The 144,179-nt window shown below is 46.7% G+C and overlaps 1 pseudogene; it reads left to right on the top strand.

The window, feature by feature from the left end:
* The first annotated feature begins 142,014 nt into the window (after positions 1–142,014).
* On the top strand, positions 142,015–142,623 carry LOC119805385 (annotated as a pseudogene).
* Positions 142,624–144,179: the final 1,556 nt, after the last annotated feature.

Below are 144,179 nucleotides of genomic sequence, written 5' to 3'. Positions count from 1 at the left end.
TGACAATATGGTATATAAACTGGACATGCAGGACCCTCAGGAAAGTGACTGCTGAACTTTGCCAAAACAAGGCAAGAGAGTCCTTCAAATTTCCTGTTTCACTGAAAAGTCTGCCAGATACTCTAGGCCTGTAGACTGAATATGGATGCCTCAACATTGCAGAGGAATTTTGGGTGACTGTGCAGACAGTCAGATGTCTCTGTCCTTTCTAGAGTTTTGGAAGTTACTTGCAATGCACTTTCTGTTTACTCAGATAATATTACATCCTTCTGGGGCCTTTGATGAAGTTAAAGACTAAATTATTAGAGTTTCAGTTGTCCTTAGTTTTGATAGAAAGGAAATTACATATAAAACTTTGGAGTCACTAAGATGGGATGGATGGTAGAGTGTTTTCTCTGAATTTGCTCAATACAAGTGAACTGAATATTGTAATTGTAATTCTTACTTGATAACTGTTTTGTTGAATACAGTTTTACTATGTTAAAGTTAAACCTTTCATTTTTATTTAGATAAAAGGGGGAATATTGTAGAATATTATCTTAGGATGTGTTACAATTTATTTATGCTGTGGAACATTTGTTTAATGATGCAAAGATGTGTTACAGTCTTTTATATTTCATTTGTTTAACTCTGTGAAGTATGCTACTTTGCCTGTCTAAAACACCTGATTGATGTAATGAATAGCTGAACAGCCAATAACAAGGCAGGAGAAAGTATAGGTGGAACTGGCAGGCAGATTAAAAATAGGAGAAATCTAGGAGGAGAGATCAAGGATTGACAAGATAACTGGGCAGCCACCCAGTTACATAGCCAGACACAGAATAAGAAGTAAAGAAAGGTAAACAGAAATAGAGAAAGGTAAAAAGCCCAGAGACAAAATGTAGATGGGATAATTAGAGAAAAGCTGGCAAGAAACAAGCCAAGCTAAGGCCAAGCATTCATAAGTAAGAAAATGTCTCCATGTGTGATTATTTGGATGCTGGGTGATGGGCACCCAAAAGAGCAAGGAGTAAAAGAACCAACAATGGTCCTCCCATGTGGTAACAGGACAGTATATATTAATTGATTCCAAAAGGTTTTTGGGTACTATGACCTGGAAGTTGACACACATACACACACACACACACACACACACACACACACACACACACAGAGAGAGAGAGAGAGAGAGAGAGAGAGAGAGAGAGAGAGAGAGAGACAGAGACAGAGACAGAGACAGAGAGAGCCACTTCTGTAAAGTAAATGACTGCTCTCCAATGTGACAACAGGACAGTGGTATATATTTGCATCTCCTCCCAGACAGGTGAGTCACGCTGGCTCATCCTTGTCCCAGGATCTGTAGGAATTTCTTTGAAACTCCTGGGCAGGCTGGCTTTGTGCACAATGGTAGTGGGTTTGATTCCAAATGTTTTTGCAAGCGGGCCTCCCAAAGAGGGGTGGAAGTGCTCACTCAAAGAAGGGCAGCCAGCACTGTCATGGGAAGCTGAGGTCAGAGGTCCTGAAGAGCCCACAGAAGCTTCTGTGAAAGAGCCAAGGCCTCCAAGTCCTGGGAAGGCCCAAGATGCCATCTGATGATAGACTTGCCATGTCCATTCGCTGTACCCTTTCCCCATCTTCACCAACCCACTGATGGATGCCAGGAACTAAAAGCTACTGTCAGACAGGAAGGAAAAAATGACAGATCCCACCCTTATCTCACCTCACCCTGGGTCCTCAAAGCTGGTATTCACTTACAACCATGCTAATGTTTGGAGTGGATTACAGATGCAATGTCAAACAATGCCAGATGTTGTGGTTATTTGCTTGAGTTTGGTAAACCAGCTGCAAATTGGTTCTCTCTCTTTCTCTCTCTCTCTCTCTCTCTCTCTCTCTCTCTCTCTCTCTCTCTCTCTCCCTTTGTGTGTGTGTGTGTGTGTACAACAGTATCCTTGTAGAAACAAAATCAGAGGAGTCGTGGGGCCTGGGAAGAAAGGAGTGCTTCCTGTTCTGAAGTTGTTTGAAAGGCGCAGAGAGAGTGTACAAGTGCCCTGGGACTGCTGGAGCAAATGATAGCAAACTGGCTGGATTGAAATAGCAGAAATGGATTCTCTTCTTGTTCTTGAAAGCAGAAGTTGGGGATGAAGGTGTTGGGGACATGATGTTTCCTTTAGGAGATGCTGTGGGAAACCTGTTTTAGGCCTTTCTTCTAGATTCTCATGGTCAGCAGTCCCTGCCTTGTCTCTGCCTGTGTTCACATAGCCTTCCTCCTGGGGTGGGTGTGTCTACATTTCTCTCTTTACCTAAAGACTCCAGTCACTGGATTTGAACTCATTCCAAATCCTTCAAAATTCATCTTAATTTGACTACATCTGCAAAGACCCTATCAACATATTTTTTGAGGGACATACTTAGCTCAGAGAGTCATGTTAAACATACTTTTGATGTTAGCTCAAAAGAACTTTTGGGGAGTGTCTGATAGCCCACATCCCCACAACCTTCCATTCCACTAGGCTGTAGGGAAATCAACATTCCAATGTTTTGCTTCATGATGGTGCTCAGTAGTTGCAGTGACTGTCTATTGTTGCTTTTTGCCCCACGCCAGTCCAATATTTACAAAACCCTCCTGCACCAGCCTCTATAGGCTGGAGGAGTTGATCATGTGATCAGCGCCTGGTCAATTCTAGGATACTTTCCTTTAGTTCAACGGTATTGCTTTAAGGGAACTATGTGGCTTACTAGGCTCTCAGGATCCCTTGAGACTTTAGGAAAAGTGGAGACCCAAGGGAAGTCTGAATGGATCCACTGATGATCACTTCCAGGGTCCACCCAACAGTATGCTGTAGGTGAATTGTGTCCCCCAAGAATTATGTGAAAGACCTGGTGGGAAAATTTGGGGTATCTTTAGTTTTATGGAGGCTTTTCCTCTTGTTTCAGGTGGACTTTGCTTGGGGTACAGGATCCCAGAAAACTTAGTGGCCACTAAAGCCACTTTAAATCAGTGGTTTTGGAGTTCTTGTTCCAAGAATTTAAAGAATAAAAGGCACAGAGCCCAAAGGGTGATTTTTAGAGACAAATTTATTAAAGGGTCATAACTCAGAGTGTTGTAGAATATTACTTTATCTATGTAAAGGTGTGCTACATTTGTTTATGCTGCATTTGTTTAACTATGTAAAGATGTGTTGCTTTGCCTGCCGAAGGTACCTGATTGGTCTAATAAAAAGCTAGATGGCCAATCACTAGGCAGTAGAGGGTTAGGTGGGGCTGGCAGACAGAGAATAAGTAGGAGGAGGAATCTAGACTCTAGAGGAGAGAAGAGAGAATGAGGAGAGACAAGAACAAGGGAGAAAGAGAAGGAGATGCTCAGGCCCAGCAAGTCAGGAAGCCACCAGCCAGCCAGACATGGAGGAAGCAGAAAAAAGTAGGACACACAGAATAAAAGAAAGGTGAAAAAAAAACCCGAAGCAAAACATAGATGAAGAGAAGCAGGTTAATGTAAGTTATAAGAGCTAGTGGGACAAGCATAAGCTAGGTTGAGCATTCATAACTAATAATAAGTCTCCGTGTCATGACTTGGGACTGGCAGTCCAAGAAACCCTGCTACAAGAGACAGAGCGTGCAGAACTCCTGCAGAGCAGGTCCTTGGGAGTGAGGTACTATTGAGATGCTGACTATCCTGGAGGATTTGTTAAGGACTTAAAGCAGAAACTGAGGCGATAAATTGTGTGCGTGTGCATGTGTGTGTGTGCGCACGCGCACACGCACGCGCAAGCATACTAGGGGATATGAGCTAGTCAGTGCAGTCAGCACAATCACAAGGTGTTCAAGTGCCCCCTCTCACCTCCACGTAGCTCCAGTTCAAGTCCTCACACGTAGCTTCCAGGCAGCTGTAAGAGATAACAAGGAAGCAGAAAGCAGGGTTTTGTTTTTTTGTTTTTTTTTGTTTTTTGGCCTCCCTGGCCTCCCCAAATACAGTTTTGGAGTTGCTGCTTTGGGGTCCCTGAGCAACCTGACAAGCTCCATTCTTTGTTCTCATCCCTAGTCTCTGGCACTTGCAGCCGTGACTTCACTTAAAAGTACGGTGTCTGCAGATCATATTGTGACATGGTGGGCCTGTCTTCCGGTGATGCTGTCCTTATGAGGAGAGGGACTTGGAACAAAGCCATGTGCAGAGGGCAGTAGAGACTGGGAGTGTGTCTCCAAGTCAAAGAGTGCAAGGATTGCTAGGAGAAATGAGCTAGGAGTCCTCTTGAGAGCCTTCTGAGGGAGCATGGATACTGGCAGACACGTAGCTTAGGCTTCTGACCTCCTGCATGGGCAGAGACTCAGTTTACCTTGATCTAAGCCACCCAGGTTGTACTTGCTGGTTATCGTGGCCACAGAAAACAGATGCAGTGTTTGTGCCAGTCTCGTGGCCTCGTCAAAGGCCACACTTGGTTTATTTGCGCTTGCAACTTTCCACTCAGTGGAGAAGTTCCTCACGCTGACCAGGACCCCTTCGAAAAGGGTCACTCAACTATTATTCACGATGTGCTGACGAGAAACATGCCTATGTGCCCACTTCCGTCCCTCTCGTGTGGTGGGAAAAACAGGGCAGTCCTGGACTTCATTTTTCCAGAGGCTCAAAAATAACCTCAGAAATGCAGAGGGAGTAAGTTTTAGACACCTGGATCCAACATAATTTAGTCCCGCTCCCCTTTCTTAGCCCTGCCATGACACACAGTCTTTCACCAGGCCCAGATGCACCGCCCACCTTTAAGAGCTGGAATATGTGGACCCAGTCCTCCTCAGAGCTCTTTGTATATCTGCAGGTTTTGCCCATATACCCTGAGAAGAACTTTTTAAAATGGAAATTTTAAACATATATTATTACAGTTTCTACTACTATAGGAATACCTAAAGACGGGATTTTTCCCATTACATTTATGTATTTGTTTTTGGCAGGGAGTGTGAAAATTTCCAGTTTTCATGTGGAAGTCAGAGGACAACCCATGTGAGTCTGCTTTCTCCTATCCCGGGGGTCCTGAGGATCAACTCAGGCTATGAATCTTGGCAATAGGCACCTTTGTCTGTTGAGCCATCTCGCTGACCCGAAAAGAAGGTTTTTCGCTTCCTTCTTTGAAGGCTCGAGGGTGTTGTGAGTCGGTTTGTTAGTACTAGCATCACAATGTGTGGAGTGGGTATAAGGGGGGATCACAAGGCAAGAAGCCAGAGTATGGGCTCAACTTGTACTTTCACGGCAACTCAGTCCTAAGGGAGCTTATGGGGTACTATGATAACTACATTAATCCCTTTGGAGACCAGCTTCCCTATTACCTCCCTTAGGTCCCACCATCCCTCCCAGCGCCACACCGGGACCAACCTTCCAACACATAAGCCCTTGACAGGCATATTCAAACTTTATCTAAACCATGGCAAAGCATATTTAAAGCATCTTTGCACAACACGGAGTTATAACAATGACCAACTTATGGTCACTGGTCTTCACCTGCATCCTTATCAACGTCTCTGTTCCCAAACAAGAAGTAGAGCAAATCACGGTGTTACATCATTATGCCCACAAGTATTGTTACATTTATTTATAAAAGATTAGTGACTTTCAAAAAACTGAGATACCATTATTATGCATAAAGATATTTAACAATTCTTAAGTAGTAGCATATATCCAGAGGGTGCTGAGACTTCCAACTGCTTCATCAATATGATCATATTTTAATAATTTTAAAAAGATTTTTTATTTTAAAATATTTAAGTATATTTAAATATTATTTGATGATGTACTTATTTTACTTTATTTGGTATAGTACTTCATTGTTTTAAAAGTATGGGTATGTAAAAATAAATAAAAGTATGGGTATGTATGTGTGTCTGTACGTGCTTGCGAGTGAGGGAAGAGGTGGTCAGATCTGGAGGAGCTGGAGTTACAGGAGACTGGGAGTCACCTGATGTGGGGTTGGGAACTGTGCTCAGGTTCTCTGCAAGAGCAGTGCATGCTCTTAAGCACTGAGGCAACTCTCGGGCATTCAGTGTATTTTTAGGTGGCGTGTCTGTGTTAGCATCCAAATAAGGATACACATATGAAACCGTTTTCCTTGAGCTGTTCCCTTTCCTCTCTTGCCACATCTCTGAGGGAGGACACTGGGCTGTTTGTTCCATGGAGCTTCCCCGTGTGTTTTCTCCTGATTGCTCCTGTAATGTCAGAACATGCATGGGGATGCAGGTGGAGGTGAGGTGGTTCTTCTTTGGTGTTGATGACTGTGAACTGGATGTGCAGGGATAATCTCTGGATGGCTCTCCTCCTCCGCTGGCGGTTCTCTTTTCCTGTTGAGGATCACGATCTACTCCGCCTAACTTCCTTCACTCCCGACACTAGCTCACACCCTATGGCAGAAAAGCACACAGCATCTTCCTTCAAGATAGACTCCAGCTTTATTTAGGGCTCTTTGCTCCACATGGTGCACATACTTGAAGGACGGGTTACCTCTGTGCTCTTCTTCCTTGTATTTCCACTGCCTGACACAGAAGAGTGGTTTCATGAATATTTGTGGAATGAGTGAGTCGGTTTAGAAAGCATGAAAAAGCCTGGAGAGGGACTGGGACAGAAGTGAACCCCAGAATAGGCCTGGGGTCTTTTCAGACCCTGGGTTTCTATGAAATGCTTTTGCGCGAACATGCTTACTTTATGGTCTCACCCTCTGAGGCTGCTGCAAAATACAGCTCACCCCTTTTAGTATTGGGTGGCAGTGGGAAACAAAACCAAAACCCAGACTCCTCTTGTTCTTCCATCCCAGACCTCAGAGACTCAGAATCTCCCATCTTTTAGCACCGCCTAAAATGCAGGAGTTTTACTTCCTGGATTAGAAACTGTTTCCTTCCCACAGAGGCCTGATGTGCCTTCAGGGGAGCCCCTTCCCTCTCCCTTTGATCTTAGTACACCATTCCACCAGCCCCTGGCTCCCTGTGAATTAAAAAAAGGGAGAAACTAAGGCTCAGGAAGAAAGTTCAGCTGCCCAATTGTTCTGGGAGGGCACCTGGCTGCTGCAAAGCAGAGTCCAGGAGAGGGATTTCCGGCTTCTTCCTGGGGATCAGCGCAGGCTACCGGGCATGGGAAGGTCACATTATCCTATAGTCTCTGGGGACTCCTTAGAGGATGCAGCTGCAAAGCAGCAAGAACTACTTTCTTCTTCAGGGAGGGAGGAAAGGGACAACAGGGACTCCCTAGGTGGTCTCTGCATGGATCTCAGTGCAGGCTAGATGACAAAACCTGAAGCAGCCTGGAACAGACCCTCCCTGGAACTGATCTCCAAGCTGGCATTTAAGGTGCCTTGGTGATGGAGGAGAGTTATCTGTCTATGTTTCTTTCATTGGTTAATTAATAAAGAAAACTGCCTTGGCCCTTTAAGAGACAGAAAATTAGGTAGGTGGAGTAGACAGAACAGAATTGTGGGAACAAGGAAGTAGAGTTGGGGAGACGCTTCAGGCAGTCGCCATAGGGAGTCTCCATAGGGAGTCTCCATGCTGCTCCTCTCCGAGATGGACACAGGTTAAGATCTCTCCTGGTAAGCCATACCTCGTGGTACCACCCAGATTACTAAATATGGGTTAAAGAAAGGTATGATAATTAGCCAATAAGAGGCTGAAACTATGGGCCAGGCAGTGTTTAAAAGAATACAGTTTCCGTGTAATTATTTCGGGTGTAAAGCTAGCCGCTGCCGGGTGGCGGGACACGGCCCCGCCGCTTCACACTACACCTTGGCAAAAACTGGAGGGGTCTAAGAGTTCCCAGCTGCAGCGCTTGCTTGCAGTTCCAGGGCTCTGGGTTACCAGGCAGTGGAGGTCTGTAGAGGCCAGAGACTGAGCTAAGAATGTTAAGAGGGGCTTGGCTCCAACAGACTACTGGACCGATGGCTGGCTTTGGCCACATGGCATTAGGTTTTCTCAACAGTCAACTCAGAGCCACCTCACACCCTTGAGGACAATGCCATTCCAGGCAGCTGAGTGGAAGGAGTCTCTCACAGTTTGCTTGCAGGATTGGGTTCCTTTGGGACTCTGTTGGGGATGTGGTGATTTCTTGTCCATATTTTGTCTGGCTTTTTGGTTCAGCATTGGTATTTTATAAAAAAAGAAAGGTACAATTTTAAGACAATGAAACCTTGCATTAAAACCATTCCTCCCCAGTTGCTTCTGTTCCTGGGCGTGGTCCTCTGAGTGAGACACTTAATGGGGAGGCATTTACCAGTTGCCAGATGGCCTTTATCACTCAAAAATGCTTTGGCGGGGTGGGTAGACTAGAGAGATGCTTGGTGGTTAAGAGCACTCTATACTCTCGCAGAGGACCAGAGTTTGGTTCCCAGGTAGCTCACAACCATCTCTAACTCCAGCTACATAGGATAGGAGCTCTCTTCCGGCCTCTGAGAAGGCTGCATTCACAGGCACAAACACATATTCATACAATTTACAAAACAGAAAAAATAAAATCTGTAAAAATGTTTTTGGGACACATCTCATGGATGTATCTTTCAGAGCCCGTGCCGTGTCCTTTTAGGTAGCTTCAGAGACAGCAGGATTGGGCTACATTTTGGGGATCAAGTCAGAGTCCCTTTGTTAAATTCTGGTTTATGTGGCTGGTAATGCTGAACCTAGCACCCCACTGAGCACTTGGGGATTCATAAGATAAATGATTTCTATAAGGTAATTCATCTGAGCCGTGGGAGCCTAACTTTCTTGCTTAGTTTGTCAGAACTGGAAGGTGTTTTCAGAACTGATGGACTGGTAGGACATTGCCTTAGTTAGGGTTCCTATTGCTGTGAAGAGACACCATGGCATGGCAACTCTGATAAAGGAAAGCATTTATATGGGGTGACTTACAGTTCAGAGCCAAGGTTCAGTCCATTATCATCATGATGGGGAACATGGCTGTAGTCAGAGGCTGTGCCTTTGTTTTCTGGCTTCCCAGACCTGAATAATCACACAGAAACTATATTAATTACAACACTATTTGGCCAATAGCTTAAGCGTATTACTAGCTAGCTCTTATATCTTAAATTAACCCATTTCTATTAATCTATGTATCACCACAAGGCTATGGCTTACTGGTAAGGTTCTGGTGTCGTTTTCCTTCAGTGGCTAAATAGCATCTCCACCTTCTTTCTCTCTTTATCTCTGTTCAGATTTCCTGCCTGGCTTTACTCTGTTAAGTCATTGGCCAAAAAAGTTTTATTTGTCAACCAATAAAGGCAACACATATAGAAGGACCTCCCACATCATATGGCAATATGCAGCAGACATGGCAGAAGATGAGAGTTCTTTATTTTGTAGGCAAGAGGAAGTAAACTGTCTCATTGCCTTGAGCACATATGAAACCTCAAAATCTGCCATTGCATTGACACACTTTCTTCAACAAGACCACACCTACTCCAAGGAGGCCACACCTCCAAATAGTGTCACCCCTTTTGGAGCCCATTTTCTTTCAAAGCACCACAGTCACCCTTCTGGCATGCTCCTGGTGTGTGTGCCACTGATCAGCATGGCAAGCAGGAGCATCACATTACAGAGGAAGCTGCCTTTCCAGATCCTTCCATTGCTGGGATTCTGGCTCACCACAGTCTTCTTTGCTCCACATTTCCAGCTGTTAGCATAATGCTCATGGCCAATGCCCTAGTTAGCCTTCTCTCAAAGGCGCCTACAAGGCGTTTATGTGACAAGAGGTCCCAGCAACTCGGTAAGTGGGTGCAGAAGTAAGGCAGGAAAGGGAGGAGAGCCCCTAAACATTGTAAATAGTGGGTAAGTGAGGCACAGACCTGCTGGGAACCTCTGGAAAGCAGTGAGGAATGTAGGCCTGGGTTGCCCTTATCTGGTATTGGGAATCTGAGGTAAGTAAGTATGTAGCAATCCCTGCCCTCCTGCCCTCCCTACCTTTGTCTGAATATGGTTCCTGCTGTATCATGTCTGGGGTTTCCAGGTTGCCTATGACATGGGCTGAGTATGCCCAGAAGAATGTTATTTTTTATTGGTTTTATTGAGCTATCTATTTTTCTTCTCTCTCCTCTATTCCTCCCCCCTTCTTCCCTCTCCCATAATTTCCATGCTCCCAATTTACTCAGAAGGAGATTTTGTCTTTTTCTTTTTCTCATGTAGATTAGATCCATGTATGTTCATTTTAAGGACCTCTTTGTTGTCTAGGTTCTCTGGGATTGTGAATTGTAGGCTGGGTTTTCTTTGCTTTATGTCTAAAAGCCACTTATGAGTGAGTATATATGATATTTGTTTTTATGGGTCTAGGATATCTCACTCAATATGATGTTTTCTAGAGCCATCCATTTGCCTGCAAATTTCAAGATATTTTTTCCTCTGGGTAGTACTCCACTGTGTAAATGTACCACATCTTCTTTATTCATTCTTTGGTTGAGGGGCATTTAGGTTGTTTCCAGGTTCTGGCTATGACAAATAATGCTGCCATAAACATAACTGAGCACATGTCCTTGGGTATTATTGATCGTCCTTTGGATATGTACTCAAAAGTGGTATTGCTGGGTCTTGAGGAAGGTTGTTTCCTAATTTTCTGAGAAATCAGCACACTGACATCCAAAGGGGCTGTACCAGCTTGCATTCCCACCAGCAATGCAGAAGTGTTCTCTTTACCCTACAACCTCTCCAGCATCATCAGTGTTTTTGATCTTGGCCATTCTTACAGGTGTAAGATGGAATCTCTGAGTTGTTTTGATTTGCGTTTTTCTGATGGCTAAGGATGTTGAGCATTTCCTTAAGTGTCTTCCAGCCATTTTAGATTCATCTTTTGAGAGTTCTCTTTTTAGGTCTGTACCCCCATTTTTTTGGAGTATTTGATCTTTTGATAACCAATTTCTTGAGTTCTTTGTCTATTTTGGAGATCAACCCTCTGTCCGATGTGGGGTTGGTGAAGATTTTTCCTATTCTGTAGGCTGCCATTTTACCTCATTGATTGTGTCTTTTACTTTGCAGAAGCTTTTCAGTTTCAGGAGGTCCCATTTATTAATTGTTCTCTCAGTGTGTGTGCTACTGGGGTTCTATTTAGGAAGTAGTCTCCTGTGTCAATGCGTATAAGTGTACTTTCTACTTTCTCTTCTATGAGGTTCAGTGTTGTTGGTTTTATGGTGAGATCTTTAATCTGTCTGGACTTGAGTTTTGTGCATGCTGATAGATATGGGTCTATTTTCATTCTTGTACGTGTTGATATCCAGTTATGCCAGCACCATTTGTTAAATATGCTTTCTTTTTCCATTTGATATTTTTTGCTTCTTTGTAAAAAGTCAGGTGTTTGTAGGTGTGTGGATTGCTATCTGGGTCTTCAATTCGGTTCCATTGTTCTTCCTGTCTGTTTTTATGCCAATGCTAGACTTTTTTTCAGTACGGCAGCTCTGTAGTAGAGTTTGAAATCAGAGAATGTGATGCCTTTTTTGTTGCGTAGGATTGTTTTGGCTATCCTGGTTTTTCGCTTTTCCATATAAAGTTGAGTATTGTTCTTTCGATGTCTGTGAAGAATTTTGCTGAGATTTTGCTGGGCATTGCATTGAATCTGTAGATTGCTTTTAAATATAAGAGGTCATAGGTGAGTTTGGAACTTTCCCTCAAGGGTCAGGTTCCCCTCCAGGCACCATTGGGCAGAAGGGATAAGGAAAAGAGCAACATGCCCTATAAGCAATAAAATGTTTGTTGACTGTATTTGTGGGGTGGCTGTGTCTACAGTGCAGATTTTCTAATGTGCAGATAATGATTTAGGGACATATCAGTTAACAGGGTTGTGCCTTCCTAATTTTAATTCCACACACATGAATGTATAGAGTTGCCAACCCTCTAGTCTTGAGTGCAAATCCCATATTAGATGGTCTGTAACGAGTTTTTCACTGTACACGGAATTGGTTCTCATGTTCTCACCAACTTCTGCACACGACATCCTCTTGTGGGTGTGAAATGGAGAAGAGGTGTGGCTTGTGGTCACAGAGTTTGAATTTGACTTCCACCTCTCTGTGACCTCAGACAAATTGTTCCGCCTCTTTGAACCTCCTCCTCTGGGATAAAGCAATAATGTCACTTCCCTGAGCTATTCTGAGGATCAAAAGAAATGCCGTTGGTACAGACAGACAGACATGTATCCATCACTGTAGAATGTGTTCTGTGTTCAGATCATCATCCCCTGATGAACTAAGCGGGTAGTAGAGGCCTACCATGAGTTGCCCTCTGTGGTGATTTAAAAGAAAATGGTCCCCATAGGGAGTGGCATTCTTAGGAGATGTGGCCTTGATGGAGTAGGTGTGGCCTTGTTAGAGGAAATGTGTCACTATGGGGGTGGACTTTGAGGTCTCCTATGCTCAAACTACACCCTGTGTCACAGTGCACTTACTATTGCCTGCAGATCAAGGTGTACAATTCTCAGCTCCTTCTCCAGCACACACATGTACCTGTACACACCCGTGCATCTGCATACACAAACATGCATGTATGCACGCATGCAGACACAGATGCTTGTACAAACTTCAACCCTTTTTATAGTGTGCTAGAAGCTGATAAATTTTTTGGAAAAAGCTAAGTCTGGGGAGGGGAAGGTGACATTAAGCTTACCCGAGGATGAGGGAACAGACACAATGACATTAGGTTTACTCGAGTAATGCAGGATGGCCTTATCTGGAGATCTGTAACTCAAACACACCTGTAAAGATCTTGCTTCCAAATAACTATATATTTTAAATGTATAGTTTGAGGATCACCATTTGGCCCATGCCCCAGGGCAACTGGAGAAGAGAGAACCAGGCAGAGCCTAGCCTGGAATGAGCATGGGTGGAGTCTCTTGCAAATGTTGCTCTCAGCCCCTGACCCAATGTCAGAATTTCCCACTGCATTTACCAATTCTGGCTTCCTGCGTCAACATCTGTGGTTGCTTTCCTGCGTTCTGCTTTTCCTTGCTGTCTTCATTGATAGATGAGAGTTGAGCTGACGGAAGAAGGCAAGGGCTTCCTGACTGTCGTCAGAATCCTTGTCTGCTATATGACACAGGGACTGACAGGACCTTTTGGGCCATCCACACGCAGAGTCTAAAGTGTCTAGCCACTTCTCTGTGACCTGCTGCTGAGTTAGGGGATGGGAATCGCTGCCAGGCCCAGGCTGGGTGTGTTCACCCCTGCCCTGGTTTCGTCCAGAAGGTTAACTGCCAGGCAGTCTCTCTGTACAGCTAAGGAAGAAGACAAAGAGGAGGGTGGCAGGATTCTTGGCTGCGAGGTTCTTAGACTGTCAGCTGGGATGATGAATCTCACTTGTCACTTTGGTTTGATTGAAAGATACCCAGGAGATTAGTCGATCTTACCTCTGGGTGTGCCTGTGAGTCTTTCCGGAGACAATCAGATCGCAGGGCTCAGACTAATCCATTGTCGAATTTCAAACTTAAGTAGAGAGCTGGGAGGCTGGAGGAAAGTGGAAGGTGGGGCCTAGCTGGAGAAAGTGGCAGACAGTTGCACCTTCAAAGGCAGCATCTGGCCTCTGGGCACTTCCTCTTTGCTTCCTGGCTCCCATGAGGTAATTCACCATGCCTTTCTTCTAGGAGGTATTTCTTTACTTAGGCCAAGCAGCATGGACCAACACCTCTGAAACGATGAGCCGAAAGAAAATCTCCGCTGGACTCGTTTCTCGTGACTTCTGTCACAGCAACGGAAATCTAACACACTGGAGAAGTAAAAGCCTGCATCTAAGTCACTACAGTTGTCCCCTCCTGCATGAGAAATACTTCTGGTGGATGCTTAAAGTCACGTGTAACGCCAGCTCCTCTATAGACTACACTAAAGTTTACCATGAATTAAAAGGTTAATAGCAATGACAATAAAATGGAATTATAACAATACAATGAAATAATAACCGTGAATGCAATGTCTCTCACTCACACACTATCTTACCTTCTCTCATGCTAATGGGGCACATTCAGTATTTCTGTGAAAAGACAAGTAATGCAAACAGCATAGCAATGGTGACAGCAAGAGGCCACCGCTGAGGTTCCTCATGGATCTCCTCCTGTGAGCTGTTGTGTCCAGTGTGACACGTCTCATGCCATCCTGTTCCATTCCGTCTGAGACAGCAGCTGTCCCTCTTCACCTGGCGGATCCATGCTGTATACACAAACCACTCATTATTCGCTCTCAGTATAGGTGCTGGGGTTGTAGTAAGTCAAAGAATGGGACAACCTATTTAAAACGTAGGAGTTACCTCTTTCTGAAATTTCCTCTTTCATATTTTCAGAGCGCGATTGACCTTGGGTAATGCCCAAAATAAAAGGCTGGGCAAGTAGGGGTCCACGGGGCCTCGCAAAGGCACACAGCAGGAACTACTTCTTTTCGGTGCTTCTTCTTGGCCTGCCAGTCTTCCTGGGCGCTGTGGCATTGATTCTAGCATACTGTCTGCTTTCCATTCCAAGGGCCGTGGCTCTCAGGTCCACTGCCTGACGGCTTTGTAAGCATAAGGGCAGCTTGCCTGGGCTAATACTGGAACGGACAGCTAGTGCCCCAGGATCATGGTCCAGGAAGGGCAATTGATCCAGCCGCCTTGCCCTGCAGCCAAGCCCGAGACTGGGGCCACAGGGATTCACCCAGGAGCTGAGCTCTAGCTACCTGGTAGTGGGTGTGAGGGTGTGGAGATATGGCGGGTTTCGGAGGATTGGGGTATGGGGTATGGGAGTGTATACATGTGTTCTCCCCTTTTCTGTTTTCCTTCCAGTTAAGTCTCACTCTCCCCAGTCACTCAATGGGATTCCTGAATTTGCTTTACAAGTTAGCAACCAGTTGCCCAATCCTTATCTTACACCTTGTTTTGGGGAAGGAGTGACCAAAACTGTGACTCCAGGAAAGGTGTAACAGCTTCCAACAGCTTGCTAAGATGAGGTGGGAGAGGCTGCAGCAGGTCTGTGTGGGAGGGGCTGGGAAGATGTCTCAGTGGAAGTGAAGTTTGCTATGGGTGCTGACGGAAGTGTAGGAGTTGAAGCTCTGGTATCTGGAGCCAGGAGAGTGGGCTGCCTTTGGGGCTGGAGAGGGGTCAGTAGAGCAGCGTGCACAGAGCAGAGCACAGGGACAGCAGCCCGTGAAGCCACCGCTGGCAAAGTAGGTGCAAGCAAGTTGTGATGGGCTTCGCAAGCCTGGGAAGAAATTAGCACATTCGCTCTGCAAACCTCTTAGCTTTGCTCTAGAGACAGAACACTGTGTACAGACACACTAATGGAGGTCACGCTCGGGGACAGGATGGAGTGCACTCTCCTGAACCCAGCGGCTGCTTCCTGAGGGCAAGGGCACAGGAGGGAGCAGCTCTTCTCTTCCTAAGAGCTCTCTATCTCCATCTTTCCAGCCATGCAGCCTCACAGCAGCCTGGGTGCTGGCAGCGGAGTGAAACCAAAGAAGGCAGTTTGTTTTGGGGACATCTTTCCCTCTCGACATCCTTCCCTGAACCATTCTGATCATCTTTCACCATTTCTCCCACCCCCAGCGCAGTCAGTGTCGTCCTGAACCATTTACTTCCAAGCACATTCGTTCATCCTAAAGAGGAGGTGATAGATTGGAAGTACTGCGTAAATGGACGTCAGGAAAGACTAATTGAGGCTGGAGAGATGGCTCAGCAGTTATAAACACATGCTGCTTTTACAGAGGACCTGGATTTGGTACCCAGTAACCACATAATGGTTCACAACTATTTGTAATTCCAGTTCTCGGGATCCAACGCCCTCTTCAGACCTCTGTGCCCCACCCCCACCAGACATACATGCAGACAAAATATCCATGCACATAAAATTAAACAAAAAATCTAGACAAAATTATTTTTTTTTTAAAAAAGAAAGACATAACTGAAGTTCTTGCTTGGTTTACAGCGTAAGACAATGTACTTCTCTGTTTCTATTTAACAGAGACAAGGCCTTCCTACATAGACCAGGCTGGCCTCCCTGGCAAGTGCTGGGATCCCAGGTGCATCCCACCTTCATGGCTAAGCATCCGATTTCAGTGTGACATAAACAAGGAAGGCTGTTGGTCTTCTTCCCTCCTGGAAACTGCACACAGCTCTTCCCCTTTCTGCCTTCTGACTGGAGGTGTGGCCTGTGTCTCTGTGTCAGGCTGATATTGTTGTAACCCCAGTTCTGGCTCCTGCCAAATGAAAGGAGATACGTTTCCCCATTTCCTACTTGAATTCTCACTGGAGAGGAAGCTCCAGAGAGGTTGGAAAGGTAATCTCTAATTCTGTTCCCTGTTTACCCGGTGCTTTCCTCAGCCCTAGGGCTGCTTCCTAAATTCTTTCTATGAGCTGTGTACTATAATGTCCTCTTCCTGTATCTGAGGCCAAAGCTGGTTGTCCCGAGGCAGATGGAATTCTAAAGACCTCCTTCACGCTTTCCAGGGATCCAATACAGCTGTCCCTTGCCTGGGACTTGCATGTGCTTTAGTGGCTGCCTAGAAGTGGGTCGTCATCGTCATCATCGTCATCTTCTTTTCTTCTGGCTTCCTTTTCCTCTCTTTTCTCCTCCTCCCTTTTCTTCTTCTATGAAAAATGGAAAAAATTAAAGAAGAAAAAGGAAGGGGGTTGAGGGCCACTGTGCCTTGCGCCTGAATTTCCCAGCAAAGTCACCTTTCCAGCGCTCACAGGCTCTCTGCCTCCGCTCTCAGCAAACCATATGCTGTCGCTGCTGCTGGCCGCGTCCTGGGGATGGCTTTTTTCCCCTTCAGCAAGCCTCCAGAAATGTCACCGAAATTTATACGCTTATTCACAGAGGCGCTAAAGCAGAAAACCGGCTTTTCAGCTATTTTTGTTTTGCTTTGCAGATGGGGAGTGAGAAGCATAAATCTCTCCCTCATTGGACTCGGGGGCCCCCACTCTCTGTTTGGTATCCGATGCCGTTCAGCCTATGGTGGTGATCTCCAGCCCCCACGTTGTCATCTGCACAGAGGAGCGAGAAAGTGACCCTACCTCAGTGGCAGTTACTTTCTACTCATGGCCCAGGACATCAAGGGCCCCATTTTCAGGTGGCCCATGATCGTGTTCTGGAGGAGGAAAGAGCTTAATGATGACTTTGGTCTGTCCTTGTGACAGTTGCCTCTCTGTGTGTAAGTGGGGCTCAGGGGACCACCAGGTCTAGTCCACCAATGGGCTTTCTGCAACCATCAGTGCTATTTCTACTCTCCTCCCTCCCCTCTTCTCCTCCCCACTCCGCTCATCCCCTTCCCCTCCCCTCCCCTCCCCTCCACTCCCCTCTGTTCCTTCTCCTCTCCTCTCTTTCCTCCCCTCTCTATCTCTTTCCCCTCTCCCCTGCTCTCTCCTTTCCTCTTTCCCCTTCCCTATACTCTCTTCTTCTCTCACTTCTTTTTTCTCTCCTCTCTCCTTCCTTCACCATCTCCCCTTCCTGCTCCATCTCCTCATCTCTTCCCTTCTTTCTTTTTATCTTTTTTTGAGATAGAGTTTTGCTATATATCCCAGGCTTGTTTTATACTCACTCTGTACCCCAGGCTGGCTTTGAACTCTCAATCCTCCTGCTTCAGCGTTCTGAATATTGGGACCTCAGGCACCTATAACCAAACCCAGTTTTCCACTGCATTTTCATTATTATTGTTGAATGCTTAACAACCAGTGGTCAAATTTCAAGGCTTCATTGGACTCATTGTCTCATCGGCCAGGAACTGGAGAAGGGCTCTGAAGACAGGTTCTAGTAGGCCTCGGTCAGATCGGGAACCGGGCTGGAGTCCTCTGCATGCTCAGATGATGGGTGTGTCCTCAGTGTTTTTAAAGAACAGGCCGCTTTCTATGGCACAGTCTCTTTGTACACTGAATATTTGTTGCTCTCATTGGTCTAATAAAGGATTGAATGGCCAATAGCTGGGCAGGTAGAGGTTAGGCGGAACTTGTGGCAACAAAGAGAGTGTGGGGAAGAAGGACAGCAGAATTACCAGCCAGATGCAGAGAAAGCAAGAAATAAATACACTGTGCTGAAAAAGGTACCCCCACATGGTAGAGAGCAGAGAAGTATTATGGGTTATTTGAGTTGAAAGAGCTAGTTAGTAATAAGCCTAAGCTATAGGTCAAGCATTTATAATTAATAATAAGCTTCTGTGTGGTTATTTGGAGAGCTGTCTGGCAGGACAGAAAAACTCCATCTGCAGCTGCTTGCATGGTAGGTACTGAAGTCTTCTAGGAGTTGCTTGAACTCCTCTCAGATGTCCCACAGTGTAACTTCTACTACAGTCTACAGGTTCTCTGAGTCCCTCAGGTCAGCCCAGGGTACAAAGAAAGCTCTAGCTGACCTCTGACCCAAAGCATCTGAGAGGGCTCTGGGCAGGGAAATGACCTGATGGTTTAGGTTTGAGGAGCACTCTGTCTGAAAGGGACTCTAAACTACCCTGGAGCTTTTGTGACACAGTGCATTCTGGGGACTGTTGCTCTGGTGTCCAGCTGTTGACCCTACTTTGGTGAGAAGATCTTTACTTTATCACAGGTGCTCATGGCAAACATTTCTGACAGAAACAGCTCACAGCAAATACTTCCTAATCTAGGCATCCAGAAGGCAACCTAGGACAAGCTACTTTGCTTAGGGATGGGCAGGGGTGGGGCCAGACTTCCAGTCTGCTCCCTGTATCTGAAATTAGCACCTTGCTGTTGACTCTGGCTTGGGAGAGAACATCCACTATTCAACTGCTCCCAGGGTCTCCACTTCACGGCTCTGAGTTACGCTCACCCTTCCTTTGGCCCCCTGCTACCTGCCCAGCCTCCACAGTCTTCCTTCCTAAAGCCCAAGTGGACACCAAATATTCTTTCTCTGCACACAGCTCTCCTGTGATAATGAGGTGTTCTCAGAGTCAAGGCTAGACTTCTCTAAGAATATTTATTTTTAATTTTCATTGGTATATATTCGTTACACATGATACTGGGTTACATAAAGCCATTTTCATACAAATATATACTGTATATTGAGCATATTCCCTGAATGCTCCCTATCTTCTCTGCTCCTATTAGTCATTTTTGTCCCCCCAGACAGTTTCGTTTCTATTTTCATATCATACATACATTAATGATTTTATCTCTATAAAATCTAGGACCCACAAATAAAGAAAGCAGACAACATTCAGGTTGCCTCTGCAACACACCTATTGTGAATAACGCTGCAGTCAACTCTGATGAGCAAAGTGTCTCTGTCACGTGTTGGCATGGAGTCCTTCAGGGAAATGCCCAGGAGAGGCACAGCTGGCTCACATGGTTTGTATATTCCTAGTTCTTTCTTTCTTTCAGTCAAGGCTAGCATCTTTCAAATGTCCTGGGATCCAGCCCCTGCGGTGATGCTGGCTTCACTTCTGTCCCCATGCTCCACTGTAGCCGCGCTGGCTTCCTTGTGTGCCTGCCAACAGCGCTGCCTCAGGATCTTTGCGCTTGCTGCTTCCTCTGTGCTTCTGCTGCAGAGCCCAGTGGATGATAAGCTTAGCTCCACCTCACCTCCCTCCCTTTGTCTCATGATCTACTTTCATTTTCTATGCAGCACTCACCTGCCCACATGTATTTCTTACTGTCCCTGTCTTCTTCATTCTGGGTGAACAGAGGCCAGGTCTGTTGAATGACTGCATAGACTCCAGTCCTAAGTTGTTGTTTGTTTTGGGTTTAGCTTTATTTATTATTGTTGTGTATGGCAGATGGGCTCAAGGGTAGGCACCAAGAAGTCGCTTCGTGCTTTCCTTCCACCCCCTTCCATCTGACCCTGGAACTTACCTACTCAGGCTTTTGAAACAAGTGCTTTTACCACTTGTTTGGCCCTGTGAGAGATGTGTGTGTGTGTGTGTGTGTGTGTGTGTGTGTTTAGGTATGCACATGGCACAGCGCCAGGCACTTGTGAGGTCAGGGGACAGTTTTTAGAAGTCAGTTGTTTTCTTCCATTGTGAGTCCCAGGGATTGAACTCAGCTTGTCAGGTTTGCATAGTGAGTGTTTTTACCCGCTGAGCCATCTGGACGTGCCCCCCTCCCCGCACCCCCCTCCCCCGCATCCCCTCCCGCGGGCTTTTGTTTTGTTTTGTTTTTTTGAGACATAGTTGGCCTTGAACTCGCCATATTAGCTCAGGTTGGCTTTGTACTTACTATGTAGTCCAGTCTATACCAAAACTTGAGATCCTCCTGCCTCAGCCTGTTGAAGGTTGAGATTCCAAGCACATGTCATCTAGCTGGTGAGGTCCTGTATTTTGAGGCAAGGGTCATCATAGCTCCTCGGCTTGTTTTGACAGGGCTTAGTCAGCAGTTTTGGCAGAAGGCCAAAAAACAAACAGTGTTGGTTGGCTTCATTGGTCATCAAGTTCTGCCACAGCTCCTTGACTTCGCCACAGTCACCTGGCAGCAGCCAGAATCAAACACACAGGTGTGGATTCACGTCAGAAAACCCTGTTTTGGAAAATGGACAGGGAGCTGTGTTGAACCCATGACCAACAAAGCTTTAGCTGTAAGCAGGTTCTCAAATCCAAAGTGTGGGTTCTGTTTCCTAGTTATAGCCCTTGGAGCACAGAGAAGTTGAGTAGTTGAACTGAGGCCATACAGCATGCTGGGAGAAAAAGTGGTCAGGAAACCCAGGTTTCCTGGTTTCTCACTCAGGGCTCAGTTTACCTGAGTTGGTTCCCATGAACCATTTAGAAGCCCCGCACCCCTTCACTGAGAGGACTCTGTTAGCATAACAGAAAAGCTCATATTAAGTGCTAATTACATTAGGTGCCAATTGCACACACACAGCTTTGGTGTGAAGAGATGGAAAGGGAAAGGAAGAGGCTGAACGACTGGGGGAGAGGCCAGAAAGAAGCAGGCTGATGGTAAGATGGGCCTACTCAGTATGATAGGCAGCTTCTGAGAGGTTCCAGGGACTGAGCAAGGCCTGGGAGAAGGAAGTTGGCATCGGCACAAGTTGAAGTGGAGCTGCCAGGCAGGCTTGGCGATAGCCCTGACCTCGCATGGGGAGCCCCAAAACAGGGGTTAGTCCCCAGGTGTGGACTGAGTAATGCAGAGCCTAGGAGGCCTCTCCATCATCCCTGTCCCCCAGTTCAGTGCTTTATTTGGTCATCTACATTGACAACACTGAGAAGAAGCGTGAGCTCAGGGGCAAGACCCTCGAGAAGACAAAAGCCAAAAGCTACCTGTTGATGTTATGAACCACAGCTGGAAGAGCAAGCTTTTTATTCCTTAGGACTCTCCACTCTAGAATACAGAAGAGCTCGGAGGAGAACAGAGGCTTGGCTGGGACTGGGGGAACCTCCAAACTGACAGTGGCGCTTACATGCAGCCCAAATCTAGTTCTCTGAACGTGAAGCAGGGCTCCCACAGTTCACGGCTCTTCAAGCTGGCCCGCTAAGTTGTTACACACCAAAGGCTACTTGCATCTCTTTGTTCCACCATCTTCCACGCAGTAGGTTCACATCTCAGTCCAGAATGGCTGCTGAAGCTCTAGTCATCACCTCTGCCATCCAACAACCAGCCCAAAGGAGGCAAGGATAGTTCCTGGAAGTCACACCAAACACTCTGTTCTCACTACCTATCGCACCTAGTCATATGGTTGGTTACACATAACTTCAAAGAAACCTGAGAAATGTAGTTTTGGTCACTGCGCCCTTTCATCTGGCTGAATGTTGGGAAGAAGGAGAGGACAGATGTTGGGGGCCATTAGCAATGTCTGACTCACCCTGACATAGTCGTCATCTATGATGATCAGATTCTCAGGGAAACCCACGGGTTCCTCTTGTCCCAGCACCTTGCTTGGGACACAGCTGGTGTTATTCTCTTAATTTCCCCAACGTGTTTGCAGGTGTTTGCATGTCCCTATCCAGCGTCCCCAATGAGTGGGGAGCTGAGTGAGGGGAGGGACCTTGTGCTGCCCCTCTCTCCTCAGCCCTCAGTGCTGAAATTCTTACATAACAGGAACTCAATAAATGCTTGTCGCACAAATTCTTGCAGCTCCCCACCATGCCCCTTCGGAATGTGCTGTATTTCACGCCTCTCTCCATTCCACAATAGCTTGCCTTTAAAGGTGCTAACTAATAACTTTCATCGGAATGCATATCTCACTAAGGAGTACTTGTATTTTGAAAAGAAAAATGACAGCTGATTGGTGGCTATAAATGGGAGAATGTTTTCTCATTTTTATCAAAGCTTTGTTGAATGGGAAGGCGGCAGGAGAGTATAAATATGAGGCATTGTGTCTCATGTTGTCCATGGCTGGCCGACCCCTGAATGTAATGCAGAGCCCTTCTCTTGCTTGTATCAAAGAGGCACCAGTGAAACCTTGAGCTAATGCCATTAGCATCTACATAGCCGCTGAAATGAGTCCGTTTATCCATTCCATTCCCATCCCATCCCCCATCCCATCCCTTGGCCCCATGGCTGGCCCATCCTGTGGCTTTCTCCTCTGAACACGCAGCCCGGTGGAAGAAACCCCAGCCCTTTTGCCCAGGGAGACATGCTTTTGCTTGGGGCTGTTTGTCTGTTGGGGGCTGTTTGCAGCTGTGTTGGCTGACTATCTGGCCTCCCTCACGTACTGGTGGCTTTTACCTCTCCAAGCAGCAGGCACTGTCAGCACCTTGTCCAGAGCCCCTTGGGCTCTATGGTGCTCCCATCTGTCTGGAGTGGGGATGGGAGTTGGTGTGTCCCAGCTCACAGTTGCCTCTGCCTCAGGGGATTGCCCTTCTTGGATAATTTCCACTTTAGCTGGAGACAACTGAGAGATTACACCTTGGGTGGTGGGTGGGTCTGGGCCAAAGACCTCTGCCTGGCGTATAGAAATGGGGCCCCTTACGTGCTTCAAAGTGAAGGGGACAACCATGCAGTGACTTTCACGCATCAGAGATAACCTGTGGGGTTGGCTTGAGGTGGGATAAACAACTTGTCTAGTCTTTCTGGACTGTCCATTTTAGGGCAAGCCTTCAGAACTGCTAGCCAGGCTGTGACCGTCAGCTGTCAGCTTTAGCAGACCCGGTGTCTCCTTTTAGGTTTGTTTAGTTCCCTGGCTGTTGCCTCTTCTCACCAGGCATATGTATTTTGGGATGCCCCCCCCCCCACACACACACCATAAACCCTTTGCCCAGTGTGTAAGCTTACTGTCACTGGGACAACAATCTGAGGAAGCCAACGGAAAGGGAGTAGCAGACGGCCTCGCTCACTGCCTCACAGCTCCTGGCTCTGAGTTGCTGTGCTGAGGCCGAGATGGAGGGTGGGGAGCGTGTGGTGAAGGCTGCCCACCTCATGACTGCTAGAAATGGAAATGATTTGGGTTCCCCAAGTGACCTAGTAACCCCACTTCCTCCCAATAGATTCCACCTCCTAAAACTTCCATCATCTCTTCGTATGCTACAGGCTAGGGACCAAGCCTTTAACGCACAAGAAAGCTACGAGCTTCATTGTGGTCAAGAAGCACATAGGGAGGAAAAGACCAAAGTTCCCTTGGAGAGCAAGGCCTCAGTGACCCTTGAAGACCTTTCACAGGTTCCACCTCTTAAAGATTTCACCCCCTCCAAGCCTTTAACATAGGGGCTTGTGACATAGGCATTTGTGTTAGCCCTGCTGCCAGGGAACCCAAGTGAGGCACCACCATCTACCTGAGACCACCCCTACCCGCCCCCGTCTCTGATTGGGCCCAGTTCACACCAGGTGCTTGACCATAAACCAGAGGGGTTTAGCTTTGCAAACAGGGATCTCTGTTAAAGCCAGCTTTCCATTTTTCTATGCCATATGACCATGCTTTGTGGGGACCACAGTAGTTGCCCTGACACCCTAGGGAACAGGTCTGGACCAGGCTCTCCATCCTTGGTTGCGGTGGGGTAGGAGTTACGAGAGAAGTTTCTTCTTCTATTGTACCCTTTGGTCTGGGGCCAAAGTCATGTCTCTCAGGTGGCTGTGGCCAGTTTCTTCTCTCCGGAGAGCGCGCAGAAGCAGAACAGAACTTGGATGGGCTCCTGGGGTGGGCTTCAAGCCCTGAACTTCTGTAGGTCAGGTTTCAGCACCTTAGAGAATTGGCTCCTTGTGTTGTTAGGTAGGACAGCGGTGGGTTAGGGATTGTCCAGACCTGACAGCCAGGAAAGTCACTTTTTCATGGTCTGTGATTTCAGTTTCTTCCCTGTGAGAAGAGATTGCAGGCCAGTAACCCCTAAGGCTGTGTTCTTTTCCATATATCAACAATTCTTTTTTCTGTTGGTTTTGTGTTTCCCAAGCTTCTTTGCCTGTTCAACCTTGCTGCTCACTTCTACCTGTTGGAATTTTCTAGACGTTTGCTGTGTTTAAGGTCCGCCTTTCCTCCATCTTGGACATTGCAGAGCCCTTAACTGAGCCAATGATGCCAAATTTTCTCTGGTGTATCTTCCCCCAAATGACACTCTGCTTGTCTTCTCTCTCTTCAAGAACTTTCTCTGGCCTCCAATTAGGTTCAAATGTAAGGCTAAATATATCGGCAAGGTGCTCCCTCCACTGTAGAGCCAGCTCTGGCTGTGGAGCTTTGGCACAAGTCATGGTGCGATGGAATTTAGGGCCTTGTGGGATTTAGGGCCTTTTTAGTGAAGGTCGAAATGCAACATGAAGGAGCGGGTTTCAGTTCTGAGAAATGGGGCAGAATATGCCTGGTAGTCAGCTGCTGTGGAGCAAGGCCTCTTTGTCCATTCCATTTCAGTTATGTACTTACTTTGGGGAGACTTAGGAGATAGAGATGGATGGATGGATGGATGGATGGATGGAGAGGGGAGGAGAGGGGAGGAGAGGAGAGGAGAGGGGAGGAGAGGAGAGGAGAGGGGAGGAGAGGAGAGGAGAGGGGAGGACAGGAGAGGGGAGGAGAGGAGAGGAGAGGAGAGGGGAGGAGAGGGGAGGAGAGGAGAGGAGAAAAGAGGGGAGGAGGGGAGAGGAGAGAAGAGGGTTTCCAGCTGAGGATTCATCTTACAACCTCAGCAGAAATGCCCGGAGGGTTAGGTCTGAAATTGCATGAAAACTTGTGAAGTCCTTTGAAGAATTTGTTAGGTCCTGTTCTGAGCTGTGCCAGGGGTGGAGCCATAGCCGGAAGTGTCATGGGGGGGGGGATCCCTGAGGGGAACGGAGTGCTGAGTGGAGGCAGGTGAGCTCACTTTCACAGCCATCATTTTAGGGATTGAGAGGCTCAGCACATCAGAAACGCAGTCGGTGGGGTTAAATGGGGGCTAACAATGATGGAGTAACCACCGTTGTGTCCTCTCTGAGGAGAAGAGGTCCCTGTGTGCCACTTCAGCCACGGGGGGCTTCTGGAAAGTTGGATCTGAGCCACGGGCTGCACAGAGTTAGGTCTCCATAGCTTGACATGTATTCAGAGATGGCTGGTTGTAAACATCTCAACCTCTCTGCTCTTCAGGTCCCTGAGGTTGGACAAGGGACTGAGAATGTGCATAGGCTAAAAAGGCCTACACCAAGGCCTACAGACCTCTTAAAGATACAAATGAGGGCTTTCTGTGTAGACAACACTCCCAAATGTATTCTTCAATTGTGGAGGTCTTCCTTAGGCACAGGGTCAATTCTCCATTCCTGATAGATTATCCCGAGATACCTCTAGGCCTAGATATCCTCTTCAGCTTTGACCTCCTGGGCCGTTTAGCACTTTTTTTTCATGGGGTCTGCCCTCCATGCTGATTTGAAAGCATGATTGTCCTACTGAAAAAAGAAGAAAGAAAGAAAGAAAAACACCTCTTGATTTGTTACAGAGATCAAGGCTCCAATGGGACTGTATTAGATGTGGTTTTGAATTCTCCATGCGCTTAGCAATGGGTGACTAACTGTCCAGGATGTTTTTGTAAAATAGACAACAGGTTCACCCTCCTGCCACAGAAGAGGCACAGCTTCCCAACAGGCATGGTTGTCATATTGTTCACAGGAAGCCACCTCCATTGCACGTCTGGTGCTTGGCTTTCCCTGGAGCCTAGAGATGGCAGCCTTCTCTACAAGCGAGTGTGGAGATGTCTGCCTGTAACTTGCTCCTGAGAAGAGCCAGAAGGTCTGCTCTCTTTTTCTCCCAAGACAGGGTTTCTCTGTGCAACAGCCCTGACTGTCTTGGCACTCTCATTGCATAATAGGCTGGCTTTAAACTCACAGAGATCCGCCTGCCTCTGTCTCCCGAGTGCTGGGATTAAAAGCATGCATCACCATGCCTGCCTCAGAAGGTCTGCCTTTTGTATGTCAGTTTTCGGAAAGCATTCAACTACTAAGCTGCCTTCCCACATATCTGGTGCTCTAGCATGGCCGGAACAGACTCTCGTTGGTAGATCATCTTCTGAGCTCCCCAGAGAGGTAGAGAGGTGTAGATGACTATGAGATTTCTTTGGATCCTCCGGGTCAGGGATCGGCAACAGACTAGAGAATGGGACATGGTAGGAAGACAGGTGCTCTCTGGAGGCTGCACTGCCTTGCTCTGCTTGCTTGTGTAAGGCTCTGTTCAAAGATTCTTTGAGAGCCAGGCTCCCATGGGAAGTCTGTCCTTTTGAAGGCTCACCAGAAGGTCTTGGTCTTGAAACCCGGGCACTTGGCTCCTAAGTGTGGTAGGCCCAACTGCTCAAGAGCAGGTCAGGGGAGTTTAATTTCCTTTGGAGTGAGATAAATCCTTTCCTCATAGGGCCTGGGCTACAAATGGACATTACCTTGGAGGGAGGCAGAGATGCAAGGCAACTTTGTATGAAATACCATTAACAGAGCCCCACAGGCCACCCCGACTGTGGCCACTTAGAGGCAATTCCAGCCTATCAGCTCATGTTCGCTATAGAGCATGTTACAACTCTAGGGATCGATAGATGGATTCAAGCTGAGAAATTAAAGGCTGGGAATGGCTTCCATGTAATAGCACAGGCAGAGAGCATGCCAACCGATGTGCCTTCACTTTTGCATTTGGAAAAATTACTAATGTGAGGTATATTATCCGATAAAACATCCCAATGAAGAGTCCACGTCTCGAAGTGCTCACTTTGTGACTTGTTACAAACTGAACATACTCTTGGAACCACATCTGGAGCAAGAAACATCCCATGGGCCAGTGAAATGGCTCAGCAGGTAAAGGTACTTGCTGCTAAGCCCGAGACCCTGAATTCGATCCTGTAACCCACATGGTAGAAGGAAAGAACTGACTCCCTGAGCTTGTCCTCTGACCTCCACACTCATGCCATGGCATGCATGCGTGTGTGCTAATGCATGCACACATACATGTGTACACGCACACAGAGATACACACACACACAACACATCCCACATCAGGACCTCAGAGGTTCCCTGGTGCCTTCTTCTACTCCCTACTACCTCAGAGATAAGCACTATCCTGACTTTGAACACCAGGATGTTCCAAATTTATCTGTTCTGAAATTTTCTATCAAAGTAGACATGCGGTAGGCATGATTCTATCCCTCAGCATGATGTGTATGTGAACTTCATCCAGTCTAATTCTTGTCCTCAGCACAATGTGTGTGAGCTCTAGCCAGTGTGTTTCTCAGCCTCGGGATTATGTGTGTAGGCTCTGTACCGTTTGATTCCTCTCACTGCGGAATGCTGGGATTCCCTTACACATGTACACCTAAGGTCATTCATTCTCCCTGCTCACTGGTGTTTGGGTCAGCTGTTAGCCATTACCGACTAGACATTCTTTGTGTGGCCTTTTTGGTAAGTGCCCTCAAACATTCCATGGAGTGTGTCCTTCAGTGTAGAGTGACTGGGTCACAGGGTCTGCTGACATGCAACTTCAGCTCAACCTTTTAGAATAAAAACATCGTTAAAACGTGATTTAGGACTAAGAAACAGTCCAAACAGAACATTACAGGAAGTAAAATGAAATGCCCACGAACTTACCACAGAGGTTATACAAATAACATTTTGGCCATCGTTCTTTCGTTTCTTCCATATATTTAAAGAGTCCAGATTTACAAATGAAGCTAAGCCCCTTCACACTCCCTAGGTCAGCCCTGGCCAAAGGCTTGTATTTCATTGGATTCTACTTGTTAGGTATATGTTTGCAGAAACTCACACATCTCTGGAGTGCTTTCGCGTTTCACAAAGGCTGGACCATCCTGATGACATGGTCGTAACCTTCTTCTTTCTTCTCATATGTTTTCAGCAGCACGGCATAGAAATTCCACCATCACTGCAGTGTTAGATACCTATTGATACAAGTGGATAAAGCAGTGCATGTTGGGATACGGGTTTTTCCCTACCTTTTGGCTAGGTGAGAAAGGCATGTACATGTACCCTGGTACCTAGGTTCAGCAGGTCAGGCTGCTCCGATGAACCTGAAATGCCATGGATCTTAGAGACTGCTTGATAGTCAGACCGATGTCTACTCAAGTGACGTGCACAGCAAAAAGAAGGTTGGTAAAGGATCCAGAATGCAGTCACATCAAACTCTGGGTCCCAGAAAGAGGCCCAAGGTCCAGCAACAAAAGTTTGGGAGATTGATTCTGGCCCTATCCTGGCCTTGCCTCCAGTGTCCTGTGTCAGTAGACCCCCACAACTGTGCTTCTTCCTGTACCTAGAGGCACCTGAAGCCCAGGCTCCTGGCTGTCTGCAGTTATTGAGGTGCTGGGGGAACGACAATCAAAGCAGGCTTGTTTATAGAGTCTCACAGTTAGTCTCAGCTCAGGGACCAGACATGGTGTGTCCTCTGGTGTAGTTGGGTTTTTTTTAATCCCTTTGGGGGCCTTACACCAAGCTCCCAAATAAATACAAGAAGACTTATTTATGAATACCTGGCCTTAGCTTGGCTTGTTTCTAGCCAGCTTTCCTAAGTTAAATTATCCCATTTCTCTTTAACTACATTTTTCCTCTGGGCTTTTTACCTTTCTTTATTCTATACATCTTTCTTTCCATCTTATTCTGTGGCTGGCTGTGTGGCTGGGTGATGGACCTCTGGCTTCCTCTTCTCCTTCACCTTTTCTTGCTTCTTCCTCTTCTTCCTTAGATTTCTCCTCCTATTTATTCTCTCTGCATGTGGCCCTGCCTGTCCTTTCTTCTGCCTTGCTATTGCCTATTCAGCTCTTTCTTAGACCAATCAGGTGTTTTAGACAGGCAAAGTAACACAGCTTCACAGAGTTAAACAAATGCACCATAAAAGAATGCAACATATCCTTGCATCATTAAACAAATATTCTACGGCATACACAAATTAATACGTCTTAAACTAATATTCCACAACACTCTGTTAACAAAGGCAAAAGGTATAACCACCATTGGTTTCTCTTTACCTCCTGGCCTGTGGCCATGCCATCTTACATACAGTCTTTTGCTGAGCAATGTTCAGGAGCCTAGATAATCTTGCCTTCCAAGGTTCAGTCCTTAAGTGTTTACATGGCTGATCTTCTACCTACCTGTGCATGAGTTGACTTGACCGGACAGCCAGGTCCCATCCCTTCAGCCATGGCAAAGTTGTCTGGTGGGTGGAAACAGGCTGTTACCAATTTCAAACTAGCATAACTGCACAGTCCCAAAGATTAGCATTCAGCCACAGATATGGAGCAAGAAGAGACTTCAAGCTTCAGGGACTTTTGCAGCCCCCAAAGTGCTCCCCCAGACATTGGCACCTCCCTAAGTACAGCAAACTGAGTGTCTAAGAGCTTTTTGTTCCCCCCTTCACCATTGCCTCCACCCTGGGGTATCCTAACTAGTGCCAAGTGTGCAATAAACAAAACAAACACAACGCCCCCGGCTCGGGGCTGGGGGGGATTGCTTAGTCAAACATGTCAGCTCCAAGTTTAGTCAGAGATCCAAGTCTCAAAACTGAGGTAGAGAGTGATTGAGAAAGCCACCAGCCACCTGTGATCCACATGTGTGTGTGTGCGCGCGCGCGCACACACACACACACACACACGCACACACACACACACACACACACACAAACACACACACCAATACAACAATAAAATATGGTGAAAAACAGGCCTAAGGCAGACAAACTCTGTGGCGTGCTTTGCCTTCTCGAGTCTCTATTGTGGGATGATGCTGAGGCGTGGCTTTGAATTTGTACTCCATCCTGGCTTTCTTCAGTTTCCATTTTAGTGAGTGCATCCTTTATTGACTTCTCCTAGAAACACTCCCGTAATTCCTGAATTCTAGCCTCAGCACTTTTCCGGGAGAGTTCCCAGCCTCTCTCATTTGCATGCAGTCTTCCTTCCTTCCCCGACTTAACTGGGGCAGGGGAGCATGCCGGTGACCAAGAGCCACCTGGAGACTTGGGTTCCATCTTGCTACCACCTGTGAGGTTTTCTTCATGTTTCTGAAGCCCTCTAAGATCCATGGTCCTCACGTGACTAAAATCCCTCACTGATGTAGCATCGGGGATGCAGTCATGAGGGGCGGCGTGGACAGTGTCCCCAGCATGGCAACTGGGGATGTGAGGAGGGCACTTAGGAGCAGCCCATCCATTTCCCACCTGTCCCTGCCTCCCCGGCGGGGGGGGGGGGAGGGAGCAGCTCAGGAACTCGTGGGCAATTTTCATGCGCCGATCAGCAGACATAGTGAGATGGCTTGTGCTGTAATCGTCTAAATGACAAAACAAGGGAGGGACAAATGTCACGGAAATGAAACCTAGTGACCCTCCCCATAACTCACTTCTGGGAATGATTTTTTAATTTGTATTTTTCCCCAATAAAAGTTTTAATTAAAAACTATCTGAACCCTGGGGACTTACGATAAATCTGAATCCAAAGCTCCTTGGAGAACAAGTCTTGGCAAAATACACGAAACAGATTATTATTATTTATTATTATTTCCATTCCAAGAAATGGTGCACATTCTTCTACACTTTTCTTAGTGATTTGTGGCTTCAGCAACGCTGGTCCCAGCTATAGGGAGTGGAAAGCGATGCCATTTAGCTTTTAGAGATGCCCCGGGTTTGTGCTAATGGAGGGGAAGCAGGCAGTACTGTGCCTGTGCAGCTGTCTCAACTCCTCATTTATTACTTCGGCGCTCTGCCTTGCTGGGGCCTCTTCTGTTTCCAGCCCAAATCAGGCAGATCCCATTGTTTACCTCAGCAGAAGGATCAAGGTTACACCCACAGTAACACGGAGAAAGGCGACCCTGGAGCTGGGCCCAGAGTCCCACTCTGACTTTGGGGCTGCCTGCCAAATTATTCTCAGCCCTGGGAATTACCTTCCAGCCCTGGGAACTCGGGGCCTCTGTGCTGCCTGCAGAATGATTTATGTGCCTGAGACATCCCTTGCATCTTTTCCCAGGGCTTTGAGTCCAGAGTCCTGTTCCACGTGGTCAGACTGAGTCCCTGAACACTGGGGACATTGAGGTGAAGAATGGAGGGGGGTGATGAAGGATCAGAGGGGAATGGCAGTGCGGAGGGAGGAGAGAATGGAAAGATATCAAAGAAAGAGAGGAAGGGGAAGGGAAAGAGGAGGAGGAGGATGAAGAAGAGGAAGACAATAAGGAAAGAAGAGGCTAGGCAGTAACCACTTGCCTTTAATCCCAAGCATTCAGGAGGCAGAGACTGCAAGCTCGAGGCCAGCCTGGTATACAGAGTGAGTTTCAGGACAGTCATGGTTACACAGAAAAGCCATATATTACCGCATGCCCGCCAAAAAAAAAAGAGGGGAGAAGAGGAGAGAGGCCCTGAAGGGTTGTCAGAGACCACCTCTCTCTGCCTGTAATGATGCATGTCACCTCCGACACCCACTCAAGTCAACACCTCAGAGGACCTTCCAGACTGCCTGAGTGCTTTGGGTCTCTCAGGACATTGGGAGATGGCTACGCTTTGGGCTGCAGTTTGTTTATTTATTGGGAGACTGTGGGCAGACCCCTGCAGGTCCAGTGGCTTCTGAAGATGGCCCAGCTCAATGTGTTCTTACTTGCCTCTGTGCTTAGAATGTAACTCCATTTAGGTTTATTTACTTATGTCCTTGTTATTTGAAAATTTTTGCACTTATATATGTGTGGTGTACAAGTAAGTATGTTTGCCTTTGTGTGAGCATCCATGTGTGTGCATGTGTGGAGGCCAGATGTAGACACTGTGTCTTCTTTGACAGCTTTATATATTATATATTGAGACAGAGTCTCGCTTGACCCCAGAGAGCCAGCTTTGGGTGGGGGTGGGGTGGGGGGGATATTCTGTCTCCATCTCCCACAGGCTGGGATTACAGGTGAGGAGCCGGAAACACTCAGCATTTTCGTGGGTGTTGGGAATCCGAACCTAGGTCTTCATGCTTTCAAGTGCTTTGCCAACTGAGCTATTTCCCAGCCTTCATTCATTCATCTACTCGTTCACTCTTGGCAACGCTTTCCATAAAGAGTTCTCTGAGGAATGCCAGTGCTGGAAAATGCTCCCTGGGCAGGACTGAGTCCTGGGATCAGACGACTTTGGGAAATGTCAAAGGCTTTCTCATCTTTTGCATGGATGAGAAATAATACAGCACACATAATCTCCTTTAGGGCTTCCAGATGTCCGTCAGTGTCAGTGCTGAAACCTTTGGCTTTTGCCCTCCTGAACTTTGCAAATGCAATGGCGAGCACATCCCTCCCTGAAACCCACATGTACTTCAGCTCTATGGAGCCAGTATTCCCTGAGAAACAGCCCATAAAGGCTCAGGCTAGCATCCTTGTCACCACCATGTCCTAGCACTTCCTTTAGATTGTCACCTTATTGGAGAGGGATGTTGTGGGAGGAGTCTGGTGCCTGGACATGGACTCATCTCAGGAGTCATTGATGGAACACAAATGTCTTACTCAGGGAATAGAAGGCCTGAGGAAGATGGACAGCTGCCTGCGAATGTTCAAAGAGGACAGATAGCACAGGAAGCTAGAATAGGGTGGGCCAGCTTCTTGCCCTGGGAAAAACTTGACCCAGGGGTTTCCAGGCCCATACTGTCTCTGATTGACCATGCGAGTCCTAAAGGCATTGATCCCCAGTCAGACCGAGAGCTGCTTGAGCCGTGAGCTGTGCTCTGCACTTCCTGTTAGTTTCCGCACTCTCTGAACTGCTGCTAGGCTCTAGGTAGGCCCCCAATAAAAACTTATCAGATGGCTGTATGCATGGATGAATGAATACACTGCCTTCTGCGGGGCTGCTGGCCAAGTTCTACTTGGGCACAGCTGAGGTGGAAGGCCATGCACTTCAAACTGAGCACCACACAGTCAAGAGGCATGCTTGCCATAGGACTGAATTTAGTAGTGTTTTCTTCCCAGTCTCTGAGGGATGCATGCTGTTAGGACTGTTTTCTTCAGGGAAAGATCAAAGCTTTGATGTCTCTGGACTAGTCAGTCGTAGGACTGGGGTGGTTTTCAGGAAAGCCTGTCTCCAAAAGGGTCCAGATTGCTATGCCGGAGACACTCCACTCCGCATGTATCCTTTGGGCCTGTAGCTCCTTTGGGGGATTGTGTGTGGAGGGAGAGGAGAGGAGAGGAGAGGAGAGGAGAGGAGAGGAGAGGAGAGGAGAGGAGGGGAGGAAAGGGGAGGGGAGGAGAGGGGAGGGGAGGGGGAAGAGAGAGAAAAATCTTTATCTATGCAGATGACATACAGTGGAAAGGACAACACATCCTGGGGACAAAAGAGCAGAGCTCCTAACCTGTGATGTCATTGTCCAGGCCCTGCATAGATGAAACTTTGTCCCCTCTAGTTACAGAAAGAGTGGGGGCAGAGAGGAATTGAAGTTCTCTATCTCCTTTGGTCTGTTTCTGTCCTTGTCTCTCCCTCTGTCTCTCTGTTTCTTCCCATCTGTCTCTGTCTCTGTGTGTCTCTCCGAGTGTCTCTCTCTCTGTGTACTTTTACATAGAGTGGCATGGTCATCTGACCTTCACTGCACGGAGGCATCTGGACTGTCTGTATGGGCCTGTCATTTTTGGGGGATGCCCCTGTCACCATGAAAGGTTTGGGCCATGGCTCTCTTAGACTGCTTGAGAACATACTTCGGTAGGTTGCTCATTTCCTGCCCCTTGTCTAGTCTACAAGCTTTCCTGCATTCTCCAGTCATCCATGATAACCTTGGGCCTACATTAAAAATGATAAATAGAATACCACTCCCCCATCATGTGTTTCTTCTATCTTACTAATTGGTTTTATTTTTTAGCAGGTTTGCCTTGAACTCTGTGTAGCTGAGAATGACATTGAGTTTTTGATCCTCCTGTCTCTACCTCCTCAAATGCTAAGATCTCAGGTCTGTGCTACCACACTTGGTTTTTGCAGGGCTGGGGATTAAACCAAGGGTTTGGTATATGCTGGGCAAGTGCTCTACCAACTGAGTTACATCTGCAGCTCCTCTGCTAATGTCTTGAAGAATCCCTGTAGTGGGTTGTTTCCCATTGCTCTTCCCTCCATCTATGCATACCCATTGCCGAGTCTCTCACCAGAGAGGTGTCTGTTTTCCTTATCATTACTGCAGGGCTCTCCTGACCAACTTGATGTGACCTGGAATGTAACAACCTACCAGTTCATTCTAAGCCGAAGCTACAGTCATTTCCACTGGAGATCCTACCCCAGGGAGCCAGTTGGTATCAGAAAAGTAAGAAGATATCTGGAGGAAGGTTTGAGTCCATTTCAGATTGGGCTAACTGAGTTTCAGAAACGAAGCTGACCACCAGACCTGTGAGCCACGGAATCATGTTTAGGGTCACACACTGTTGAACATTGGGCTGGTCTTTGTTACTGGGAAGTGGCTGACTTAGAGAGCTAGTGCCCACTCTACTTTACTTCTTAACATTTTGTCTCTAACTTTACTTCTGGACATTTTACCTGCAGAGCGACAGGCAAAGAACAGGGGAAAGAAAAAGAAACAGAACATGGAAATGTTAAGCCTACACTTTTCCTTCTGAACTTGCTTCTCCTAAATTCTCTAGTCTGTCCAGGAATGTTACTTAATTTCAGAGGTCATATTAATAGCAAGCTCCTAGAGGAACACGTGTGCCTTTGTACAGGTGTGCCTCGAGTACAGGGGGGAACACACTGCCTAGGCTCAGCACCCCTTTTTGCCACTGATTTCTCTAGGTGTGCTTGGGGAAATAACTTTTCTTTGCTAAACTCTTCAGTTTTTTTAACTGAAAAATGGGTATTTTCTCATAGCATCATCTGGAGGTTTTCATGAAAAAACTATGTCAAGTGTTTAATGCAGTGGCCAGCCATTAGCAAGAGTTCCTAGACCCAGTTAGCTGCTGTTATTTTTACATATTGTAACAAAAAAGGCATTGAGTGATTCTTTAAAGAGATGACTCATCCCCTCGCTCAAATTTCCATTCATTTTTTTCACTATTATACCTTTGCTAAAGAAGCCTCTCCAAATCACACTTTTGTGCAGAAAAATAATAATCTAGTAAGCCATGACCCTTGAATTGTGGCTCTGGTTCTTCCATTAGCTTGCCGAGTGACCTTGAAGAAGGCTTCTTCATTGTCTGGGTCTCAGGTCCCCTCCAGTGAGAGATCAGGGTTGAACTCATTTCCAAGGACTCTTGGCGTTCATCACTCTCCAAAGTTCCTTTGGAAAAGATCTGGAAGAAATGAAAAGAGCTTTCACAAAGAAACCAATTATGGTTCTGGGATAATAAGGGAAGACGCTTTCTTCTCATAGACGCTCAGGTGTGGAATTGCCTCACAGAACGCTTGAATTGGAGGGACCTCAGAAAACTTCCGGTCGAATGATCTCAGTTTATAGAAGAAAAAGTAATATTCCAGCATCACCAAATTGCTGAACACAAGGGCATTAGTATATTCAAAAACATACTTGTTGAACACCTTGGACTTGGGGCGCCGATTAGGTAGAGTGGCTCTCCATAGCCACCAGCCCTAGTTGGGAAAAAATGGTGAATGTATGTTTGCCATACCTGTGCATACAAATGGCTGTGTTTTGTGCTAATGAGGAGCTGAGAGACGTGCTTAATGTGATCTTGGGTATGGGAAGGATATAACAATAAGAGTTAGGTCCCCTTCATTGGAAGCTCGTCTTCTAACTCATCCTGTCCTCAAAATGAGCCTGTAAGTTCAGTACTCTCTTCACCATTCCCGTGGACTGGGGAAGGAACTGGGAGCCAGAAAAGTTGTCTTCTTTCAGCTCCAGCAAGAGGCAAATGGGGAAACTGAACTGTGAGCTCCAGTCACGTGGGCCCAGAATCTGTGTCCTCGCCCCATTATCCTGGCCTTCTAAAGACATCAACGGAGCTGTGACCTGAATGATAACTATCCAGGAGAGAAAACCGGGCCAGAGGAAGTGCCACTGAAAGTAGAAACATCCTGAAGGGGAGCATGAGTTTCATGTGTCCCTTCAGCCACCCAATAAAATGTGTGTGTGTGTGTGTGTGTATGTGTGTGTGTGTGTGTGTGTGTGTCTATCTTGGTAGGCCTGGGTATGGGTCAACCAATATGCTAGTGTGCATACTCACACGTGTGTGGTGTCTATGTATAGGGATGTATGTTTCTCTCATCGTGCTTGTTTCCGTGTGTTCTGTGAGTGTGTCTGTTTGTATAGGTCTACTGTGTTTGTATCTATTCATGTGTTGGCATATGTGAGTGTGTGGTAGGGGTGGAGGTATAGATGGGCTAGATAAGTGAGCAGAACTCAGATCATGGGGTTCTCTAAAACACAGAGCCCAGGTGAATAATCATTCAACGAATTGACACTACTTGCTCACTGATAACACTCATTTGAGTACTTATGTGTCAGGTACTGCTCCAGATGTCAGGGGTGAAACGGTGATCACAAGCACCGTCCCTGTCCATAGGGAACTTACATTCTGGTGAGAAGAGTGATATATAACACCATGTAGAGATAAGCACCCTGAAGAAAAAATTCCATTAAGGGGAGAGGTGATGGAGGCGGCCGTTTGGGCAGAGGTCTCCCCATCATCTCCCAGGAAGTGAAATCATACGCCTAGGGTATGAAGGAGGAGAACATTCCAGGTGACGAAACAGCAGTGCAAAGGTCCTGAGGCGAATGGGAGCTTGGCCTACTTAAGGCCTGCACATTTGTCAGGAGCCCTGGAGTGAGGTGGAGAAGGGCAGCGAGGAAGGTGCCGAAATTAGGGTCATAGCTGGAGCCCCTTCCTTCTGCAGCCATTGTGAAGATTTTAGATTATGTCCCTCGGGCAATGGGGAGATACTGAAGAAACCACACACACACACACACACACACACACACACACACACACACACAGAGAGAGAGAGAGAGAGAGAGAGAGAGAGAGAGAGAGAGAGAGAGAGAGTTATACTTCTAAGTTAATGCCCCTTCCCTGCTTCCATCTTGAGAATGAAAATGAAGGTTGATTTTTCTTTCCAATGTCACATGCAATTCCTATTCCAAAAAAAGCAATCTGTTTTCATGACATTTTCACATACCGATTGATTATTCCTTTGTTTTAAAACCTTCCAATATAGTTAGGCTTGATCCCAATCAAGCAATCCATTTCATAAAGCCCACTTAGGTTTTCGGTGGGAGGAGGCTATCACCATTTTGAAGGCTTAAGGAGCACACCCTGCACGAAGAGGGTATGGTACAGTTTCTGGACAGCCATGGCACTTGGCAAGCGTGCCTTATCATATCATTTAATCCATTCATGAACTCTCTGAAAAATGTGCTAGGCATATTTTATTTATAGGGAGCATGAGACTTTGAAAGTTCACACAATTAGCCCAAAGTCACACAGCTACTTAGTGACATCTCAGCTCCAAAGCCAAAAGCAATTTCTAAAAGGAGTTCACGCTTTTGCTCACAAGTGCACACTCGTAAGTGGCGCTCCTGGCATCAGTGGCTGGAGAAAGTCCACGCGAAGGTGGACTTGGGCAGCCCATGGACAGTGTATGACAGGAGAGTGCCGAGCTAGAATTCTCAATAGTAGTGTCATGGTCTGTGTCACCACTAATGTGCCATCTGTCTACAAGGCTAGGCTGGGCTGGCCCCTGGGCTAGCCATTGTTGCTTCAGCAGTGTTCCTAGTGGGAGTGGCCATGCAGCTGGGATCAGTCACAGGGAGACTCAAAACACCTAAGTGTCCTCTCGAGAGGTCCCACTTACAGATATGAGTTCTGCAGACACTTGCTTCCCGGCCACACCACTTTCGTAAGTTTCTGTGGACACTAAGATCTCTGTGAATGTGGTAAATTGGCTCTTGGCTGTTAGTGGTTAGTGGAGAAAAGAAGGCTGCCTCCTTGGCTGTGGGCCCTACGGGGTTGGTCATGCCTTGAACTTCTTGTCATAACAAAAGATAAGGCCAGGTGGGATTGGAAGATAGCACCATCCCTTTAGACTGGCCTTTGGATTCTAACAGGCTGCTGTCATATTAGCTTCCTTGAAAGGATTCTACTGACAATGCATTCATCGGGCATGCTTCTTTCAGGCCTGGGAGTCAGGTAATGGTATTAGGAAAGATGTGAAGGGCCATGACTATAAAACAGAAGAGAACTTTCCGGAGTTGTCCTCTCAGGGAGAAACCAACGTCAAACTTATTTAATCGAACCCAAATCAACCCTCTGTAATCCAATTAAATCTATTTTTCAAATTTCATTGTTTTTTATTGAGCTCTACATTTTTCTCTGCTCCCCTCCCCACATCAACCCTCCCCCAAGGTCCCCATGCTCCCAATTTACTCAGGAGATCTTGTTTTTTTCTACTTCCCATGTAGATTAGATCTATGCATGCCTCTCTTAGGGTCCTCATTGTTGTCTAAGTTCTCTGGGATTGTGATTTGTAGGCTGGTTTTCTTTGCTTTATGTTTAAAAACCACTTATGAGTGAGTACATGTGATAATTGTCTTTCTGTGTCTGGGTTACCTCACTCTAAATAATGTTTTCTAGCTCCATCCATTTGCCTGCAAACTTCAAGATGTCGTTATTTTTTCTGCTGTGTAGTACTCCATTGTGTAAATTTATCACATTTTCCTTATCCATTCTTTGACCAAGGGGCATTTACGTTGTTTCCAGGTTCTGGCTATGACAAACAATGCTGCTATGAACATAATTGAGCACATGTCCTTTTGGCACAATTGAGCATCCTTTGGATATATACACAAAAGTGGTATTACTGGGTCTTGAGGAAGGTTGTTTCCTAATTTTCTGATAAATTGCCACACTGACATCCAAAGGGGCTGTACCAGCTTGCACTCCTACCAGCAATTCAGGAATGTTCCCTTAACCCCACAACCTCTCCAGCATAATTTGTCATTAGAGTGTTTTTAATCTTGTCCATTCTTACAGGTGAAAGATGGAATCTCAGAGTTGTTTTGATTTGCATTTCTCTGGCGGCTAAGTATTTTGAGCATTTCCTTTCAAGTGTCTTTCAGCCATTTTAGATTCCTCTGTTGGGAGTTCTCTGTTTAGGTCTGTACTCCATTTTTTTTATTGGATTATTTGTTCTTCTGATGACCAATTTCTTGAGTTCTTTGTTATATTTTGGAGATCAGACCTCTGTCTGATGTGGGGTTGGTGAAGATCTTTCCTCATTCTGTAGGCTGTCATTTTGTCTTGTTGACTGTGACCTTTATTTTACAAAGCTTTTCAGTTTCAGGAGGTCCCATTTATTAATTGCCACTCTCAGTGTCTGTGCTGCTGGGGTTCTATTTAGGAAGTAGTTTCCTGTGCCAATGTGTTCAAGTGCACTTCCCACTTTCTCTTCTATGAGGTTCATTGTGGCTGGCTTTGTGTTGAGGTCTTTAATCCATTTGGACTTGATTTTTTTGTGCATTTTATTAGATATGGATCTATTTTCATTCTTCTACATTTTGATATCCAGTTATGCCAGCACCATTTGTTAAATATGCTTTCTTTTTCCATTTGATATTTTTTGCTTCTTTGGCCAAAAATGAGGTGTTTAAAGGTGTGTGGATTAATATCAGGGTCTTATATTCAGTTCCATTGGTCCTCCTGTCTGTTCTCATGCCAATACCAGGCTGTTTTCAGTACTGTAGCTGTAGTAGAGTTTCAAGTCAGGGATTGTGATGCCTCCAGAAGTTCTTCTCTTGTACAAGATTGTTTTAGCTATCCTGGATTTTCTGCTTTTTCATATGAATTTGAGTATTACTCTTTTGAGGTCTTTGAAGAATTTTGCTGGGATTTTGATGGGCATTACATTGAATCTGTAGATTGCTTTTGGTAAGATTGCCATTTTTACTATGTTAATTCTGCCTACCCAAGAGCATGGGAGATCTTTCCACTTTCTGGTGTCTTCAATTTCTTTCTTCAAAGATTTAAAGTTCTTGTCATACAAGTCTTCCACTTGTTTGATTAGAGCTACTCTGTGATATTTTATGCTATTTGTGGCTATTGTAAAGGGTGATGCTTCTCTGATTTCTTTCTCAGCCCATTTATCATCTGTGTAAAGGAGGGCTACTTTTTTGAGTTAATTTTGTATCCTGCTACATTACTGAAAGTTTTTTTTTAAATAAAATTTTGCTTAAAATTTTAATGAAAATTTATATAGCACATAAAACTTCAAAATACAATAGAGTTTCTTTACATTTTTAAATGCGATATTCTTTACCATGAAGACAAGTTTAATTTTCCCAATGAAAACCTATATCTCTTCATTGATCATAACATATCTAAAATACAATCATACTTTCTAGGGTTAGGGCAAGAGTGTCCATGTAACCAGAGTCACATTCTCTGGGAATATGGTTTCTTTACTGGTGAGTGACTGTATAATCCTTATTCTGCCTAGAAAAAAACACACCAGAAAAGGAAGGTATAGCACTCCTTTTTACAGTGAACCAAAAGCAACTTCCCCTGGCCAACCCTGTTATATTAACCACTGGAGTAGGTAAGTGTTTGCCAAGTTTAACTAGAAAATGACAAAGATTAAGATACTCATATTTCTAGTTGTGGTAAAATATTTGACAAAATTTAGGATTGGTAGGATCATGGCTGATAGATTGGAAAGAAGAATAGCATGAGGAAAGATATGCTTTAATTGCAATAGTGGTACAAAGACTGAAGGTCATTTTAATAAATGGTGAAAGCTCATCTCAGACCCTCCATTGGAAGATGAGGACTAAAGAAAGAGCAAGGCATTACTGAAAGTTTTTATGAGTTGTAGAAGTTCCTTGGTAGAAGTTTTGGGGGTTGCTTATGTAAGCTATTATATCAGCAAATAGTGAGAGTTTGACTTCTTTTCCAATTTGTATCCCCTTGATCTTTTTTGGTGTCTTATTGCTCTAGCTAGGACCTCAAGAACTATATTGAATACACATGGAAAGAGTGGACAACCTTGTCTTGTTCCTGATTTCAGTGGTATCACTGTGAGTTTCATTTAGTTTGATGTTAGCTGTTGGCTTGCTCTATATCACCTTTATTATGTTTAGGGATGTTCCTTATATCCCTGCTCTCTCCAAGACCTTTATTATGAAGGGATATTGTGTTTTGCCGAAAGCCTTTTCAGCATCTAATGAGATGATCATGTGTTTTTTAATTTTCAGTTTGTTTATATGGTGGATTACATTGCCAGACTGTCATATGTTGAACCATCCCTGCATCTGTGGGATGAAGCTGACTTGATCATGGTGGATGATGGTTCTGATGTGTTCTTGTATTTGATTTGCCAGTATTTTATTGAGCATTTTTGCATCAATGTTCATGAGTGAGATTTGTCTGTAATTCTCTTTCTTAGTAATGTCTTTCTATGGCTTGGATATCAGGGTAATTGTAACCTCATAAAAATAGTTTGGCCGTGTTCCTTCTGTTTCTATTGTGTGGAATAATTTGAGGAGTATTAGTTCTTCTTTGAAAACCTTGTAGAATTCTGAGCTGAAACCATCTGGTCCTGGGCTATTTTTGGTTGGGAGACTTTTGATGACTGTTTCTATTTCTTCAGCAGTTATAGGTCTGTTTAACTTGCTTATCTGGTCTTAATTTAATTTTGGTAAGTGATATTTATCCTGAAAGTTGTCCATTTCCTTTAAATTTTCCAATTTTGTGGAGTTTAGGTTTTTGAAATCTGACCTGATGGTTCTCTGTATTTCCTCCACATCTGTTGTTATGTTCCCTTTTTCATTTCTGATTTTGTTATTTGTATATTCTTTCTCTGCCTTTTGGTTAGTTTGGATAAAAGTTTGTTTATTTTGTTGATTTTCTTGAAGAACCAACTCTTTGTCTCATTTATTCTTTGTATTGTTTTCTTTATTTCTATTTTGTTGATTTCAGCTCTCAATCTTATTATTTCCTGCCTTCAAGTTCTCTTGGTGAGTTTGCTTCTTTTTGTTCTAAAGTTTTCAAATGTTCTGTTAATTCACTAGTGTGGGATTTCTCCAGCTTCTTTATGTAGGCATTTAGTGCTATGAACTTGCCTCTTAACACTGCTTTCATTGTGTCCCATAAATTTGGGTATGCTGTGTGATCATTTTCACTGAATTTTATGAAATCTTTAATTTCTCCCTTTATTTCTTCCTTGACCTATTGATGATTCAGGTGAGCATTGTTTAATTTCCATGTGTTTGTGGGCTTTCTGGAATTAGCATTGTTGTTGAATTCTAGTTTTAAGCCATGGTGATCTGATAACATACATGGGGTTAGTCCAGGTTTTTTTTTTTATATGCTGAGGTTTGTTTTGAGTATGTGTTCAATTTCCATGAGGTGCTGAGAAGAAGGTATATTCTTTTCTGTTTGGATGGAATATTCTATAGATGTCTGTTAAATCCATTTGAGTCATAGCATCTGTTAGTTCCCTTATTTCTCTGTTCATTTTTTGTCTGACCGACCTGTCCAGTGGTGAGAGTGGAGTGTTGAGTCTCCCACTATTAGTGTGTGGGGTTTAATGTATGATTTAAGTTTTCCAAGTGTTTCTTTTACATATGAGGATGCCTTGTATTTGTGGCATAGATGTTTAGTATTGAGATTTCCTCTTGATTAAATTTTCCTGTGACTAATATGAAATGTCCTTATTTGTCTCTTTTGATTGATTTTAGTTTGAAGTCTATTTCGGTAGATATTAGGATAGCTACACCAGCTTGTTTCTTAGGTTCATTTGATTGGAATTTTTTTCTAACTCTTTATTCTGAGGTAATGTCTGTCTTTGAGGTTGAGGTGTATTTCTTGTATGCAGAAAGATGGATTCTGTTTTCATATACAATCTGTTAGCCTGTGTCTTTTTATAGGTGAGTTGAATCTGTTTATATTAAGGGATATTAATGACCAGTGATTGCGTTATCCTGTTAATTTATTTTCATTGTTGGTGATGTTAATTTGTGTGCTTTCTCCTTCTTTGGGATTTGCTGCTCTGCGACCATCAATTGTCTGTGTTTTTGTTGATGTAGCCAACTTCTTTGGGTTGGAGTTTTCCTTCTAGTATTTTGTATAGGGCTGGGTTTGTGGTTAGGTATTAATTAAATCTGGTTTTGTCATGGAATATCTTGTTTTGTCCTTCTATAGTGATTGAAAATTTTGCTGGGTGTAATAGTCTGGGCTGGCATCCATGGTCTCTTAATGTCTACCTAAGGCTTGACCACGACCTTCTGGCTTTCATTGTCTCCAATGAGAAGTCAGATGTAATTCTGATAGGTCTGCCTTTATATGTTACTTGGCCTTTTTCCTTTGCAGCTCTTAGTATTATTTCTTTATTCTGTATGTTTAGTGTTTTGATTACTATGTGTCGAGAGGATTTTTTTTTTTTTTGGATCCAGTTTATTTGGTGTTCTGTAAGCTTCTTGTATCTTCATAGGCATATCTTTCTTTAGGTAGGCAAAGTTTTTTCTATGATTTTGTTAAATATATTTTCTGTGCTTTTGAGTTGAACTTCATCTCTTTCTTCTATACCTATTATTCTTAGGTTTGATCTTTTCATGGTGTCCTATTTTCCTGGATATTTTGTGTTAAGATTTTGTTAGATTTAATGTTTTCTTTGACTGATGAGTCTATTTCCTCTAATGTATCTCCAGCACTTGAGATTCTCTCTTCCATCTCTTGTTCATGCGTGCATTTGTGGTTCCTGATCGTTTTCTCATGATTTCTGTTTCTATAATTTCCTTAGCTTGTGTTTTCTTTATTGTCTCTATTTCAGTTTTCAAGTCTTGAATAGTTTCATGTTTGATTGCTTTTTCTTGGTTTTCTTTAAGGAATTTGCTGATGTCTTCCTTTTTTTATTGCCTTTTCCTCCATTTCTTTGAGGGAATTTCTCATTTCCTCTTTAAGAGTTTCAAACATTCTCCTGAAGTTAATTTTTAGGTCATTTTCTTCTGATTCATCTATATTTGGTTGTTCAAGTCTTGCTGTTGTAGGGTCTCTAGATTTTATTGGTATCGTGTTGCTTTTTGTAGTGTTGCATGTGTTCCTACCTTGTCTCCCCATCTTTTCCTCTAATTGGTATGGTTGGGGCTGTCTGAGATTTTGGTGTTTAATCTACTAGGTGCCAGTGAATCCAAGACTCAGATGGATGTTTCTCATGGCACAGTCAGTGCCATTGTTCTAGTTACCCTGTTGGTCACACTGTGTTCCTGGAGGTGGCTCATTGTTCTTGGGCTTTGTTCTGCTCCCTTGGAGTTTACTGTCTTAGGCCTACTCTGGCCTAAGTTGTCAGCTCAGACCTGTTTCTGTAAATGTCCATGTTCTGGATCCACTCCTGCAGAGGTCCCTGGTTTAGGGTTGGACCTGCATAGGTCTCTGACTCTAATCTACTCTCTTGGAATTCCCAGATTCAGATATGCCCAGACCCACAGAGGCCCTGGCTCAGGCCTATTCCCTCAGAGGTCCCAGACTCATGCCTGGATCCACAGAGATCTCCTGTTCTTGCCTACTCCCTTGGAGGTCCCAGACTTATGTGCAGACATGCAGAGGTCCTGGCTCAGGCCTAGTTCTTCGGAGGTTCTAGACTCATGCCCAGACCCACAGGAGTCTGGCTCAGGTCTACTCCCCCAGAGGTCACAGATTCACACCTTGACCCACAGCAGTCTCTGGCTCTGGCCCACTCGCTCAGTGATTGCTCCCCTGTACCTGCTCCTGTGGATTTCACTGTCTCAGATCTGCTCTGGCCCAGGTCACTGGCTCAGTCCTGTCTCAGCAAATGTCTGCTCCTGAACTGGGTCTGCTTCTGATCCCATGGAGCTCACCGCCTCAGGCCTGCTCTGGCCTAGCTTGCTGGCCTAGTCCTGTTTCTGCAAATGACTTTTCTCTGGATCTGCTCTTGCTCCTGTGAAGTTCACTGTCCCAGGCCTGCTCCAGCACAGGTTGTTGGCTCAGTCTTGCTCCTATGGAGTTCCCCCAATTAAATCTTACTTGATTCAATGCTACATAAGCCAACACAACTCTACCCAACTCAGCTGAATACAACCCAACTCAGTACTGGAGATTTGAGAAGCTTAGTATTTAGTTACTATGGTTAACAGCAATTGATTGTGTGAATTGTGGAAGTACCAGATATGCTCCTTTTGGGACCTGTGAGTCAGGTGACAGTGTTATGAAAGATGAAATGGGGAGGTCACAAATCTGACATAGTGGATATCTTCCTGGAATTGTTCTCTTTGGGACACATCAGTATCAGCCCAACTTAACCATGCTTAGTGGATTAAAAAATTTCTTACACCCCATGCATGCATAGGGCATGTCAGGATAGCTTGCTTCTGCACGAATAGAACCAATATCTGGATCTTTTGTTGAAGGCTTTGAAGTTTGGCATCTGGAATGTGGTAGTTTGAATGTAATTGTTCCCCATAAGCTCATAGGGAGTGGCATTATTAGGAGGTGTGGTCTTGTTGGAGGAAGTATGTCACTATGCAGGTAGACTTTGAGTTCTCCTATGCTCAAGCTATGCCCAGTGTCTCAGTTTATTTCCTGTTGTCTGAGGATCAAGATGCAGGACTGTCAGCTCCTTTTCCAGCACTATTGTCTGCCTGCACACTGCCATGTCTTGCCATGATGATAATGGACTGAACAGCCGAAACTGTAAACCAGATCCAATTAAATGTTTCTCTTTATAAGAGTTGCCATGGTCACAGTGTCTCTTCACAACAATAGAACAGTGACTAAGGCATGGGGATACCTGAAAGCAGATGCACTTACATCTCAGACAGTCCATCCTGGCTAGTGATTGGGGCTTTGGCTCTTCTCTTCCTGTTGGACTCTCCACGGGCCATTTGGGTTTACTCACAGCATGGTGCTTGGGTTCTCAGAATGACTTTGGGAGAAAGAGAGGAGCCAAGTGGAAACTGGATCCTTTTTTATGACCTGGCTGGCCTTGGAAGACCCATGACAGCATCTGCTCTATAACGTACAAGTCATAATAATTATCATCTCTATGTAGATTCCAGAGGAGGCTGTTTCTCTGAAAAGAGCATCAGTCACGGTGCCAGACAAGCATAGGGGGTGAGATACGTAAGTTTTTGTGGTTACTACTGAAAAATACCATCTGCTACATGATCACAATCCATTTGGGCTGCTATAACAAAGTACCAGAAACTGTAAAGATTACAAATGATATAAATTTGTTTCCTATAGTTCTGGAGGCTAAGGAGTCCAAGGAACTTCAGCAACTTCAGTGTCTGGTAAAGGAGACCAGCAGCTTCAGTGTCTGGTAAAGGTCTGCTTTCTGTAGACACAGAAGCTGCTGCCACCTTGGTCCTGGCCTATTAGCCTCTAGAACTATAAGAAACCAATTTATGTTATTTCCACTGCCTCCTCCTCTTCTTTCTGTGCCTGCACATGGTAGATATGGGTGATACCACTCTACAGGATTTCCCTTAGTAGGGCATTGTGATAATTGATTTTGGCCTGAACACTGACTCTATTCCTGTAGTTTTGCCTGGAAAGGCTATGGCCCTAAGGTAACATTCCCTGCCTGAGAACTCTGGGTGGAAATAATCTAGACCGTTGAAAGTGAGGTGATTCCCCTCTTTAGCAGCCAATAAATAGCCTTTAGGAGCCTTACTCTCTCTGTCAACCAGTAGCATACAGCTTCTGCTGGAGACCAGGTGAGCCTGGGCTCACATTTGCTGTGATCTCACTAATGTCCGTCACAGTCTTGCTGTTCACTGCTAACTGTGCTTGCTCGTCCTTCGTTCTCTTTTTCTTTTTGTAGCAGAGAATTTTTGCCAAATCTCATAGTCCGGTTACTTTTTGTCTAACAATTTTAAGTCAAGCTATCTAGAAGAAACAAGTCATACCTTCCACATTTTGCTTAGAAATTACTCAAGCAAATATCAAAGCCCATCATTCCCAAGTTCTGCTTCATACAAAACAAGAACATGAGCTCAGTTAGTTCCATACCCCACCCCAACATTTTGGGCCACTGTGTAACAAGGATTGCCTTTACTCCACCATCCAAGAATATGGCACTTATTTCTGCCCATGACCTCAGGAGAATGGTATTTCCACCCATATTTCTAACACTCTGTCTATGGTTGCCTAGGCATTCTCTACGGGGCCTCAAGCCTAACCTCCAGCTCGCTTCTTTTCCTCTGTGCTCTCGGCAGAGTAGCGTTAATCCTTAGGGCCCCATTTTTAGAAAAGTGGGCTTTTCCTAGTATGAACCACAAAAGCCTTCCAATTCCAAAGATGCTGCCACCATCTAGCTCCCCATTGCTAGAGGCCCCATTTTTAACAGCAATATTACCACTTCTTGGTACCCCTCTGCTGTCTTGGTCCTCCGCTGCCACACATTGGGTAATAGATGAACAACAGAACTTCCTCTAAGTTCTGGGCAGTTCAAGGTCAATGCGCTGAGAGCATTGCTGTCTGGATAGATGGGCCTTACTTCCTGTTTCCCAGGTGATGACTTCTTACCATGTCCTGTGTCCTTCAGTAGTGGAAGTGGAGGGAGTTCTTCAGCCTTTTAAAATGCTTAAATTGTTGATTGACGTGTATTAATTACATATAGTAAAGAGATTTGGTGCGATATTTCAATACATGTATATACTACATACTGATTAAATCCAGCCTCCTTTTGCTCATTTCCTCTTTCCCAACCGCTAGTAATCACTATTTTGCATTCAGATTTATTTTTAGCTTTCACATGAGAGAGCACATGTAATATTTATCTTGCTGTGTCTAGCTTGTTCCACTTAATAGAATCTCTCCCACTTCCATACATTTTGCTGCAAATAACAGGGTTTTATTCTTCATGGATGAATAATATTCCAATCTCTCTCTCTCTCTCTCTCTCTCTCTGTCTCTCTCTCTCTCTCTGTGTGTGTGTGTGTGTGTGTGTATGTGTGTGTGTGCATGCACATGCATGCATATGTGTATGAAAATTTCCTAATTAGGTCCTCCATGGCTGCGCATCTAGGTGGATAGGTTGATGCTATATCTTACCTATTGTGACTATTACCACAATACACATGGGCATGTTGGTGTCTCTTTGGTGTCATTGCATTAGGGTAGCCATGAAATGTTGGGAGCAGCTGCTCATGTAGTAGCTATTGTGAATTTTCTGAGGAGTCTCCACATTGCCTTTTTATAATGCTTGTTTTGATTTGCATTCCTACCAAAAGTACGAGAGGTTGAGTGGTCTTTTTCATAAGGAAGCTTATCCCACTCGTGAGGGCAGAGCTTTTCTGGCTTGATCACCTCCCCCAAAGCCCCACCCACTAATACTGTTACACCCCGAGTTAGAGTTTCAACATAGAACATGAGGCGAGACAAATCCTCAGTATACAGCATACACCCTGAACGTCATTAAGCAGGGTGGAAGACTCTTCCAGGAGATGGCAGAGAGACAATCCCTCATCCCTCAGGCAGCTCACTTACCTAAGAGGAAGCCTCCTTTCTCTGGGTGAAATAAGGCTCTGTGGACCCTAACTGTTCACACTGCAATCGGAGGAGGGCCAGGAAGCCCGAAGTGGTCAAGTAATATGATATGAGCCCTGAAAGCTTGCTTGGAGGGAGTAGAGTACAGACTCGGTGACCTTCACAAAGACAGCTTGAGTGTTTGGGAGTGCTTCATCCTGAGGTCTGGTGGAAGCTTGCTGGAGGGAGAAGTGGAGAATTCCATGAGCACAGAGGGCCTGAGGATGATGGGCCGGGAGCTCTTGACTGAGGAGTAGCACACACTGTGACCAGTGTGGAAGATTACCAGGCATGCCAGACTCTGCCTCGTGTGAGCCCCTCCCCCCCCGGAATGACACTATCCCCAGAAGTCTTGATGTGGGAATTGTTTCTCTAGCAATCCTTTCTCCTCTGGAAAGTATTTGAGGAAGAGCAACTTGTGTGGTCGGTGATTTTAGAAAGTCCTGGTAGGAGGTGAAGATGTGGAAAGACAGGAAGTTGGAACATTCTGTCAAGCAAGTGACTGTTTTGAGTGACCCACAGTTCAACAGTGGGGACTGAAAGAGTGGACACAGAATTCACGCCTTACAGTTATCTCACTCATGGCACGAGGGGAGTGAGGGGTGCTGGTACGTCCTTGGCATGTCTGACTTGCCAAATGGGTAATCACAACAGGTTTTGGCCACAGAAGTCCCAAGGAATAGAGTTACAGGTACTGTCATCTTTGAATCCAGACCTTGTGCTCTGGCAAGGAGAACATGGGGAAAGAGAGGCAGGATGTATGTAGTCTTGCTCCAAAGTCCTTTAGCCTAATTCTAGTTTCCCCATTTGCTATTGACTCAACTCTGTCTTACACTATTAATTCTGTGTCAACAACCCTTCCCTAAGTGTCTCCCCGTGATAGTCAAAGCCCTTAGTTGCCGGGTAGTGAAATGTGGGGGTTGCACAGGCCCAACCCAATATGGACTCTGTTGGGATCATGGTTTTACTGCTCCTGAACTGTACAGCTGAGGGAAAGCCCTCTGCTGAACTGCTCTGTGCCTCAGTTTACACATCTGAAATAGGGATATGAAGAGCATAGTGTTATAAGGCTGCAGTGAAATATTTCAACCAGTGCTGGGCACTTGGCAGTTATAAGGTAAGTTTCCCTTTAATTCCAGTGACTTCCTCATCCCCTGAGGCTTCAGCCACATGGGCTACATCCAGGCTCCTGCCGCTTAGCCTGGGAACAGGCCATAGTCTCCGGGAAAGGTTTTTGCCCACCCATCCAACTGCTTTTCCGACTCCAGCCATTTCCCCAGGCAAGCCTTCCTTTCCTGAGCTTCCAGGCTAAGCCGTATTCTGTCAGTTCCCCTTCTACATGCCCCTACACCCCCACCCCACCGTGGCTTCTGGGCACATCTTCAAATCCTCCTGTGGTCAGTTAGATAACTGGACATCTAATCTCCCCTGGTTTACTTGTAAGCTAGGGACTGAGTTTATCTTACCATTTGTGACTCATCCAGGGCATTGTCCTTATGATATGTAGACTGAGTTGGTGGGCCCACCAAACCTTGGGGCCTGAATCCCATGGCCCGTTACTAGAATCGGTGGAGTAAGTACTTTGTTAGGTGGGCCCAGCAGAGACAGTGAACAGTCAAGGACAGTGGCTGCTTGACCACGGAAGAGTCTTAACCAGTGCAGAGCCTCCATCTGCAGCGGATTAACCGCTCAGGACTACTGCAGATACTGTAATGAGCACCTTTGGCTCAGATAGCGTTAACTGGATGCTGTTCTCTGGCCACTGCCTCTTACATTGCCCCTGCCTTTCTCAGAAGGAAGATGGTGCCCGGTACATGATTGGTACTCAATACGAATAAGGAAATGATCAAATCGACCAAAGTAGTATTTACCTGCATCATGAATACTGTCCTCTAGATTCTTTTCAGCAAGTTTAAGGTCACCAGGAAAGTTCTGGAGCCCTTTAGCTCTGTTCTGTTCTAACCAAGAACGAACTCTTGACAGGTGTCGATACTTACCTGAATGCCACCTTGCCTTTTTTCTTCAAGTTAAGGTATCAGGTCCCTTGGCCTTTTCAGACCCGAATTGGCTGCAGGAACACCTGTCCTCACTTTGAGAGTTGAAAAGAAGAAGGAACTGTTTAGTCTCTACCGTTCAGATGTGACTGATACCTGGGGTTGCCAGATGTTGCCAGAGAAGCTCCCCACCTCTCGCTCTCATTACCACAGTAGCTGACTTCGTCAGCATGATGGTTCATTCATGTATCAACTTGTTCATACTATGGACTGCCCAGAGAGATGAGGCTTGTGACTTCCAGGCTTGTCCAGAAGGATATTGTTGTGAGAGAAGAGACTAACATTTGAATTGGTAGACTTGAGTAGAGCCGTGAGTCCTCCCTAAAGCGAGTGGGCGCCATCCCATCCGTTGAGGGCTTAAAGGGCAGATGAAGGATGGATTTGAATCCCCTCTACCTGACTGTTGAGCTGGTCCATGAATATTTCCCTGCCTTCAGTGGTCCTGGTTCTTGGGGAATCCTATACCTACACTGTAGTTTATACCACCTCTCCTACAAGTTCCAGGTCTTTGGATTATACCACTGATTTTTTTTTTCCGGTCTCCATTTTTGATGGTTGGATAGCTCGACCCCTATAATCCTGGGGGCCAATATTTGTCAGTAAGATTTTTATAATCTATCTATTATCTATCTATATACTTATTACCTATTTACCTGTTGCCTATCTATCCATCTATTTCTATTTACCGCTCGTTTATCTATGTATCTATTTATCATCTATCTATCTATCTATCTATCTATCTATTCATATATCATCCATGTCTGTTATTTATCTTTCTGTCTGTCTGTCTGTCTGTCTGTCTGTCTGTCTGTCTGTTATCTATCTCCTATTGGGTTTGTTTCTCTGGAAATCCCCAACTAACACAATCAGGACTAGAATGTAGCCAACTAGATAACTAACCTCTATCTGGACCTTTGACTGGCCAAATGTATTGCTCACCTCTGTCTTAAGAGGGGCCCGGCTAGGAATATCCATGAAGCAGTCTGTGGCTATCAGTTTCGAGAGCTACACACAGCCATCATTCTCTAAGTACGCCAGCACCAGCATGCTCCACCCCAGACCTGCTTGTTTGGGCATCCAACGTTGGGATGATGAGCCACTCAAGAAGATCCAGATGCTGTCCTGGCCTTGAGTTGTGCTACCTTCCCTGGGCACATTCACATCATTGTCTACTGTGTGTCACTTGGCAAGGACCATCAAATAAGTGCCTTTGGGGAAATACCTTGATTGACATGAGCTAAAGGATCCTCCCCCATCTACAAAATAGAACAGATTGTCCTGTCATACCCCAGGGAGATACACAGCAGACTTCTGTGTCAGGAGATGACAGGTGTACTGGTTGGCATTGCTCAGTTTCAGCAAGGCACCCTTATGCACACAGGAGAATGAAACACTCAGTTTTTTTCCTTCCTTCTCCCCTTCCCTCCTCCCTCCCATACTTCCTCCATTTCTTCCTTCCTTTCTTGCTTTCTCCCATCTCCCTCCCCCTTCCCTTCTCCCTCTCTCCTTTCTTCCCCCTCTCCCTCCCCTCCTTCCTGGGATCAGTTCTTAGGTCTTCATGGTGGTGCAGCAAGCGCTCCTCCTAATTAATGACCTAGTTCTCTGGTATCAGAATTGTTGCTGTGATACTATTCAGTGTTCAGTCCATTAATGAGGCCAGGGTTATATGAAAAGCTATGCAAGCTTTGTCATGCTTACCATTGTCTCACAGGGATGTCAGGGTAATAGTAACAAATTAAACCCGAGATAGAGCTTAGATCCAAGTATCTAAGATAAAGTGGAATAGGAATGCTGGTCACCACAGCTGAGGTGGTAGGTTGGCTTCTGTCCTGGTTGGTTTTTATGTGTTTTGTTTTTGGCCAACTTAACACAAGCTGGGGTTAAATGGAAGAGGACCCTCTATTGAGAAAATGCCTTGGTTATATTGACTGTTGGCAAATCTAGGTTAATGATTAATGTGGAAAGGGTCAACTCAATGTGGGTGGTGCCACTCCTGGGCAAGTTACCTAGAGATGTACAAGAAAGCAGGCTGGGCAAGCCATGGGGAACATGGCAGTAAGCAGCACTTTTCTATGGTCTCTCCATTGGTTTCTGCCTCTATATTCTTGCCCCAACTACCCTCAGTGATGCAGTGTAAGAGTTGTATGCTAAAAGAACCCCCCCCCTCCAGTTGTTTTTGGTCATGGTGTTTATCACAGCAATAGAAAGTCTATTTAAGATAGGTTCTATTAGAGGCTCGCAATGGCAGTTAGGGAAGGGCATACCCCCTGGAAATGCCAAGAGAGTGATTCACAGGGCGCAGTACGCAGCATTTGCCATATACTTGACAGGGGCTTGCAGGATCGCAGAAAACGGGGTTGCAATCAGGAAAGATGAATCACCCTTTGGTCTTGGATGGTGAGCTCTACTTGGAGCCCCAGCCCTGACTCATCCTGTAGACAATAGAGTAATCAGCTCTGTTCTGGCTTCACGATGCCACTGGTCCTTTCTACTCAGAGCTCGGAGCTCTTGCTGCACTTGCCATAGAGTCTTTCTGGAGCAAGGGCCAGGACTGGGCCCCTCCCCAGGTGTCAGTTTTCTTTCCAAGGACAGAGTGAGCTGGCTCAGTCCTCAGCCCCAGGCTGTCCTTCTGCTCAGCTGGGTGCTTTTGAATCTTGATGCCGATTTAGCATTAGCCCTCCATTTTGCTGCCACCTCAGCTCTGTGACCCATCCGAGCTTTTCATGGAGGTGAAGGTGGCTGTTCTGGGGACAAGACTTAATCCACCTTGTCTCACTTTACCAGGGGCCCTTGCAGGGCCATCTGGGGCCTCTCCAATAAAGAACCATTTGGACTGCAGCAATGGACAAATTTTGAAGACCTGGTTTGCAGGTGGTTCCAGCAACTGGCCCTCCTGATCTGTGTGACTGCCATAGCCTTTTCTCGCGAGGAAGCCTCTTGTGCAAAGAGTCCTTTGGGAGACCTGCTGTTGGCCCACTTGGGGCATGCCACATCAGCTAGCAACTTGGGCTAAATCTTGTGAATCATCAAACCAAACATTATTTGGGCTCATTCTTCCCTTCTTGCCTTCCTTCCTTTCTTAAGACAGGGCCTCACTGTGTAGTTTTGGCTGGCCCAGAACACACAGAGATGATGCTTGCCTCTGCCTCCCAAGTGTTGGGATTACAGGTGTGTGCCGCTGGGACTTTCCTGAGCTTTTAAAATAGTTCTTTGGCCAGCAAGATTGGGTTAATTGGGTTTGAATTGCAATGAGTAATGCTGTGGGCTTTGAACACAGCATAAAATGCTCTTCCCTGGTCTTATGACACCTGCTTTCCTTCTTTCCACATGGTACCATTTCTGAAGTTAGGATGCCACCATTCATATTTTTTCTTGTTTTGCTTTTTCGAAACAGGGTTTCTCTGTGGCTTTAGAGCCTGTCCTGGAACTAGCTCTTGTAGACCAGGCTGGCCTCGAACTCACAGAGATCCACCTGCCTCTGCCTCCTGAGTGCTAGGAATAAAGGCGTGCACCACCACCTGGCGCTACCATTTGTATTTGATGAATTCTCTAAATATGATAGTTCACCTCTCTCCTCCTTCCCACCCTCCTCTTCCTTTTCTTTCTTCCTCCTTCCCACCCTTTTCCTTCTCTTTTCTTCCTCACCCTTTCCTCGTTGGCCCTCCTCCTTTCTCCTTTCCCCTCCCCTTCCTTCTTAAGCTAGTCAATGACATCTTGTTACCGAGGAAATCAGGGGTTGACTACCAAGGAAGCAACCGAATATATAGATGGCTTTCTTTTCCAAGATTTTTGGTCCTTCCCCAGCTTCCTGATATGGAGGTATGGAAGTCCTCTTTTTAAAGGATGAAATTGCCTCTCTGAATCCCTAGTTCCTTTCTAGAGGGTAGCATTGTTTTTGCCTGGCGCTGCACATTTCTTTTGGGCTAAGCCTCCATTATACATCAGATGCTCAGTAAAGCTGGGATGAATGAATTCATAATAAGGCGTGAATGCCCTTGGCCTAAATAGGGGCTTGGCTGGGGTTTATCAGACATCTTTCAGGGGTTGCTGCCTCCTACCCAGATTGTTACATATAGGCAACCAGGCATGGGAGGAGGGTATAATTACTTTACAATCTTTTGAGTTGGGTTTGCTCAGGGCTCAGGATTTAGGGGAAGCAGCCACTCTGAGGAAGCTTCTGCCACGAGATGACAGAAATACAAAAGAATGAATGCAACTGGCCATGTTTCTTGAGGACTAAGATTGGGATGGGCACACTGACCTCACTTCATGGGCCAAAGGAGGTTAAATGTTTAAATCCAAAATAAAAGGGTAGGGAATGGACTTTGCCCCTTAGGGAGAAGAATTATGAAGTCTCATCAAAGGGCTAGGACTACAAGAGGTGGCGAGGCGTGGGGGCTGAAAATGAACTCCATCTGTATTCATCTGCTCTCTGTGGCTATAATGAAATATCCAAGGCAAGCCAGCTTTACAAACAAGGGAGGTTTAGCCAGCTCCAAGTTCTGGAAATGTAAGGACACAGAACTAGCATCAGATTGGCTCTGGTGATGATCTCTTGGTGTCCTGGTGGGAGTAGGCAAGGGAGATAAAGAGCACATCTTAACCAGAAAGCCACAGAGCCATTCAAGGCTTGTTAGGCTTATAACACTCATTGTGAGAGCTCACGGGGCAGAAGAAAGCCAACTTAACTTCTTTGGAAACCTGCGGTCCCAATGACTTTAGTACCTCCCACTTGGTTCCAACTCTTAAAGGTTCCATCGCCCCCGCATCGCTACAGTGGAGACAAAGATTCTAATACTTGAAACCCCGTGGATACATTTAAACTGTGTATAGAACACAGAAGTAGTCCATAAAGCATTGTTTTCATTAACTATTTATTGCCTAGCTCTCAGTCCCAGGAATGAGCTTGGGAATGGCTCTAGCACCAACGAAGGGGAGCAGAACACACAGCAGCTGTGTACCTGACATGCTGTGATTGGGCCTTCTTAGAATTAGAACCCAGTCTCCCAGGCCTGGGACAATTCCGATGCATTTGGTTGCCTTGCCTCTACAAGTTCATCACACGCAGAGGCAGCCTGTCAAATGCAGACAGGTCCTGTGGCTATTTTTTTCCTGCTGACTTTTCACCAGGGCTATGCCAGCCAACAGAGCTGGTGTCACGGGCTTGACGGGTGTCAAACCTTGTGTGTGAAGAACGTCCCCGTTATCCTGTCTCCCGCATCCCCCAAACACTTATCTCATTATTGAAGCAGGGGGAGCAGGGGAGCCGGGAGGGGAGGCAGGCATCTCAGGAGTGTTTGTTCTCTTCAGGAGCAAGTCTTTCTCCTAATTAGTAGGTGATTCTGCGAGATGGAGCCCAGGTGGGGAATGAACATGGGGGTCTGGAGTGGTGCTCCAGCCGTCCCTGATTACCCAAATCCCCAGCTGGGGTGAGGACCCCTCATGTGGGGTGGGAAAGCGGGGGAATATTAGTTTCCGATACAACGAGAGACAAGAGAATAATTCTACGAGGCCGTGTAGAACAAGCAGAGAGAGAAAAGCTCTTTGAGTGCAACAAGGAGCGGGGTTTTAAAATTTCATTTGCACAGCAGCAGGTCTTGCCAATTGGATCCTTTCCAGAAAGCAATCTGCTAAGTCTGACAGTCGGAAGAAACGCCGGGCTGCTGAGCGAGGAGAGGCTGGGTTTTTTTAAGGGTTTATTTTTCATCCAGGTCCTTTGTGAGCAATGGCTTTTTTTTATTCCATTTTAAAAGAAAAAGACACGCAGCGATCCTCTTTGTGAGGCGGGAAAGGGCTTCCCTGACCATCTGGGCCTCAGAGGGACTCGGGGAGAGGCGGCCTTTTGTGTTGGGGCATTCAATGCCCGTGCGACCGCCGTTTATCTTTGCTGCCACTCACACCAGGCTGGCCTCGCTGCCGGCTGGCCCAGGGCACACGAAGCAGCTTGGAGCAGTCCTCCAGGTCCTTATCTGTGTCATGGGCAGGAGGTCGGGGGCTGGGGAGGGGGGGCTCTCTGAGCCCACCCAGAGGTCCATTGTGTTGGCTGCTCAGAGCGACAGATCAGCTCGGCAGACATCTCTGCCCAGCCCGATTCTTCAGAGCACAGCTCTCTCTCTCTCTCTCTCTCTCTCTCTCTCTCTCTCTCTCTCTCTCTCTCTCTCTCTCTCTCTCTCTCTCTCCTTAAATCCATTTCTCTTCTGCCAGTGGAACTGGAGGCTTTAGGGTAAATATGGATTCTTCGTCGAGGCCAGCTATTAGGAGAGCATTTCTGCACATGTGCATGTACACACACACACACACACACACACACACACACACACACACCCTCTCTCTCTCTCTCTCTCTCTCTCTCTCTCTCACACACACACACACACGCACACGCACACGCACACACACACACACACACACCCTCTCAGCCCTGCCTGTCAGCTAGGCTCCAAAGCCTGAGTAATCTTTTTATAGAAATGCTGAGGTGACGAGGCTGCCATGCAGTGGTGGGTCCTTGCCCAAACAAGCACTGGGGATGATGTTTTTGGCTTCAGAACATTGCACACTGGCAACGCCGGCCAAGGGAACAGGCCAAGGGCATGCTCTGCCCCACAAGAGCACAGAGGGTTGTTTGGGGGCAGACTTGACAGTGAGGGTTCATGTTAGCCATGAAGGGGGCGGGGCTACTTAGAGGCTCATATGGAAGGTCGCCGTTACAGATCAAGGTATACACTGTCACGAGTCATATGATCTTCCCAACAACCCCGAGATGTAGGCAGGATGCACATCCATCCCATTTCTTTGATGAGTAAACTGAGGCCGAGAGGAATCTTGCTAGTGGGATTGTTTCAGTAGGGAATAGGAAGCAAGAGTGAAGTCTACTGTATTTCCACCCCAGTTCACAGAATTCCAGATAACGGGACTAATGTCCTTGTACACACGCTCAAAGGGTGATGGTCTCAAACAAAAGCGACCAAAGGCTGGAGAGCACCATACCTTGTTGAGATGGTTAAGTTGCTTTGTAGCAAAAGAGCAAGGGGTTCAGATCTCATGTCTCCTGGTGGCGATGTCCCTTGGACCTCCAGAGGCCCATGAGGCTAAGCTAAGCCGAAGACAGGGCAGACAGTGTGGGGTGCTGGGGAAGCTAGCCTCTTATTTTGGTTGCCATGATGCTATAGCAGTAAGAGGTGAAGATGGACAGACGGGGAGAGGGGAAGAGCTCTCAGCAGCAGAATCCTGCCAGGAGCCTTGATTTTGTGAACAGTCTTAGAAGACCTGGCCATCCTGTCCAGTCTGTGGAGACATGGCCTCAGCTTTTGACTCTGGACAGGTAGTCAGCTGGTGGCTGTCCTACACACCAAGAATAAGGCCCTGTTAGCCGTCAGGGGTCTGGAGCCTACTTCAGGAAGGGCTTTAAGACTGGGGTTTGGAATACCTGTCCTACTAGGATCTGGAATGTTGAAATGCGTCTCTGTCATTACCCCCAACTACCTATGTTCTCCGATTGAACTGCCTGGCAAAACTAGAACATCCCAAGTCTCTGCTTCTACAGAACGGCCCCAGTTCAGGCCGTCCCAGTTGTTAAATATTTTGAATGTCACCGCTGTAGAGTCCCGTAGCTTTCTCCCACAACCAGTGTGGGCTTTTGTTCCCACCCATCCAAGGCCTCTGAGCTCAGAAATGCCAACCTCGCAGCGAATTCGGGTTAAGCCGGCCTTGCTGCGTTCTGTGAGTTGCGCTGCCGGGAGGATAATAGCATCTCCCAGGATGTTAGGAAAGCAGCCCCTGTTGATTTTCCAGCCCTTGAATAGCGGCTTCGTGGCAAACGTTTCTGATTTGTGCCGCGGCTCTCCCCTAGCCCGGCCCCCGAGAGGCCGGTGTAATGCTTCTTTTCATGTGGCAGGATCGGATATGACCAGCGTGGGTTCTGTCAGATATTACGAGTGGTTATTACCGAGGCAGCCCAGCTGCGGTGGGGGGCTCGGCCCTCGCTTGGGGTCTGGTGAGGCGCGGCTGTCGTATCTGAATTTCTTCATCTACAAGATCTGAATCCAATCTAGTCGCTGGGAGCCTGTTTGTGTAGCTTTGGGGAGGGGGGAGGTGAGAGAGATGGGGTGGGGTGGCCCACGTGAGGTCGCTCATCCGAGAGGCTTTGCTCGTTAATGAAATCTCGGATGTGTTGGCTGGGAGAGTTCCCCTCCCCCTGGCTGACCCTGAACAGCTGATGGGGACATCGGAGGGTGTCGGGATGCCAAATGGTGACAGTTTGGATCTGCACCAACGGGAACAGGGTCTTTTCCACCCTGATTGCCTTCAGTTCAAATGAGAGTGGGCTTATTTGAGTCAGGTGGATCTGCGGAACAAAGAGAGAGAGAGAGAGAGAGAGAGAGAGAGAGAGAGAGAGAGAGAGAGAGAGAGAGAGACCCTCAGAGCTGCACGCCTCTGTGTGTATTTGTGTGTGTGTGTGTGTGTGTGTGTGTGTGTATTGGACCATCATCTGTGAATCCACAGTTATAGAATTCACAGGGCTGCGTGGGTTTTTAAAGCTTTATTTGAATCTTGATGCTCTATAGACAGGCCAATTATTTCTCCCCTGGGGAATGCAGGCCCAGAAGCACGGTGCCCCACCCCTCCTGAGGGGGGTTGAGGAGCAGAGCTTTGTGTGGTAGATAAGGGTAGGGAGGAGTATTTCTCTAGCTTGTCCCTGTCACGTTGGGGTGGGGGTGTCCCTTACACAGTGGCATGTTGAAGCCTGGGATAGGAATGTATGATTCTTTCATTTGCTGGGCAAGAGAGAAAACTAGGGAGGGCGTTTCAAAAAATAAGGTTCGGCAAACATTGTCCTGCTATCTCAAAGCCCCTCAGGGACAGGTGGCATGCTTTGAAGTAAGGGTTAGGAAGAGTCTGGCCCTCCCTGGTTCCCCTCACCTTTTTGTGTCCTCCTTTGAGACCCTCCAAGACCGCAGTATGGGGCAGGGAAGGCTTCCTCAACCAGGTGCACCTTAGTGCTTGGATTTATTTCAAGGGAAAGCCGGTGGCTATACATTCCCCTGGGTTAGCACCTGTCCCAAACACACACTGGACAGCGTGGTGATGAGTTGATCAATTCCAGTAATGTATCAATCCAAGGTGGCCACATCCTGAATGCACTGTCACTGACCAGACCAGGAAGGGTGAGGGGACAGGAAGGGAGGTTTGGGGGTGCCCCTTCTTTGTACTGAGTTGTGGTGGGAAGGACTGTTTTGTAGTCTTTTCTGGGGTCCTAGTGAAGTCAGTTTAGTCCATACCACTAACAGTGCAGGGCATTTGAGCAGGAAGGGAGGTGAGGGAGTTTTGTTTCCTTTCTGGATGTTGCGAGTCTTAGGACTTCAGGAAAATCAGGCAAGCCACCCACCCCATGCTGTTAGGATGCCTTTGCTGGCTCCAATTCACTGCTTTTCTTCCAGCCTCATTTTTCATTCATTCATCTGGGATTAATCTCACCCTGTGACCAATACAGAAGGGGAAGAACAGGGCACCGTCCTTGCCTCCAAAGACATAGAGGAAATGGGGGGCAGAGGCTAAGGGCAGTGAGTACCATTCACAAGGCTGGCTCTAAGTGGCCTGGTCAGCCAAGGAAAAGGCAGCTTCTCTGATGGGGGTTGGGAGCTGAGGGTGCGTGGGGGAAGGGCATGAGAAGCCGACTTTGGCACTAGGCCTCGAAGAATAAGGATTTCACAGTGGAAAATGACATTCCAGGCGTTAAGCATGAAGGAACCGTTCCGCAATGAAGAAGGGAGAGCTGCTCTAATTATAACTGACACACTGATTTAAACATTTATTCACTCCAGCCACACAAATACACACGCGCACGCACACTCGCAGCACAAACAGCAGGGAGGGGGCCTTCCGGGGGTCCCACCTTGAGTTGCAGCTGCAGTCTCTCCTAGAAGGCCTTTTTCGGACGGATTGTAACATCCGATGTGACACAGTTGTTTACCGCCCCACACATTCCAGTGACCTGTGGCCGAGGACTGGTGATTACGCCTCTTGGCTTCTCTCAAGTTGGGGGTCCCAGGAAGAAGGCACTGGTTGGAAACTGGCGAAAGGGGGAGTCTAGGATTCACCCCTGTGAGAAAATGCATGAGCTGGACAGATAAAGTGGTTGAACTGGGGTGGGATTGCTCCAGAGGGTTAGGGACCAGAGTAACCCTGCTGAGTTGTTACAGAATTGAAGGGCCCCTTAGATTCCAGCACTGGTTCTGCCTTAGAAACCTGCTGCCAGTGGGTGTAGACGTAACCTTGGGTGAAAGCAACTCTTCTTTGTAATCCTAAGAAGAAGCTCATCTGAGCAACTTCAGCAGCTGCCCCCAGCAGTTCGGAGATTGCAGGGGGACCTGGGATCTGCTGCAGAGGGTCTACTGTGGGGTGGTGGCAAAGAATATGCTGCTTGTGACTGGAGGGGTGGCTCAGAGGTTTGGAGTGCCTATTGCTTTTCCAGAGGACCCAAGTTTAATTCGCAGCACCCACGGTCAGATGGCTCGCACCTGCCTGTAACTCTAGCCCCAGGGGGATTCAATGCATGGGCACCTACACTCACATACAAATGCCAACGCGCGCACACACACACACACACACACACACACACACACACACACAGTGGAGAATTTAAAAAGAAATCTTTAAAAAAAAAGAACTAGCTGCTTTAGGTTAAGGCCTCTGGATGGAGAAGGGAGGACACATACTTTCTAGGTTTCAACAGCTGGGACATGATGACTCATGGTACTGCCTTGGGTCTGTGAAGGATCTCTGTTGCTCTTTAGTATTTCCCAATGACACACAGATAGGTGCCCACAGTGACCATTGTATCCCTGTCTGTCTGTCTGTCTGTCTGTCTGTCTGTCTGTCTGTTTTCCTTCCTTCCTCCTGCCCCTCCCTCCCCCTCTCTCTTTCATTCTTCAAACCCAGAGACTTGTACGTATTAGGCAATCACAGAACTCACTACTCACTGAGCTACATCAGACACTGGGCTTTTGTTTTAGTTTTTGAAACAGTTTCTTTACAAAGCCCAGAATGACCTTGAACTCATGGTCCTCCTGCCTCCACCTCCTAAGCGCTGAGATTCCAGGGGTGTGCAATCATACCCAGCTGTTTGTAGATTTGATTCAGCTTCATCATGTACTGCAATGATTGTTCTGTCTGAGTCTAGGCAGAGAGAAGGCACTGTGCATACCATACACTCAGTTCCTTTCCCTAGTTCTTGAAGATCGGCTGCTTAGGAATTACCCCCCCCCCCCATTTTATAATCAGGAAAACTGGAAACAAGAGGCTTCAAATGGCTTGCTTGTGAACCCCATAAACAGCAAAATTCCTTTATTAAAACCACTTGAAAGAATAATCAATCCTTAGGCTACAAGATAATAGCTCCCAACTTTGATAGATTAGATGATTGCTTCTGGCTTCCTATCTGAGAGAATGATAGAACGATACATCCATAGCTTTTGCCATGGGTGCTGGTTAGTTTTTTTTTTTTTTTTTAACTTGACACAGGCTAGGGTCGACTTGGAAGAAGGAACATCAATTGAGCCTCCATCAGATTGGCCTATAGGCAAGTCCATGGGTGCATTTTGTTGACTAATGATCAATATGGGAAGGCACAGCTCATTGTGGGTAGTACCATCCCTGGGCAGGTTGTCCCCAGTGGTACAAGAAAGCAGGCAAGGCAAGCCACGGCGAGCAAGCCAGTAATCAGTGTTCCTCCATGGCCTCTGCATCAGTTCCTGCCTCCAGATTCCTGCTTCAGCCTGTGCCCTGACTTCCCTGTGATCAGGATGTTTAAGCCAAGTAGACTCTTTCATGCCCCAACTTGGTTTTGGCTAGTGTTTTGTCACAGCAACAGAAAATGAACTAAAACACCACAGTGTCAGATAATATTTATTGCTCTATCCATGCTGGGCTTGACTACAAGACTCTAGCTAATGGAATGCATGTGTGATGTGAACCGAGGCTTTCTGTGTGCTTTGCATGATCTAACTGGATCTTTTATGGTTCAGCCATCACCCTGTATAGCCCTTGCCTGGAGTAGCTGTCTGGATGAGATGAGGTCCATGGATCTGAAGCAAATTTACAGTCTAGAGCTGGGTCCAACTTAGCTTAACTGAAATCAGCTAAATCAGCTGACCCACTGATCTGTGAGTGAGAAAGCCAAATGTTTGCTGTTGGAGGCTACTGAGATTTGAAGGTGTGTTTATTACTCAGTAGTATCACAGTGAGAACTGACTAATACATTAACCCTGTTAGCCATCATGTATAGGTCCCAGAGCCCCTTACTGAACCCATTTGGATTATGACCCAGGCGAAGTACTACTTTACAGTCTCCAGAGGATTGTAGAGTCTAGCAAGTGTTGAGAACCATGAGGTAAAGCATGCCTATAAGTATTAATCATGGCCAAATCTTCACAAAATTATAACCTCTTTGCTACACACCAGTGCCCATTCCTCCTTTCCTTTAGACGGCTCTTTTCTCCATTGTCCTTTATACCTCAGTGTGAATTCAGTAAAGAAGCTGCATCCCCTGGAGTTATTTGTAACTGAAGCATCATCTCTATCTACACTGTAGAATAAAAACCTTATCCCATTCAAAGATCTGTGGGCAAAATGACCAACAGGCAGACAAGTTATCTCCCATTCTACCCAAACCAGGAAACAAGATTTCCTAGAAGCACGGTAGAGCATGGGATGAAATGGGAGTTCAGGCCCCAAGGTGGGGGGTGGGCAGTCAACCTAGGACTTGGAGGGACACTTGAAAGTTGGGCTCCTCAGGAGACAAATAATGCACAGAACGGGGTGGGATCCAGCTGTGCTGGTGTGGGGGTCCTGTGTGGGGGTCCCCTGGAACATTCCATGGGGATGTAGCTCTAATCTTCTGGGCAATTGCACAGTGCCTGCTATGCACATCCACAGACCATCTGCTGGGTCACAAACCAGTCCTAGAGCAAACTAGGGAGGCCCCTCCCGTACCGTGCAGCCTGAAGTGCTCTCCTAGCTCTTTCTCTTGCCCCACGGTGGCTCCTGGGGATCCATTCACCCTCCACCCTTCCTTTGAGTCCTCTAACCCTCTCTGTCAATCAACAGTTGACTCTCTGCAACTGGGCTCAGACCTCTAGCTCACAACCCCCCCCACTTTCCATGCTCACTTTAGGGAGCCTCATGGGCCTGGCAACATTCCAGTTTTCATTCTTCCACACAGAAGGCCTATTTCATGTTGCTTCGAGGGATACCATGCGTCAACGGTGACTCATACTCCCAAAGGGAGTCTTGCCCTTCTCTAGATAAAGAAGGGTGAAAATCCAAGTCTGATGTTTGTCAGGGAATCCTACTACTTTGCTTCTCCAGCGTTCCAGTGTGACAGGAGATGGCACAGCACTCACGGCATTTACAAATGCCATCTGCAGCTCTGACTCCGTTATGTAGCTTACATTTTCTTCCTTTCCGGATAGGTGCCTAGGGTGGCGCTTGGAATGGTGCTATAATGTGCCTCCTGGGTCCCTTATAGTGAAGGACAGCCGAGTCAGGCCTGATGTGCTGCTAGGCCTCAGCAGGTAGTGTTTTCAGTGACTGACTATGTGACAGGGACTCTAGACCCTTCCTGAAGCAGCTGCTTGTCTAATGGCCATTATTCAATGGCCATTTCAGCCCAATGGACATCAACTCAGAAGGGTCATGCTAGTTCTAGATTTTTCTCTGTGGACTCAGAGCCCCCCCCCAATTCCTTGGCTGGCGGGGGTCAGAGCTCCTCATTTTTTCTGACTTTTTAAATAAACTCACACCTTCTTTTCTTTCTCCTTATTTCCATCCTGTTCCAAGGAGGTATTGCCTCTTCTCAGCTAAAGGAGGTCACTGTGTTTTTGACAGTCAGGAATCTGTCATTGAGTTCCAGGGCACTTCAGTTCTGCTTGCCATTTGAGACAACAGTTCATGGAACTATGGCCACGAAGTTCACTGGCCACAGCAGAAAATGCCCCTACCGCTTAGCAATCATCGCTTCATGTGGTTAAATTCTGTTCCAGCAGTAGAAGCCTCTGTAATCCTGAGGAAAGTTAATTCTCTCTGTGTGGATGTGTGTGTTCAGGCGCAGGTGGGTGCGGGGTGTGTACACAAGCGAGTGCGGGTGGCTAGATGGTGGCCTTGGGTCTCCTTCCTCAGAGCTGTCCCCCTTGCCCTTGTTATTGGCCTAGAGCTCTCTGGTGCGTGTCAGCTGAACCTGTCTCCTCTCCAACTCCAGGACTGCAGGTGTGCAACATGACACCTGGCTTTTCTTTTAAAATGTGGGCTTGGGGGATTGAATTACGGTCTTCATGCTAGCAGGGCAAGCATTTTACAGACTGAGCTGTCTCCCCACCCAAGTCCTGAGGAGAATTAATTCTTGTTAAAGGGAGGCCTCAGAAATGACCAGGTAACACGTTTGAAGAATGAAGGTAATAATAAGTTCAGCAAAAGAATTGAGCACTGTTTATTTTAAATGGCTGCTTGCCTTCTTTGTCATGGGAATTAAAGCATGGCTTTTCTTGACACATGGAAATCTTCCTAATCTGAGCTTTGTTTCTTATCTCGTCTTCTGTAAGAAGAGCACAGAGATGGTCAGAAGCATCTGGGATGTCCGTGGGAGCTCCTAGAGGGAGCAAAAGTGGTGTGGGGAGGGTTGCCAGACCACTACTCATTTCCAGACCCCAGTAGATGCCTGTGTTTTGTTCTTCCCTTTATCCGGTAATAGCCTCCCAATTATCGCTGGAAAAACTGGTTTGCACCCATTTCGGTTCTTGAGGTGCTTTGGGTAGATGCCCATCCACTTAGCTCTGAAGAGAACACAAGGTTTTAACCATCAGTTTAGGCCGAACACAGTAATTTGTTCACAGGACTGGCACACGACGCAAACCTGGCCAGTGCGTCCTAATTCTGGGCTGGCGATTGCAACAGCTTGAACAAGGAAGCTCTCTCTCTAGCATCTCAGGGATAGAGTGCAGGGCTGTCACTAGGGCATCTTGGCTACCATTTCAAAGAGGCTTTCCTGACAGTGGCGACAACAGAGGAAAAGCCCACCAATAAGTGAAAGGGAGACAAGAGGAAAGGAGTTCATTTCTGTATCTAGATCCAGCTATTCCTGAACTTGGAAGGTGTATGAAGTCATCATCTCAGCCTCGTGAGGTAGTTAGAGTTGGGGTTTGGTGACTCGGAAGCGTTTCCTTGTAGTGTGTCATGCTGAGTGGCCAAACTCACTGGGAAAGGGTATGTGGGAAGATGATGGACTGGCCCTAGCTGTCCCAGGAGGTTGATGCTGGGTGTGCATGGCCGACTGAGGACGCCTTGAGAAGTTGAGTCCTCTGGAGTAGCCTGTCACCTTGGTTGCCCTTCGTGAATTCCAACTCTCAGACCACTTATGCACTCCCTCAAGACCCCGATTCTGCAGACTCGTCCCATGACCTGTCACAGGGACAGTGGGAAGTGCTGTGTGACCAGAGGTACTTTGGAGTCTTTTCTTTAGTGGTGCTCCATTTGACGCCCCAGCAGCCGTGTGGTACATGTGGAGGGCTCAAATGGAAGGGAACCACGGCCCTTGTTTCCAGAGCCTGTAGCTGCTGCTGTGACCCTGAGTGAGTCTGCTATGGCTATTCTAAATACAATTAGGCTTCCACATGACTTTAGGGGTGTGTGTGTGTGTGTGTGTGTGAGAGAGAGAGAGAGAGAGAGAGAGAGAGAGAGAGAGAGAGAGAGAGACCCCAGCTGTCAAGTCAGCCTATAGTCAACCTGATACCTGAGAGAAACAATCTCTAAATGCTGGCTGGTTTGTTAAGTGACAAGCGCTAACTAGGTGTTGGTAAGAGGGTAAACGAAGATAGGTAATACTAGTTCCACCGGGCTTGGGGACCTGCCTCACCCACAAAAGCTAACAGCTAGGAGAAGGGGCGCTGAGTGAAGGGGGTGCTTGATTGCACACCCAGTAAAGCTTGCTTGGGTTGGCTAAGCTTGCACAGGAAATTCAAGGAGGCTGGTAAGAGTCCACAGAAGCCAGCGTTGCCCTTCAGGATTTTGTTCCTCTGCTTTAAAGGACTTGGCAACTTGTGGTCTTCTTGGTCCCTGGTCACAGAGAAAAGCAAAAGGGTGTGGTGGGGAGCCATAGGAACAGTGCGGCTTCTAGACATGATCTTCTCCAAAGGTGGAGCTACTAAGAGAGACTGGACGTATAAAGAGAGACATATAAAGAGAGAGAGAGAGAGAGAGAGAGAGAGAGAGAGAGAGAGAGAGAGATACGTCTCTCACTTCTCCAAAGGTGGAGCTACTAAGAGAGACTGGACGTATATAAGGTTTTCAAAGACATCTCATTTTTGTCTCATTTTGTGAGTGAATTCTAAATAAATGAATGACCAAGAAGAGCCCATATGCAGACTGGAAGGACTCTGCTCAGAGGATCTTGAGAGTCGAATGATGTCTTCCAGTTCTTCTGTGCACTAATGAGAGATTTTTTTTTTTTGTTTTTCGAGACAGGGTTTCTCTGTGGCTTTGGAGCCTGTCCTGGAACTGAGAGATTTTTTTTTTACAACGTTATTAACTGGTTAATTGGTTGCTGGGTGGAATGGGGCAGAGGACAACTGTTGAGGGTTGAATTTCACCGTCACCTCATTGAGAGGGCCTTTCTTGTTTTAGCTACTACACTTCCTACTGCAGGCTGGCTGGCCCCAAACTTGTCGCAGCTTCTTTAGTCTCTGCCTTCGTTCTTGCTGCAGGAGTCCTGAGGTGACAGCTGTACTCCGCTGCATTTGACTTTAAAAACCCAAACCAAAACCATGGGTTCTGGGGCTCGAACTCAGGTTGTCGGATGTGTGCAGCAAGCCTTTCAACCCACTGTGCTGCCCCACCCACCAGTGCCAGAGCTTGCGGGGTTGATCGGGTGCCGAGCAGTGTGCTGGCTGCTCCGTCCCATTCTCTCCTCATTTTGACTCCTACCAGCAAAGGGCCATGATGGCCATCTGGGTACCATGGTCAGTTGGAAAGGGACTTAGGTCGGGTCTCTGCAGAAACATGTTCCAAGCTAAGACTTAAGTGCACATGGTGGATGAAAAGGGTTGGCCTCAGAAAGTGCCAGCAGGATGTGGGTGGGGGCAGGGAGGAGTGGAGAAGGGAGAGGAAGCAGGTCATTCTTGTAGGCAACTGGGACTTACTGGGTCATGATGTGAAAGCAGAGGGAACTTGCGTCGAGATTTCCTAACCCCATGGCAAAGGAGCCCGAGTTAGCTGGAGTGCTCCTCAGCCTCTGAACTCTTTCCTGCTCCTAACCGGTGGAAAGAAGAGGTAGCTCCCACAGCTGGAGAAAGCCTGAGGGTTTCTAGCAGGTTCTTTCAGTAAGAAGTGGGCAGCTTACAAAGACACAGCCAGCAAGGCCGAGTGCATGCTGCCGGCAGTGGCAGCTTCTGCTACTGTAAGTACTTGGCGGGGTCATCTCGATGGTAAGTGGTGGAGCTGCAGTTTGAACCCAGTGGCTTTGCCTCCAAGTGTGTGCCTTTGACCCCGGTGCTCCTCGGCATCACTGCCTGTGGAAAGAGCACACAGAGACAGCTCCTTTTCTGATGACCCATTTAAAACGGTGTTAACATAATTATTCATTCAAACGCAGACAAAGCCACAGCTTGCACACCTTAAAAGGACACAGGCCCAGAGTCTGTAAAATAAATGCATCCTGACATGGCCTGGGCAGCTGCTTTAGAAGCATACTCCCTGCAGATGCTGCCTGCTGCTCTGAAGCTGGTACTGCTGCCCTGGCTCTGCCCTGGCTCAGTTGGACAGTATCCCTCAGGACATGCCCATCTGAGGGGAGTGAGACCAAAGGCACAGGGCAGTGTCTCACCTTGCCCCGTGTGGAAAGTAGCGTCATGGTAGAAGCCTTTAGTGGGCTGCAGTAGCCAATAATTCTGGTAAGACTCACTGTGCCTGTCATGTCCCCAGCTTAAAAGGCAGGCAGCCACGGAGGAGGGAGAGCAGGGGACGGGGCTCTGTGCCGTGCTAGAAACCCTGAGGGCCTCCGTGAACCGGAAGCTGGATGGAGGAAGAGATTCATCCCGTTTCTCTTGAGAAAGTTTTTCCAAGCCAGCCTTAGGCTACCACGATCCTGAAACTGTCTTTGAGTGTTCAGTCTGTAGCGGGCTGTGGTGGAGCGCTTGATAGAGGCAGCCCCCAGGGCACTAGGGCTTCTGAGCAGCGGTGGAACCTCAGTGCTGGCTAGACTGCTTGAGATCTACAGGCTGGCCTATATTCTCAGGGGGAAACTGAGGCACAATTGCTTAGAGGTGCAATGGTGGGAACTCCAAATTGACAGAAGGAACTTGAGCTGTAGCTCGGGTGCTAGAGTAATTGCCTAGCTCGCATGAAGCCCTGGATTTATTCCCTAGCATCACATAGACCAAGCATGGCTGTACATGCCTGTAATTCCAGCTCAGACGGTGGAGGCAGGAGAATCGGGAGTTCAAGCTCATCCTTGCCTACATAGGGAGTCTGAGGCTGGCCTGAGCTGCTTGAGAATGTCATTAACTCTTCTGGATTGTTTTATCTCAACTTGACACAAAATAGCCTCCTTTCAAAAGAGAGAACCTTAGTTGAGAAAATATCCTCCACTAGATTGTCCTGAGAGCAATCCTGTAGAGTGTTTTCTTAATTGTGATAGATGCCGGAGGGTCCAGCCCACTGTGGGTGGTGCTGTCCCTGGACTGAAGCTGCTACTGCTGCCGGCAGTTCTGGGTGGTGGTTCTGGGTTCTAGAAGAAAGAAGACTGAGCAAGCCACAGAGAACAAGCCAGTAAGCAGCGCTCCTCCATGGCGTGGATTTGATTCCTCCTTTCAGGTTCCTGTCGTGACTTCCTATGATGATGAACTGTGATGTGGAAGTATAAGCTGAAATAAGCCCTTTCCTTCCCAAGTTGCTTTTGGTCATCGTGTTTCATCACAGGCATAGGAACCCTAACTGAGATACCTACAAACGGAAAACTAGCAGCAGCCAGACAGGCCAAGCAGAAATCATTGCTAGCGTCTATCTCCTCTTCTCTACACTAGCTCATTCCCTCCCTTCCTCCCTTCCTCCCTCCTTCTTTCCTTCCTTTCCTTCTTGCCCCTTTTTCTTTTTCCTCTCCTCTTCTGTCCCCCCTCCCCTGCTTTTTTTTTGCCTATTCTTTCCCTCGCTCCTGAGTAGAAGCCATCAGTTTCCTCACTACTGAATTTTGAGTAGGGAGGACCAGTGTCACCCAGGGCTCTGGCAACATGCGTCCTTTGAAGCAAGCTCATCAGTATGATGAAGAAATAGAAATAGAGAGCGGATCTAATCTATTGGCCTGTTTTTCTAATTACCAGATTGATTTAGCAGAGAAATCTCCCCAGGAATTTGACTTCCCGGCAAGGTCTTTGCAAGCTGTAAATTTGTTCTCTGGGAAAAAAAAGCCCCCACGAAATCCATACAGATTTGGGGGAACCAGGGTCCTCTAATCAGGACCCAGAGCTTATTTGTTTTCTAATGGAATCTGAATAGAATTTAACGCACAGCCATTCTGCGCGGAGTGCATTCATAATTTTAATTAACAAATTAGGAGCTATTTTGCTCCCCTTTGAACGGCAGTCATGTGGGCCTGCTTCCTTTTCGGCCAATTTAGTCAACTCGGATGATTTTAATTACAACAGTCACGAGCACCAGAAATTCCTGCGTCTGACAGATTCGCGACCTGGTCCATTGACTCTCATTTAAAAGCGAGTTCTCCATGAACAGAGATCTCCAAGGGGGCTGGTGGGTGTCGAGAGAGGGGGCTGGGCTCTATGCCCTGGGGCACAGGCAGAGAAGAGCCTCATTTTCCATTCTGAGACCCATTAGTCATGATTAGGAGGTGGCCAGTTCTCCATGGCCCTGCCTTCGCAGTGTGAAGAAGCAGCAGAAGCACGGTTTCGTTGCAAAGACATGGAGCCAAGCAGTCCCCATCCTTGGAAATTGGCCTGGCTCCAGTGCTTCTCAGATGCTGACATGCCCGGAGATCCCCAGGGGTCTTGTTAACAGGCAGATTCTGATTTAATATGCTTCTGTGTTGAGGGTGCGGCCTTAGAGTCTGCTTGCCACTGCTGTCCGTCCTTGAATCACACTTTGAGTAGCAAGGATTTATCTGGTTATGTGTTTCCAGAAGGTTTCAGAATCTAAAGGGAGCCTAGTTGCTTGAAACACACTGTCATGGGCAGCAGGGGATGGAGATCCTGCTCCATACTACTGCATGGTCCCATGATTTTGTAAGGACCTCCGTGCAGGTGCAACCCGATTCTTGACTTTGTTGTGGAAAAGAATTTCAGAAAGAGCCCGTAGGAAGCAGAGTTGCAGTTTGTTTAGGGATTTAAAGTTCCTTGTGTGTACTCAAGTATTGCGGCACATACACATATGTAAAGGTCAGGGGACAACCTGCAAGAGTCACTTCTCTTCCACCACGTGGGTTCCATGGAGTAAACTTAGGTCATCTGGTTTGGCAGCAAGCACCTTTACCTGCTGAGCGATCTTGTCAGCCCAATTAAGAGACTTTTATATAGACTGTAAGCACCAGCATTATGAGAATGAGAAACAAGAGGACGGAAGGAAGGAAGGAAGGAAGGAAGGAAGGAAGGAAGGAAGGAAGGAAGGAAGGAAGGAAGGCAGGCAGGCAGGCATACCTATGGATGAGCATGGGCTTCTCAAAAAAAAAAAGCCGCAATTAAGGGTCTTTATGGTATCTAGATACACTGTTTTGATGGCTTCAGAAACTTGAATTTCACTGTAGCACCCAGGGTGCTGAAGAACCAGAGACACCCTAACCTCTCTTTGAACTGCTTTCTCATCTAAAGCATGTGTCTGAGCTCCTGACACCTCTGAAGTAACCTTGGCTGACCAGACACAAAGGGCCTATGAGAAAGTTCGCTGGGAACTCTGGATGAAGTCGGGGACTTGGAAGAGGGAAGGTTGATGGTATCAGCAAACTCTATTGGAGGCAAAGAGTCAGTTCTGGAACCTTCTGTTCTTAGCCTTCTCTGTGCCAGCACAGTCCATGCTGAATTAGCAAAGCTGAGAGATCTCGAGAATGCACTCTTCCCTGGAGGTTGCTATAAAAAGAGCTGGTCCCAGCTCCCCACCCCCACCTGCTGTGGAGATGCCTTGGAAACTTATGGTGTGTCGATAGTTTGGGCCCCAGCACATAGCTGGGTGATGGGTTACAATGAGGAGAGGTACACCAGCCCCTTCTCCTGTCACATATTCATGGCATTTATGTGCTCTCAGCTAGGTGAGCATGTGCATATTCGGGGCAGGAATTGTAGAACTATGATGTCATCACCCCCAAGAGAGATGGCCAGGAGAACAAGAAAGATTAACAGCAGTCCAGATGAAGTGACAGTCCCCAGTTTACTTGGCTGTGGATTCCAACAAGCTTATGTATCATAAGCATTTTTATGATAGTTTAAGGGGACTGGATTTTTGATCATGATATTTTTGGTGACCTCAAGGATGGCAGGTTAATTTGGGGATGTGAGCGCAGTATGGTGCCTATGTTAAGCAGAGAGTTTTTGTCTTTCCAGACTTGTATTGAAATACTTCTGGGAGAACAAAGCTGTTGTCCGGGCTTTGCTTTAGTATTGTATAGAGATGGAGGTCGGTGAGAGCTTGAAAACCCGATCCTCACTGGCAGTTGTTCAGAGTTGTGGAATGGGGTCATCAGAGTTTGTATTTGGTTGGAACACATCCCTGAAGTCTCACATGTCAGAAGTGTGATCCCCAGGGTAACGGTATGGGAGGTGATGGAGCTTTTAAGAAGTGGGGCTTAGTAGAAAGTAAGTAGGTCATGGGGGTGGGGCATTGTCTTTGGGAAGAAAGGGTGTAGTTCCTATGGGATCCTAGTCAGTTCTCTAGAGAAGGTTGCTCTAAAAACCACGACAGCCCCTACCACTTTTTGGATTTCCATCTCATTATTCAATATCTCTTTTACATAACCCCCTTATGATGCCATCCGCCACTAGGTGGTGGATTTAAGGGGTCCTCATGAGAGTCTGATACCATGCTTGTTGACCTCCCTAATAAACTTCTCTTCTTTATAGGTTACCCAGCCTCCAGTATTATATTATACCGAGAGAGAAGATGAATACACAGTCCCCTATCCTCTACACATTAAAAATAATCAGAGCAAGATGAACCCATATGACCATATCTTTGAAATGCATTGTGCAGGAAATGAGCATAACTGCATGTTGCTGTTACTGCTGTTGCTTCTGTTTTAGAGACAAGATTTGATATACAGCCCAAGCTGTCCTGAAACTCAAAGTCTTCCTGCCTTAGCCTCCCAAGTTCTAGGACTGGAAGCGTATATCACCACAAGCAGCATTGTGTAGTAATTTCATCCTGACCCCTGGAAAGAAGGTATGGGGAGACCCCTTAAGCTCACCAGAAAGTTACAAGAACCTGTAAGAAATGTACAAGTCTCACAGGCCCTTTCCTGTGGCTAAATAAGCGGTAAATGATTGTTGTAAGAGAGGAGACTCTTCAGCAGAACTACCTTCAAGTTGGGCAGAATACTCCAAGAATGGAGTTTTCATGTTGGGGTGAGCTTTTTGTTGGTTCAGTTGCATGAAACCCTCACCCACATTCCCATAAGTAGCCTCAATACAATAAACTCATTGGCTCACTAAGTTAACTTGTGTGAGATTGTTTCTTTGGTCATCTCAGGATCCTATCTATCTGGGTAAATAGACATTTGATCCTATCTCCTCACGAAAAAGAACTGCAACACCCAGCAAGACTTCTCTTTTAAAGATGTAGTGTGGAGCAGCGGGCCGCTTCCTGCTGCCTGGCTAGCTTATGCCCTGAAATAGCAACACACTAACTGTGAGAGAATGGTATCTCAGTGTTTCTAGGGAGAAAATCCCATTTTATTTCTTATGTCCCACGACATAAGAGCATTCATATGTAGTCTGTCTGTCTCTGTAGATGTTCTTCTGTTTGAATAGGGTCTTTGGGACATTGTATTGAATTGTTTGGCCCCTATCCTCACCTATGATGGGTACACCAGCAAGTTGACTTGGATCCTGGTCTTGAGAGTGTTCCAGATAAGATTCTGAGTTGAGGAAGCAGGCTGTACCTTGTTCATCAGATCCAGAGGTGGCCAAGGTGAAAAGTACTCAGCTTCAAATTGAGTTTTACAAGGAATAGTGGAGAGGGGGATACTCATGGGACCAGATGAGAGAAAACTGGATGAACTAGGAGGTGGATGGGGCAGGTGTCAGTAGTGTTTCCTCAGGATCACCAAGGTTCTTAACAATAGTATTGAGAGCAAAAACAAACCTCCTTCTGCTTTCAGTGTTAACAGTTGAGCAAAATTCAGAGTTGGGCTACCACTTCAGGGGACTGATATCTTGAAGGAGGTGTCAATATCATTCCCGTTTTCTAGCTGAGAAAACTTTGGCTTGAAGAATTTAGTCAAGGGTGGGCAAGATGGCTCAGTAGGGAAAATGTGCTTGGTGGCCCGAGTTTGATCCCTGGGACCCATATGGTGGCAGGAGAGAACAGAACATGCTGTGGTACTCTCACTCACACATGTATACACATTAAAATGACTGACTGAATGAATGAATAAGCACACAATATGTGTAATTAAGAGTTTAATCAGTGTGTCCACTTTTGCTCCACCCCTGATAAGGGCTGACTCCTAGGCCCATGCAATGTTAGGCTATTCCTGAATGAGCAGGGTCTTCTCTTCTTTAGAGGGAGATCAGTTCCACAAAGCTCTGGTTGAACACACGAGAACCCTAGCTGGAACTGGAATAAAAGGAACAGAAAATAATAAATAATCTCCTTGCATGCCATTGTCCTTGGGCTTGTTAGGATTATATACACCATTTTCTGTGCTGAGGAGCATTTACTATCCCATGAAGTCAAGTCCTAGAGATTGTAAGGGTTTGAACCCCAAATCTTTGCAACCAAAATATGACAATCTTCATTTCAAAGTTGCCAATATGAATTTTGGCTTAAGTTGTAGCAAGTATTTCAGTATCAGTGGTGCCAAGGATTTCAGTGTCAGTGGTGCCAAGGACCACTTTTGGTAGTAGGGGACTTCCTCTGCGGTTTGTCAACAAAGACCTTTGCTTAGAAAAGTCCAAACCTAAGAATAATAAGCGTAGAAGAAGGAGAAGAATTACAGCTCAATGGTCCAGAAAATATATTTAATAAAATTATAGAAGAAAACTTCCCAAACCTAAAGAAAGATATTCCTATTAAGGTTCAAGAAGCTTACAGAACACCAAATAGACTGGATCAAAAAAAAATCCCCTCGCCATATTATAATCAAAACACAAAACATACAGAATAAAGAAAGAATATTAAGAGCTGCAAAGGAAAAAGGTCAAGTAACATATAAAGGTAAACCTATCAGACTAACACCTGACTTCTCTATGGAAACCATGAAAGCCAGAAGGTCCTGGATAGATGTTTTGCAGAAACTAAGAGACCATGGATGCAAGCCCAGATTACTATACCCAGCCAAGTTTTCATTTACTATAAATGGAGAAAACAAAATATTCCAGGATAAAAACAAATTTAAACAATACACAGCTACAAATCCAGCCTTACAGAAAGTAATAGAAGGAAATTCACAAACAAAGGAGTCCAGCATTGCCCAAAATAACTCAGACATCTAGTGACCCTTCACCAGCACATCTCAAAGAAAGGAAACACACAATCTCTACTATCAAATAAAAAATGACAACCGGAGTTAACATCCACTGGTCATTAATATCACTTAATATCAATGGACTCAATTCACCTATAAAAAGGCACAGGCTAAGAGATTGGATACGAAAACAGGATCCAACATTCTGCTGTTTACAAGAAACACACCTCAACCACAAAGACAGACATCTACTCAGAGTAAAGGGTTGGGAAAAGGTTTATCAAGCAAATGGACCTAAGAAACAAGCGGGTGTGGCCATACTAATTTCTAACAAAGTTGACTTCAAACTAAAATCAATCAGAAGAGATGGAAAGGGACACTTTATACTCATTACAGGGAAAATCTATCAGAATGAAGTCTCAATCCTGAATATCTATGCCTCTAATACAAAAGCACCCACTTATATAAAAGAAACATTACTAGAACTCAAGGCAGCCATCAAACCAAACACACTGATAGTGGGAGACTTCAACACTCCTCTCTCACCAATGGACAGGTCAATTCGACAGAAACCTAACATAGAATTAAGAGACTTAATAGAGGTAATGAACCAAATGGACTTAACAGACATCTATAGAACATTCCACCCAAACAGGAAAGAATATACCTTCTTCTCTGTGGCTCATGGAACCTTTTCGAAAATTGACCACATACTCGGTAACAAAGCAAACTTCCACAGTTACAAAAACATATTAGTAACCACCTGCATCTTGTCGGATCACCATGGATTAAAATTAGAATTCAACAACAATGCTACCCCCAGAAAGCCTACAAACTCATGGAAACTCATGGAACAATCAACTACTGAACCACAGCTGGGTCAAGGAAGAAATAAGAAAGAAATTAAAGTCTTCCTTGAATTTAATGAAAATAAAGACACAACATACTCAAACTTATGGGACACTATGAAAGCAGTGCTAAGAGGAAAGTTCATAGCACTAAGTGCCCACTTAAAGAAAACGGAGAAAGCACACATTGGAGACTTAACAGCAAACCTGAAAGCTCTAGAAAAGAAAGAAGCAGACTCACCTAGGAGGAGTAGAAGATTGGAAATTATCAAACTGAGGGCAGAAATAAAAAAAAAATAGAAACACAGAAAACAATCCAAAGAATCAATGAAACAAAAAGCTGGTTCTTGGAAAAAATCAACAAGATTGACAAACCCCTAGCCAAACTAATCAAATGGCAGAGAGAGAACACACAAATTAATAAGATCAGAAATGAAAAAGGGGACATAACCACAGACACAGAGGAAATTCAGAGAATCATTAGATCTTACTACAAAAGCCTGTATGCCACAAAATTGGAAAATGTAAAAGAAATGGACACTTTTTTAGATAAGTACCATATACCAAAGTTAAACCAGGACCAGGTAAATGCTCTAAATAGTCCTGTTAGTCGCAAAGAATTAGAAACTGTTATCAGAAACCTCCCTACCAAAAAAAGCCCAGGACCTGATGGGTTCAATGCAGAATTCTACCAGAACTTCCAAGAAGACCTAATACCTATACTCCTTAAGGTATTTCATAATATAGAAACAGAACACCCTTTTATGAAGCTACAATTACCCTGATACCTAAACCACACAAAGACTCAACCAAGAAAGAGAATTACAGGCCAATCTCACTCATAAACATCGATGCAAAAATTCTCAATAAAATACTGGCAAACAGAATCCAAAAACACATTAGAAAAATTATCTACTATGATCAAATAGGCTTCATCCCAGAGATGCAGGGCTGGTTCAACATACGAAAATCTATCAATGTAATCTATCATATAAATAAACTGAAGGATAAAAACCATATGATCATCTCATTAGATGCAGAAAAAGCATTTGACAAAATTCAGCACCCCTTTATGATAAAGGTCTTGGAGAGATTAGGGATACAAGGGTCATTCCTAAATATAATAAAGGCTATTTACAGCAAGCCGGCAGCTAACATCAAATTAAATGGAGAGAAACTCAAGGCCATCCCACTAAATTCAGGAACATGACAAGGCTGTCCACTCTCTCCTTATCTCTTCAATATAGTGCTTGAAGTTCTAGCAATAGCAATAAGACAAAACAAGGGGATCAAGGGGATTCGAATTGGAAAGGAAGAAGTTAAACTTTCGTTATTTGCAGATGATATGATAGTGTACATAAGCGACCCGAAAAACTCCACCAAAGAACTCCTACAGCTGATAAACTCCTTTAGTATCGTGGCAGGATACAAGATCAACTCCAAAAAATCAGTTGCCCTCCTATATACAAAGGATAAGGAAGCAGAGAAAGAAATCAGAGAAGCGTCACCTTTCACGATAGCCACAGATAGCATAAAATATCTTGGGGTAACTCTAACCAAGGAAGTGAAAGACCTATTTGACAAGAACTTTAAGTCTTTGAAGAAAGAAGTTGAAGAGGATACCAGAAAATGGAAGGATCTCCCTTGCTCTTGGATTGGGAGGATCAACATAGTAAAAATGGCAATACTACCAAAGGCAATCTATAAATTTAATGCAATCCCCTTAAAGATCCCATCAAAATTCTTCACAGATCTTGAGAGGACAATAATCAACTTTATATGGAAGAACAAGAAACCCAGGATAGCCAAAACAATCTTATACAATAAAGGAACTTCTGGAGGCATTACCATCCCTGACTTCAAACTCTATTACAGAGCTACAGTACTGAAAACAGCTTGGTATTGGCATAAAAATAGAGAAGTCGACCAATGGAATCGAATAGAAGACCCAGATCTTATCCCACAAACCTACGAACACCTGATTTTTGATAAAGGAGCTAAAAGCACACAATGGAAGAAAGAAAGCATCTTCAACAAATGGTGCTGGCATAACTGGATGTCAACCTGTAGAAGAATGAAAGTAGATCTGTGTCTATCACCATGCACAAAACTCAAGTCCAAATGGATTAAAGACCTCAATATCAATCTGAACACACTGAACCTGTTAGAGGAGAAAGTGGGAAGTACTCTACAACATTTGGGCACAGGAGACCGCTTCCTACGTATAGCCCCAGTAGCACAGACATTAAGGGCAACATTGAATAAATGGGACCTCCTGAAGCTGAGCAGCTTCTGTAAAGCAAAGGACACTGTCACTAAGACAAAAAGGCAGCCTACTGACTGGGAAAAGATCTTCACCAACCCCACAACAGACAAAGGCCTGATCTCCAAAATATATAAGGAACTCAAGAGACTAGACTTTAAAATGCTAATTAACCCAATTAAAACATGGGGCACTGAACTGAACAGAGAATTCTCAACAGAAGAAGTTCGAATGGCCAAAAGACACTTAAGGGCATGCTCAACCTCCTTAGCAATCAGGGAAATGCAAATCAAAACAACGTTGAGATACCATCTTACACCTGTCAGAATGGCTAAAATCAAAAACACCAATGATAGCCTTTGCTAGAGAGGATGTAGAGTAAGGGGTACACTCATCCATTGCTGGTGGGAATGCAAACTTGTGCAACCACTTTGGAAAGCAGTGTGGAGGTTTCTCAGGAAATTTGGGATCAGCCTACCCCAGGACCCAGCAATCCCACTCTTGGGAATTTACCCAAGAGATGCCCAATCATATTACAAAAGCATTTGATCAACTATGTTTATAGCAGCATTATTTGTAATAGCCAGAACCTGGAAACAACCTAGATGCCCTTCAGTGGAAGAATGGATGAAGAAACTGTGGAATATATACATATTAGAGTACTACTCGGCGGTAAAAAACAATGACATCTTGAATTTTGCATGCAAATGGATGGAAATAGAAAACACCATCCTGAGTGAGGTAACCCAGGCCCAAAAAGATGAACATGGGATGTACTCACTCATAATTTGTTTCTAGCCAAAAATAAAGGACATCTAGCCTATAATTCATAAAAAATCCTAGAGAAGCTATATAAGAACGTGAACCCAAAGAAAAACAAATAGTTATCCTCCTGGATACTGGAAGTAGACAAGATTGCTGGACAAAAAATGGGAACATGGGGGTGGAGTGGGATGGGGGGATGGGGGGATGGGGAGAGAAAAGTGTGAAGCAGAGGATGGGAAGAGCTTGGGGGAATAGGAAGGTTGGGATATAGGAAGGGTGGATATGGGAACAAGGAATTATATATCTTAGTTAAGGGAGCCATTCTAGGGTTGGCAGAGACTTGACTCTAGAGGGATTCCCAGGTGTCCAGGAAGACGCCCCCAGCTAGGTCCTTGGGCAGCTGAGGAGAGGGTGCCAGAAATGTCCAGATCCTATTGCCATACTCATGAATATCTTGCATATCACCATAGAACCTTCACCTGGCATTGGATGGAGAAAATGACAGAGCCCCACATAGGAGCACCGGACTGAGCTCCCAAGGTCTTGATGAGGAGCAAAAGGAGGGAGATCATGAGCAAGGAAGTCAGGACCGTGAGGAGTGCGTTTACCCATTGAGACGGTGGGACAGATCTAATGGGAGACCACCAAGTCCAGTTGGAATGGGACTGATGGAACAGGGGACCAAACCGGACTCTCTGAATGTGGCTGACGGAGGAGGAGAACTGAGAAACCAAGGACAATGGCAATGAGCATGAACTCTACAGCATGGACGGGCTCATTGTGAGCCTTTTCAGTTTGGTTGCTCACCTTCCTGGACTTAGGGGGAGCTGGGAGGACCTTGGACTTAACATAGTGAAGGGAACCCTGATGGCTCTTTGTCTTGGAGAGGGGTGGAGTTGGGGTATAGGTGGAAGGGAGGGGAGGGAAGGGAGAAGAGGAGGGAAGGAGATGGAAATCTTTAATAAAAAAAAATGAGAAAAAAAACCAAAAAAAAAAAAGACCTTTGCTTAGGCCTTTTGCTCTGTCCACTGCTTCTAGGAACCAGATCATGTTGACTCCCTTGAAGGGTTCTTTCATTCTAGTTACTAATGCTAACTCAAAATTGACCTATAAACAAACAATTTGACCTATAGGTATATGCCAGGGACATTATAGATAAGGGATTGATTTATAATGTCCTCAAACTCGAAACAATCCAAATATCAAATGATATGAAGATACAGAAACAAACTGGTATATCACACAACCACAAAAAGGAAAGACTGTGACTGTGTTGAAAAAATATTCAACAAGGAAGCTAGACACAAAAGAGAATATGATGTCTGGGATCTTTCACTTATGAGGTTCCCATAATATACAAACTTTATCTACAATGATGAGAATCTAAGCTGTGGTTGCCTTAGGGAATATCTGTTTGGGACTGAGTACAAGGGAGGTTTCTGGACTGATGGTCTTAATTCTTGCATTTCCTCAAATACATTAGCTTTATCTCTTTTTTTATTTGGGTGAATATTCCAGTTCCTTCCTCCAACACCTTAAGGTTCTTGCTCTCACACAAAAGCATCTATTTTGAGATAGTCTAAGCAGACAGAGATTTATTAAAGGATGTTAAACGGTTATTGTACTCTAGGGAGGGGTAAACATCTGACCTTGGCTGCTTTGGGGCCAGGACCGTGCAGCCAGGATAACGTGGTGGAGGGGGGGGGGAGGAAACATACCTCCAACAAGCTTATTAAAGCCACCCTGACCTTGCCTGCAGCTCAACACCTTTGGCCTTGGCATCAGATTGGAGAAGTTCAGCCTCAGAGGTCCCAAAGTGGAGACTCTGCCTTTCTTTCAGAAGATTGCTTTCTTTTGTGGGTCTGACACTGCACACAGTTCCGAATGGAATCCCGGTTTTACAGTAGTGTGTTGGATTGGTGGAGCAAAGGTCATGTGTGTAACGCCCTGGTTAAAGAGGATCCTGGCAACTGAAACCTGTAGGTTTCTGGCTCTGTACTATAGGAAGGCAAGCTGAAAGCCTGTCTGAGCCACTGTCTATGTCCCACTTTTGCATCTGTGTGTTCCAGCGGGTTTGGGGTAGTGAGCACGAGGGAAGTGGTACTTCAAAGTCCTCATCCCAAAAGTGCTGGCTGGATAACTGTTTCCGGGAGTCGTTTTTTTTTTCCCCCTGAAAATTCTATTTATTATTACTAGGGGTGGGTGTATGATATGGGTCAGGGAAAATATTCTGGAATTTCTTCTTCTATTCCGCCTTTACATGGACTCTAGGAATTGAACTCATGTCATCAGGCTTGGTAGCACGTGCCTTCGCCCCCGGAGACATATTAGGGCCATAGCAGGGGTCTTTTCCCCATTTAGTCACCTGGCTCTGCAGAACTCTCTTCCATGCCCTGAGGCAGGCCTCGGCTGGCTGCAGACGAACTCCCTCCCATGGTTTCCGAGGAGACTAACATCACTGAGTCAGAAAACACAGTAGAAGCATGAGCCAAATTTCACCCACAAGAGAGAAGTAAGAGTAACTCCCCGGATGTCGCAGGGGATTTCTACAAATGTGCTCTGCTGTTTCCTGAAAAACCCAGAGTCTTGGTGACTTAGAAACGGTTACCATGCTTCTATGGGATTGGAATGTATTTGTGTGGGAGCAGCAATGGGCATGGCTTGTGGGATAGGAACTGAGTTGGGGGTGGCAGACTTCCAGGGAAGAAGAGAGGAGTCCCCATGTACATCTCAGAGGGGGGTTTCTTTGAAGGATAGAACATTGTGGAAAAAACCCCATGGTTGAAAATGGCACAGAGCAGAGATGGTGGGGTTGAGCGCCACTGGAAATATGGCTTCCTCGGCAAGAGACTGGGAAGAATACTCAGGTGGTTCTGGGCGTTCGGATGCTGTAGAAAAAAAAAAGGAGCATTCTCCTCTGCTTTAGGGAGGTCACAGCATGGAAAAGCTGTGATAAAATACTGCCCCAAAGCAGTTTGGAGAGGGAAAGGTTGGTTTCAGTTTGCAGCTTATTCGTCATGAAAGGAAGTTAGATAAGGCAGGAACTCAAGTAGGAGTTGAAGCAGAGGCCATGGAGGAGTGCTGCTTACTGACTTGTTCTTTTTTTGTTTTTTCGAGACAGGCTTTCCCTGTAGTTTCTAGAGCCTGTCCTGGAACTAGCTCTTGTAGACCAGGCTGGCCTCGAACTCAGAGATTCGCCTGCATCTGCCTCCTGAGTGCTGGGATTAAAGGCGTGCGCCACCACCGCCCGGCTCTGACTTGTTCTTAATGGCTTTCTGAGCCTGCTTTTGTATACAACCCAGGACCACTTGCCCAGGGCTGGCACCACCCTCAGTGGGCTGGGCCCCACGCATCCATTATTAATCAAAAAATGTTGCCACAAACATGCTTACAGGCCAATCTGATGGAGGTATTTTCTCAGCTGAAGCTCCCTCTTTCCAGATAACTCTAGCTTGTGACAAGTTGACAAAAAGAAACCAGGATAACCTAGGGAAAATGTTGGCACTATTAGAACTCTTTGAAGTTAACCTTCTTCTAAGTCACCTCCAAGTGTATTTCGTTTTTCTCCTAGGAGACTCGCTGGAGGCCCACCCGTCTACTCTCCTCCCCATAGTGAGGTATTCCAGAGAATGATGTGTTCTGCAGACATGGTGAGTTCAGAAGAACAATTGTATCTGTTTTAGTTGCTTTTCCTGTTGCTGTGACAATAAAACACCCTGACAGAAGCCACACCGGAAGGAAAGTTCTCTTTTGGCTCACAGTTACAGGGCCTGGTCCATCCTGTGTGGGCAGCGTCACATGGGCAGAAACTCCAGGAAGCTAGTCACACTGCACCGGAAGTCAAGCAGACGCTGAGGAATGCTGTGCCCAATGCGCGGCAGGACCACAGCCCAGAAAGTGCTGCTGCTCTTGCTTAGTGTGAGTTGTCCTGCCTCAGTTAACCGGATCTCCATAATCCCTCACAAGCATGCTCAGAGGCTCTGCTTCAAGTGACCTGGATTCTGTCAAACTGACGATCAATCGATGTACTCTCAGAGTGATATGAGGATTTTTTTTATTTTGTTTTGGCTGCAAGAAACTGAACAACAAACCAAATCTGGCTCAAAGAACGAAAATACCAAGCAAGAAGTTTTATTACATGGTTGGCTAATTCAACTTTTTAGACAAGTCATAATAGAGATGAAAGATTTTTCTACTCTTCCATTCCTTACCTGGTGTGGTGGTTTGAATGAGAATGGCCCCCATAGACTTAAGTTTGAATATTAGGTCCCTAGTTAGTGGAACAGTTTCTGCAAGATCAGGGGGTGTGGCCTTTATAAGGGGTGGCGTGTTACTTGGAGTAGACTTTTAAAAGCTCGCCCAAGGCCAGTCTCCCTCCTTTCTTCCTACTGCCTGAGGATCAGGATCTAAGCTCTGAGTTAATGCTCCAGAGCTATGCCTGTCTGCCTGCTGCTATGCCCCCTGTTATAACATTCAAGGACTAATCTCAGGAAACTGTAATTAAATGCATTATTTTATAAGCTGCTTTGGTTATGGTGTCTCCTTGCAGCAATACAGTAGTAACCAAGACACCTGGAATTTCGGCATTTAATCTGCAACTTGCTTCCTTATGGGGACAAAACAGTTAATATAGCTCCAGGTATCATATCTTCGCCCAGTCGCCCAATCTAAAGCAGAGCATACAGCAAAGTTTCTTGGTACACATTCTTTTTAATTAGGGAGGATTATTTTCTTAGACACTTCTTTCTCAGGCTCCACAAAGTTATATGGGCCATGATCTAGCGGCAGGGGAGCTGTTCTTAGGGGTGAAAGTAAACACCTAATGGTTTCAGCTTTGTAGGGTAGATAGAACGTAGTAAGAAGAAAGAGGTGGGAGGGAGAGGCACAGGCAGCTAAGAGCATCTTCCATAGCGGCTGCTCTAACTGTCGTCTAAAACCTTCCAGAGGTCTATGAGAAGTCCACCTCTCTCTCGCTTGTTGTTACTGTTCTGAGATAGGGTCTCAAGTAGCCCAGGTCTACCTTGAATACACTGTGTCATCTCTGATCAGCCTGCATCTGCCTTCCTGGTGCTGGCTCACTGAACCCTTCACATCAAGATCTATGCTCTCAGCACAGAGAGAACATCCATGATACGAATTTGTTTCTTGATGCTCATAGCCTGGAGAATCCTCTGATGAGAGCCTCACCCTCACTCTCCTTTCCTGCTAAATAAACACCTTCAGAGATCCTGACCTAAACATCCAGCCTGCACTGTGGGGCAAACTTCAGAGCCTAGTGCCCCTGAGGGTTTTGTGTTCCCTCTCTGGCGCCCAAATGGCAGCTAGCATGTCTTCTGTTGTCATTTCTCTTGCTATTACCCTTATCGAGTCTCTTCTCTCTAATTCTGTTCTGGGCTGACAACAGGCAGTCACGCCTGTAAGATACCTGTGCTGACTATGAAGCAGTGAGCTGGGGCTCAGGGACCTAGGGAGTGCTGTTAGTGTGGTGGCCAGAGTCGGGTCAAAACTTCTCTTCTGCTTTCTTCTGTTCTGCTCGTCCCTCTCCTCTTCCTTCTCCTTCTGTCCCCGACCTTGATGAAGGAGATAATGAATAAACTGATGAATATTTTAAAAACTTTTATATTTGGAAAATATGAAACTTATAGGAAGTTACCTAAACAGTGTGTGTGTGTGTGTGTGTGTGTGTGTATGTGTGTGTGCACATACAAATCATTAGGACCCAACAATTGTAACTTTTTTAAAAACTGAATCCTGTTTTCTTTCCGCATGATGGACTTACACCCATCCATACATGCTTGTTATAGTTCCCATAAGTTGAGATCAGGAGCTATTCTAATTTCAGAATTGAGGAATTTTGTTACATTTATATCTGCATAATGGGATAGCTCCTTGAGGGGACTCAAGTCTAAATGCAAAATTTAAGTATGTTTCATATACAACTTATATACAAAACCTGAAGGGTGTTGTATGCAATATTTTTGTGCTTTTTTTGAGACAAGGTCTAGTGTAATCCCGGCTGGCCTCATATTCACTCTAGCTAAGGATGACCTTGAACTTCTGATCTTCCTGCCACCACCTCCTGAGTGTTAGCATTGCAAATATCCATTACATGTGGTGCAGGGGATGGAACCCAGGACCTTTTGCATGTTAGGCAATCGCACTGCCAACTGAGCCACAAGCCCAGCTCCTCGCTTCATTTGATTCTAAACCACCACAGCAAGTCAAGGTGTGGGCTTTTCCCCTTGCGCTATTGAGTTGAGGATGAAAGAGGTCTCAGGCTTTGGATGGTTTGGTATGATTCTGATTGTTCCCGTGTAGCCGAACCTTAGACACTCTCCTAAACTGCAGTCAACAGGACATTTGAATTCTAAGTGGTTTTGCTCTGACTTCTTAGGAGCATGTACATTTCTCGATGGAGCCACAGTGAAATGACCAAATGCAGCAACTCTGACATTGATTTAGTACTGTCACCAGCTATCCCGACCTTATTGACTATCGCCATTTGCCCCAATCACATGCTTTAGAACATCATTAGTCTTTTGATTCAGGCTCCAAACCAGGATCCTGCATTGAATTTAATCAGACTTTTCAAAGCCACGATCAGGGTCGGGGTCTACGTTCTGAGGGCCAAGGGTTCCAGAAAATTCACCTCTGGGTAATTAGTCCCTCTTCAAGTTGACAGCCACAAAAGACTTTCAACTTTTCAAAAACTTTTGTCCCTGCTTTCATCCCCCTTGATCCTTACATGAGCCCTGGGAGGGGAGGAGGGCACAGGTCACCGTCTCCATTTTCTGGATGAGGAGGCAGCGATGCTCAGGGTCACTCAGGGGGTTCAAACTGGGAGACCGGTGTCACAGCTTCTGGTTTTGCCTAAATCCCTGGCCCTTTCCTGCAGTCCCCAGCAGATAAAGGAACAGCAGGCAAGGGTTCAGCTGAAAACACCTCTTGTGTCCCACTTGGCAGGTGTCCCTCAGGAGCCAGGGAGGAGGTGAGCACCCTTCTAGCTCCAGCAGTGTTCCTTAGTTCACTGGCCTCTCCACCTTTGCTGTGGCTGCCCCATGCAGACCCCATTAGCTGTTTCCCCACCACCGCCCAGTGTGACTCTGGTTTTCCAACAACCGCCACTTCTACTTCCTTGTGCAATGGCTTTTTCTGCGCTTCAGAAAAGAGAATTTGTGCCCCTGCCTGCTAGGAAGGCCCAGCTCATGTACCGGGGGAGCTCCTGCTACCTTCAGGTGGACTCATGGTGGCACGTATTCTAAGTGTAACCTTGTGCATTTAGAGTGTGTGTGTGCGCATGCGTGTGCATGCACACATGTGCACATATCACTGAGGCTGATATTAGGTAGCTTCCTCAACCTCTTCCCATGTTATATTTCTTTCGAGGCAGCATGTATCGCTGAATTCAGACCTCATCTGTTTGGTAACCAGGCTGGCTAATTAACCCAGAGGTCTGCCTGTCTCTGCTCCTAGCACTGGGGTTACAGGCATGCACTTCCACACCCAGCTTTTATATGGGGGTTGGGACTGAACTCAACTCCGCTTACATGACAGCCACTTTACCAACTAAGTCACCTCTTCAGCCCTTGTTTGTTATCAATTTGCAGGAAGTACAAAAACTGAGAGTAAACATTTGAGAACTCCTGTATTAATCTTATAAGGTATACATTTCTTAAAATGAAAAACGAAGAATTGGGGCTTCCATTGTGGTTTTTAATTTTTTTCCTAGTAATTCTTGTTTATCGTCTATTCAAAAGTATTACAGGTAGGGAAAAGATAGCTTAGAAATTAAGAAGAAAACCACTAATTCTTTAATGAAGACAGTTTGAGAACCGTTTTATACTCTGTTCTGCTCCACTGCCCGCTGCCGTTCTATTATATGCCCTGTTGTTGCTATGGTTTGACAGTGTACCATGAAGCTTCCTGTGTTGGGAAGTTAATCCCCAGAATTCTATGCTAGTGGCATTTGCAGGTGGAACTATTGAAGGTCATGATCACCGGTGAGGCTATTAAGATGGGGCCCACTTTATGAGATTCGTGGCTTTTTAGAAAAAGGAAGAGAGAGGAGAACCAGAATTATTCTTGTGTTTGACCACAAGATACCCTCTACCAATCATGATATAGAAAGAAGGTACCTACCAGATGCCCAGCGTTCTGGTGTTATGGTCTTAGGCTTCCCAGACTCTAGCAACATGACTTACACAAATCTCTATTTCTTTTATTCTATTTAAATAATCTGTCTTCAGGTTCTTTTCACCGTAACAGAAAGTCAAGAAAAGCAATCGCTTCTCGTTGTATCTCTGATTTCTCCAAGGCCATGCTTCCTGGGATAGCCTCTTCCCACTGGAATTCTCATCTCAGTCTGTTTCTGGAGAGAACCCAACCTGATACACCGACTTCCCTTTCATACCGATTCTAGAACCCCGTTGGACCTTGTATGAGTATGTGAGCCTTTGAAATGAAATACATAGGGGCTGCAGAGATAACCCATTTGATACAGTGTTTACCTAAGGTCTCAGTTACTTTTCTATTGCTGTGAAGAGATATGACTAACACAAGTTATTAAAGGAAACATTTGCTTGGGGGCCTGCTTATAAAAGGCGAGTCCATGACCAACAGGGTAGAGAGCATGGCAGCAGGCACGCAGGCATATTGCTGGAGCAGTAGCTGAGAGCTTGCTTACATGTTGAGACAACAACCAGGAGGAAGAGAGAGAGAGAGAGAGAGAGAGAGAGAGAGCGCTAACTGGGCCTAGCATGGGCCTTTAAAACCCCAAAGCCTGCCCCTAGTGACACACCTCTTCCAACAAGAACACACCTTCTTCATCCTACTCAAAACAGTTCCACCAAATGGGGAGCAACCATTCAAATATATGAGTCTCTGGGGGCATTCTCATTAAACCACCATATCTAGCATGGAATGACCCTTGAGTTCAAATCTCAGTACTGAACGAACACAGAGCCAGGCCTATAATCCTAGCATTCGGGGGGGTGGGGGCAGGAAGATCAGGAAGTTTAAGGTCATCTTTGGCTAATTTTGAGGTCCGCCTGGACCACAAGACAAAAAACTCAACCCGAGTTTTTTAAAAAGCTCACCAAAACTTTTGACACAGAAGTCTATTTTTTAAAAAATACTTCAAGACTTTAAGAACATTTAGCACATTTAAAAGGTATTGATAAAAATTCTACCCATGTCTTAATTCATTTAAAAAATAATTATGCCCGAGACCTCCTGGGACATGCTCACCTATCCCTGTGCACGTGTTAATTTCACGAGAGCATGGAATTGTGCTCTGCCTCCTCTTTTCCCTCGGCTTCACCCCCATGAAAGGCTCAAAGTTTGCAGAGGCCTGGAGTCTGCCTTCTAAGCCCCAGAGTCCAGGGGATCCTAGGAGACAGCAGCGCTATGAAGTGGGATCATATTCATTCTCAGAGTCTTCCAAATACATTGGATTTCAAAGCAGCTGATCGCAAATCAAAGTAAAGAGTCTTGGCTTTGCTCCCTGTCTGCTGTTTGTATAGGCGGGAGGAGTGCACGGTGGGGCCTGCTGGTTATAACCACAACCAATCAATCCCAACCTATTTTCAGGACCTGCCAGCCATTGGGACAACTTCCAGAACTACCAGGGCCTCCTTTTTATTATTTAAAGACTGGCAAGAGAATGCAAAAATACTTAATGAAAGGGTCAGGCTGACCAAGTGGCAAGGTAGCTTAAGTTTTGAGGCCCAGGCTGCCTTAAGGGCATCAGCATATTGGAAGCCATGCAGTCAGCCTAAGCCTCTGGACATTATTTTCACGCTAGGAGTCACGTAGGGCACTGCTGGGCAGCACTTAACTCTAATCTAATGCATACCAGGCACCAAATGGGCCAAGGAGAGGTTTCATTCAGCTTCTTCACTACCTTTGAAACCTCTGACTTTGCTCTTACTGTGTTTGATAAATTAAACTTAGGCATGTGTGTACAAGAAAAATAGTGTACATACACACGCACATAAATAATTCAGTATCACACTTCTAGACATTCACAGAATATCTTGGAGCCTGTATGCCTTCAATAATGGGGACCATTCTAATGTCAACTGTAGTCAGAGCTGAGCTGATAGTCTAGAGAATGAGACTGACATTCACTCATCCATTCCCCGTTGGCTTAGCACTCTAAAATGTCATACAAAAACTGTGTAATAGGCGAAATTTTTATTCGTCTCTGCTGTGCAACAAGCACGCTCCTAAGATTGCACACCTTACTGCTGTAAATATCTATTTCATGACCCATGGTCTGAAGGTTGGCTAAGACTCAAGATATGCTAGATTTGAGTTCAGGCTTCATTTTGGGTTCACATTTGCCCCACGTAGGATCAATCGAAGATTGATTCATGATGAAATCGCAATGGGTGTCTGGGCTATGGTCGTCTTATAATAAAAGAAGGAAACCTCGACATGCCTGGCAGATACTTCAAGTTTTCATTTTTAACTGAAACGCTGCTGTTTTCACCCACATTCTGTTAGTCAAAGCAAATCCTGTGACCAAATTCAAAGTCAGAAGACAAGTCCTTGGCCCACCTTAGGGTAACAGGTGCCCATTGCCATATATAGCTTCGCATGGAGATTAGGGATTTTTGTAAACAATGCCTGGGGTTAGGGAGATGGCTCCTCAGATAAAGAGCCTGCTACACAAATGTGACAGCCTGCGTTCACATTTGAGTTATATTCTGATGACATTAAACAGTATTAGAGATAAGAAGTGTCACGTAAACTTCCAAAGACCCCCAGTGAGAGGAAACAGGCTTACAGACTCTGAGAAACAGATTGCCATGAGAGGCAGAGGAGCGATGCTTCGCAAAGGTACCAGCTATGAGACGTAGAACCAAGCTGCGGCAGGAGGAAGCGATGGCAATGGCTTCAAGGCTGAGTGTCATCTACACTCCTATGCCAAACACCCAAGGCACTTGGCACTGGGCTCAGCTGCATTCCTACAAAGCAGGGTGGAGTGTGGGAGCAGCTGAGCTAGACTACAGTCATAAGATGTGCAGCTGGGGCAAATTCATTCGAAATGTCCAAACTATCTAATCCAGTGTAGAGAAGAAGAGAGGAGAACGGGCTTTTTATGCTGTTGCCATAGTTATTCGTTTTGTGTGTGTGTGTGTGTGTGTGTGTGTGTGTGTGTGTGTGTGTGTGTGTGTGTGTGTGTTTACTAGCTTGTGCATGGGCTTGTCAAGGCCAGAGGTTGACATTGACTATTTTCTTCAATTGCCTATCATCTTATTTTTTTGAAACAAGGTATCTCCCTGAACCTGGAGTTTGCTCATCTGGGTAGCCTGGCTGACCAATGCCTAACGTTGGGGTTACAGGCATGTGCTGCTACGCCTGGCATATTACTAGGGTGTTGGGGATCTGAACTCAGGTTCCCATGCTTGAAGGAGCAGCATCTTACCTACAGAGCCATCTCCTCAGTTTTGAGACCTGGTTTTTTAATCAAAGGGCTTGTGCACACTTGAGCATGCACGCACATACAAAAAAGAAGAAGAAATATGAGTCAATCGCTGGAAATTTGTGGACACATGGAACTTGAGAGCGAGGACTTTTCATTCGCTAAGGTCCCTCCTGCACTGAACTTCAGGGGGCAAAAGTGTCTTCAAGAAGGCATCAAGTTTCAGAACAGGAGAAGTGAAGTGAAGACGGGCAGCCTTCTCAGGAGAGAGGCCTGCCAACTGGGGACATAGCTGGTGGGCAGGGGGCCACATGGTGGAAAGGAGAGGAGAAAAAGTTAGTGTGGTAGTCCGTATGCTCTCCATAAAGTTCATATGGGCTCTTCCCTAGTCCCCTATTTACCAAGAGCCTCCTCTACTTCTTGGCACCTTGCCTGGTGCTTTCCGCTGCCCTGCTGCCCCCAGCTGTCTTTGTATTTCCGGGTCACTGACACTTTATTGCCTCTGAGTTTCAAGGCTATTTTTCCCCTCAAGTAATTACCACTGAAATTATGTGGTTTGATCCTGGATTGATTAAAAACAAAGCAAAACAAAGCAAAGCAAAGCAAAACAAAAACCCTCCCAAGAAGTCGAACCTACTGAACTTTCTGGGGACAGGAACCCCAGAACTATGTCCAAATATACTGTCTGCAGCCCCGACTCTTCCCCTGTGGCTGATCTGTGCTCTCCAGGCATTCTTGCTGAGCCATTCCTCAGTCTCATAGGACAGGCATTTAAGATGAGAGGAAAGGACAGCCCCAAGTCCTAAGGAGTACACATGGCTACGGGGCTGACAGTGATCAGCTTGGGTCAGGCTGAGACAGCCACACAGATGGAGCCTACAGCTCCAAGAAGGGATTTTGCCAGTGGCCAAGAAACTTGGACTTGATCTTCTAGGCAGTGGTGACCATAAATGCCCTTAGGAATGGGAAGTGTCAGCTTGCAAAATCTCTCAGGTTTCCACTAGAAATTCCTGGTGAAGATACAAGAGCCTGGAAATCCATTAAGATTTTTTTCTTGAAATCTGAGAAAAAAAATCTGTTTTATACAGGGGTTACAATGTTTATCTCCTAAAATGCTAGGCCAGGAATGAGCAGTCTGCAGTCTGGCTTCAAAACCATGAGGAGTGGGGGACTGGGGAGGTGACAGTAATGTGTCTGCTGTGCATGCTCTAGCCCCAGCATCCATGGAAAAAGCTGGCCATGGTGACACACACCCCACATGCACATGCACACACATACCACATCCATACACATTACACACACACTCACACACCACATCCATACACATTACACACAAACACACCACACACACCACATCCATACACATTAAACACACACACACCACACACACATACCACACACACACACCACATCCATACACATTAAACACACACACCACACACACATACCACACACACACACCACATCCATACACATTACACACACACACACACACACACACACACACACACACACACACCACATGCACACTACATACACACACTCACTATTTTTCTCTGATGTTCTCCCAGGCTTTGTGGTGTTCTGCCTGCAGACATTGCAGAGCAATTGTGTGACAAGAGTGGACCCTTTCCATCAAGATGCATGTTCATGTCCGCCCAGTTTGAGAGTCTCACCCCTGTCTTTCCTACACCTTTTTTGGGGACAAGGGGATAAGAAAGTTTTCACTCCCCTCTTCATAATGCCATACCAGACCCTCAGAATGAAAAGAAATAGTTTATGGTGACCATGATCTGTTCTTAGTGGCTGAGAGTAACAGGGGGACATTGGGCTGTAGAAAGCTACAGGACAACCATGTCCCAAAGGCTGACACAGCTTCTCTCCTTCAGCCGGGAAGGCCACATTCCTTCATTTTGCAAAATAAATAGAAAACATACTTTAATAGATAATCTTTCCAGTTGTAGGCATTGGTGTCATTGTTGGAATGTGTCCCCACCCCAGTTCCCATGCCAACATTTAATTGTCCCTGTGATGATATGGAGAGGGTGGTGAGTCCCACCCAAACACATATGTTGATAGAACTGGGAGCGGGGACATGTGGAATGTGTTATGATTTGGCTAGAAAAATGTCTCCAAAGGCTCATGTGTTACAGGTTTGATTCATTCTTTCTCTCCTCGTCTCTTGCCCTCCGTGCTATGTGTGTGTACATGTGTGTATATGCTCACCCAAGCAGTTATCTACCTCAATTGTGCCTCTACATTACTACTGCTATTGTTATTGTTATTATTATTATTATTACTATTTGATGTCAGGTCTCTCTCCGAACCCAGAACTCATAATTTCAACTACACTGGTTGACCAGCAAACCTCAGAGACATGCCTGTCTCCACACTCCAGTGCTGGGGTTACAGATGTGTACCATCACATCTGCCTTTTATGTGGGCACGTGGGACCTGAATTCAGGTTCACAAGCATACATGGCAAGCACTTTACCCATCGAACCATCTCTTTAGACTCATCTTATTTTTTTTTTGCAACAGGGTCTCTCTCACTGGGATCTGGGGCACAACAGTTAGGCTAAGCCGACTGGCCAACGAGTTTCAGGGATCTATCTGTCTTTGCCATCGCAAAGCTGGGATCATAAGCACGCACATGGGTACTAGGGATAGAATTCACATCCTTATGTTTGCTCAAAAGCCATTTATTGATTGAGCTATGTCACCAACCTGCAGGCTTGGTTCTTGATCCAACAGCGTTCAGAATTGATTGGATCTGGGGGATGCAAACTTCATCAATGGATTAATCCATTGGAATAGTGAAAGCTGAATGGCCTATTAGGAGGTAGGTTCTAGTTGGTGGAAGTGGGCCACTGAGGTGAGTCTGCAAGAATATATATCGTCACAGGTTCTGCTTCCCAGCTGCCATGGGGTAAGCATTTCTCCCCCACTAGCCCCTCTCCACAGTGATGGTCTGCTCCACCTCAAGTTCAGAGCAATGGCGCCGACTAACTATGGACTCAAACCATTGCCACTTTGAGGCAAAGAAAGCCTTCCTTCACGAAAGTGTTTATGTCAGGCTTTTTTTGTTGCCACAGTAACAAAAATATGTGACGAATCCATAAGATCTTGAAGGTGGAGCTCTTGTGGTGGCTTTGGTGGCTTTATGACAAGAGGAAGAGGGATCTGAACGGGCACGCTTGGTTTATCTTGCCATTGATGCCTCTACCGTGCTGTGAGACAGCAAGAAGGCTATTGGATGCTAACACCATGATCTTGGGCTTTTCAGTCCCCAGAACCACAAGCCAAATGCACTTCTTTCCCTCACCCTGTCTTCATTGGGTATAGTGCTCTTAGGTGTGGGATTGTCAACTTTCTCTAAGAGTGAAACCCTCAAGACGGCAATGCCCACATGTTAGGCTGGTATCAAGGGGCTGGAGGACAGGAAGGGTGTGAGGGTCACCATGGTGATTCTGTGATAAATGAAGGAATTAGAAGGCCTAGACTACTGGTTGAGGTCTGCCCTGATTAGTATTTTGTCAGCCTGACACAAGCTAGAATTATGTGGGAAGAGGAACCTTAATTGGGAAAATGCCTCCATCAGACCAGTCTCTAGGCAAGTCTGTGGGGGCATCTTGTTAACTAATGATTGATGTTGGAGGGCCCTGCTCGCTGTGTGAAGTGACGACCCCTCTTTGCAGGTGTCCCTGGGCTGTATAAGAAAGCTGAATGGGTAAGACATGGGGAGTGAGCCAGCAAACAGCATTTCTTCACGACCTCTGCTTCAGTTTCTGCCTCTCCGTTCGTTCCTACCTTGAGTTCCTGCCGCGACTTTCCTTCATGATGGACTGTAAGTTATACAGTGAAATACAGTCTTTCCTCTCTGAGTGTTGAAGACGGTGTTCATCCGAGCAATAGAGACTCTAAGATGGGCCGTGGTCCTCTCCTGCAGCAATGTGTAAAAACCCTGAGATTTAGATCAGCCGACAGTGGCCAGACAGAGGCTGACTTCTGTGTCACTGGGAGGTGCTGCCACTGGCGCACTTGAGGGGCAGGCAGGAATCCAGAGTTTTCTGAAGGAAAAGGGGGCTGCGCGAAGGCTGGGTTATTCATAAAAAGGCTAAAGGGCAGGTGGTGGAGGCTTTGGGGGCCTAGTGTCCCCTCCAAGAGCACACGTAGAATGCCTTTTCTTACCACTTCATGTTAACACCAATTCCCAATTGTCTGCAGCTGCCAAACCACCCTTCACCACCTCCAGACTGAGACCGCAGCACTGATTCTGGCCCACAAGCCTCTGAGCCCACTCGAAACTGTAGCCAGAGCATCTCTGGTTCCTATAGACAGAGGAACTGTTTCCTTTCAGGAAAGGAGACAGAGGTCTCAGGGAGCACAGCTCTGTCCTTCAGACACTCAGAGGTCCACAAAGGTCAAACCTAACCTTCTCCGGGTCTGGTAGTCCTTCCTCTCTTTCTGCAGACATACCCCACAACTGCCCAATTAATTTCTCAACAACTCTAATCTTGATCAGCTTCATCCCAACACTGAGTCAGAATCTAGCTCCTCCTTAATGCAGGCATATCTTCTGGGGCCCCAAACTCAAGCATAAGCCACCAAGTCATCAGCTGTCAGAGCTGGAGACCACGGAGGCCAGCGACTCACACATTTCAGATGCTGTCCCTACATGTGCCAGCCTTGACCGGAACTATCTGCCTTCAGCCCTCACTCATCTCCATCCAGAACTTTCCACAGTGGTTTGGTTCATTGCGTTGCCAGCCTTGGGTACCCTTACTGGAAAATCAGGGTGGTCTTGTGAGCCCACAAATAAAGGGAAGGTGGTGAATCTACTCTATCCGCCTGTGGCAGATGGGAGACTGGTGGCCACATTTGAGAACCCAAAGACTACAGCAAAATAGTCCATATTCACCAGAAAAGTGGCAAGGGTGGCGGGCCTGTCCACCCTCCCCCATTCCCACATCTGTATATGACCCATGGTCTCAAGCATCTGCTGCTCCTACCTCCTCCCCACTCTGATATAAAAGCACACCCATCATAGTATTTATAGAAGTGGTAAATAAAGAATAAAATAGCAAGTGAAAGTGGGTTTTGATTGCCTACGTGTTGGTAAAGCCCAGCTGGAATAATTAGATTCCTGCATGGAAAGCTGCCTCCCAAGCAGAGCCTTTTGTAATGTGCCCAAACGGAATCCCTCCAGCCGCAGATAGAAATTTCTGCTTCTTTAGTTTGGCTCCAAGACTAAGAATTAAAATCTAAAACGAGATTTCAAGAGAACTAATGATTTGATCCCTTGAAATACACCAGCTAGCCATTTTCCAGTCTCACAGAGAAAGCTGCCGAGTGAAGGGCAGGCTACTGGCCCCGCTGGCATCTGGCCTCTTTCCGGGAGGGAGGTGCCTCCTTAGCCTTATCTGTCAGACCTCTGGACATAGCCCCAGGACACAGAAAGCCTGTGTGTTTAGGCACCAGGTGAATTTGATTTCTCGTCCTAGTATCAAAGGGTTGTGCCTAATTTTATATTCCACGAGTGTTTTTCTTTTTCTTTTTAGGAATGAAAAATCTAACCTTTCTAACCCCAGCTGCCCACGCCCTCTAGTAAGGGATTCTCTTTCCCCAGATGCCAGATCCCTTTGCAGACAATGTCCCTCACTCGTCTGTCATTGAGGCCTCTCCTTAAGGAAGCTGGGGCATGAAGTCAGCTTAGAGAGGTGTCATGCTTCAGCTTCCGGCTTCATAACCACTGGCCTTGCTGATTCCTGCTGGCTTCCTAGAGACTTGTTTCCTGCACATGATGCCCCTCCGCCAGCCCCAATGTGGCAACACCAATGCTAGTTAGGAAAATCCTTCGGTTTTAGTAGCTGTGATGGAAAGACGGAACAGAAGCTATGATAATTAAGGTCTATGCTTTGGGGAGTTGATCCCATGAGGCAAATTTCCAGAAACCATCTTGTCACTGTTCTTGACAGTTTTTCTCCCACTTTGATTCACGATCTACCAAGGAGACATTTGATGGAATTTCTGAGATTTACTTTTTAGAACATGAACACTGAGGATGAAGGCATTTCCAACCATTCCCATTTTAGTGCAAATTAGTCCAGCAAAATTGCTTATTTCAGAACACCTTTTTTGTACTCAGCTATACTGAGATAGTGTTGTTTAGTGTCAGAAGATTCTAGCAGTACTTTACTTTGGAAAGAGAAAACCTGAATGAAGTCACAATTAAGAGGAAAATGAGGGCTGCGAAGTGGATAAGCAGATGCCGAAGACCAATGTCCTGTCCTATTACATTGGATGGATTTCTCCACTCCACTTCCAACATCTTCTAGCATTCAGATGGCTCTAATAGACTTTGGTGATTTGTCCACAGAGAATGGCCATGTTTTTAAATATCATCTTCCTGGGAGATATTTGTTCTTAGTTCTGAAAAACATGACTTTTGTTTTCTCTTCTGAGTTAAGTTAAGCTGTGGAAACAAGAGTGATATTCAAGAAGGCAAAAATGACACCGTGTGGGTGGTAGAGCAAAAACTAAATGTTCCTCCGAAGGTAGGATAAGTGGGCTCATGGGTCAGTAAGGCTCTCAGTAAAACAAGTCTAGGAAGACAAGCATAAGGGGTCACAGTCAAGGGCTTTGTTATTGTGGCTCCTTCAAATTCCCAGTCACCTCTTGTTTTCACCTCTACACGACAAGGACTTTCTGAGATCTGACTCCTGAAGCACTCCAAACCCTGTGCGCTGTTGAGAACATTGATAGTCATGTTGGCTATTCCCCATCCGGGACTTCTGTGGGAGTCTCATTTCAGTGACAGAGAAGATGCCAGCAAGGGAAAGGATGCAGGAGGAATGTTGAGGGCAGAGTTCTTTGCTCCAATGGTGTCAGGATTGAGGGGACAGAGGACAGGTCAAGGAGGAAAAAAGACCTTCATGTCACCTAGCACTTTGAGCCATAGTTGTCTGGTAGAAGTGATGGTCACACAAGGCATTTGGAGAATGCTGGATGCTCAGAGGCGATGGCTCAGTCGGTAAAGCACTCGCCCTGCATGCACAAGGATGGGAGTTCGATCCTCAGAATCTATGGGGGAAAGCAGAGTACACTGTGCTCTGTAATGCAGGTGCTGGGGGAAGAGACAGAAATGGATGCATCTGGGAGACTTGCTGGCCAGCTAGCTCACTCTGTTCAGTTTGCTCTTGGCCAGTAAGAGACACAGTCTAAAAAAATGGTGCCTAGATCGTGACTGATGAACAATATGATACCTGAGGTTGTCCACATGTTTATATGCACCTACACACACATGAACGTATGCACAAATGCATTTGTATGCAAAATTCCACATGTGCATACTTGCATGTTTGAATAGAGGGTATCCCTAGATCTACTGGCTGTTCAAAGGGGTCATTTTACCCCCTCATATTGAAAAACAATAGTATAGACAACAAGTTGGGCCTTGAAGAAATGCGATTGGCTAGAAACTTCAAAAACTTCCTTTTCCCTATGACAAAATACCCTAGAGAAGCAACCTAAGGGAGGAGAGCATCCTTTGGCTCCCTGTTCAGGGGATAAAGCCCTTCATGTTTGGAGAAGGCATGATGACTGGGGTGGCAGGAGGGTCTGGCCACAGCAGGTTGACATCTTTTCAGATCACGAAGCAGAAAGCTGTCAGCAGAACCAGATGTAACTTTCAAGGCTCCCTCCCCAGTACCTCTGTTTTGCTAGGTAGTCCTCTATTTCCATAGGCTCCACAGCCTTCCAAAATAGCGCCACAAGCTGAGGACCAAGCCTTCAAACACGAGAGCCTGCGGGGCACGTTTCACCTTTGAACTGTTAACGATGGCATGTGGGAAAATGATTGCATCAGTCCAAACAGGCAAGACTTTGCTGCGTGGGGCATATGGGAGCACCCCGCCTTAGGAAATTTAGGCTCAGTTCTCACTCGTGTTCTAATAGGAACTGGGGTACTGGGGTGGGGGAATCTTCTCACCGCCACACCCCAAATCCAGACTGAGAAAACCTTTGCCCCTGTGTAATTTTGCTGGGTCATTAGCCCCATTCCAGAAGTGCTCACATTTCATTGACTTACACAAGCAGCAGGGCCACTAGTCACAAAACAGCCGGGGACATCTGATCCAGTGATGTGGCCAAAGAGAGAACAGGAATATTTGTGAAAGGTCCTCATGACTACTGCTGTAATGTAAAAAAAAAAAAACTTAGAAAAAAAACCCCATAAAGTGTTTAGCTTCTCTGCTTTAAAAAGTAAGGCCAAGGTACATAAAGCTGTATTCAAAAAATACAGCACACAGTAAAACGAATTTTATATCCATGTTATAGGGAATTAAGACGGGAAAAGTTGGGGATAGAGAGTGAGGAAGGAAATACAGGGAACTTTTGGTGGGTAGGGACGAGGCCACAAGCCACAACTAAGTCAGTGTTTTCTGCAATGTGAACTCTGTAGCTCATAGTATTCCCCAGGCTGCTGTCCCAGGAGACTAGCTCCTCAGGAGGGAGGAGCAACACTTCCAGTTCCCCAGCATTCCCTCTTTTCTGGAGCTGTTCTAGTAAACATCAGGGCTCCAGAACTCTGCACTGTGCTCCTCACAGGCCCCTTCCCTTGCCTATGCACTTCCTGAGAACAATTTACTCCAGTTCATTAGAAAGCATTGGAAGACCAGGCATGTGTGGTCAAAGCCAGACTCCAGGATTCCCTTCATGCAGAAAACCCCCTGCACGCAGGCTGCAGATAGTTCGAGGAGTGTCAAACACAGCAAAGGAGATCGCCTCTCTAATGCTACGACTCGACTCAGTGCACATATTGAAAGATGGCATGAATATGCTAAACACACATTTTTAGAATAGAAAAGACTCATTCTGTCTCTCTGTATGTCTGCAGGTCTTAAAAACACCAACTAGCTGCAGGAATTGGGTGTCTTCCTCTGCCTCCGCTCCTCCTCTTGGGCTCTCCACTTAAAGCTGTGCTTGGTGCTCAGAGAGCCATGCCTGCCATCTTGGGACCACTTGCAAGCCCCATTCACTGCTCATGATGGAGAAGTGGAGAAGTGGGCTGGTTACACACTCCCAAGTTTCTGTGAGAAGCACCTGTCTAGCTGGGCAATGGACCACACCTAAAGAGATCCAGGGATAAAAGGGGAAATCTTGGGAGTGACATAGAGCTAGACCGTCTTGTATTGGCTGGATCAGTTTGGAATCCTTCCATTGTGCCATTGCCTGGGAACTTTGACCTTCAAAACCACACCCCCATATCAGTCAATTCTTGCTATCCTCAAATTACCTTGAGACCAGTGGTTCTTCTCACCTAGGCTTCACAGGTCTTCTTCGTGAGGCTTGCTCACACATCTGTTCACAGCTGGTATGATGGCCGGGGCTGACTGAAGCTTCTTTTCCAGTGGTGTGATGGTTTCTGTTAGTCACCAGCTTGGCTGGATGGAGGGGCATTAGGAAACGGGTAGCACACATTTGTGGGTGTGTCTATGGGGTAGGTTTCCCAAGAAGACTGACCTAGAGGGCAGCAGGCTGAATGCTGAGGCCCTCCCCTGAGTGTTGGCCACTATCCAGGAGAAGCAAAAAGTGGAAGAAAGGGGAAACTGCCTTGTGCAGTAAGCTCCCTTCTTCCCGAGTCCTCTTGGTTCACTGCCACCATCGCCCGTGGGAATCACACTCCCTTTACCTCAGCCTTTCAGGTGGTACTCGGAGGAGTTGACTCTCCCGGGAGCTTCCAGGCACCCAGCCCCCAGCTGAGTTAACACCCTTTCACTGGTCTCCCTTGCACTGGAGCTCCAATTTACTCAGGCTGAGCAGTTTCTGGTGCCCCGAGGCTGTATACGACCATTGCAGCAGTAGCCAGGCTCTCCCAGTCCTCTCCAACCTTGGGACACTCTATCGTCATGAACAAAGTTTGTGGTTGAGAAGTCACAAAAAAAAGTAGTTTCAGAAGAAAGAATCTCCTAATGTTGCAGGTGAGTTTATGATTCCATGTTAGGGCACAGGCACCTGGCTGCCCCGTGACTGGCATGTGTGTAAGCCAAACTAAAAAAAAAAAACTGATGCCCAGATTCCCTTGCTTCTGTTCCTCTAGGGAACTTTGGCTGATGGATGTGGCATCACATTCTCCTCTATGACGGCTGAGTTGGTTCATATGGTTACCTTAAGGCCCCGAAAGAAACAAATTAAGTCACACTTGTAAGGGGGAAGATAGGGTGAGTGCCTGTGTTCATTTGCATTTGGCCACTTCTGAAACCAACTTTGCCAGGGCACTTCTCTGTTCGTGTTTTCCTTGGTGCTTCCCTTTCCACTCCACCATCCAAGGAGCATAGCCATCAGGAGCCCGATGTGTACCATCTTGTGAGAGATCTAGGGTACTATTACTAATGGGCAAAGGGAACCTCCTTGGTTTTGGCTATATAGGATGGGAGAGGGGAGTCCAGAAGTATTGAAATTAAACAAAACAGAAAGTTTTCTTTTTCAGGCTAAATATGCAGTGTAAGAGCCTTGTCTGTATCACCAGGGACCAAGGGACCTGCCAGTTCAACAACTTGCTACCACCACCAAATGACTCCTTTGTCCTCACAATCTAGATGGCTGCTCCAGCTCTGGTCTCTACTTCTCCAGCCGGTAATACAAGTGTCTGAGCATGGGATCCTTGTCTGAAGGAAGGACTGTCTCTGTTCTCAAATCATCTCTGCTTCAAGAACAGCTGATTGATCAGCCACGTTCCTGAGTGTAGGCCGTGCCTCCATCAACCACGTAGGCAGGAAATCAGGACTCAAGGGTGAGGTGGCTCAGGAAGAAAAGCTAGACACGTGAATGCTTCAAAGGAGCTCTCTGTGAGCACGGGAGGGAAGCAGCATAGGTTCTGTGCATCGGACGGGGGGGGGGGCTTTTTGCAGAAATAAGCTTCCCCCTTAACAGTTTATGTGTCTGGAAAATTGTACACATCTCAGTTGCTTAATCATCATGGGCAGTGGATTCTGGTTCGTGTTATCTCTAGGTCTGTCAGGGCAGAGGTAGTCTCCTGTTGCAGCCCCCAGGCAGTTGCCATTCTCATGGGACTTTATAGTAACCTCCTGGGCAACGCCCTGGGAGGGTCTGGGGATTGGCTCAGCTACTCAGACCCATCACTGTGGATCATTGAAATTTCTTTCCATTGTGATGAGCTGACTGTGTAGTCCAAGCTCACGAAGCTCAAGCCTACAGCATGATAGCTTTTTACATAGAACATACTTATGCAATCTTTGCTCCCTTAACACACCCAGAGGGTTTTCTCATGCCTCTCTCCCATCAATATCCACCCATCCCACCCCCCCAAGTAACAGCGACTTCGAAGTCTATTATCAATCCAGCCAATGGGCTTTTTTCTTACCAGCCTGCTGCCTCCCAGATTATTCTGGATGGAACCTGTGCTCGTTGCTTCTGTTCTCAGTGTGAACTTTTGATCAGCCCTCCTCCCTCAGTCTCCAGCAACCAGTCAGAACAGAGGAGCAAGGACCTGTGCTTAAGGCTCTGCAGCTGTTTCGATGAAAAAGCGTGACATGTTTTTAAAACTCTTCCTGCTGAGGTTGAACACAGCTTCAGTCTCCTGGATCCTGGTTCCGATGCTCCTTGTCATCTGCGTGGCTGAGACCTGTTGACACCCGGGTTGCAGAATAGCATCCAGCAGACACACAGGCATGGGCATCTTCCCCCTCCTCTCATGGAACCTTTCAAGCCCTAGTATCTCTTTCAATGTCTCTCCCGGGTCCAAAGGGATAAGGCTGTTTTTATTGGTGTTCTCCTTCCTTACTATAGCCCTTACCACTCAGGTTCTCCCTCTGGGCCTTTAGCCAAAGGACCTCAACAGTTTATAGGACAATTTGGCAAGCTCTCCATGGCTGGCATGACTCATGCCTGGACCGTGTATGGAGATTCACTTTAGTTGTAGTGCTTTAGGGTGTTATTGCTCAAAACAAAATCCCCGAGGAAGAGGCAGCCACCTCACCCGGCACTGTGTTGGAAAGGCAGAGTCTAGGATCCCACCTATATTAACCTGTTTATTGTTACTACAGTGAAGTGGTCAAGGCAGGTTAACTTTATCAAGAATTTTGTTTGGCTCACCGTTTTGGAGATTCAAGGGTATCACACTGGTGGCTGAACTCTTCTGGTGAAGGTGCTCTTGGTGGTCCCATCTCATAAATATGTGTGTGAGGACTAGATTATAGGACAAAGCAGGAAGTCAGTGAACTTCTAGAGTCCCATTATCTCCTCCTAAGACAATGCTCAATGACCTAAGACTTTCCACTGATCTCTAGTTCTTAAAGGTGCGCATCTTAAAGATGATCCCCTAGCCGGGCGGTGGTGGCGCACGCCTTTAATCCCAGCACTCGGGAGGCAGAGGCAGGCGGATCTCTGAGTTCGAGGCCAGCCTGGTCTACAAGAGCTAGTTCCAGGACAGGCTCTAGAAACTACAGGGAAACCCTGTCTCGAAAAAACCAAAAAAAAAAAAAAAAAAAAAGATGATCCCCTAGCATCTTTACCATGACTACTACTAGGCTTATGACGTGTGAACTTTGTGGTGAGATGGCACACATTCAGCCATATGCAAACCACGGCATGGCCTCACACTGATAAAAAGCAATCGATGTTTGCACAGATGACTGTCTATGTGTGTGAACAGTAACTCTGGGTTTAAGTGGCTCCTCATGTGTGGTCATTATGTCCCTGGAAAAGCTGATGTGTTCTTAGTCTGGGGAGGCTGGAGCCTCTTGCCTGTAACTGCCCGTGTGTGACTTCAGGGGTTTACCTTTCCTTACTAGAGACCCAGAGTTGCTTATCCACAATGGAATCTTTCTGGTTTTATGCAAATTCAGCCTAAAAAACCCTAGTTTGATTGGCAGATATAGTGAGGCTTTCTAGCATCTTTGTCCAGCTTTACGTAACTAGTCTTGTATCTTGGCAGAAAAATATCACTTCCAGAGGCTTGACAGCGGGTACCTTACCCCAGTGAGCCACCTTGCGGCTCCTTCTGTATTTTTTTTTCTTTTTGAGACAGGGTTTCTCTGCAGCTTTAGAGCCTGTCCTGGAGCTAGCTCTTGTAGACCAGGCTGGTCTCGAACTCACAGAGATCCGCCTGCCTCTGCCTCCCGAGTGCTGGGATTAAAGGCGTGCGCCACCACCGCCCGGCCCTGTATTATTTTTTTAACAGAAGGTCTCTCACTACTGACAGCTTGCCATTTGATCTAGACTGGTTGGACCCCAGCCCCAGGGATCCTCCCATCTCTGCCTCCCAAGTGATGGGATGATGGTTGCTGCACCTGGCTTTCTATGTGGGTGCTGGCAATGGACGCCAGGAATCCATGCTTGTGCTACCAATGCTTTACCAATTGAGCTGCCTCCCCAACCCCTCTTCAAGCCTTGTCTTTCTAATATCCAGAGACTTTCAACTGTGAAGTTTCTTTGTCCTGAAGGTTTTCGGATGCAGGGCATGGACTTTTATTATCCCCTTGTCTAGTAGGTGATGTGTTCTCTCTTTAGCCTTAAGTTATTAGAACCAATTACAAAGGTAATATTTGTTTGGAGGAAAACTGCCGCATATGGAGATGCCCTCATCTTGCTCTTCGTGAATCACGGCTCGACAGCCGAACATTACTGTCCTTTATTCTTGCCTTCCCCACTTAAGCTGTGTGGCAGGAAAACCACCACAGTACAGTCACAGGCCACGTGCCTTGCTTGACAACAAGTTGCTTAGATGATATCTGTTCCTTAGGATTCCAGTGGAGCTGAAAGTTTCTGTCACTTAGTGATGCCCCAGCTGTGGCAATGCTGTGACCCAGTACATGGCTTACAGGTTTTTGGTGATGCCAGCCTACAGGAAACCTACTGCACTGCTAATGGCACACTTGATAATGACAGTGAGCCACCGTGGTGCTGATTTATGTCATTACTGTGCTAGACTTTTTTTTAAAAAAAAAACCAAAACTTTCTTTGTATTTATTCTTTGTGTTTCATATCGTGCTTCTCGATCCCATTCATTTCCCCATCTCTTTGTATCCCCTCCCGAATAAAACAAAATAAAAATTTAAAATAAATAATAGAAAAAAGAAAATCAGTCTCATCATGGAAGCTTTCATGTGACACAATGAGTCAAACAGTGAACGCTTTTGTCTGTCTATCTTGTAAGTGTGCATTGCAAAGAGTCATGGGTCTGGTTTGAAGTCTCTGCTTCCTACTACACTGTCAATGCTGGGTCCTCCCTGGAATGCCTCTTGGTTATCCTGTTGTTGCTCTGTGTTGTGGAGATCCTGCAGCTTTGAGTTTACAGGACCGGTCCCTTTATGTGCTCCAGGAAATCACAGATGGGGTGGATGTTGGGGTGGGCCAACTTATAACCTTGTTTCTGGGCCTGGGTTGTTGCAGGGTTGGTCAGTCTGCCGGTTCTTCCCCGTCCTCATCACCTCAGGGTGAGCTCTCAACATTGCTCCATTGCCCTGGCTGGTTTACCCCTTGCAGCAATAAGCAAGGGGAGGGGCCATTTCTGCTTTTATGCCCTAAGAGCTGCCTCTCTCACATCTCTACCCTCAGGGCCTGCTCTACTGTGTTGCCCTGATGAGGCACTGCTTGTGGCAGACTTATGACCTCGGGGTCAGCTCTCCCACCTGCCATAGGCAGTGAGGAGTTAGGGAGGCATCTCCCCTGTCCATCTCACCCTATAGCAGATGAAGGGTGGGGCCAGATCCCCTACGCTGACATTCTGGGCTCATCTGCACCTCCATCAGCTCTACTCCGCTGCCCCGGCAAGGTGCAGGGCCCTCTTTCCCAAGTGCTGCAGCTGGTAAAGGGGTTAGCTCCCTTGTCCACCTCAGATGGTAGGGTCAGCGGGGATGGGGGGACAGCATCTTTCCCTCGACCTCACCACCACATGGCAGATGGGAGGGGTGTGAGCAGCTGTCCCACCCTCACACCCTCAGGGCCAGCTAGCTCACCTGTGCCTCCACCAACACGGTCATCTCTACTCTGCTGCCCAAGTGGGGAGCAGGGGCCACTTTCCTGAGCACTGCAGCTGGCAAGGGGGAGGAGGCTAGAGGCAAGGGGTGAGGGGTGGCAACTACCCCCCCCACTTCCACATGACAGATGAGGAGGGGGGACAGCCCTCTCATACCCACACTTCCGCCAACGAGTTCTACTCTATTGTGCTTCCCCTGCAGAGGTGTAGGGCCTGCTCTTCTAAGTGCTACAGCTGGGGAGAGTAGGGGTATCTCTGGCCCTCTTACAGCCTCAGGGCCAGCTCCCCCATCCAGCTCAGGTGTGGAGAAAGGCGGGGCCGGGGAGGATATCTCTCCCCTGCCCATACTACCATCTGGCAGCTGAGGGGCAGGACCAGATCTGTCACCTTCACCTTCTCCTTGAGGTCGTCTTACCTGCAGTCCTGTCAACAGGGACGGACAGGCCAGTCCCTGTTGTGCCCAGTCTGTGCTACCCAGATGAGGTGCAGGGCCTGCTCTTCCGAGTGTTGCAGCTGATAAAGGATAGGGTCAGCTCCTTCACCAGCTGGGGGCAGTAGGGGTGGGGGTCATCTTTCCCTTGCCCCCACTACTCTACCTCAGATGAAGGAGGCCGTACCCTTCTCACACCCTCAGAGACTATGCTGTACTTTTGTTACTTTATATTTTCAAATTTATATATTTTTATTTAAGATATATGGATGTTTTGCCTGAGTGTGTGTGTGTGTGTGTGTGTGTGTGTGTGTGTGTGTGTGTGTGTGTGTATCATATGCATGCCGGGTCCCCTTGGAGGGCAGGAATAGGGCATCTAATCCCTTTGGAACTGGAGTTATGGATGGTTGTAAGCCACTAAGTAGGTTCTGGGAACCCACCTCGAGTCTCCTGCAAGAGCAGGAAATGCTCTTACCCAGCAAAAGCTCTCTAGTCTTTGAGTGGCATAGACTCTATGATGACGATCCTGACCAGCTGCACGTTTCTCCCGTTTTCCCACTCGATGCACAGCTAGGCAGCGCACTACTGAAGTTTCACTGGTAGATGCTGTTGGTACTTGGCCAGCAACCCTGGAGGCTGACAGTTTGCTTTCCTTAAAGGGATAGAAGCTCCGAAATTCCAAGGAGGTTCGAGAGCCCCTGCTCCCTTGTGCTTGGCTAGTTTTCTTAGAGCCATTTCCTTAGAAAGCCCGGCAGCATTAAGCACCAGTTACTCACCATGGTAACTGGATGCCGCATTTACCATTCATTGCACACCTTTCCTGCCTTGTGTGCCTGCTACTCGTATTTGTACCTCTCCCTTGTTGCCTTTGCAGGCAAGCCTTGGTGGTCTTTGCTCATCTCTGTTTCAGCAGACATAGAGACCATACAAATCTTAAAATAGCTCATATAATTTAATAATTTATTTTATTTCCATGAGCGTGTGTGTATGTGTATGTGTGTGTGTATGTGTGTGTGTGTGTGTGTGTGTGTGTGTGTGCTTGGTGTATTTAAGTATGTGCCCATATGTGTGTTGGTGCTTGCATGTGAGTGTGAATATCAGAGGTTAGTGCCAGGTGTTTCGCTCTGTCTCTCTCTACATTGCTTTTTTAGAGATAGGGTTTTTTTGTTTTTGTTTTGTTGTTTTGATAGGCTCTCTCACTGAACCTGGAATTCTCTGACGGGCTAGACTGGCCAGCCTATGAAGCCCTAGGATCTCCTTGTCTTCACCACCCCAAGTGCTGGAGATCCCAAGTGTATAGACAGTCGCTACCATACTTGGCTTCCTGTGTGGGTTCTGAGGATCCTAACACCAGTTCTCGCTCTTGTGCAGCAGATATTTTCCTCATTGAGCCACTTCCCCAGCCCCTCACCGCTCTTCATAAACTGTCGCATTGCCACAGGGTCCTGTAGCCTCTAACCTTTCCCCTCCCACTGTCCTATCAGTGGATAATTTTGGTGCTGTGGAATTTGGAGTGCTTCAGATGCTATGTGGAAAACCCCTTTACATGTATTTGGGGGTGTATGCCTATGAACTCCTGAGAGAAAAACTGGTAGTAGAAGAATTTCAGGATGCAGGTAGGTGTGGAGCAGGGAGACAGGGCAGGGGTGGTAGGCCATGGATGGTGTGTTTGCCTGCTAATTATGTGGTATTTCAGGTGTTCTGCGCCATGGTCACTGCAACTTGCTCCTTGGAGTTGTGCTCTCCTGGGCTGCACCGAGTCAGTATTTTCCTGGGAACTCAAGGCAAGAGCTGCTTAGAATGAGCAACTTCTCGAGTGTGTCCTGCACACAGAATTTCGCAGGACACGGACTGTCTGGTGATTTAACTGGGAGAGTCTCAGACAAATTGAGATAGTTGGTCACCTCAGTGACACACCTTTGGCAGATTCCCCTTTTCTGGAGTCTGCTTTCCACCTTCCCACCCCCTCGGGCGCCACACTGATTCCTCCCTTCCCTTTGCTCCCACGGACCACCTCTGCCTCCAAATACATGCACACCTGCACTTGCACACTTGTCCCTCAGGCTGCCATGGTACTGCTCTTCTGTAAGGATGGCTGTGTGCCGCTGAATGCCGGCAGCACCCCTGAGAACTGCATCACTAGGCAATGCCATTTGTGTGCAAACAATATAGAGGACATCTCTGTGAACTAAGAGCACTATGGTTTTGCCAGGAAACAATCTCTCCAAGACCATAATAGATAGCTCTCAACTGCCAGAAATAGCACGACAAGCCACATGACAAGATCTCTTTCCCATCCCAAACATGTCTATGCCATTTCTGGAATCTTCTCATCCTCAGTGCATAATTATAAGTCAAGTGTCAAGAGAAAGGATTTCTTCATTATTTCCTTCTCCTTCAATAAAATCTCATGTAGTCCAGGCTGGCTTCAAACTTATTATGTAACTGAGGGTATCACTGAATTCCCAATTTTACTACCCGTCCTCTGAAGACTGGGGTCATAGGCGTGTCACACCACACCCAACAATGGGAAGGATTCAGGCCTTGTGTTCCTCTGCTTTGTTTATTCATTTTTGTCGCCTTGTGGCTCTCTGTCGTCTTTTTTTCCAGCTTTTTTGTAGAGAATGCTCAGTCTTTATCCTGGGGATGAAGTACAACGTCTATCTGTGTGTAGACACTGAAGTCATGTATCTTTTCCCGTGCTGGGAATAAGTGGAAGAGGGAGCCAAGCACTGGAGAACACAGTCCTCGAGTAGAAGTGTAAGCACCAAGAACTAGCCAAACTTCAAAGCTCACTATTTCCCTTGGTCTCAGTTCTCTGAAACAGACTCTGAGACAAGGATTCCATAGTAGTTTATGTGTGAGGTGGCCCTAGGAAGCACACATGCAAGAGGCAGGAAAAGTTAATAACAGCCATCCTTTCAAAGCTTGCTGTCATTGGGGAACTCTCAGAGACAGGTGAAACACACAGTTAAGATAGCCACACTGGAGTAGGGCATCTGGAACCTTTTTCCGTTAACTTCTTGACTGGTCAGTGGAGAGTTTGCCTCTGGGGCCTTCAACTCTCAGAAGCTTCTGCCTGGCCCTCTATATAGGACCAGGGTCCTGCTGTGGCCTTGCTGTGCACCAGTCACCTTTGAGTGCAGGAAGTGCTTGTGTATTTCAACAGTCTTGTCCCTGTCAAAATGATGTCAACGTGTACTTCATTTAAAGAATTGCAGCATTAGGAAATTTTAAAAGTACTGGGCAAAGCAAAAGGTCTGTGGACTGGGGAAAAACTGAGCAGAGTAAAGATTTCTATCTCTATTATCAATATCTCTATCACCACTATCTCTATCATCCCTATCTCTATCATCTCTATCTCTATCATCTCTATCTCTATCATCCCTATCTCTATCATCCCTATCTCTATCATCCCTATCTCTATCATCTCTATCTCTATCATCCCTATCTCTATCATCCCTATCTCTATCATCTCTATCTCGATCATCTCTATATCTATCATCTCTGTCTCTATCATCCCCATCGCTATCATCTCTAGCTCTATCATCCCTATCTCTTATCACTCCTATCTCTATCATCCCTGTATCTATCATCCCTATATCTATCGCCTCTATCTCTATCTCCCCTATCTCTATCATCCCTATCTCTTGGGGCTGGAGAGATGGCTTTGCGGTTAAGAACATTGCCTGCTCTTCCAAAGGTCCTGAGTTCAATCCCTGGCAACCACATGGTGGCTCACAACCATCTGCAATAAGATTTGGTGCCTTCTTCTGGCCTGAAGTCATACATGCAGACAGAATATTGTATACATAATAAAGAAATATTTTTAAAAGACACATCATCCCTGTCTCTATCATCTCTATCTCTATCATCCCTAGCTCTATCATCCCTATCTCTATCATCTCTATCTCTATCATCCCTAGCTCTATCATCCCTAGCTCTATCATCCCAGTCTCTATCATCTCTATCTCTATCATCCCTATCTCTATCATCCCTATCTCTATCATCTCTATCATACACCTCATGTCATTTTGAGTTCTGTTCTTACGGCTGGAAAGCACAAGAATTCTGACCAGCATATCTTCCCTGAATGCTCTGCCCCTTTCACGAGCTCCTGGGCACTTGTTTTCTATGCCCTTGGCTCTGACAGCCATTGTCTTCCAGAGAATTCTAGGCCTTTTTTTCTGTGGCAGTCCCCTTGCTCAAGGAAGAGAGAAGGCTTACCTTACCAGATAGAAACTGCATGTTGGGTCTGTACCCCTCTTAAACACCCTGTGAAGAGAGCATTGGGATTGAATGTGCTACATGGACGATGTTCAGAGAGATCAAACAACTTCCTAAAAGTCACAAAACTGGAAGAGAACAGAGCAAAACACTGAGCTCAGATCTGGGTGGTCTTGGTTTTTGTTTTTTAGATCCCTTGTCCTGCCTATGTTAACTTCTTTCCAGCCCCTGAAATCACTTGATCTTCTTAATTAAATCTTTTTCTATCCTTATGGCTTGGTCCAACTGTGGTTTGAACACTGGGACTTGTTACTGCCTCATGGTACAGATAAGAAAGCTGAGGCCCAGGAAGATAGCATTAGGCCACAAAGCTGCTATTGGCAGAACCCAACCTGGAATCCAAGTTCATCTGCCCATCTTGGGCATCTCTATCACCTCACAGTTTACCAATGCTTAATGATCCAACCCACTGTTAAGGCTCGCATGAACAGGAGCACACACAGCTTCACTTGAGGGTCAGGTTATGGTTGTTGTTCTTGTAAAACATCTGGCAGAAGGAGTCTCCACCTCTCCAGATGTACTTCTGCAGAAGACTAATAAGAGAGTGCCCCCAGAATCTAGGAGCATGAGAAAGGGCTAGCTCCATTTTCTAGTATCTCTGAGAGGATCGAGCCCCAGTGATGACCCCATTTTCCAGGAGCTGGGCACCATTCGTTCTGAGGCTTACATGGCACTGACAGCAAAGAGTGTTTCTAAGGTCCACAGAGGGAAGGCTCGCTCCATCAGGGGCTTAGGGGCCGGGAAAATACAAGCCCTGCTCAACTGTCGCCCAGCAACACCACATGCAAACATTCACTGACAGGAAAAGTAGAGCGGCTTTAAAGCTGCCTGACAGGGAGGTGACCAGGCAGCAGAGAGAGGCGGAGGTAGACCTGTGTAATTGCCAAGCCGGAAGGCTGGCCTGTGGCCAATGTACTGAATTTAACCACCCGTGTCACTGCCCTCCACATTCAAGGAGGATACTGCCCGCGGCCATGTTTCCAGGCCTAGTGCCCTGTCATGCACCAGGCTAGGTTGACAATGTGAGGACATAGTGAGGTCAGCTTTCAGTTTGGCTCTCACTGAGGGACCCAACCAGCTCTAGCTCGTAGGTGCTTCCTGGACCTGGGCCAACTTTGCTTTGTCTCTGCACAGCTGGCTGTCCTCAAACCTCTGCCAGTTCATGGCTCTAAAGCCAGCCTGGAGGGGAGAAGTGGGGCCCATAAGTGTCTTTTGGCAATGGCAAGCTTCAGCTGTTCAGTTTAAGACAGAAGATAAGAACTTGTGGCTGCTAGGTCAGTTTAGGACTTCTAGAAAAGTCTTCCCTCGGAAGTCTGAAGATTCTCCTAAGCTCTTTCTCCCACAGTTGCCACTCAACCCTGAATTAGCCATGAAGCCTCTTCAAACTCATCCCCAGTGCCTGCACAGTGGGAACCAGGAAAGGGCTAGAAGCAGGGGAAAGCAAGGGGATGCAAGCCCTATGAAGGCAGGAAGGCTGCGGTTCCCTGGCCTATAAGGTCACTGGACAGGGAGATGTGAAATCTGATAGCACTATCATAATTTCCAAGAAACAGTTATTCCCAAGGAAGCGTATTCAAGCCATTAAATATAAACTGTTGTTTAAGAAGCGCCAAGAACAGCCAGAAACAGTGGCAACTGTCTGTGGCTCCCCCCGCGGCCTGTCATTACCCACAGCTCCCGGAGCTGAAGGCTACATTCCAACAAGCTCCCTGTTTATCAAGGCATTAGCACTGACATCTGTGGACTTCTGCCGCAGGGAGGACTATGGGTTCTTCCCAAGGGAGGGCTGCGGATAAAGCCACCAGGGCAGGTCTGTGGCTTCCTTCCCAACACTGTCTTTCTCTGACAATGGAGTGTCAGTCCCTGTGGTAACACATGTGCCTCTGTGTGTGCATTCCTGTGTGAGTGTCACTCTGTGAGTGTGACCCTCTGTGTTTGCATGTGTGTGTGTGCGCGCACACGCGCACGTGTGCACAGGTACATCTGTGCCAATACATATATCGGAGCTGTGCATGGCATGCCATAGCTCCTTCCTTTTGTCTAGGTTCCCCCTTCATTTTCCTCCCCCCTTTTCCCCTTCAGGACCTACCTTACACAAAGCTCTGGCCCCTTCTCTAGGGTGAGTTTCAATTCTGCTGACCTGCAACATGCTCCTTGGAGTTCCATAAGCCAGGGTTCCCAGTCCTTTTCAGGTCAGGAAGCCCAGCACTTGCCTATTGCTGAGGATCTGAGCCGACTGGGTTTGGAAACCATCAACCCTATTGCCCGTCTCCTTCCGTTCTTGTTTCTGCTCTCAGCATTGCAATTAGTGAACTCTCTTGACTTCGCTGAGCATTGTGGGTCTGTATACAACCACATCCCTCGCGTCATCACCTGTAGGTAAACACACCTGATTCTTAATCTCCCTCCTTTCTCTCTGTACCTTCAGGACCCTGAGATCCACAGCTCTGGCCGTGACCTATGGTTACTTTCCATTCTAGTAGAATCAAGGTTCTCCTTGCCTAGATGGCCCTCTATTTCTCTCACTATTCTGTCTGCCAGTGCTAAGGGTCATTGGAGTTCTTCCTCATCTACTTCCTGTTCCCAGAAGTGCAGCCACCTATTCCTGTGCCAGCCCATGCCCAGACTCTCATTCGGACCCTCCTGCCATGCCACCCTAGGACTTTCTTGAGGACTTCCAAGAATAGTACCCTCACCCCAGCCTCTACCCTTACCAAGCTCTAGACATTTTGTTTGATTTGATGGTGGTGATTCTGAGGAACATGGGCATGCCTGTATGAGACACCTGTGATTTGAGAATCCTCACCATCCCTGGTGCACAGAATTGAATATCAAGGCACAGAAAAATCACTTCACTGACATAGCATGGGGAACTAGTCCTGGAGACCAAGTTTGACCCCAGGAAGGCCGATTCTCCCCTATTCTGCCCTGCTGTCTTTTAAATGTATTACCAATATAGCATTTGTTTTTCTGTGTTAGGCCAGTGTAGGAGCATCGTGACTGCACTCCAAATTTATGTCAAACCTCTCATTTGAGCATGCTAGAGACAGCTAGAGAGCACAACTTCTTCCTTGCCTTTCTCAGCTGTTCTGGAAAGAATTCTAGCCCTATCCCTGAATCCTGTCAGTGCCATGCAGCACCTCCTCACCTTGGCAGCCATGCCATGACGTGGATGCCATCCCATAAGCAAATGCTCTGTCTGGTTCATCATCTGTGCATCCAGGGCTGGAACTCTCTGGAGAGCCTGTATCTGCTAGCCTAGATGGCCAAACAGTTTGCATTTCCGGACTGAAGAAGCTGGCATTAGGGCTACCCTTGGGAGGTAGCAAATTGTCCCTGGGCCCACACTTTGGTGCCTGCTTAATTTTGCAGAACGCTGTCGCCAGAATGTTCTGCGCTGCAAATGGTTCCGCACAGTTAGAGACTTAGAGTCCACTAAGAAAAACCTGTCTCCTTTCTCTAAGACTGGTTTTAAAGCCACACAACAGCCTCGTGTGTATTATTCTTCCAATTGTGTGGCTAAGAATACTGAAGCCCTGGGAGGTGCCTAATCAGCGATGATACAATTGAGGCCCGCAGCTGTGTTTCCTGACCTGGGGTGAATAGTCTGCCTGGTCTGTGTCACGAGGAATTGGCCTTGTCCATTTCCGCGTCCGAACTGGCCATTTTCCATGTGCCGGGCACTGTGCCGAATACTGGAGGAGGCAGAAATTAGGGTAGAATTTCCATCCCAGAGAAAGAGTCAAGGTCAGTATGGTAAGAGCCAGGATGGGGTGAAGAACAGAAGACTTTGAAAACACGGCAGGCACAGGTGAGATCTCTTAGTTGAAGAAGGTTCAGTGAAGGAAAGATTCTAGAGCAGCGACAGTCAATAGGTTTTTAAACAAAATGCTAGTTTCTCACCATCATGATCATCATTATTACGTTGTGTTTATGTGTGTGTATGAAGCGTGTGGGCACTCATGCCATGACACACGTGGAGGTCAAAGGATGTTGTGGCGTCTTTTCTTTCTTTCCACCGTTATGCAGGTTCTGGGTGTAGAACTCAGATCATCAAACTTGCATGCCAAGTACTCTACCTACCAAGTCATCTGACTGCCCCTGGATGCTTAGCGAGGCACAGGCAGAGCCATTAGTTGGAATAGTGATGTGGGTTCCAGACATGCCAGCCTAAGTTCTTCAGTCTGCCTCAAGCTGGATGAGACTGTGTTCATCTATGGGCCGGGACTTTCTTGCTTCTCCTCTTTCTTCTATAACTTATTTATTTTTTAATTTTATGTGCATTGGTGTTTTAACTGCATGTGTGCCTGTGTGAGGGTGTTGGATCCCCTGGAACTGGAGTTACAGCTGGTTGTGAGCTGTCATGTGGGTGCTCAGAATTAAACCTAGGTCCTCTGGAAGAGCAACCAGTGCTCTTAACCTCTAAGCCATCTCTCCAGCCCCCACATTGCTTCTTATCCTGATGACAAGCTCCAGATCAATAACATGCCCACTTTACGGGTGAGAAAGCTGAAGCCCAGTGGTTCAGAGTCTCAGACCTCTTGCTTTAATTCAAAAGAACTTTGAAGGGCCATGTCCACTTTGGAGGTCACTGTGGGTTCCGCCAAGGCCATAGCTGTGACCATGTTACTATTCAGTTTCTCTTGTGTTTGATCTCCCATCACCTTAGCTTAAGAATTGACTTTGAGATTAAACCCCCACTAGAATCCTCACCATGTTAGGTATCATCATCAGTGAACAATAAAAGCTCCAAAATTATTTGAATCTACTGAAAACTGACTTCTTCCGTAAAAGTCTGGGTAACTGGAATACCAGGATGTGAGGATGGTTGACATCAGCTTCCTTTGATCACATCGCTCTGCCCCCATGGCTTTCAGTCCCAGAGTTACCTCATGGTTCAATATGGTTGCTTGAATTGCCAATCATAGCTTCCTTTTAGAAGGCAAGATGGAGGAAGATGCCAAGAAAGGCACATCTGGTCCCTTCCAGGATTCTTTGCAGCTGTTGCTTCTGCTTATATCCTATTGCCCAGAACTGGTCATATGGCCAAGCCTGGCTGCAAACTGAGGCTGAAAGAGATCTTCTTTACTAGAGGAGAGGAACGTGTTCCTGGCTGAAAAGAAGGTTTCCATGACTAATTGAGAAACGAATGGACATTTGCTTTAACCAGCCAGCTCTGTGTGTACGACCCTGTGCTAAATAATCTTCACTGTCAGCCCAGCTGTATTTAGAGTCACCTAGGAGGCAGAGGCATGCTGTGGGCAGATCTGTGAAGGATTTCCAGATATTGACACTGATTTCCAGATATTGATACTGAGTGACAAAGACCCATGTTGGGGTTGTACAGCATAAAGCGGGGCCGGAGGGACCATTCCCTTTCTCTGCTTCTTGAATGCCATGGTATAAGATGTTCCGTTCCACCATGCCTTCCCTTCCATGATGGATTGACACCCTGAAACCATGAGCCAAATGAGCCGTTCTTCTTGCCAGGTAATTTCACAGCAATGAGAAAAACAGTTAACATATAGCCCAAAGTTACCCAGGCAGTATGGCCTTCCAGGGATGGCCAAGGTTACTTGTGGCCTGGCTAGTATTGGGGTGTTGCTATTTATCTTTGTAGACTGTCTCATGTCTCTGCTCCCCCACTGAACTGGGCCAGCCTGTCTTTGCTTCAAGTGTCTTTGGGTTTTTCTCTCTTTCCCAGGAACTCTTAACGAAAGGATGGCTTTTCCTGTTGGTACCTTTCCCTTTCTTTTTGGTCCTGTGCTTCCTACACTCTCTCCCAGGGTAGAGGCAATCCTTGCTTACACACAAATAATGAACTGTTATTGGCTTCTAACACACACACGCATGTGCACACACACATACACACATGCACACATTGAGAGAGAGAGCGAGCGAGAGAGAGAGAGAGAGAGAGAGAGAGAGAGAGAGAGAGAGAGAGAGAGCGCACTGCCATGACTGCAGGTAATGTGTTGTACAGCAGGCTCGTGGGATATGGACAGGTTCCCACTCAGCAGTGCCCGAAACTAAAGGGAACTATTCTTGTTTTATTCCTGTTCTGTGCCCTTTGTCCATTTCCAGCCCTTTCTTCATACCTGGTGGGCGGGACACCACGATCCTTGACCGTGAAGCTATGATAAGCGGCTCCCCTGTAAGTGTGCCGATATTGTCAAGTTCACCCTCTGCCCCGGGCTTTTTGCTGAGGCAATGGAAATGGTGTTTGGGGAGTGCTGACAGCATAATTGCACAAAGGAGACGAAGCAACTGAATACAGCAGAGAGAAGGACTCTGTGCTCCCTAAAACTCTGAAAGCAAAGTGTGTCCAACTGTGTGGTATACACGAATCATCTAGGGCGAAGGGTCACCCTGGGTGTGGGGTTGCAGCTTTAGATGCAAGGACCACACTTTGGGCAGTGAGGATTTACAGTCATTTTCACATTCACTCTTCCCTTTAATCCTCCCAGTGACCCTGTTTTACAGAAGAGGGAATTGAAGATTGCAGATGCCAAGTAACTCGCGTGAGGTCCCTGGCCAGCCAGCCGGCGGCTTTCTGTTTAGTATGTAGAGCCTCATCCAAGTGAGCTAGAGAGAACATTTCCTCGTGTGGGGGCTGGGGAAGATGGATCAGGCTCAGAGGGTCAGAGGAAGCCTACGATGTGTCCTGGATGAGAGCCCAGAGGCCTTGTTTTTCAAGTACCACGAAGCCGAGACGTCCAGAGGAAAGAAATGGTTTGGGGGAGCGTAAAACAGGATAGGATTAAAAAAGAGGGGTTGAATATATCATCTTCAAGGCCCGGCCAAGCTGGACTTTGTTACTAAGCCATGTGCCTGGAATATCTCAACCTGGGCAGCAGTTGTCTTTGGGAAAATGCATGCACTTGCTGAGATCTGATCTTTGTGTGCTGCCTGCAAATGTCTTGATTCCAATTCACAAAGGAGGAGGAGCTCCTGAGGGTGAGCAAGCAATAGAGCTGTCATTTGGAGAAGGCCATCCGGTCTCTGGGTAGATGGATGGGCGAGTGGTGGGGGACGGCTTCTCTTGGTGGTGGAGTGCGTACCCAGAGTCAGGCCCTAGATAAAGTGATGTGAGGATGAAGCCTCGCACGGAGCAATGAGATCATTGTGCAATAGTTGTTAATTATATTAATAAATCAGAGGCTCTTGAAATATGATGGGAGAGTTTGATGTCAAGTGTCTCCCCGCCATGGGTCAGCAACATCTGCTGAGAGCCACCATAGTCAGGAGCCTTGGGGATGCTGTAAGTTGTTACAGTGCCTAGAATCTATCAGGGAGACTCAGAGTGCATGAAGAGGCTCTTAATGAACAGGCTACCACAGGGGGCTGCAAGGGGTCCAATAGATAACAGTGCAATCCTCTTCAAGAGTCCCTGGCTGAGACCAACAGGACGTTCCATCTAAACAGTCTTCGCAGATGGAGGAGGGAAACAGATGCAGGGGTAGGACTGGATGGGTAAAGATTTGATTAAGGAAATAACCACGGGAGCTGAAAGACTGCGTCTCACCTGAGTGAAGGAGAGAGGGCACAGAGGGTAGCAGGTGGCAGCATCGCAGAGTGCCTTGCTTTCTATAGAAGGTTCAGCAAGTCTTAGAGACTGGGCTCAAGCCAAAGCTGGCTGTTAGGAGACTCCCGTGCCTTCAGACAGACCTGCCTTTGCACGCTGGTACACCCTGGTATAAGCTGGGAAAATTCAGTGGGAGCTACATATTCTTGGCTGAAGAGTCCTCATAGATTTCAGAGTTGCAGCTGGGGCCATGGGAGCTCACTGTCTTATGTCCCCTAGAGTCAGAGGTCCGGGAGGCAGCTTCTGGCAGATGCTGTAATTCCCTGTGCAATTACTTCCCAGTACGTTGCCTTATGGGAGAGAAATAGACATTGAACTTTCGTGGGACAAGGACTCAAGCCAATTGCAGTGCCTAGCCTATGGTTGTCACTCTATAAATACATGTTAAATGACTCAAAAGCAAGTCAAAGCGAACCCTGCAAAATGAATCCAGTGCTAGAGTACTTGTTTTCGTTTCGCTAAATGTACTCCTCCAAATGAGATTGATTCATCTTCTTCCTAAATATTCCCCTATTGTGGCATTAATCTATTTTGGCAGTGGACCTCCAGGACCTCACAATGCCAGCTGTGAATATCTTGCATGGTGAGTGGCCTGGTGCCCTGGCCTGCTGGGTTCTTGAGGTCTTTCCAACTGCGTGTGGACAGCAGGGTTTTGCTGGGTTAGCTCACTCAGAGACAGCCTTGGTCCAGCAGAGCCACCTTGGGGTCAGATTTGTGATGAGAATGGAATCTGAGTAGAGGTTCACTTTGCTTCTGGAAGGCATGGCTGTGTGTGTCTTTCATCACTGTGACTCCCTCCTGTCCCAGCGCCTCTGTCTGACAAGCATTGTATTTGTCCCCTTGGAGACCGTGCCTACAAGCAAGCAAGCCTGCAGCAGACTCAACAGGCAGCTGAGGACTGGAGCTGGCAGAAGCCACAAACATTGAACGTTTGGGCTTAAGAGAGGGGCAGAAGGAGGAGCAACCCACAGGACTGGCCTCCGAGGCCTTCCAGGACGGATGGGGTCAGGCCTCTGGGGATATTCCCTGCTTGGCTTCTCCGGGGCCTGCAGAGCCATCCCTGATATGTGTTTTCTTCTGACAATGCAGGCAGATGCTTCACATCCATCTTCCCCACACAGGCTTCTGCCTGGAGAGGAAGATAAAGCAGCTTGTTCCTCCCGCACTAATGCATTACCGCAGTGTGGCCTGTGGCAAACAAGGACCAATTATTGAGTGTGGGTATGGGTGTGAGCGTGTGCGTGCCCACGTGAGAATTAGGCAGCAGAGCTGAGGCTGCCGAGAGGTAATGAAAGAAGGGTAAATATCTTATCTGACAGTTAGACCACGGCTAACATTTTAAACAGGACCTGCTAAAGCCAGAAGCCTGGAATCCCAAGACAAGAGTAGGAATCAGTGGTGGGTAGCACTTCCGGAGCACTCGTACCCAGCAGGCTCTGCTGTAAGCTCTTTACATATATGAATTCATTTAATCCTAACATTGTCTCACGGAGAAAGTCCTCCTGCGTCGCCATTTTAGAGATAGGCAAAACAAGGGCACGGCAAAGCCCAATAACTTGCTTCGGGTAGCACACTGTCAGCTCAGTTCCAACACGCTCCACTCGCATCTCGTAGGTTCTGCGGTCCCCTTGCTGCTCCACAGCATGCCCTTCAGCTTGAGTGAGAAGAAAAAGCCCAAGTCTATCCTCTGTAGAATTGAAGGCTTGCAAACCTCCTCTGCCATACTGCGGAGACCAAGGAGAAACTTAGTCCTCATGTCTGAAAGCAAAAAAAAAAAAAAAAAAAAAAAAAAGATCTGCACCCTTCACTGTCAGCTACCCAAACTCCTTGCATTGGTGAAGGGCACCATTCTCGGTACCAAAAAGGTTTGGAAATGTTGGAATAGATGATGCATGGGAATTGCTTTGGGGGACAAATGTTGCCTCTGTACTACACGCTTGTTCTTTACTTCCTAGGAGTCAAGTGGCAGACAATTGTAGTCACGTGTGCTCTCCAGTGCGGGGCTGTGAATGAACCCATGCAGGGCCTGGGAGCTGCGGAGGCTTAGACACCTCTCTCTGATCCCCGGACACCATGCAATGAGAATTGATACTCAACACGCTGTGCTCTGCAATGCTGCAAATGCCTTTTGATGATTAAAGAAAGATTGGATTGTTGCGCCTTGTTTTGGCATTACCGTATGTCTTATTGTGTTTTTTACTGTATTAAGACTCATTAACCTTTGAAAACTGGTTTTGTGGACATGAAAGCTGTTCTGGTTCCCTGTTGTTGTGTGACAAATCACCCCACAGTTTAGCGGTCTGAAACAAAACCAGCCATTGTATTATCTCCCGCCGTTTTCTGTGTGTCAGAAATTGTATGAGCTCTGTGGGGCCCCGGACAGCAGCTGGTTGGAAGGGAGCTGGGGCTGGGATACCTAAAGAAGGATACTGGCTGGCCATTTCTCGCAGGCCCTCTGTGTACTCTTTTCACGTCAGCTCCTTTGGTTTATTTCACAACTTGGGGGCCTTGTGTAGCGAGACATAGCCCATGGGAGCTTCAGTTCTGAGAAGTCCAGAAGCTCATTGACAAATAGGGTCATGTTAGCCACAGTTAGACTTCAGGAAGCGGAACCCAGACTTCACTTCTTTATTAATAGTGTCAAAGCCACCTCACAAGAAAGGGTCGTGGGCTCTAAGACGTTATCTGGAAAACCAGAGTATGAGAGGGGACCCTGATGGGTATACACCTGGGACACTTAGCTATTGAGACTGAAGGGGCTGGTAGCACCAGCTGGAGGGCTGAGTGGAGATTTTCTTGCGGGAGAAATCCTGGGACGTTAAAGCTGAAGATGGTGAGGGGTGTGGGCTGACTAGAGTAAGAGGGGATGGGGAGACAGAGCAGCCAGCGCAAAAGTAATCGTTCAGGAGAAAGAGCAAAGCCAGTGACGTAGGCCTCTATTTCCAGAGGAGAGGAGCAGCGACTGGCAGGCAGTGGGAGTGAGGTTGGAGGGGGAGGACAACATGGTTCAGGGCATCATGGCCTGGCAAAGCCTCTGGTTCAGATTTGGAGATGGAAGGGGGCTGAGGGTTGGCAGCTGAATCTAGTGCAGCAAGTTAGTGTTGAGGGTGGCTACTTCTCTTGCAAAAAGCCCTGGGAAGAGTTTTGTAAAGGGGGAGGCCTCCGACCTCCCAGGCATTGCTGCTTAGTTTTAATGGTGTCCAGACGCCCCGCCCCCACCCCACCCCGTTGCCTGCACCTCAGACACATGGGGAAAAGTTCCTCTCCTAAGGGGTGTGGACCAGGACTCCAAGAATGTAGTAGGTACAGGGCTGTGTCCCAAAGCCCTGCCTGGGAGCACATGGCCCAGAGCCAGGCCTACATGAGAAATTGATTACGTGGCCAACTCGACCGCTTAAGGCCTCGGCAAGCAGAGAGCAGCATCCATAAAGTGCCGCCCCCCACGCTGGGCGCCTCAGCGGCCTCTGTTTGAAGGTAAATCCATCCATAAGCCTGCCGTCACTCCGGGCTTAATGTACATGATTTCTGGCATTTACAGCAGCGCAGCTCCAAACGCTGGAAGAAACTCCAGCAGAATAATTTGCCGGGGGAGGTGAGTGGAGTAGCAATTGCTCACGGCACATTTGAACAGCTTCGGTTCCGGGGAAAACAAGTTCCCTGACAATGCTACCCCACTGGCCTCTCTCTGGTAGTAACCCTGCTGCTAAGGAGGTCTGTTCTGCTATGTGGAGGGAGGGCTTTGTCGGCTTTGCTTGATAGAAGGGTGTAAGCCCCCGCTTGGCTCTGGAAACGGAAGCATGGGGTAATGGGCCAGGGAGGGCCTGGCTTAGACCTGCAACGTTTTGTAGTGTAATGCAGCTGGGCACAAGGCTGGACTGGGCCTCCAGAGCCCTGAAGGTTTTCTTAGACCCAGGCAAAGCCCTCTGTCTGGACAGGCTGGGGATCTGCCACTGTTCTTACATTGGGGGCTTCCTGTTCCTTTAAAAGCATTCTCTGGCATCTCTCGGACTGTGTGACCTTCTCTCCTCCACCCAGAGTCTACCCCACATTTTCCTGTTGTTGAAGCTGCTTCTGTTTCTCAAGACTGTCTCTCTTCCAGTCTCTGCATCTCTTTAACTCTCTCTCTCTGGATCTGTCTCCCTCCTCATTCTGTCTCCCTCCCTCCTTCCCACTTGCCTTCCTCTCAATCTCTCTCTCTTTCCAGGACCCTGTTAATATCCAATCTGCCAACGCTCTCCATTGGCATTCTCATTCCAACCTGGCACTGTCTGTTGAAGCAAGCGCTTTCCCTTTTCTGGCCCAGCAGCACCTTGGGCTCCTCTCCACCTCCCTCCCTCCCGTGCCCTGAAGGTGTTCGCAGCCAGGTAGTTAGAGGTTCACAAGGCAGTTAGTCCAGGCAGCCTCTCCTCTCTACTCCACGGTCTATTTTTACGGAGGCTTTCTCTCTGGTCTGCTGGCTCGCGGCTCGGTTCTCTGTTCAGGTTGGAGACTTACATATGCACACTCCCCAGAAGCCAAGCCTCCAGGGGCTGCTCTGTTGCAGCCCATTTCCCTGCTGCAGGGATTGTATCCTTTCCTCCTGCCTCCCTTAATGATCCGACTCGAGAGTGCTCAGCAGCTGCCTGATACTGGATTCAGATGGTGCAAAACTCTTGTTTTTATGAAATAGACTGTGAGGGAGGCTTCCCAGGCAAACCCCGAGAAGAAGGTTCACATATGGGGGGTTTTTGAAGGAGGTGTTGCCTAGTGCCTGGTCCTGAAGAAGGGGAAACTAGGGAGGAAGGGAGGAAGTCCAGCAGCCATGTGGTCTCAGGCAGGGGCTTGGAGGGGAGCATTAGAAGTCCCATCATGCCTCTGAGCTATCAAACCCACGGTAAAATATCACAGGCCAGTCTTTTGTTAACAGCTGTGGGGTCCTAGGGAGGGGACGGAAAGTCCCAGATGTGGTCAATTCCCCATACATGGAGATGTAAAGGTTCTGAGAGGCAATCCTAGGAAGACAGGCTGGGAGTTCATCCCACCGGATAACTGGTCCCTACCTTTTCAAAAGTCTCCTCCACATATGCATGCTATAGTGGACCACAGGCATATCCAAGAGGGTTGGTACAAAGGAAAGCCTTCCAGGAGGAAAAGAAATCTATGTCCACCACCTTCAAACAAAAATGACTGGTCTTTGGGACTTTTGGAGCAGGAGCTAGTGAGAGAGTTCTCTGGTGGAGACAGCCATGGTAAGGTATGTTACTTTTCAACAATGGCTTACCTGAGATTCAGGGGTTTTGAGGAATTCCTTGCCTAGCTTCTGTAGGAGATAGTAATGTGGGAGAATTCTAGTTTCATTTGGTGGAGTTTGGCATTAGTGACTCCACTTGGTTACTGCTAATGCTTCATGACATCAATGCCACCCTATCCAATGGTAAGTCTAACTACCCAACCCCAGTCCCTATAAATCCTTATAACAATTATAATGCATTCATATGGAATCAACATATATGTCATACATGAATCCATGTATGTTTCATAACTCATCAAATCCTTACAATCCTGTAAAGAAGTTGCTGTGGTCACCTCTATTCTACAGACATAGAAGACACACTCTAAGTAGGTAAGATCACTTCCTGCGTGAATGTGAGTTTGAATCCCAGCACCCACACAAAGAGTCATGCATGGCTGTGCACATCATAACACTGTGGGGTAAAAACAATATAGGGTCCCTTGCTGGTTGCTGGGCTAGTGACTGGCTCAGTTAGAGAGCCTATGTCAATTGAATAAGGTGGAGAGGATTAGAGCAGGATTCCAGCCATGCCTCTCTATGCATATATACTTGTGCAGAATAAGTGTGTCTGCTTAGCATCCTTTCCTCCTCTTCCTCCTCCTCTTCTCACCAATCTCATCACATGGATCCTCAGGGTCTCATCTAAACTTAATTGCTACCCAAAGACTTCAACACTTAATATCATCCGGTGGTTTAGACTTTAGTGTAGATATTCGGGACCCATAGACACTCAGTCCACAACCCATCCATCTGGGCTGCAAGGGCTATGGGGACTTCAAGGGTGCAGTTAGGGGTTCTTTGGGACATAGGACACCTGGATTCTGTGATGTCTTTTGCTCTCCTCTTACCCCTCCAAAGCGAAGGTCAGAAGCAGTCTGCAAACTTTAAACAATCTACAAAGAGGGTGGCCAATGTCCTGATGAGATCCTCTGTGTCTTACGGGCAACCCCGTTGCCACAGTGGCCAGAGCCCTATGTAACATGGGCATAGGAAGGAAGACGGGACCGAATCTCAGATGTTGTGCGCTCATGAATGTAAATGATGAGACACAGTGAAAAGTAAAGCAAAATAATAGACATAAGTTACACAGTCGGGGGGGGGGGTCCCTCTATTGATGGCATGGCACTTGCCCCGAACGGCTTCTGTGGGACCCTGAGGATCTGAGGGTCATCATGAGTCTTATGTTCCATAGCCGCCTGGGATGATTATGAAGGCTAAAGGCATCCCAGAGTGGAGGAGAGGGTGAGAGAGTAGAGGCACATCTTGGGGACAGAGCCACCTAGCTCTCCAAGGACCCCAGGCCTAGATCAGCAGCCAGGAAGACACAACCAAAGAGGTAAAGCTCACCCTGGAGACCAGGGACCAGGTTCCTCCAGCAACTCCGGCTATCAGGCCCTGCTTTCTGTGCCAGTGCAACTCATTGGCCATTTCCGTGCAGGCCTGCTGCTAGCTGTCTTCCCTAGTGCTGAGTCCCAACCTCGGGGCTTCTTGTAGGATCTCTCTCTCTCTCTCTCTCTCTCTCTCTCTCTCTCTCTCTCTCTCTCTCTCTCGATTGTCACATTTTTTTTCTGGTGGCCTAAAGCAACAGACCCTGAGGACCGCTGTTCCCTGCAGCTTGCAGAAGGTCAATAGCTGCTGGCTGAGCGTGAGAGTCAGTGCATACTCCAACTGTCATTCTCCTGGTGGCTATGCCACTTTGATTTGACATCCTCTGTCCCCAAAGTTATCCACTACGGAAGTACACCTATTGTCAGACTCTTGTTCAGCCTCATTTTCCCCTCAGGTCCCAACCCCATTTCCTTTTTGTCCTATTGGGCATTGGTAAATGTATTTATTAGTGGTGTGGTGGTGCATGCCCGTAATACCAGTACTCAAGAGTCAGAGACAGGAGAATTGCTGCAAGTTCAAAGCCGGCCTGAGCTATAATAATGAGTTTGGGGCCAGTCAGGGCTGTATGGCAAGACTCTGTTCTTCTTCCCACAAGCCATTTGCTAAGAATCCTTGTTTCAGAGCCTTTGACTATGGTCGCAGACCTACAACAGTTTTGTATCCTGAGCCCCTTAAGAATCAATTAGCCCCTTGCTTTTTCCCCAACAGGCAGGCCCAGCACCAATGAGGAAAGAGATCCAGAGTAAGCACATCCTGTCATATGTGTTGTTTCAGACTTTAACAATGCATTGCAGGCACCCCGTTTCCACATTCCTCTCTCCACAGTCCAACAGAGGGTTCCCTGGCTCTCTGAGAGCTCAGCCTTCCCCCCCAAACAAACACTGCGCATCCAATACCCAAGCATTAGGTTCAGAAGTGCTGTGATGGAAAGGCATTTTTACAGGTAACTTACAGCGAGCGTTTACAATGTCTGTTCAAGACACTCCCAGAAGGCTCCTCGAGGCCTCTAGGCATTGCCCTCCACCTGAAGTCACTTTGGATTCCAGCAACTACAAAAGTGATAAAGACCTTTTATGATGAAGGAGTGAAACCACCCCAAAGCAGCAGCGAGCTGACAGACCACCCAGAAATGAGGAAAAGTGTCTATGATGGCAAAGATGTACCCTGGAGCGGGACTAATCATCTCTGGACCACTAATGTATTCCCTCAAGCCATAAGGATGTCTTCTGAGCACCTTAGTAGAGCCCGAAGAGAGAAAGTGACCAGTCAGCCCACCCTTCGACTGGGACTGTCTGGTCATGTGCACCTTTTGCTCTCCTGCCCGATTTCTTTATTTTGCTTATGTTAGTGCCTTGAAGACAAACTTGGCCGCACAAGACTCATTCCCTCTTTTTTCTTTTTTAAAAACAGGCTGAGAATTAAACTTATTCGTGCCTCAGACATGCTAAGCAAATGTGCTATCACTGAACTGTATTCCTTGCACAACTGTGCTTCCTAATATGGCCATGTTGATCAAATCTCTTTCTGCTTTTCACCTTCTCTTATTCTTTTTTTTTTTTTTGAAATGAAGTCTCAATATTCTGCCCTTGTAGGTCTTCAACTTGCTATGTAGACCAGGCTGGCCTCATGCTCACAGAGATCTGCCTGATTCTGTGTCCTAAGTACTGAGATTAAAAGTTTGTTCCTCTAAACTCTGCTTGATCTCTTTCTTATTGAGACAGAGTCCTATGCAACCCAGGCTGGCACCAAACTTGCTCTGAAGCCAAGGGTGACCTTAAACTTCTGATTCTTCTGCCTCCATCTCCCAAGTGCTAGGATTACAGGCACACACCACCATGCCTGATGTATGTCATGCTGGGAATTGAACCCAGAGCTGCGTGTATATCTGGCAAGCACTATGCCCAGAGAGCTACATCCCCAGCCCTTACCTGGGTTTCTTGTTCTTAGTTAGGGTTCTATTGCTATGATGAACCATGACCAAAAGCAGCTTTGGGAGAACAGGATTTGTTTAGCTTATACTCACTTCCATACCACACTGTTGGTCCTGGAAGGAAATCAGGATGAAACTCAAACAGGGCAGAGATGTGGAGGCAGGAGCTGATGCAGAATCCTCGGAGGGTGCGGCTCCCTGGCTTATTCCTCAGGACTTAATCAGCCTGCTTTCTTAGAGAACCCAGGACTCCTCCTCCAGGGATGGCACCATCCACACTGGGCTGGGTCCTCCCCCATCAATTACTAAGAAAATACCGTACAGCTGCTTCTTGTGGAAGCATTTCCTCTCATGAGGTTCCCTCCTTTCAGATGACTCTAGCTTGTGTCAAGTTGACATAAAACTTTCCACCGACACACTAAAAGTTATTTTAATTAATTTATTACTATTACTTACAATTTTAAATACTCTCCTGACAGTTTCATATACTCATATAATTAATTTTAGTCATTTCCACTTCCATCTATACCCCCCCCCCCCCGGAAACTTCGCTTTAACCAGTCTTCGCCTACCCTCATGTCTTGTTTTTGTGTATGGCCCACTGAGTTGAATTACAGTTCCTTGCCAGTCATGGATGGGAGGTTATTTACAGCAGCAAGGGTAACTTCTTAGCGGCTATTCCACCGAAGAAAACCACACTGCCTCCCTTAGCAACTGTTAGCTGCCAATGGTCCCTCAGGGAGCTATGGGGCCTCACCTCACAGGGCACCCTCTCATCCAGGATGAAATGTTGATGGGCCCAATCTTGAGCATGTCCTGTGCAGATAGTCACAGCCCCAGTGAGTTTCTTAGAATAACGGCTTTGTGCACAAAATAACTTTTTTTTTTTTTTTTTTTTTTTTTTTTTGCTGTGCCTCTTCCCATCATCTGGCTCTTTCGTCTCCGAGCCTTGCTTGGATGGGGTGATTCTGTTGTCCCATTGAAGTTCAAGTAGTCCATCATCACTTATTCTCGGCACTTCTGCTAGTTATAGGTGTCTGTGTTACCACCACCTGCGGCAGCAAGAGGCATCTCTGCTGAAGGCCGAGCAAAGAACTCGTCTGTGGATACAAACCTGACTATTTAGAAGGCGGCTTCACAACCTGACCATTTTGGCAAACAACAGTAGGAGGTTTCCTCACTAAGGTCTCAGAACTTCCCCAGCCATTGGCTCTTGACAGCTTTATAGAACTAGTGTGAGCTCCCTCCCATGGAGCCCGGCCTCAAAACCAACCACAAATTGATCAGTTATCTCTATAATGGCCTGGCCATTGTTGCACTAGCAGGGATATTTTTTGGTAGCTCACAGGATTCATACACAATTGGATAAAACTGTTGATTTAGCAGTCTGAATAGCACCTTCTGGCACGGTGAAGCTTCGGTGTAGAAATAATGCCTCTATTTCACCTCCAATTTGATGACTCTATGCTCCGGGGTCAAACTTTGTGATACCTTCAGCAATAGGGTCTTCTTGTCAAGTACTGGTGGACAAGCGAGAGCAATTGCAACGGACTATATTGCTTGGTGTGGCAGGGGTGGGAGACTCCAGGGACTCTCTGGCCAACAGCTCTTAGAGAAATATCCTACGCCTAGCCTGCAATGCTTAAGACATATATCCACACATTTAATAACCCAGGGTCTCTGCGAGAATCATTATCCATCTATATAGGCTACCACTGTTCAAAATCAATTTTTTTTTCAAGACAGTTTCTCTGTGTAGGCTGGATATCCTTAAAGTTGCTCTGTAGACCAGGCTGGCCTCAAACTCAGAGATCCACCTGTCTCTGCCTCCTGAGTGCTGGGATTGAGGGAGTATACCACCACCACCGGCTCAAATTCATTTTTATTTAAGCTATATTTTTCAATAAGCTTCTGAAACAGTAAGCTTCCTTCTGACTCTTTCACAAACCCTTAATTTTGGTTCCCTCTTCTTCCCCCTCTTCCCTGCCTGCCCACCTTCTCCATTCTTAAACCTTTCTGCCTCGGTATTCTCCATCTCTGGTTTTCTGTCTAATGTACTCTTCCATCTCCTTCCTCGAATGGCCACCATTTAGCTCATCTTCCTGATTGGTATATTGAGATGAATAGCTGAGTCTAGCTTGATGGGGCTGCGGGAGCCCTTGCTTTCATCCCGAAATTCCAGTAGCGTATTTTTCTCCAGCTTGAGGGAAAGATGGTCACGCAAGTGGGCAGTTGTAATGAGAGGCACAGGCTGTGATGCCCCACAGTGTGCCACAGGAGCTGGTGCTTGGGATGGAGCGGATGGTCTTGCGGATGGAGAGATGTTAAAAACGGGAATCCTCCTGTGTGCACCAGAGTACTTGGAGAAGGTATCGTCTCTTCCCAGAGGCAGCTTCTCTTCTGCTCACCTGTTGGTTCCAGTCTGCCACAGCCTGTCATCATTGGGCTTGCTTCTCAGACTCTTCGGCCTATCGTTTGCCTCTTGAAACAAATGGCTGTAAAGTGGGGGAGTCAGCCTAGCTCAGAACTGAAACGGTGTGTGTTCTGATAAGGACACAATGTTGTGGGCACAGCCACACTCCCAGTTAAGGTAACAATTACTGTGATGAAACACCATGACCCAAGCAACTTTTGGAGGAAAGGGTTTGTTTGGCTTATACTTCCATACAGCCGTTCATCACTGGAGGAAGTCAGGACAGGAACTCAAACAGGGCAGAAACCTGGAGGCAGGAGCTGATGCAGAGGCCATGGAGGGGAGCTGCTTACTGGCTTCCTTCTCATACCTTGCTCAGCCCCCTTTCTTATTGAATCTAGAACCAGCAGTTCAGGGGTGGCACCGCCTCCAATCAGCTATGCCCTCCCACATTAATCATTAACATAAAAAATGAAGCCAGGTGGTGGTGCACGCCTTTAATCCCAGCACTCAGGAGGCAGACGCAGGCAGATCTCTGAGTTTGAGGCCAGCCTGAACTACAGAGCAAGTTCAAGGACAGCCAGAGCTGTTACAAAGAGAAACCCTGTCTCAGAAAACACACACACACACACACACACACACACACACACACACACACACACACCAATAAACAAAAGACAAAACAAAGAAAGAAAAGAAAATTCCCTACAAATTGGTACAGTGCAGTATTATGGAGGCATTTTCTGAAGTGAGGCTCCCTCCTCTCCAGGGACTCTAGACTGTGTCAAGTTGACATAAAGCAAGCAGTACACCAGTACACCACCTACCCACCATATCCCTCCATGAAGGAACTGTTTGTGCCCAGTTTGTGTCTGGAGCTATCTCATATTTCTGTAGCTTTTGTGTGTTTATGTGGGGTGTGTGTGTGTGTGTGTGTGTGTGTGGTGTATGTGATGCGTGTGTGGTGTATGTGTGTGTGTGTGGTGTGTGTGGTGTGTGTGTGTGTGTGTGTGTGCCGTATGTGGTTTGTCTGTGTGTATGGTGTGTGTGGTGTGGTGTAGGTGGTGTGGTGTGTGTGTGTGGTGTGTGAGTGTGTATGTGTGATGTGTATGTGGTGTGTGTGAGTGTGTGTGGTATGGTGTGTGTGGTGTGTATGAGGTGAATGCGTGGTGTGTAGTGTGTGTGTGAGTGTGTATGTGTGATGTGTATTGGTGTGTGGGAGTGTGTGTGGTGTGTGCGTGTGAGTGTGTATGTATGATATGTATGTGGTGTGTGGTGTGTGTGGTGTATGTGTGTGTGGAGATGTGTATGTCCTGCCTGTTCCTGTGAAAGCCAGAGGCCTCTGTCCTTTGCCTCCCTCAATTGTACTCCCACTTACTTATTGAGACAGAGCCCCTCACTGAGTCTGGAGCTCCCTGACTGGGCTAAACCAGCAGGCTATTCAGATCTAGCTGTCTCTGCCTATCAGTGTACTACCACTGCTGACTTTTACATGGGTCTTGTGGATTAGAACTCAGGTCCTGATGCTTGCACATGACTCACTGAGCCACATCCTTCGATCCCTTCTGCAACTTTTCAAAAACATACCCAGTTCATTTTTATGCAACTGGCTTACTGACTTGCTTCTAATTTTTTTGTTGAAAATCTAAGGGCGGGAGTGGGGGATGGAGGGAGAGAAGGCAAAGACCACCACAGTGTGTGTGGTCTGTGTGTTTGTCATCCTGGGATGGCAAATGCACACCATGACATCTGGTTCTTTATGCGGGTCCCAGCGATCGAACTCAGGTGTCAGGCTTGTATGACTTGAGCCTGTATCTGTTGGGTATTCTCCCCAGTCAGGGCTGGCTTTCTCCCGGTATTTCTCCTAGTTTTCAGTACCCCTCCTTACTCACCTTTGGCTCAGGCCTGTGTTCTAGCTGCCTTGTGAGGATCATATTACCCCGTAGCCCCCCTAGTCCTCTGGTTCTCATTTGGGTGTGCCAAAAGAGAAGCACCCACAGGAGTTCAGAGGGAGGGAAGCAGATAAGATTGGGTATCTGACCCATCTCAAATCTCTTTCTAACTTGAACATTGGCAGCGGTTGCATAACAGACCTAACAGAAAGGGGGATATTCTAAAAAGTTCCTCATGTATCTCAATCTGATGATCAGACTGTTGAAACAGTGGACCCCAAAGAAATGGGAATTTCCCTGAGAACCTCATGCTGGGAGAAGGAAAAGGCACCACATGGAGGAGGAACTTGTCTCCCAGAAAGAGATTTCACACAGGTCTAACAGCTTGTCAGACTCTCTTACAGGGCGAAGCTAAAGCCCAGCTAATGATGGCTCAGTGGTGAGCGAGGCCACACCTTGGCCCGGACTGCTTAGATGTGCGAATTCTTGGCCCCCTGTTTAAAGTCTGATCTCACTTAAGAACCCAAAGACTGACTTGGGGGGTTTCCCTGCTGGATCTCTTTGTCTCTTTTCTGAATGTGACCACACCGAATACATCTTTTATTGCTTTCCACTTTTAATTTGGTTCCTTTAAGCAGCTTAGTGAAGACAGGTGGCCACATCTGATTTTGGACACTGGCTGTGACCCCCAAAGTTCCATAATAGTGGCAGTATTTCTGTATGTAGGGCCGCAGCTCCTGTCTGGTAGCTGGTTTCTCATAATTGCCTTGCTGAATGGTGGCAAAGCCGTTTGCTCCCAGCTCTGGTTCAGGGCGGAGCTTGTTAAAAACCTCTGGATGGTTCATTGCTCTCCTGCTTTCCTCTGCGCCGCCCCCACCTCCGTAAACAGCCTGTCCTTAGAGCCACTTCAGTTAAATTTTCAGAGGATGTGAATGGCCCCTGCTGGGTCCCAGACATGTGCAATTTAATTTTCTTGACTTAGCTCATCATGCAAGTTCGGCAAAAGATTTTTGAGGCTTAATTTTTCATCCATCTTAATAGCTTTTCTTTCCGGCTTTGTCTTACCTGGAAACTTGCTGAACAAACTTTTCTTACTGCCTAAAAGCCAGCCAAGTACACACTGCACCCTGCTGCTCACCAGGGGAGGGGTTTGAAAAGCCCACACTCTAAGCTGGGATTACATTGCCTGAAGGAGTCTGATGTCTGCCTTCTCCACGCAGGAATTATTGGGGGAAGGCAAGCTAAGAGAAGCATTCACCTGTAGGCAAGAGGGGGAGTGGAGTGAGTACAGGAAGACAGAGGAGTCACAGCTATAACCTGGCCCATTGTGTGTCTGCATCTGGGTCACTGCAAAAGAAAACTGCTGCTTAGGACAGGCTGAGAGGTGGAGACTAGCTTGTCACTACAGAGGTCCCTGACGACCTGCATCGGTGGAGATGGATACTTGGAGAAGCCACTGCTAATGCTCCCTAATAGCTACCTGGCTGGATCTCACTTGCTAACCTTTCCTCGCTTGCACTTTACTGAATTTCGAGCCAGTGTGGAATGCTGGGGAGATAATACCAGCATGCAGTTTCTAGAAACCTTGGTGGGCCTAAGTTGAAGATGGCAACGTCGTAAGATGAAAAGACTTTTGTGTAGAGATGACCATATGAAAACCAGGCCCCCTGTTGCTGCTAGCATTTCATGAGGATGTAAGGAAGAAACTTCACTGTTTTTAGGACACTCGATGTTGGGGTTAGAATAGTTAGTCCACCCTGAATAATATAAGTGCTACTGGAAGTAGGGATCAAACCCACATAAGCATACAGTTAGTCAAGCAGCTAGGACTCAGCGAATTATAGTATTAGCTAGCCCATTTTGGTGTTTTCTTTAAAGGTAAATTGTGAGCTTTTGAAAAAGCTTTGCTTAGATCAAGAGTACATATATTCTCTCGTCTCCGCCAGGCAGCTCGCTCTGATTTATCAACTAAAACGATGTAAAATTTGGTTGGCCTGGTTTGTATGCAGTGAATCCATAATTATCTTCACTGATCCTTCCTTATTCCTTTCCTTCTCCTCCTTTCTTCCTTTGTTCATTTATTCTCTCCCTCCCTCCCTCCCTCCCTCCCTCCCTTCCTCCCTCCCTCCTTCCCTCCCTCCCTCCTTCCATCCTTCTTTCTTTTCCCTCTCCACTCTTTCTCTCCCTCCCTCAGGAGTTTGGCATGTCTCTCTAATAGTCAATTTAAATTTCTTTGTAGAAAACATCCTCAACTTTATGGTTCTATAATTCTTTTTAAAAAAGAACTCTGCTTTTCTCCTGTTTTTTTGTCTTCTTTTCGGAAAACAAGACACTTATTCTCTTTTAGTAAATTTGGCTTCCACAAATGTAGAATAATATGTACTTCTCTACCACTTCACAGAAAATGCCAGAACTTTATGACAATTTAACTCCATTCACTCCCTCCTACTACAATAACTTACACGCAGCCAGCTATATGTGTGCACGGTGTTCTCAACTCTACTTACTGGCACAATGACTGCTCACCCTAGTCTGCTAATTTATCGGCCCAATCCCGGGACTAGGGGGTGGCTCAGCTAGTACAGTGTTTGCCTTGAAAGCATGACAACCTGAATTCCATCCCCCAAACCCATGGAAAAGTGTCAGTTGTGGTGGCCTGCCCTTGTATTCCCAGCCATAGGGAGGTGAAGACAGCCAACACCCTGAGGCTCAACGTGGTAACATCCAGATCCTGTAAGAAAGCCTGTTTCAAAGGAGGTAGATTGTGTTCCAGGGAATGACACCCGAGATTGTCCTCTGCTCGCCCCTGCCACATAGAAAATTAAAATATTCTACTTATTCTGGAGTGGGAAAAGGGACTCACAAGGAGGCATTCCATCAAGGGTGTCTCAGACTACGGGAAGCACTGCTAGGGTTCTAAGTCAGCTCTCCGCCATCGGAGGCCACCTATGGCGGTGTCAGCTGCTGCCTCCAGCTAGTCGGTATTTGCTTGGTTCTGCCTGTGCTCTGCCTCTTTTCTCACACAATCATCTGTACTACGCCCTCCCCAGCAGCATCCAGGTGAATACAGACAAGGTTCTGCAAGTCAGCAAGATTCCCTGACTACTCAGGGGCTAGGAAGTCCAGGCCACTGGGCAGTTTAAGCCAAGTACACCACACCCAGAGGGATGAATGGGGTGGGACGATGTCCATGACTTTCTTGCCTCTACTCAGCCCTGACATCTATGGAGCCTGACAAAGCCACCTTCTTGGACACCCACTCAGATGCTACCTGGTAACTTCCCTTGGAACACTTGGGGGGCAAAGGAGAGGCAACACGCCTGGAATGTAATTAACACTATAACAACTTGTTTCCCCCTTGGAGAATTACACCATTAGCTGCTTCAATTGTGCATGAAATATAAATTACATTACTCGGAGGCATCATGTCGGAGCAGACGCGATGCTAAGTGACGAGGCTCTCCAGGGTGCATCCCACTCCCCAGCCAGCAGGTCAGAAGAAACATGGACCCCGAGGCTGAGTGCCAGCCCATCAGCCTGTCATCTCGTTGGCTGTTCCAGCCTAGAGAACCCACTATGGAGAATCATTCCTGGGCCCTCTTGGGCATCCCAGCATTTTTCTCACTCATTCACTGACTTGTAATTTCAGACTTTCTTTTTCTCTTCCTGGTTCCCACACCCAAGCAGAAAACAGAAGGGATTTTCTTGCTTGCTGGTGTGTGCATGTGTATGCATGCTTCCTTGTATCCTTGTGTGCGTGTCTGCGTTGGTACCTCTTATGTTTCTTAATTTTAAAATGGTTTCTTATTATTGTGTGTGCACAATGTATGAGTGTGGGAATGTATGTGCCTCGGCGTGTGTGTGGAAGTGAGAGGATAACTTTATCAAGTTTGCTCTCTTCTCCCGTCTTTATAACAGTCCTCGAGATGGAACTCAGGTCATCAGCTTGAAGGACATGCTCTTTACCTTCTGAGCCATCTCTGCTGCTCATGGATGCACATTTTAACAGGTTGGGGGAGTCGGCCCAGAGCAATAAATACTTGTCAGAGCAGTAGAAAGAAGATGGGCAGATCCACCTGAGAATGGACTGAAGTAGGGTTTTACCATTGGGTCTAAAGGACTCCCTGGTGGTCATTCTTTGAATCTTTAGAAAATACTGCCAATTCCCCCCCCCCAGACCCCTGAACCTTCTCACCAGACCCACACAACCCCCCCCATTTCCACATCAACTCTCTGGACATGGCCCCTAGCCAGTTTGAGAGTCATGCTGAGAACAAGCAGTGTTGGGTTGGGAAGGGCTGAGAAACAAGATAAGATGCCTGCTTTGAGTCCCTCATCCCTCTTGAAGTACAGTGAAGGGACTCTCTAAACTCTGGTGTCCCGAGGAGATGCCATTGCCTTCTCAGAGACATGGCCTAATTTGTGTCTATTTCCACTCTGAGAGAGGAGGGACAATCAGCAGTGACCACCAACGTGACTGTTATGAAGCTGCTAACCTTCAATCCAGAGCTTCATTGGGCCCCTCTTCTCAAATCCTGGTGCCTGGTCCCATGGCAATACTGGAGGAGACTGCCCTTGGGTGCTGTTAGCAGCTGCTAGCAAGGCTCTGAGCCAGCTTCTCTCGCCAGAGCCCGTGTTAACGGGCAGGCAGGAAGTTTGGAAAGCAAGCCTGAAGCTGCAGGAGAAATTTGGGAAAATATCGTGCAATTACCCTAATGACAGCTGTACAAATCACACAACCGCTCCTCAAATCCCCTGCCTGCAAGCAGAGCCAAAACCCACATATGGATTCAAGGAGACCTGCAGAGGGCCGCAGAGTGGGGGGAGGGAGAGCCAAAAGACTCCAGGGGCTCTGCTTCTGCTGGGAAGGAGGGGGGGTCCTCCCCCATAGCCCTCTCCAGCTCTGTCCTATTCAGACCAGTCACTTCCTATGGAAGTTCTTCCATCTGTCTGTCATTTTTCTTCCTAGCCCCCTCCCTCCCTCTCTCTCACAGCCACTCCCAGTCCCAGAGACACTGAACAGGGGCTCGCAGGCAAGGGTGACAGCTGTGGGCTGTTATTGTCCTGGCCTGGGAAACCTCCTCCTTTCTGGAAATCCAAATATTTTCTTGGACTGAGATCAAGCCTGGGATTGAGCCCATTTTTCTGCCTTTCTTCCTTTCTCAGGGAGCTGTCTGTCCCCGTACACCCTGGGCACGGTCACTATTAACAGGATTCCTACTCTCATGTGGCTACCTACTGTGAGAAATTCCAGATCTGCTGGATGGGGACAGGATGTTGCAGATTGTCCACCCTGGCTGTGCCACAGGCCTCCAGTCGGCTTCTAATCATAGCAGAGAGTGGGGACAGATTGTTCAGCTGTCTGATTACAAAGGCAGGGAATCTAGGTAGGTACTGGCATGCCCATTATACAGAGTGGGAAACTGAGACTTAAGAGGCACACAGGTAGTCAGTAGGTGTTTCTCGGGCACTTAATCCAGGCGCTGGGTTCTCTACTGGTGGTATGAACTACAGTAGGGTATTTTTCCAGGACCTGTTCATAGAAGCAGGTACCAAGGGCATGGGAGGATAGGAGGAGGCAGATAAGGTTCTTGATTTGTGTGTTTAAAGGAATCAAAGTTCCAGAGAGCAGATTCTGGGAAAATCGAGTGGGGAGGGACTCCTGGGGAATCCCGACCAGGGTCCTGCTAAGGGGGAGACAAGAACAGGAAAGCTCTGGCTAAGCTCACCAGAAACGATGTTTCTTGCCTGTAGGTCAGATGGAAGGACATCGAAGGCCACTGATCTGGGAAGGATTCGGAAATGAACCAATTTCTTAGGACTCAAGACCTTCTAATGGAAGGTGTGACAAACAAGGGTTACTATTTGGGGAAGTCACTCAGTGGCAGGCTCAGCACCAATGGTTTAATTCACATCCTCTCTGCAGCAGAAAGGGTACTGGCTACAACCTATGTGGCTGGACTGCCTCAGGTTCCAACCAAGGAGACCTTGGGCCAGTCACAGGACCACTTCATGTCTTCTGATTTGTCTGGAGAATGGGGGTATAAATGGTTATAGGAGGTGAGGAGGATTAGCACGGGTGAAGGGCATGAAAACGGGGTGGTTTTCAAAGTGTGGCTAGTGACCAATGCCATTATCAGTCCCAGGGGTCATTAGAAATGTCATCTCAGCCCCTCTCTCACAACCTGTATATTAATAGACCCCCCTGGGGTTCAAGTGCATGCTGGAAGCGCTGGACAGGAAGAGTGCCAGGACTATGGGACGTGCTCTCTGCTCTTTGGCTGCCATTCGTGTGATTATTTCTTATTCCAGGTGATCCTGCCACATGCTCATCGGGCAGTGGCTCAGAAACAGTCAGAAGCCTGCCTCAGTTCCCCCAGCCAGGGAGATGTAGGGTTTCTGGGCAGGGAATTAGCTTGAGGTCTGTTGGGGTGGCTAGCGTCAAAACTTCCGTGCTGAAGTTCACAGCCCTAGAAAACCAGGGCTGGTTAATCGCCCCTGTGTTGGCAACTTCTTGCTAAGTGCTGCACCTCTGTTACTGCTTGCATGGCATAGCTGGTTAAGGGGCTAGGGATGTGACTCGGTTGGTAGAGCTCTTACCTAGCATACACAAATCCCAATATTCCATCCCCAGAAAGGTGTAAACTTGTGAGCATGCACCATGGCTGCAATCCTCGGTGAAGGCAGGAGAATAAGGAGGTGAAAGTCATCTTCCCCTACACAGGGAGTGGCCAGCCTAGCAGACATAAGATTATCTCAAAACCAAACCAACCAAAACAACTGTGGTTAGGTTGCACATAAAATTGACCATTACAAAGTACAATTTGGTGACCTTAAGTATATCTCGCAGGCACTGCAATGGACGCCACTATGTATTCCTGATGTTTTAAATAATCACCCTTAAGGGAAACTCCAAAATAATGAGCAGTCATTCGCTCTCTGCCACCCACCCCTCCTTGGCAACCACAAGTCAACTTTCTATAGAATTGCCTATGCTGGACATTTTATATAAATGGAATCATTAATGCCTTTCCCTTAGCATCACATTTTGTTTTATTTATTTATTTATTTATTTATTTATTTATTTATTTATTTATCTTTGCTGTGTCCTTGGGGAGTAGAGTGCACATGACAGGGTGCGTGTGTGGCAGTCTGCGGACAGTTCTGTAGAGTGCGTTCTTTCCCCCCACTTCTACACGGCTTTGCAGTTGAAACACAAGTCTGTTAGGCTTGCATGGCAAACACCTTTACTGGCTGAGCCATTGGCTGGACCTTAGCCTCTCATTTTGAAAGGTCGTCTGAGCAGTAGCATGGACGAGAATCCTATTCCTTTTTATAGCAGGCTGATACCCCATTGCATATACAGACCAGGTTTGCTCATCCATTTATTTGCTGCTGAGATTTGGGCTGCTATGAACAACACCATTGGAAGTCCCTGCTTTTGGGAAGGGGCCATTGCTGGATTCTGTGGTAATTCAACCTTTAACAAAAAGTGGGATTTTTAGTTCAACTCCTTAGCAGCGCTGAAACGGCCCTTAAGGTCCAGAAAGGAACAACTCAAAATTGTGCCCCTGGCTCCTGGGTTGAGCTGCTGTGCATGCCCACAGAGGATTTGTCTAGGTTGATGAGCCTCTGTTTTACTTTCTCTCTATACTGCCCTGCAGAAACGTGTTAGGGTGAGGCAGCTCTAGTCTGTCATTCAGTTTCATGGATAAAATCAAAGTGGACAAAGAAGCAGGGCAGGGAGCTTGCAAGTGTGCTGAGGTCCCTGAATGTGGCCTGTCTAGGTGTTAAAGGTTAGAGAGAGCCCCTTCCCAGATCCAGCCTTTATGAAAGAGTCTCTCTGCTTTTAAGGGGAGAGGGCACCCCTTGGTAGGGCAGGTGCAGAGAGGTGATGCTGAAGTCTAGCATGGGCTTTACAGCTGGCAGGTGCTGGACACTAGAGGGTGTGTCTCCATCAGGGGCTAATTAATAACCCATGGCACCCTCCTCTTACTATCTATGCCCCCCACCAAGGAACAACTCTAGAGGGAGGCCAGTATGCGAGCAGGAGGGTGGACCTGAGACCCTGCCCCAGGCTACAGTAGAGATCAGTGGTCCCTCACCCCCCCACACACATGCGCGCGCACACACACACACACACACACACACACACACACACACACACACACACACACACGTACGCATGGTTTTCTCGGGTTAGAAGCTTGGCAGGAGCTAAAGAAGTGAGAAGAGAGAGGAGGGGGTTTGGGGGTGGGGCAGTGTGGCAAATGGGACGAAGGGCGGCAGGCCAGGTAAACAAGCAGACGCTGCAGCTTAGTTGGCTGCTTGGTAAGCTAGGAGCGCAGAGGGCAGAGGGCAGAGGGCAGAGGGCAGAGGGCAGAAAGCCTGCTTCCAAGTGCTCTCCGCTCCGTTCCCACTTCTAAGCCAGCTGCACAGGAATATTCTGCCTGTCTCCACACAAACACTAGAGCCTTCACCTCCATTGTGCACTGAAGCCCAAAGTGGGGCCCTTATCTGCCTGCCCCTCCCACCAACCTGTCCCTGTTGCCATGGAAACTATCTCCAGGGTAAGGTGATCTCTCTCTACTTGCAACCTCCCTGCTTTCAGCACCAATCAATCAAACCCCCCAACCCCATCTCCAAGGGGGAGGTCCTAGGGGAGGCTAAGGAAGGCAAGAAATTAAACACAGGAAAAAGAACAACAGCAATGAAAAATGAACAAAGAGAGGGGGTGATGTAATTCTGGCCGTTGATCAATTCCCTTTGTCCCTCTGGTGACCATACCCTTCCTGTGCTTAACTCCTAGAGGCAGAAGCAGTTCTTCTCCGGGAATTTCCAGGGCTTCTGGGTGGGCCTGGGGTAGTTTTTCTAGCCATAGAGACATTGCAAGATAGAAAGAAGTGAGAACTTTTACTATCCATGCCCTGACCTCAGAAGGAAGGTCACAGGAAGAACAGATCAGCCTAGGTGCGGCTACTTTGAGATGGGCTGCAACTTACACACCAGACTAAGCAAGGTCATAGCTGGGCTGAGCCCCGAGGATTTATTTGCTACGGCAGATTGCATGTTTCACAAATGACTGAAACAATATTTTTTTTTGCCTTGCATGCTCTTCTGGTAACTTGTTTTACCCCATGTGAAGATGGAGCCTGTGTTCCCCCCCTTTTAATATAAGTGGGACTTCAGGATGTATCTCATTCTGGTATGGAAACACTACTAAATGAGCTTCATCCCCAGGCCTTCATTCCAGATTTTATTCCTAGTGGCACTGTGCTAGAGTACAGCGTTAGAGCGCAGGTGGAGATGGAACGTCTGAGCTAGATACAGAGGGCCACTACAACTTCCACCCAGCTCACAAAGAAGGCCCAGTCCCTGAACTCCAGTTGCAACACTATGAAAAGCCCAGACCACACAGAGAACCATTCTGGTTCTGACGCATGCTCCTGACACAAGCCCCTACTGAAGTTTGGCCAACAGCCAGCATCAGCAACCTGACAAGCAGATGATGGGACTGTTGTGAGGCCTGTGGCTTCTGAATGAGACTGCAGGAACATCCCCTACTCGCGAAGAGCAGATCCCAGAACCGTGGGCGATACTAAAGCCTGGGCTGGCAATGCAGCTGAGCTGGTAGGAGGTTTGCTTCACGTACATGAGTTTCCCTGGGTTTCATCTCCATCATCGCGTAAGATCTGGTGTGGTGTCCCACCCCTGTGGTTTCAGCACTTAAGAGGTAGAGGCAGGAGGATTAGGAATTCGGGGTCATCCTTGATGCTTACGTTCAAGGCCAGTCTGGGCGAAAAGAGACCCTCATATCAAACAGAACAAAACAAGCCCCAAAGAACAGCAGCACAAAATAAAACAGGTAAGAAAACAAAGAACAAAAGAAAATCAGAATGAGGTTGGACATTAGGAATTACTATTTTATTTATGTTGTTTAATTTCTATGCATTTATCATGATTAAGTTCAGAACTTTATGTAGGAGCTAGGCCATCCTCTTCTCTATTACCAAGCTAGAGCCCCATTCCTGGACATGGGGAATCAGACATTGCTGTTCTCTGGCCATATTTGTGTATCAAGCTTGCTTTGCCCCTCAGCTTGCCCTCCTCTAAAATCCCAGAGGTAGGAGACCATACGTTTCTCATGACCTATTTGATGGCTGTTTTCACACTGCTTCCCATAGCCATAATCAGTCACTACTCTGTCAAATGCTGTGAGGGACCTGGGTGAAAATTAGGATTCAGGTGACAATTTTGTGTTTCCAAAAGAAACAGATGTGTAATTGACACTGGGAACTTACCTGAACAGTTGGCTTGTGGATGTCAGTCATAACCGGGGCAGCAGAACGCCTTAGATCTCTATTCTTTTCCATGGCTACATGGCTGTTCTCCTAACACCTCTTCCCGTTTGTGACACACTACCCAGTGTGGCTCCTTTGTAGGAAGCTGTCACTCTACTTTCTGTTCACTAATTTCTTTCAAGTTGCATGTGTCCATGGTTGTCAAACTTACGTGTGCATCAGAATCACCTAGAAGATCAGTTAAAACAAATTCCTGACCTTCAGCCCCAGAGATGAATTTTCTTCCCACCTCCTTCCCTCCCCCCACTTCTCCCTCCTTCTCTCTTTCAGTGTGTGTGTGTTGTATGTGTATATGTGTGTATGTATTTGCATGGACATATATGTCCACATGTGTGCATAGAAGCTGAGGGGTTGGCTCCTGGCCCGTAATAGAACAAATACTTAAGACAGAGATAACTTGCAGCAAGAAAGGATGCTTTTGGGCACATGGCAAAGGAGGTTTCACTTCGTGAATGAATGGTGTCCTTTCCTTTGGGCCTGTGGTGAGGTACCATATCAAGGCTGGGCCATACAACGGAACAAAGCTTATGGCCAGGATGTGATGGAGGAGTGTCTATGTGTTACTTTCATTGGTTAATAAAGAAACTGCTTTGGCCCTTTGATAGGACAGAAAATTAGGTAGGCGGAGTAAACAGAACAGAATGCTGGAAAGAAGGGAAGTGAGGCAGATGCTTCAGGCAGTCGTCATAGCTCTCCTCTCCCAGATGGACGCAGGCTAAGATCCTTCCCGGTAAGACACCACCTTGTGGTGCTACACAGATTACTAAATATGGGTTAAAGCAAGATGTGAGAATTAGCCAATAAGAGGGTGAAACTAGGCAACTTTCTTCAGTCGTCCCGAATCCGGGTTCATCCGACACCAGCTGCCTCCACCATGCTGCCCAAGTTCGAACCCAACGAGATCAAAGTCATGTACCTGAGGTGCACCGGAGGTGAGGTAGGCACCACATCTGCCTTGGCCCCCAAGATCGGCCCCCTGGGTCTGTCTCCGAAAAAAGTTGGTGATGATATTTCCAAGGCAACCGGTGACTAGAAAGGCCTGAGGATTACAGTGAAACTGACCATCCAGAACAGACAGGCCCAGATTGAGGTGGTGCCCTCTGCCTCTGCCCTGATCATCAAAGCCATCAAGGAGCCACCAAGAGACAGGAAGAAGCAGAAGAACATTAAACACAGTGGAAATATCACTTTCCATGAGATTGTCAACATTGCCCGGCAGATGTGACACAGGACTTTAGCCAAAGAACTTTCTGGAACTATTAAAGAGATCCTGGGTACTGCACAGTCTGTGGGCTGCAATGTGGTTGGGCACCACCCTCATGACATCATTGATGACATCAACAGTGGTGCCGTGGAATGTCCAGCTAGCTAAGAAGCAACAAGAGAAAATATTTCAATAAAAGACCATTTGTTAACCAAAAAAGGAGGCTAAAACTAATGGGCCAGGCAGTGTTTAAATGAATACAATTTGTGTGTTGTTATTTAGGGGCATAAGCTAGCCAGGCTGTTGGGAGCTGGGCCGGATGAAAAGCAGGCCTGCCTGCAGCTCCCACTACAAGGATGCAAAAAGGAAGAGGGGAGCTTTGGGGTGCTGCTACCACTTTTAAGAGCATATTCATGATGGCCTAAAGTCTTTCGCCTAGGCCTTAATGCTTCCAATTCTTCTTTCAATGGTGTCTCCTTGGAGACTCAGCCTCTAACCAATGAGCCTCTATGGCAAATTTCAGAAGCGTACTATGACAGCATATACCGCAGGATGCTGGGGCAGGATTGTAAATTCAAGACCTACTTGAAGCATAGATCTAGTTCAAGGTCAGTCTGGACCAAACTTAGCTGAGATTGGAGCTACTCTTGGCCTTTGAATAGCTGGTCACTACAAGTGTGCCAATTACTGCAGACTCATAGCGGATCATGTGCTGGGGAGAAGTGACGGTCACGTGCTCAGCCATAAAAGGGACACTAAGGAAGACTAATCAAAAAGAATGTAAACTCTGGAGGAAAGTGGGGGTGGTGCCATGGGGACACTGTCTTAATATTCTCTACCATGTGTGAAGTGGCTGTTGCATTCATGGACTCTTGGCTGCTGTGGTTAGCCTCAAAGGTCCGGCATAATATAAGACCCATTGTCAGTTCAATGTAAGTTAGAGAGGGCTTCACATGGCTCTGCCCCTCCCAGAGGACTTGGTAATGTCTGCTGGGTGAGGGAGATGGATTTTCTTCAGTAGTGCAGCCACTGCTAAGGTGCCCCTGCCCTTTTAAACAACAGCCCCTCCCCTGGGTCTCTGCCAGCAACCCTAATTAAACCGTCGGTTCACAGACAAGCAAGGCACAGAAGCAGAAGGAGGAGTAGCTGGGAAGATGAGGGGATCCGCAGAAATGGGAGGTAACCAGGAGAAGGCAATGGGCCAACGTGATCCGAATACCTTATATGCATCTATTAAAAACCATCATAATGAAGCCCATTATGTAATACATGTTAATACAGAAAAACAAAAGAAAATGAGTACAAGGGGGCTGGGGCGGATGATAGAGTGTGTGCCTGGTATAAACGAGGCCCTCCGTTCTATCCTAGCACCACACACACACACACACACACACACACACACACACACACACACGCACACACACAAGACCTAACCTACAGCGCAGTCGTGCATGTTTATAAACAATTCCCCCTCCTTTCCAGCATCTCCTCCCATCCTAGCCTGGGCTTCCAGTAGATTTGCTTGGGACCATTGCCAGAGCCTCACCGCTAGCTTGCTTTCTCACTGTCTTCTTCATTTAAACAGTTATCAGATTTCTGACTTGGAAGGTAGATCTCTAAATTCTCCCCCCCCCAACATACACACACCAAAAAACATTGTAATGTCTTACCTTCATTAGAGAGGACTTAGGGGTGCCCTACCAGATGACTTATTTGCTTTTTGGGTGGACGTTGACTCCAGCCATGTCTGTACTCTTGGTGGCTGGTTTCTTGGT

The sequence above is a fragment of the Arvicola amphibius genome, chromosome X (genome assembly GCF_903992535.2).
Source record: "Arvicola amphibius chromosome X, mArvAmp1.2, whole genome shotgun sequence".
Lineage (NCBI taxonomy): Eukaryota > Metazoa > Chordata > Mammalia > Rodentia > Cricetidae > Arvicola > Arvicola amphibius.
Note: the sequence above shows the minus strand (reverse complement) of the source record. Positions and strands in the feature narration are given on the sequence as shown.